This window comes from Chrysemys picta, chromosome 10 (assembly GCF_011386835.1).
Source record: "Chrysemys picta bellii isolate R12L10 chromosome 10, ASM1138683v2, whole genome shotgun sequence".
Classification (NCBI taxonomy): Eukaryota; Metazoa; Chordata; order Testudines; family Emydidae; genus Chrysemys; species Chrysemys picta.
Genome location: NC_088800.1, coordinates 52158300 through 52299830, shown reverse-complemented (window position 1 = coordinate 52299830; position 141531 = coordinate 52158300). Strand labels below are relative to the sequence as shown.

At 52.3% G+C, this 141531-nt stretch overlaps 1 protein-coding gene across 13 annotated transcripts; it reads left to right on the top strand.

Moving 5' to 3' along the window:
• The first annotated feature begins 20249 nt into the window (after positions 1-20249).
• On the top strand, positions 20250-129695 carry CAPN15 (calpain 15). Of its 13 annotated transcripts, none has more exons than XM_042854134.2 (13): positions 26919-27164; positions 47844-48144; positions 106161-107643; positions 114182-114390; positions 115648-115831; positions 118451-118674; positions 119821-119946; positions 121121-121273; positions 122972-123133; positions 124000-124229; positions 125033-125178; positions 125884-126062; positions 126426-129695. In XM_042854134.2, the coding sequence occupies exons 2-13, from the start codon at positions 47969-47971 to the stop codon at positions 126601-126603; spliced, it is 3450 nt and encodes a 1149-aa protein (XP_042710068.2). In that variant the 5' UTR covers positions 26919-27164; positions 47844-47968; the 3' UTR covers positions 126604-129695. The 13 variants fall into 13 exon arrangements, with proteins under 13 accessions (XP_065414769.1, XP_065414770.1, XP_042710068.2 ...); XM_065558689.1 differs by lacking the exon at positions 26919-27164 and adding an exon at positions 43797-43950; XM_065558690.1 differs by lacking the exon at positions 26919-27164 and adding an exon at positions 45443-45577.
• Positions 129696-141531: the final 11836 nt, after the last annotated feature.

The window sequence follows — 141531 nt, the reverse complement described above, 5'->3', positions numbered from 1 at the left end:
GGCAAAAAAGTTAGAGCCGGCCCTGCCTGGTACTGAGGGGACAAGTGGTATTTTGGGTCCTGTGGATGTTGCTATTCCAAAAACAAATAACCCTCCAGGCAGCCAGGGGGCGATTTAGGCAACAGCCTGCTGCTGTCTGTTTCCACCACGTGCAGGGAGGGAAACTGGACTTTGTGGGCTTTGATTGTAAATAAACAAGATTCCCCCCAAGGACAGACCTGACTTGTGCCATCCATTTCTCCTCCTGATGGAAACAGCCCTACATGGCCCTGATTATTGGCTAAGTGCTTAGGCCACAGGGCCCCCCTGGAATGTACCTTTAAATTAGGGTTACCATATTTCAACAAGCAAAAAAGAGGACGGGAGGAGCCCCGCCCTAGCCCCGCCCCTGCCCCTCCCACTTCCCGCCCCCCCAGAACCCCCAACCCTCCCCCCGTTCCTTGTCCCCTGACTGCCCCCTCCTGGGACCCCTGCCCCTAACTGCCCCCCGGGACTCCACTCCCTATCTAAGCCTCCTTGCCTCTTGTCCCCTGACTGCCCCAACCCTTATCCACACCCCCACCCCCAGACAGACCCCTGGGACTCCCACGCCCCATCCAACCACTCCCCACCCCCTGACAGCCCCCCCCAGAACTCCCAACCCATCTAAACCCCTCTGCTCCCTGTCCCCTGACTGCTCCGATCCCTCTCCACACTCCTGCCCCCTGACAGCCCCCCCAGAACTCCCAACCCATCTAAACCCCTCTGCTCCCTGTCCCCTGACTGCTCCGATCCCTCTCCCCACTCCTGCCCCCTGACAGCTCCCCCCCAGAACTCCCAGTCCCCTACCCCCCGCTCCTTGTCCCCTGACTGCCCCCTCCTGGGACCCCTGCTCCTAACTGCCCTCCAGAACCCCACCCCCTACCTAAGACTCCCTGTTCCTTGTCCCCTAACTGCCCCCTCCTAAGACCCCCCCAACTGCCCCCCAGGACCCTACCCCCTACCTGTACCCTGACTGCCCAAAACTTTCTCCACTCCCCTCCAAAAGCCCCCCCCCCCGTTTCTTGACTGCCCCCTCCAGAACCTCCCTGTCCCTTCTCCTGCCCCCCCTTACCCTGCTGCTCAGAACAGGGTGTTGGGCTCTGTGCCAGCCGGACACATGGCTGAGCTCCCCTGCACAACACAAAACCCGGTCCCTGGCCCTGCACAGGGCTGCCGGAGCGGGCTGCAGGAGGAGGAGCTGCCGGCCGGCTCAGAATGCAGGGAGGGGGGGGTGGGAGGAGGAAGCTGCTCCGGAGTCCAGCCCGGGACTTTCCTGCAGCCCTCCCAGCCGCTCGCTCTGCCGGGGGAGGGGGAAATCCCGGACATTGTGAGTGCTTTACAAATTCCCCCCGGACGCTATTTTTAGCACACAAAAGGAGGACATGTCCGGGTAAATCCGGACGAATGGTAACCCTACTTTAAATTAACTCAGGGAAGTCTTAGGGCTGCTGCTACGCCAATCAGATTAGCTCAGTGGTTCCCAAACTTTTACAGCCTGTGAACCCCTTTCACTAAAATGTCAAGTCTCGCGAACCCCCTCCTAAAAATGAATATTTCCAGGGATTTTCTCCTTTACCTGAGTATAAATTATAAAAGCAGTGATCTTGGAAATATAAAATTTGTTTTTATGACATGCTTATTACACACTATATTATTATTTATCATTACAGTATTTTTATTACATTATGAAAACGGCAACTCTCTTCCAAGATCTCACTTTCGTAGCTTGTATCACTTTGAATAAGCCTGTTATAAGACAAGGCTCATATGTTTCATCCAGGAGTATCAGATGTGAAACAGCATTAAGATATTTAAGAAGCCAACTCAGAGTTCCTCCTACACAAGCATTCAGATCTTGAGCAGTCCAGGCAAACAACGCACATTACAACAAAGCTTAAACTTGTTCTTCATAATAATTTTAAAAACAATACTAGCTGCCTATTTAATTTAAAAAAAGCAAAAAATATTCACCTCCCTTTCCATTTCTTATAAGGAGTCTTGAAGTTTAAATCTCCTCAGTGTGATAGATATGCTTGCTTTGATCTGCTTAGCTCTTGGAAGTCATGGGGATCCAGGCTGCTGGCCCCGTGCTGGGGTCCCTAGGGTCAGCTCTGTCCGCCATTAGGGAATTTTTTCCTGAGAACCCCCTGTAACATTTCGTGAACCCCCAGGGGTTCACGAACCCCAGTTTGGGAACCACTGGATTAGCTCAATGTTCCCTACTGGCCTCAAACTCTATGAAGGTGTCAACCAGGTGCCACAGCTGTGCAGGACCCCAGCACAAAGAAACCAGGACACATAGGGGGCTCCAGAAGGGGGAATAATGTGATCCTAGGGCGATTTATTTGGCCATCAGGCTGTACACAGGGACTTCAGATCTTCCCTCCCCCCTACCGCCCCATCACAATCTTTAGAGCCAGGTCTGCTCTAGGAATTATTTGGGGGCAGTTCTCTGGCCTGTGTGTTACAGGAGGTCAGACAAGCTGATTGCAATGGTCCCTCTCCTGGCCTGGGAACCAGGCATTCCATGTGACGAACAACGTGCAGGGGTCAACATTTGTTTTCGCTCTGCAGCAGGACAAACCAGAGACAGGAGTGGCGGAAGATCCCTAAAAGTGGGGGAGCCACTGGCGCCTGAGCCGTGGCCCTGCCCCCCAGGCTGCCCCTTCCTCCTGAGGCCTCGCCCTCGTGCTGCTCCTTCCCCTCAAGACCCTGCCCCTGCCCCGCTCACTCCTCTCCGTCCCCCTCCCCTGTCACTTGTCCTTATGGCTCGTGAAAAGTGATGGGGCCATGGCCCCCTAGTCCCCCCGTTCTGACACCCCTGACCTGAAACCATTTGTGTTTTTTTTTTCCAGAGAGAGAGAGTGAGGCCATTCGTAGCCAGTAGCTGAGCAGGCAGGGCCCTCACAGGGAGGGTGGGTTACAAGTTCACGTCCCTGATCTGCTGCCCCCTTCAGAGCAGGGACTTGAACCTAGCTCTCCTCCAGCCCAGGCGATAGCCCTAACCTACAGCTAGAGTCAGTTGCTCCTAGTGGTGTTGTCCTGCATTGTATAAATAAATCAATGTTCAGTGGACCAGAGTGAATTGTAGAAATGTTGGGCTGGAAGGGAACTTGCAAGGTCCTCTAGTCCAGGGGTTCTCAACCTGTTTCTTTCTTTCACCCCTCAACATGCCATAAAAACTCCACAGCTCTGCATATGAGTGGTTTCTACGTATAAAAGCCAGGGCTGGTGTTAGGGGGTCGCAAGAATGGCAATTGCCTGGGGCCCCATGTGACAGGGGCCCCACAAAGCTAAGTTGCTCAGGCTTTGGCTTAAGCCACTGGTGGCAGGGCTCAGGGCCCCAGGCTTCAGCCCCATGTGATGGGGCTTTGACTTTCTGCCTTGGGCCCAAGCAAGTCTAACACTGGCCCTGCTTTGAGGACCCCCTGAAACCTGCTCATGGCTCCCCAGGGGACCCACTAGACTAGTCCAGCCCCCGGCACTGAGATAGGGCTAAGAGAGACTGATGTTGTTAGCCCACTGCTTTGGGTAGACCTAGGGTTGCCAGGTGTCCAGTTTTTGACTGGAATCCCAGCCAAAAAGCAGGGCGGCTCTAGGATTTTTGCCGCCCCAAGCAGAAACAATTTTGACCGCCCCCCCTCGTTGTTTTTTTCTTACCCCACCTCAGCTCCGCCCCTTCCCCAAATCCCCAGCCCTGCCTCCTCCCCCCAGGCTCTCAAGCCTAGGAGGGAGCGGGAGAAGCGGCACGCGCGCTGCGGCCACTCGGAGTCTCCCCCTCCCTCCCAGGTTCTCAAACCTGGGAGGGGGGGGAGCAGCGGGGCGCGAATCAGCTGTTTCGCGCGCCGCGGCCGCTCGGGATCTCCCCCTCCCTCCCAGGTTTGAGAGCCTGGGAGGGAAGGGAATCAGCGGCACGCGAATCAGCTGTTTCGCGCGCCGCGGCCGCTCGGGATCTCCCCCCTCCCTCCCAGGTTTGAGAGCCTGGGAGGGAGGGGGAGCAGCGGCGTGCGAGCGGCAGCAGCGAGGTGAGCTAGGGCGGCCGGGGCATATTTTTAGGGGTGGCATTCTGGCGCCGGCCATGCCACCCCTAAAAATGTGCCACCCCAAGCACCAGCTTGTTTTGCTGGTGCCTAGAGCTGGCCCTGCCGAAAAGGGACCCTGGCAGCTCTGGTCAGCACTGCTGACCGAGCCGTTAAAGGTCTGGTTGGTGGCACAGGCAGGCTCCCAACCTGGCTCCGCACAGCTCCCGGAAACGGCTGACATGTCCCTCTGGCTCCTAGGCGCAGTGGCAGCAAGGGGACTCCGTGCGCTGCCCCCGACCTGAGCACTGGCTCTGCAGCTCCCATTGACTGGGAACTGCAACCAATGGGAGCTGCAGGGGCAGCACCTGCAGGCGAGGGCAGCGCATGGGGCCCCCGGCTGCCCCTCCACCTAGGAGCTGGAGCAACATGCCAGCAGCTTCTCGAGAGCCGCCTGAGGTAAGCACCGCCCAGAACCCGCATTCCAACCCCTCATCCACACCCCAACTCCTGTCCAAGCCCTGAGCCCCCTCCCACACCCAACTGCCTCCCAGAGCCCGTACTTCTCTTACATTCTGAATCCACTGCCCCAACCCTGAGCCCTCTCCCATGCCCAAATTCCCTTCCAGAGCCGGTGCCCTCTCCTGCATCCCACCTCCCTGCCACAGCCCTAAGCCCCCTCCCACACCCAAACTCCCTTCCTGAGCCCACACTTAAATCTCCTGCCCCAGCTCGAAACCCCCATCTGCACCCAAACTCTATCCCAGAGCCCGTACCCCCATTCCAAACCCCTTGGCCACAGCCCAGAGCCCCCTCCTGTACCCCAAACCCCTCATCCCTGGCCCAACACCAGAGTCTGCACCCCCAGCTGGCGCCCTAATCCCCTTCCCACACCCCAACTCCCTGCTCCAGCCTGGAGCCCCCTCCCAGACTCCAAACCCCTCTGAAGTAGGAAGAGAGACTGAGACATAAGCCCTTGTATCAGAGGCCTGGTATGAGGCAGGACCTGCTCACAGAATCTGGCAAGAACAGGGCTGATAATGCAGAAATATTCCTAAAATGTGCTAAGCACAGAGTACTCAGGCAAACACATCCCGAAATCAAGTTATACCAGACCATCCCGATATCAAGGATGGTACAAAAACATTCCCCAGGGATAACAGGAATAACTGACCCCTTCTAAAAGATAAGGTTTGGATGACAGTACGTAATAAAAATGTTTTGATTGAACCAACATGTAAAAGGTGATGGGTAAAAACTAGCCACATCAGGGGGCAGTAACTATGTCAGAAGGGCAGTACATAACGTGTTTGTAGCAGGGTATAAAGATGTATCTCATAGGGAGTATCTTTGTCCAGCTGAGGGGGGAAATGGAAAGTCCTTCCATTCACTGAGCTGAGTTCATTGTCACGGGCATACATGTCTTAGTATCCTCGTAGAGTCTGTCAGGTGCTATTACCGTGCTTTGTTGACAATAAACCTGGCCTGGTGCCTTCGTCCCTTAATGAATCTTGTGGTCATTGGACAGTTCGCTCGAGATCTGCTCTGCCGGCTGTCTGCGCAGAGCTGGGGCAGCACACAGGGAGAACACACACATGCACCACACCCTCATTTCTGGACCCACCCTGGAGCCCGCACACCCAGCTGGAGCCCTCCAACCCCCTGGGCCAGCCTAATGCTCCCTTCCACACTCTGAACCCCTTGGCCCCAACCCCCAGCCTCGAGTCCTCTCTTGCACCCCAAACCCCTCATCCCTGGCAGTAGCGTAGCTAGTGGGGTGCAGGGGAAGCAGCCACTTCCCCTCAGCACTTTTTCAAAAAGTGGCACGCCTGCCGGCCGGCGCTGACCTCCTGCAGGCAAGGGGGGGGGCAGCACGACCGGAGGAGCCATGGGGAGGAAGTGGCACGACCGGAGGAGCGAGGGGGGGCGCAGCAGGGCGGCCTGCACAGCGTGGCTGGCAGCCGCGGCTGGAGGAGCGAGGGGGGGGCGCAGCAAGGCGGCCTGCAGCGTGGCCGGCAGCGTGGCCGGCAGCCGTGGCCGGAGGAGCGAGGGGAGGCGCGGCAGGGTGGCCAGCAGCCGCAGCCGGAGGAGCGAGCGGGGGGCGCAGCATGGCAGCCGGCAGCCAATGGTGGGGGGGGCGGCACAACCGGAGGAGCCAGCCAAAGGGGGGGGGGGGCGGAGTGGCTGGAGGAGGAGCCAAGGGGGGCATGGCCAGAGGAGGAGCCAAGGGGGGGGCGCCTTTTTTATGTTTGCTCCCCCTGCTCTTAGATCCTGGCTACGCCACTGATCCCTGGCCCCAGCCGGAGCCCTTACCCCCTCCCGCATCCCAACCCCCTGCCTCAGGCCAGTGAAAATGAGCAAGCGAGTGAGCAAGGGTGGGGGAGAGCAAGCGACGGATGGAGTGAGTGGGGGCGGGGCCTCAAAGGGGCCAGGCAGGGGCGTGGTCTGGGCAAGGGTGTTTGGTTTTCTTCAATCAGAAAGTTGGCAACCCTAGGTAGACCACAGATTTGAACCTGGCGTTCCCATCTTGCAGGTAAGTACCCTAATCACTGGATTATTGGCTACTCTGAGGTATTTCTCTCATGTTTTGACCAGAAATTCCATCCTGGACCTACAGTTTTGTTCTTGAAACAGATGCATTTTTGTGAACACTTTTGCTTTTGCTTTTTCTGATGGTAACCAAGTTTAATTAAAAATCTCCAACCAGCTCCACTCCCAATCCCCCTAGAATGCAGAGGCATGTATCCCCATTGTACAGATGGGGACACTGAGGTAGAGAGACATTAAGTGACTTTCCCAAGGTCACACAGGTCTCTGGCAAAGCAGGGCCTAGAACCTGGGTCCCCTAAAGCTCAGGTTGGTGCCCTGACTGCTGACTCCTCCTTCCTCTCTATGCAAAGTCTCACAGACTGTGAGCAGTCACATTGGCTTCCATTGCGACAACCTTCTGGAAAGTTCAGCCCATGTGTACGGATCGGGCTCAGGTGTTTCTGTAACTAAAATCCCAACCATTGCTGCAGCTGGCACCGATGCTGGTGCTTATGACATTGGGGTTCTAGTATAGAAAAGGCTCCTGCTGCCCCTGGTAGTTAACCCCACGTTATCTAACCCCTCCCCAACAGTGTGGGGAGGAGGAGGTTTTTAAGTAAACTGTTAGTGTAGACCAGGTCTATGCTAGTGGGAGAACCAGTGATCTCACAAGAGAAGAGACTGAAAGCCAAGCAATTAAGAAGGGAAATGACGACTTCCTGCTTGTTTTTAACATCTAGAACTCCAATGACCAATAGACACTTGGGGGGAAGACTATCTTTGCTAAAGGGTCAGTACCTCAACCCTTTCAGTTAAGGTGTGAGTGCGCAATGGAGGTCTCCGAGACTCTCCCCAAAGGGTCCCCCAGCAAAACCAGTTCTTGACAAACCACTTGCCACTGGCCAGAAGACTGGACTCTCTCCCATCAGACACAGACCTGGTGGCAGTGATCTGTGCATTTATGACCTCTAGGCTTGACCACTGTTACTCAGTCTATCTGGGCATGCGGTTTCCTGACCTGAAAAAGCTCCAGATAGCACAAATACAGCTATCTGTCTGCCTTGCAATATGCGTTGCTGTGTACATGTCGCCCAGGGGCTCTGCTCTGGCTCCCCATTGGATAGATGCCATTGGATACTCAGAGTCCCCCATGGGATTGGCCCTCTCTGTGTGAGAGATGCCTCTTGCTCCATCACCATGACCTACCATGACAGGTACGTCCTAGTGGACCAATGAGACCATCCACCAGTCGGGGAAGGTTCATGGGGGCCAGCAACAGAACCTTAGAGAGACAAACCTGAACCATGGGTCTAAATTCCTGCAGGAGCCGGGAGAGCTCAGAACCACTGCAAACCCCAGTTTCGGGCATTAGGTTGGTTCTGCCAGCCGAGACATGTGGCTACCTCCATCCCACTGAAACACGCTCAGATACAACCAAGTTCTACTCCTATGGGAAGGGAGAAAGTTTATTTTGGAATCGCTGTTCCTTTTAATTGCTTGGGAGCTACTCAGATTATTACTTACTGCTTATTATTCAGACTGTTGTCGTGCCGGGGGACCCTGCTCCTGGATCAAGGCCCCATTGTGTTGTACAAACACATAAGACGAAGATGGTCCTGAAGACTGTGATAAAGGGCGGTTAAAAATCTCGCTAGATTCAATAGAAATACCAGGAACGTCACTAAGGGAAGAAACATCAAACCAAACCTCCCCCTGGCCTTCTTTCTCTATCATAAAGGAGCAAAAAAGGGCACAAACCCAATTTTTAATGGGAGAGAATCTTCAAAAGCATCAGCAGCCCTGGCTGCCTGAACACTGTCCCCATAGAGATCAATGGGTGTTTCACTGCTGACATCCATGGGAGTGGAGTGAGGCCGACACTGCTTTTGAAAATCTGCCATGATTCAGGTGAAGGTCGCTATTAGCACCTTGGTACTTCGACAAGGGTTGTCCCGTCCCGGGAGGGGTCTGAGCACACCTCCTTTCTGAATTGCCTCCTAGGCTGTTAAATGACCTCTTCCCCTAGGCCGGGGTGGGCAAACTATGGCCCGGGGGCCACATCCGGCCCTCCAGGCGTTTTAATCCAGCCCTCGAGTTTCTGCCAGGAAGCGGGATCTGGGGCTTGTCCTGCTTCAGCGTTCCAGCAGGGGAGAGGGGTCAGGGTCTTGCCCCACTTCACACGGCTCCTGGAAGCAACGGCATGTTCCCCCTGCAGCTCCTATGTCTAGGGGCAGCCAGGGGGCTCCGACCACTGCCCCCGCAGCTCCCATTGGCCAGGAACTACAGCCAATGGCAGCTGCAGGGGCGGTGCCTATGGACAGGGCAGCGCACAGAGACGCCTGGCCACACCTCCGCGTAGGAGCTGGAGGGGGGATATGCCGCTGTTTCTGGGAACTGAGGTAAGCACCTTCCAGAGCCTGCCCCCTGACCTCCTCCTGTGCCCCAACCCCCTGCCCCAGCCCTGAGCCCTCTCCTGCCCTCCAAACCCCTTATTCCCCACCCCAGAGCCCATATCCCCAGCCGGAGCCCTCCTGCCCTCCCGCACCCCAGCCCTCAATTTCGTTAGCATTCATTGCCCACCATACAATTTCCATACCCAGATGTGGTCCTCTGGCCAAAAAATTTGCCCACCCCTGCCCTAGGAGCTCTCTGTTGCCTTGGCTAAATCTCCAGCCAGTACAGTTCACTATTTAATAGATGTGAAAACCAAACTGAGTCTGCTGTCTGTCACTCACCCAATCTAGATCAGCTGCTCCTCCTTTAGTCCAGCGTAGCTGCACCTGGGATTAGTAACAAAGCCCTGGTCAGACCTAAGGCTCTATCAGGACTGTTGTATCCTAGGGCCCAGTTTCTCTAAGGTATTTAGGCACCTAACTCTTGATGCCTAAATACTTTGCATATCTGGGCCTAGCTTTCAGTAACCTCCAGCTTTCCTGGGGATCTAGCAGAGTGACCAGACTCTCCCACCAATGCTCTGGCCCAACATGCAGTGGGGCAGTGGATTCTGATTGGACGGTCTCTATTTTGGCTATTTCTGAGTGCTGCTGGGCAGGGCCGGCTCCAGGCACCAGCCTACCAAGCATGTAGGCCGGTCGGGGAGAGCGGGGCCCCGGCTGGGCTCACCACCCTCCCCGCGGCGCTCCGTCTAGCTGGGGAGAGCGGGGCCATGGCCAGGCTCGGCGCCCTCCCCTGCCGCGCTCCCCGCCGGAGGGAGGCTTTTTTGCCTGGGGCGGCAAAAAAGCCTGAGCTGGCCCTGCTGCTGGGAGTGTTGAGGGGCTACGGGCGGGGTGTTACAGCGGCCGGCCCGGCATGTCGTGGATTCTCAGAAAATGGGCCAGGGCCCAGGGCCAGAGGCGAGTCTCCAGGAAGATGTCAGCTGGTGTAGCCAGGGGCAGCTCTATGTTTTTTGCCGCTCCACGCCTCGCAGTCAGGCGGCCTTCGGCGGCACCGCCTGCAGGCGGTCTACTGGTCACGTGAATTTGGCGGCGTTTCTGTGGGTGATCTGCCGCTTCTGCGCCTTCGGCGTACCCACTGCCGAATTTCCGCCGAAGCTGTGGGACTGGCAGACCTCCGGCAGGCACGCCGCTGAAGGCTGCCTCACTGCCGCCCTCACAGCGACCGGCACGCCGTCCCCTGCGGCTTGCCGCCGGAGGCATGCGCTTGCTGCGCTGGTGCCTGGAGCCGCCCCTGGGTGTAGTTGACGCCTTCTCCCAGCCCCTTGTGCAGGCTGCTCCGAGACTCGCACCCCATTAGCAAGCTGTAACTGAGACCCCCACCCCCCAGTTTCTGGCTTGGGAAAGCAGCAGGGACAGCCACTAGCAGCTCAGGGACTGGGTGATGTAAAGTCGCTCCCTAGGCCTATCCTACTCAAGCTCCTGGCTTCCTCTGGCTCCTTGCTGTTTGCCAATTGCTGGCACCAGCCCAGATCCCCTGCCAGAGCAACGAGTGGGTGGAAGTGGGTCTGAGGGAGCCTGACTTTGGCCCACTGGGTGATCTTTGTGCTTTAGGACAGGAGCTCTCGTCACCTACTGAACTTCCCTGCTGGGTCTTCGGGGTCATGTTCTTCCCTGGCCTTCCCACTGGAAACTTCGTGGGGGTGGAGGAGAAACGCCCTGTGTCTGCTGCCTGCACAGCCCTGCTCCTGATGGAGGCAATACCGCTGGAGCAAGGGGGGAACCACTAAAAGGCGATGACGCTGTAACACAGCCGTAGCCATCACCCTGGAGCTGCTGGGACGACTGCATGGGGCCAAGGTAACCTCAGGCTTCCTGGGAGGGAGGTTAGCAGTGTTGTCACACTCATATGGGGGCTGTTGTGCTTCATAACCTCTCCCGCACTCGCACATCAGCCCAAACCTTGGGCCATTGCCAAATGGCTGGGCACATCTCCCTAGCTAGGAGCTGCAGATGCAGCCCCATGCCTGGGGATTTTCAGCTGCAAACCAGGTTCTGTGTGTCTCTCTCTCATCATTAATTTCATTTAGCCCTTAAAGGAAAACACCAGTAAAACTCCAGTTGCTCCAACCAGATACAAAACAGTAGGGACAAGGACAAATGCAGATCTGCTAAAGAATAATCAACAATCCAGGAAGTCAGTGTAATTTAGGGTGACCAGACAGCAAGTGTGAAAAATCGGGACGGGGTGGGGGGTAATAGGGGCCTATATAAGAAAACGATCCAAAAATCGGGACTGTCCCTATAAAATCGGAATATCTGGTCGCCCTAGTGTCATTGCATAGTTTGCTGATGTTATTTAGGAGACAGGAGATGCAGTTCCCATTTGAATGCACCAGAAAGATGGGAAGCACGAGCAAAAACCCTTAGAATTTACCCAATAAGGAATTTGAAGCCCTTCCCCGTCCTCATGCATCCAGATGAGCTATGCTTTCTGCAGCTGTGTGCCTGCTAGCTGGCACCGTGTGCCTCATGCACATCTGGGGAGCGGGCTGCTGCTGTGATAGCTTTGTTCACTCACATTGCATTTGCACATTGCAGTGACCAGGGCCGGCTCCAGGCACCAGCTTCTCAAGCAGGTGCTTGGGGCGGTGGCTCCAGAGAGGGGCGGCACGTCCAGCTATTCGGCGGCAATTCGGCGGACGGTCCCTCACTCCGCCTGGGAGCGAAGGACCTCCCGCCAAATGGCCGCCGCAGATTGCGATCGCGGCTTTTTTTTTGGTTTTTTTTTGGCTGCTTGGGGCGGCCAAAACCCTGGAGCCAACCCTGGCAGTGACAGCCTATTGTACAAGGCAATGGAGAATCAGATGCCAGGTCTTCTGAGCTATGGCAGAAAGGACCCACTGCTTAGAAGGCCTGATAAAATGGCAGCATCTAGTGGCAGAGATGCCAGCCCCAGCCATACAGTAATACTGGGAGAGGCATTTCTGGAACCTGCTTTGAGAGCTCCTACTTTGAGGCATGTTTTCATTTGAAAAATAATTCTAGGGAGGCAGCATGGCCTAGTGGAAGAGCATTGGGCAGGGGCTCAGGAGAATGGGGTCTATTCCTGGCTCTGTCGCTGGCCTGCTTGAGCAAGTCACTTCCCCGTTCTGTGCCTCAGTTTCCCCATCTTTAAAAGGGAGATAATGATGCCAACCTCCATTGTAAAGGGCTTGAAGATCTACAGACGGTAAGTGCTATATAATATATTATCGCGAATGACTGGAACTGAGCCAGGCAGCTTTTCTTCCACCACTTGGATGCTACTGTCCTAATCCTGATATTTGTCTTCAGAGAACACCTACACTGAAATCCCCCCACCAGCACAGGAGTAATTAAGTGTTTTTTCAAATTGACTGTTGTACCTATGTAGTAATCTGTTTCAGCAGCATGTTTTTATTAGGCTGAAAGGGACGCTTGAGCGAGATCTGGGTAGCATCACCTCTTCCAAATGCAGGTAAACAAGGAGGGGGATAAACGAGTGACTGAATGGCGTTGGTGACATATGGAAATGTAACTCCACAGGTGCTGCCTGTACTGCAACCCAGCTGAGGGGGAGGAAGAGTGGCACTGCCCTGTCCTCTGCCTCAGCACAAAGGGGCCGCTGCAGCATTGCTGGCCAGGAGCGAGGTGGACTGGCCGAGCTGGGAGTGGGGGGCTTGGGACTGGGCTAGCAGGGGTTGCTGCAGAGCAGAATGGCACTGGATGAGAGCTCTGGCTGGGAGCAGAAAATGGTGGATTCCAGCGTAGGATGGCTTCCAAGTCTTTGTGTACATTTCAGTCACGTGGGTGTGAAATCTTTGACCAGGTACCTGCTGCTTCATCAGCCCGTCTGTGCTAAACATCCAGCCAGCGCGTTGTGGCAACAGCAGCCAAGGCAGCGTGTGCGCGGGGATGGGGGTTGTTGTGGGGGCAGGAGCATTAGCTCAGCCCCTGTTACTCAGGTGGTGTTGCTCAGCCAGGAGGCACCATTTCCTGACACTGCATTGCCAGCTGCACACGACCCTTGTGCCCTGGCACGCTCTGGCCGAGGTTTGTGTGGGGCTGTCAGACTTTTATGCAAATTAGCTAATATACTGATTTACATATCTGAAGATAATTTCCATATTGGCATGACCCCCAGTTTTGAGACATGACGTGGAAAGCATCAGCCTGGTGGTCCTGGCAACGTGACCCCTAAGCTCAGGGCTGTGTGTTTCGAGCCCTGCATCAAGCAGGTGAGGGAATCCAGAGTAGATGAAAGGGAGTGCCTTGGAGAAAGAAACCCTCTGTTTATCTGCACACAGGGCTCAAGCCAGACCAGGAAAGATTGCCTCTCGAGGCCATGGCGCAGGTTAGTCTATGGCCCAAGGAGCGCTTGGCCAGCTAGTGCAATGCACAGAGGTGAGTTTGTGATGCTGGTGCTGGAACCAGCACACACCAAACTCATCCCGCACAGGGACTATTGTAGTGTATAGGAACAGGGCGATGTAGAACAGCATAGCCTAGTGGATTGGGCACTGGAGTGGGACTCAGGAGACCTCTGCCACTTTAGTTAATCACTTATTTCCCCGTGCCTCAGTTTCCCCATCTGTAAAATGGGAGTAGTGATGCTGCCCTCTTTTGTGAAGCACTTGGAGATCTACAGCTGAAAAGCGCTGCATAAAAGCTAGGCAGTAGCATTATCCTTCAAATAGCTTGTGAGCCCACTTTTGGCGGTCCCAGTTGTGACGGGTTGGACTCCCCTTCTGGGATGCCACCTGATGTGCTGGGGTTTAACTGAGCCTCCCCTGCTCAATCAGCCTATTCTGCCAGCCTGGGTCCCCTTTACCTGGCCTTGCTGGGTTAGGCTCACAAGCCTCTTCCAGCCAAGCACACAGGCAGGGCCACACCTAGCTGCACAGAGAGGCCTCCCCCAGCACTCATGTGCCCGCTCCCTTTAAGGGATACAAACCCAAAGGTTTTATGAAATTCGCCCCCTCCCTCAATGTGGAGGGAGATATGTATAACTTCTTACCCTCCCCCCATTAGAAATGACAGAAACTGGGTTTAATAATAAACAAAACAAATTTTATTAACTACAAAAGGTGAATTTTAAGTGAATACTGTATATATACTGTAATAACAGACAGAACAAAGCAGATTACTGAGCAAATAAAACAAAATATGCAAGCTAAGCTCAATATACTTAAGAAACAGGTTACAAAATGTAATTTCTTACCCTAAATGTTATTTTAGGCAGGTTGCAAAGTTTCTGTGGTTCAGAGTTCCAGTTATATTCCTTTTCAGACTGGACCCCTGTCTCAGTCTGGACTCCCTCCCTCCCCCCGCCTTCCCTTCAGGTGGCTTTAGCAATCTTTCTTCTTGGGCAGTCAGGCCATGGAGAGGAGGAGTCATAGAATCATAGAAGATTTGGGTTGGAAGAGACCTCAGGAGGTCATCTAGTCTAATCCCCTGCTCAAAGCAGGACCAACACCAACTTTGTCTTCCTCCCCACTCTTAAATAGGATTTACATAAGGTGGGAATCCTTTGTTTCCCAAACTTGACACCCCATTCCAGTGGAAAGTTACAAGAAGTCCCAGGTAATGTTTAGTATCAGGTAGGGTTACCATCCGTCAGGGTTTTTCAGCTTTAAATGGCCGTCCGGGGGGAGATTTCTAATCAAGTAGAAATGTCCGGGATTTCTCCTTTCCCCTCATGCAGAGTGCGGCACGGCTGATTGGACGCCTGGCCTGATTGAAAGCCGCTCACAGCCACTAGGGCCTCTAGCAGCCAGAGTCCCTCCCCCTCCCCCACTCCCCCACAGAGAAGCATGGCAGTGTTTGAGTCCACCTGGAGCCTATAGCTCTCCCTCTGCCTGGTGAGCAGGGGGAGCAGGGCAGGCGGCGGCGGTGAGGGGTGTAGAGGCTGCAGGGGCAGGGCAGGCGGGGGGGTGCAGAGGCTGCAGGGCGAGGAGGAGCAGGGCAGGCAGGGGCATAGAGGCTGCAGGGGCAGGGTAGGCAGGGGCAGGGTAGGCAGGGGGCGCAGAGGCTGCAGGGCGAGTGGGGAGCAGGGGGCACAGAGGCTGCAGGGGCGGGGGGGCGCCGAGGCTGCAGGGGCAGGGCAGGCAGGGGGCGCAGAGGCTGCAGGGCGAGTGGGGAGCAGGGGGCACAGAGGCTGCAGGGGTGGGAGGGCGCCGAGGCTGCAGGGGCAGGGGGCGCAGAGGCTGCAGGGCGAGTGGGGAGCAGGAGGCACAGAGGCTGCAGGGGCGGGGGGGTGCAGAGGCTGCAGGGTGAGGCAGAGCAGGGCAGGCAGGGGCATAGAGGCTGCGGGGCGAGTGGGGAGCAGGGAAGCACTTAGCAACCCCCAACCAAGATCAGAGCGGGAGGGAGGAGGGGGAATGCGGGGTGCTCAGAGGAGGGGGCAGAGTTGGGGCAGGGACTTTGGGGAAGGGGTTGGAATGGGGGTGGAGAAGGAGTGGGGTTGGGGTGGGGAAGGGGCGGAGTTGGGGCAGCGCTGGGGGTGGGACCAGGGCCCCATGGAGTGTCCTCTTTTTTAAATGTTTGAATATGGTAACCCTAGTATCAGGTGACAAGACCACCTGATTCTGTAGCATCACAGTGTCCATGAGTCAGTGCAGTATGGAATGTCCGCAGGAAGGCCAAGCCTTTTCACGGTCCACTATCTTCGCCAATGGGACATCAGCCCTGTCTGGCTTTTCCATTGTTGTACCTGAAGTGTTAGCAGTAGGCATCACCCAAAGTAGCATAGCTGAAATACAGATACATAGTCAATATTCCTAACTTCAGATACAGAAATGATACTGGCATACAAATTGGATAAGCACATTCAGTAAATTATAACCTTTCCAATGATACCTTACAAGACCTATCTTGTATAAAGTACATCTCAGTTATGTCATATTAATATCTTAAACATATTTTCATAAAGAATACGGAGTGAAACGTTATACCAGTGTTCTATGTTTTTGAAGACACCAGAGGCGAGCCAGCTCGGCCTTGCATGATGTGTATGTTCAGTAAGCATGGTTCCCTGGTGCCCACCATGCCCCTGGGACTGTCCATCTTACATTGGTTGTGTAAAGAGTAGAAGGCACAATAGTCACTGCACACGACATTCCCAACTTTTGCTATTTTAGCGAGACTCTCAAGATCTTTGGTGTTTTCCTAAAGCCCCAGCTCCAGGAGTCATAGGATTATGGGAGACTGTCAGCTTTCATATAAGAAAGGCCCAAACAGTATTTAGGCACCTAACTCCCATGAATTTTGATGGAGTTAGGTGCCTAAATACCTTTGAGCATCTAGCCCTGAGTTTCTAGCCCTCCTGCTTGCAGAGAGAAACATGAAAATGTGACTTGAACTGTCATGCATTGCATCCCCTTCCTGTCAGTTCTTTCTCTGCTTCCACAGCCTCAAAACCCAGCAGGCAAATAAACGTCTCCCAAGAGGGTTTGTTTGGTTAAAAATCATGCCTAGGACCCTACCAAATTCACGGTCCATTTTGGTCAATTTCACGGTCATAGGATTTTAAAAATCATAAATTTCATGATTTTAGCTATTTAAATCTGAAATGTCACAGTGTTGTAATTATAGGGATCCTGACCCAAAAAGGAGTTGGGGGCGGGGTGGGAGGTGCAAGGGATTGCGGTACTGCTACCCTTGCTTCTGTGCTGCTGGAGGTGGCGGTGCTGCCTTCTGAGCTGGGAAGCTGGAGAGCGGTGGCTGCGGGCTGGGCACCCAGCTCTGAAGGCAGCAGCGCAGAAGTAAGGGTGGCAATACTGTGGCCCCCCTAAAATAACCTTGCAACCCCCCCTGCAACTCTCTTTTGGGTCAGGCCCCCCAATTTGAGAAACACTGGTCTCCCCCCGTGAAATCTGTATAGTATAGGGTAAAAGCACACAAGAGACCAGATTTAACAGTCCGTGATACGTTTTTCATGGCTGTGAATTTGGTAGGGCCCTAATCATGCGATTTTCAAAATCTCATGATTTTCGGGGCCTGGCATGAGATTTTGTAATGTTTGGGGTTGGTGATGCTACAACAATTCATCAGCTGGGCAAAGCCTCTCCTTGCCAGCCCCGCGCCCTCCCTGAGTCAGAGGAGAGTTGTAGAACGTCTCCCATGCAGACATGAGCTGGGGGTAGGGCAGCGTGGCACCTGCGGGGTGGGGGCTGCAGTTGTGGCTTCTTACTGTGGGATGGTTTCTAGCTTCTGCAGGGCAAGCGTGTTGCTCCTGCAGCTGGCCTGGGCTGTATGCCACATCCCCGATGTGCAGCACACAGGGCCTTTGCCTCCCTTGGCAGCGGTTGAGCAGCGCCTGTGGAGTTGGCACGATCCCAAGCCAAATGCAGCTGGGCCCACGAAGCCATGTCAGCCCCAAGCGGGGACGGAACTGGCTAACGAGCATCCTTCATTCGCTCTCAGAGCCACACCAGCCCAGCTGGGACTGACTCAGCATCCCTGCGAGGAGCCAGGCTCAGTGCTCGTCCTGCATTGAGAGTGGTGGTGTGTCCCCTCCAGCCCCCCTCAGCTCACTTCCCCCCCCTATTCCACACACATCCAGGCAGCAGGTGAGCCTGGTTTGGGTGCCCCCCTCTTTCCAGTCCTGACTCTGGGGCACTGAGTGGTGCAGCCAGGGCGTGGAGGGAGGGCTCCTGGCGGTGGGACCCAAAGGCCCCCAGCTGCAGCAGGATGGGAGGGCAGGCGGTGCAGCAAATTCACTAGGAAATTAGAGGGGGTGGAAGGAATGAGAGGCTGCCTAGCTCCCTCTAGGGCACCTCCCTGCACTGGGTCCAGGCTCCCCGGCCAGGGACAGTTCCCTCTGCATTGCAGCCAATCTCCTTATCCCTCCCTTCCCTGGGGCCAGGGACCCCTAGTGCTGGGTGGGAAACTGAGTGGAAGGGCCCCAGAGGAAGGGCAGGGTCCTCCCATTCTGACTGGCACTGTTGCTCCCTCCCCCCATTCCATTGATACACACAGACTGGGACCCTCCCTCATGGCTGTGTTTCACTGAGGCGGCTATGGAGTGGAGCATGGTGGGGACCAGGGCCGGCTTTAGGCCAATTCCACCAATTCCCCCGAATCGGGCCCCGCGCCTAAGAGGGCCCCGCGCCCAGTGGCAGGGCCGCCGGGGAGGACGGGAGAAAGAAGTGGCCGAGAATCCCTTCCCTGGCTAGAGGCTCCTTTTTAATTTTGACTCACCCGGTGGCGCTCCGGGTCTTCGGCGGCACTTCGGCAGCGGGTCCTTCACCCGCTCCGGGTCTTCGGCAGCACGTCCTTCAGTGCTGCTGAAGACCCGGAGAGAGTGAAGGACCCACCGCCGAAGACTAGGAGCACCGCCCGGTGAGTACAAGCCCCACGTGTTTTTTTACGTGGGTTTTTTTTTAGTCATCCCTGCCAGGGCCCCATCGAAACTGTTTGAATCGGGCCCCGCACTTCCTAAAGCCGGCCCTGGTGGGGACCTGGCTACTCATCCAACTGGCCCTCCCCAAAGGCTCAGCAAACCCAGACTTGCCCAAGTGCAGCAGCTGGCTCTAAGTCAAACACAGGGGCCACACTAACAGCAACAATCATCCAGCTGTCTGTCTAACTGACACACTCCCACCATTGCAAGGCTGGGCAGGCCAGGAGCATTTATACAGTGCTGCGCTGCCTTCCCATCTCCTGCTTTCTATAAGGTAGGGCTCTCCCCACCAGCAGTGGGTCTTTGGGTCTTGTCTGGGGAGCTCCTATGCACTTTGCAAACCCAGTTTTCTGGGCTTTGCTCAGCTGGTGAGTTCCTTCCAAACATGTCTGCTCTCCCCAGCTGTAGTTCCAGCCCCAGGGGCAGGGGAGTGGGTTGAAGAGGAATACTCTGGCTGGCATCCCTTAATGAGGCTGGACAGTAAGACCCAACTTGGATCCATGGTCTCTAGAGCCAAGTCCTCGCTCCCTGGGCCCTGGCCAGAGGAGAGGGAGCCCTTATGTGGCCATGTGCCCCTTGGATCTTCCTCCTCAAGAGCCTTTTGTGAGGCCAGGAGCCAGAGGTTGTTCCCACTTCCTGCTCCAAAGGAGCCTTCTCTGCATACCCCACAGCCACCATGGGGGCCCTGTGGCTTCCAGCATCAAGGCCTGGGTGTCTTTTCCCAGCAAACTGCAGACTTGATGCGAGGAGCCTCTGGGGGTGGGCGGAAACTCCCCTTTGCAGCAAGTAGCTCATACTGGGTTTCCACAGCTAGGCGCAGGCATAGTGCTCTGAGCTGGCTGGCTGGTGGGTGCTAGGGAGGTGCCACCACTATGGGAATGACATGCAGGAAATGAGCTATTGGAGAGAAGGTGGGAGCTCTGTGGGCTGAGACCTCAGCATTCCCTGCACCCTTCCCCACCCCCAGCATCAGGATCTTGGGTGCTCTGAGCTGTGACCTCAGCAATTTTGTAAAACCCTGTAGCTCCTCCTCCCCAGAAAAGCCCAGAGGATATAAACCTAGACACAGCACTCTGCAGCCCCAGCATGGTCCCACCAGCTTTCCTTTGAGTGCTGGCGAGCTCCTGATCCATGTGTCCCCTAATGCACCCGCTTCCCACATAGCAGGGAGCGAAGGGGCAACAGGGAGAGCTCAGTTTCAACAGGTGCTGAAAGGTTTGGCAGGCACAAAGGGCTGCTGAGATCTGGGGAGGGTATATGCAGAGCCATCTCATCCCAGAGCAGGGGGAGAGAGTCCCCCCTCCCCTCCATGACTCTGGTGGGGCTGCACTGGGAATGCTGTGGCGGGGCTGGGCACCTCTTTGCCAAAGAGATCAGAGAAAAGCACCAGAAATGACCAGGGGCTGAGGGGTGGGGAGAGCCCAGCTGCAGGTGGGGGGGAGAGGAAGGAAAGGGGAATAGCTGAGGGATAGCAGGGGCAGGGAAGTTGGTCCTGCCCTTGTCAGCCCCAGCCAAGGAGCTGATGCCAGAGTGTAGGGCTGGCCTGGGCCATGTGGATGCGGGAGAGGAATTGCACAGGGAAAGCAGGCATCAAAGAGGGAAGAGAAAAGGGCTTGAACTCCTGATATTACCGGGATGGGAGCTTGGGATGACTCCTTCTACCTCCCACCCAGGCCTGCACAGCTCACCACTCCCCTTTCAGGCCCCCTGCCTGGCTCTGCGTCTCTCCCCTGGGTTTGCTTAATGGGCTGTGCAGCTGTAAGCAACTAACGACTTTTCTTCTCTTGCTTTTAGTGACCTTGGGGGAAGTGGTGACTGGGATGTAGGAGGCACGTTCCACACTGGGCACTGGGACGAGGCGGCACGTGGGAACCTGACAAAGTTGGAGGCATGATAGAAGGTGCTGCCAATTGCAGTGTCAGATGCCATGCAGTCTCACACCCCACCTGAGCACGAGCAGCTGGTAGCTGGAGGAAGCCCCAGGCCAAACAAATCAGTTTGCCTCATACATCGGGTAAGAACCGCCAATGGATCCCTGTCCATCTCTCCCGGGAGAGTATCACTCTGATCCTTTGTTACAGCAGCACCCAACTGAGATCGGGACCCCGCTGTGCCAGGCGCTGTACAAACACACAGTGAGAGTCCCCGGGAGCTTCCAGCTCTGGAACCCTCACCCATGCAGACAGGAGCAGTAGCGTGGCCTGGTGCAGGGGTTCTCAACCTTTTTCTTTCTGAGGCCCCCCCACCATGCTATAGAACAGGGGTGACCAACCTGAGCCTGAGAAGGAGCCAGAATTTACCAATGTACATTGCCAAAGAGCCACAGTAATACGTCAGCAGTGCCCCCATCAGCTCCCCGCGCCTCCCGCCCACCGGCAGCCCTGCCAATCAGCGCCTCTCCCTGCCTCCCCGCACCTCCCGATCAGCTGTTTCTTGGCATGCAGGAGGCTCGGAGGGGGAGGGGGAGGAGCAAGAGCATGGCAGGCTGAGGGGAGGGGGCGGGGCCTGTGGCAGAGCCAGGGGTTGAGCAGTGAGCACCCCTCGGCACATTGGAAAGTTGGTGCCTGTAGCTCCAGACCCAGAGTTGGTGCCTATACAAGGAGCCGCATATTAACTTCTGAAAAGCCGCATGTGACTCCGGAGCTGCAGGTTGGCCTCTCCTGCTAGAAACTCCATGGCCCAGCTGTGCCACAACAACTGTTTTTCTGCATATAAAAGCCAGGGTCGGCATTAGGGGGTAGCAAGCAGGGCAATTGCCCTGGGTCCCATGCTACAGGGGGCGTCGTGAAGCTAAGTTGCTCAGGCTTCGGCTTTAGCCCCAGGTGGTGGGGTTTGGGGCCCCAGGCTGCAGGCCTGCACAGCAGGGCTTTAGCTTTCTGCCCTGGGCCCTAGCAAGTCTAACACCAACCATGCTTGACAGACCCCCTGAAACCTGCTTGTGCCCCCCCAGGCGGCCCCGGACCCCTGGTTGAGAACTAGTGGCCTAGTGGTTTTAGTATGGAACCAAAGTTGAGGGGGAAGTCAGACAATTTGAGTTCTTTTCCCAGCTCTGCCCCTGACTTGCTGTGTGACCTTGGGCAAGTCCCCACCCTTCTGTGTGCCTCAGTTTCTCCATCTATAAATGGGGATAGTATTTACCTCCTGGGGGCATTGTAAAGGTTAATGTGTGTAAATTGCTGACTATTAACCCATTTTAATTGGTAACATTGCAGCTAAAGGGAAAGGCCAGGTTGGCTGCAAGTGACAATTTTCTAATTATTGTTCCCTGTGAAGTGCAGCAAATGCGAAGGTATTAAAATCAATAGAGGCTGTTGATCACTCTTCCTGAGAGACTAGAGTGAGCGATGGATTGTTTGTCCCGAAGAGACGTGCTTCCCACTGGTGCGAGGGAGCTGGAGATGAGCTGAGAGAACCCTCTGTATGGTTCTAAGTGGATGTGATATAATTGATCATCTAAGAGGAGCTTCTGATCCCGAGTGGGCTGAGCTCAGACACAGTGCGTCTGTTCTCTCTGTTTACATAAAGCTGGAATAAACAACTAGTTTTGCTTCCATTTCATAAATCCCCTAGGTGGAGCCGCCAGTGAGGTGGCTGGGTCTCCGTTGGGGACCACTGCCCCACCCCCTGTGCAGTCCTTCACATTCGTGCAGAATGGTACACCCTTGATCTACTTTCGCACCTCCTTTTCACCCATGTAAATCACTGCCCATTGTGCAGGGCAGTGGCAAATCGGGCTGGTTGTCTCTGAAAAGTGCCAGCCGTTTACAAAGCGCTTTGCAGAAACAGGAAGGCACAGCCCCTGCGCCTAAGAGCTTCCAGTTGGAATTAGACAAATGCAGGGAGTGAAGATGGGAGCAAAGGAATGGGATGAATGGGTTACAGTTAATTTAAGGAAAAAGGCCTGGTCCTGGCATGCTAAGGCAAATTTGTGCCGCAACATTAAATTTGGCTTAGCCAGCTGTCTGGGGGATTCACCTGGCATAGGAAATCTCTAGATTGCATGCAGTTCATGTGTCAGCTCCAGTAGCCCCCCGTCTGTAGCTAGGAGTGCTGCTGCACTTTGGCTGTCCTAGGTTACCGGAACAGCTCTTTGCAGCTGGTGCAATTTAGAGCAGTCCTGAGGCTGCTCTAAGCTGGTCCTTAGGACCAGAGAGTCACAAAGGTCACTTACTGCCCACCTTGTGGCTGTCTCCAAGTTGCACCGGGGCAGTGCGGCTGGTGCGGAGCCCCACTGTGGAGCTGCATTATGTTGTGACTGTAACTTTTGCAATACTTGTTAAAACTCAGACTCCAGGGGACAAGAGCTGGGGGTAGAGAGCCCAGCAGTGGAGTCTGGCAGTGCAATGCCCTAGGTGAGGGATTGGGAAAGGAAGGTGGGCAAGAGGCTGAGAGGGGCAGGAACTCCCCATAGATCTGAATCAAAACAACTGAATAAAGCTGCAGGATCAGTTGCACCATCAGTGATCTCCTGCATCTGCTTAACCATCCCCATGGTTGAGGTTTCTCACATTTCTGACTCCTGGTTGGGTGGGTGGCCATGCAAGCTGTCTCATTTCTCTGCATTCTGTGCCGTGGAAATAGAGTCAGTGAGGTATCCATACACCCAGGATCTGTTTCCTGGTGGAGCAGTAATTAGCTGTTCTTCCCTCTCCTAGTGTGCTGATGCTTTCCCTGACGCATGCAGTTTGGGGACTGTTCTGCTCTGTCTGGACTCAGCCTCCCAAACCACAGGCAGGTGGTAGGAAGGTGAGTGGCAGTGTCTCAGCCATTAAACCAATCTGGGGTGGAAAGAAAAAAACTAGCAGCTTAGCTCTCACTTTTTGGAGGCCAGTTATACTGATTTGTGTGTGTGTGAGAGAGAGGTCTAAATTCCATCCCCCTACGCAGAACACAAACATGCTCCACCTGACAGTGCCCCTCCTCCTAGCTGATGAGAATGGGACACGGCTCCATCAGTGCAGTTCCAAGCCCGGGGGGGGGGAGGGATAGCTCAGTGGTTTGAGCATTGGCCTGCTAAACCCTGGGTTGTGAGTTCAATCCTTGAGGGGCCACTTAGGGATCTGGGGCAAAATCAGTACTTGGTCCTGCTAGGGAAGGCAGGAGGCTGGACTTGATGACCTTTCAAGGTCCCTCCCAGTTCTAGGAGATAGGATAGCTCCATTAATTTTATTTATAAGCCCCAGCCCCAGGGTGCATTCCACCGGCTAGGGTCTGTGTGCTGCCATGAGCTTGAGAGATCAGGCTGGACATGGGGCTGTGAATGCAGATTCTTCAAGGGGCCAACTGTTCTGCTAGGCACACAGGATCTTTTACACAGAAATAGGGGGACTTAAATGAACCCAAACTATTCAGCCATCAGTAGCTTAGGGTCCCCCTGGCAGAGATTCCCATTAAAGGGGCCAATGTCAAGTCAGTTTAGGGCCCAAATTTAGATGGGGACAAAGAAATAAACCAATCCCAGTCGCTGATAAAATCTGTCCTTATCTGCAAGGTTTCTATGTGCCTCTCTAAAAGACAACCTCAAAGGGGTGGGGATGGGGTAAACGGGGATGGCTTTGGGTGGACTTCTTGGGGATTTGACCCTTCAGTTAAATGTGGGGGCGGGGAGGATTTTCTTGGAGGGGTGGGGTGTTTTTTCTTTTATTTGGATTTTTATGCCTTGTGCTTGGTGGGGTGGGGCAGGACATTAGGAGCAGGAAGTGAAACTGACTATAAACTGAAATGTAACTGACTGGTTTAGTTTCACTGGCCAAGGGGGCAAAAGGGGGGTGAAAGTGTAAAAGGGAAACAAAGGGTGACCAGGCCATAACCAGAAAACGTGTCCCTTTCCCTGTAAGGCTCCACTATTTGCAAGGCTAAAGATAATGTTACCCCAAATAAGTGACAGTCCTTTTTTGTTTAACAAACATTGATTTCTCTCCTCCTTCTGAATCCAGCTGAATTAACAAAGCTGTTTTTGTTTGAACAATAACAATTTGTCTAATGTCGTATTGTGCCAAGTCATCTTACTTAGCGGATCAGCATCTGGGAATAATGATTTCCACTTTAATTTCTGTGACAAAATAAGAACAGCGACTCACTACCATTTTGGTAGGTCCTTCAAAAATACTGGCTATTTCTCTTCTTAATTTCTCTGCAATAAACTGGTTGAGTTATAGTATAAATAGAACAAGGGAAGGGGAAGCGATGTAGATATTTAGAATGAGGAGGATTTTCACATTTACGTTTCTCAGATTATAGGACACTTTCAAAAGTGAAAATTGAGGCCTAAATTGCTGGGAACTGTTTGTGTGTAATTTAATTGAACACAGTGACGTACCAAGTGGAGTCTGTAGTACATGACTTTGAAGGCAGTTGTCTTCACAGGTAAAGGTACAGCCCCTACATTCCCAGATGTAGCATTTTTGGGGGGATTTACCTATGATAATCTTGCTTGCATGCTGTGTATGGTTTCCATTGACAGTTCAGGCTGGTTCAGTGGTTAGAGCAGGGGAATGGATGCCAGCATTCTAATCTAAGGGCTAGCCTACACTGGCAATGTTAAAGCGCTGCCGCAGCAGCACTTTAACGTGGCTTGTGTAGTTCTGGCAGACAGCTGAGAGGGAGCTCCCAGCTCTCTAAAAAACTCACCTCCATGAGGGGTGTAGCTATCAGCGCTGCGCTCCCAGCGCTGGTGCACTGTCTACATTGGCGCTTTACAGTTCTGAATCTTGCATTGCTCAGGGGTGGTGGGTTTCACGCCCCTGAGCGAGAAAGTTGCAGTGCTGTCAAGTGCCTGTGTAGACAAGCCCTAAGTGTAGCTACCTCATCTAAAATGCCTGTCATTGCAGTGTCAAAGGCTCCAACCCTTGTGCACTGACAATGCTTACAATTTTATCACAAGTCTCCATATTTGGTGTCTTCTTGAAATACTCCTGCAGCTCCTTGGTGCTTCTGGAGTCAGGTGACTGTGAAAATCTAAGCTATCATTTTAAAAAAAGGAAGTTTCTAGCCTTCACGGTTGTGGAAAAAAGCTTGAAAACATGACCCTTACAGGCTCAAAAGAGAGAAAGCAAATAAAAAGAATGCATATTTATTTCTAAAAAAAAGTCTTATGACTTTTTGAAGGGCCTGACTTGTGATGTTTGAATGCCTGGAGTTGGCACGACTGAGCTCATTGCAAAAGTGGGGCCTAAATGCGGAGACTCTTGGATTCTGCTAAGAAATTGCTCTGGCCTTGGGCAAGTTGCTTACCTTTTCCGTAAATAAAAATTGGATAACAACTTTCGGCTCCCTGGCAGGGGGTAGTCTGTAAAGTGCTTTGGAATCTGATTACAGATGCAGCAAAGCTGCAAAGTCTTATTATTTTGTATTGATTTTTTTCGAAGTATAAACCGCATGCAAAGCAGAGGCCCTTGCCTTGGGCCAGGATTGAATTCGGGCTCCTCCTGGCACTCCATTGTTTTTTCCTGACTCCAAACAGTCCAATGAATTGAGGAGAGAATTCCTACAGCTTCCTGTCTTAAACCGTAGTCCAGGTGCTGTGTTCCAGCCCAGAGGTAGCTGCATTTCAGCAGTGAATTAAGTGATTCCTCTAGGTATTGGGTGTGGGTTGTTTTGAAAGGCAGCATGGTCTACTGGTTATAATGGGACTTGGCGCTAGGACTCCTGAGTTCCATTGTTGGTTCTGACACTCAGTGTGCATTGGCTTTCTCCAGCTGTAGAATGGGGGTGAGGGATGACCAACTTTGTAAAGCCCTTGGAGCTCCGCAGGTGGAATGGGCTAGGCTAGTGCTGAGTGTCTGGGATTTCAGGTGCTGTAGAAGTGCAGGGTCACATCTGGCTCAGCATCTGTGATGCAGTCAGTGTGACCAGGCCATAACCGGGACACATGTCCCTTTCCCCCGGCACAGCTCTGCAGCCACCTTCTCTCCTTTCCTGCCTGTTCCCCACCCCAGGTATCCCCCTATCCCGGGCTCCCCTCTGTGCTGGCGACTCCCCAGTGCAAGTCGCTCTGCTGCTGCACCTCAGCCCTGGTGTGTGGGGTAGGGGCAGTCAGACCCCATTGGCTCCATTAGCCGGAGCCCCTAGGATCGGGGCGAGCCGGCTCCAGGGGCCGCGTGGGTGATGAGCCGCCGGACTCTGCAGCGCCCACTGCCGGCGGTGGGCGGCGCTGCAGGCCGCTTGTGGCCAGCTGCGGGCGGCAGCAGCGCCAGGTGAGTGCACGGGGACGGGCCCAGCAACCTGGGCTAGGAAGTTGCATCCCAAGCGCAGAGCACCATGGGACTTGTAGTTCCCACCTTAGAGTCCCTCTGCCCTCCGGCCCCCATTCTCGGGCCTCATCTCCGGCACCTAAGGCCAATGGATCGCCCCGGTCAGAAGGCCCCCCCCTGGGTTCGGCGCTGTAGCCGCGGCCTCAACAAACCCACTGTCAGGGGTGGCAGTGTACCCGAACGGACTACAATTCCCACAATGCATCGCGTTCCTCAGCGGCTTCCGCTCCGGCTTCGCAAAGCCCCCTGGGGCATGTAGTCTCCCTGAGCGATTCACCGTGGCTCTTACGCTGTTTTCGCGACGTAGCCCCTTTGGTCCTCTATAGGTCGCTGCGCTGCGGAGTTGGCGTAAGACCGGGATTTTGGACTCCCGGGCAGGCTCTGCTTGAGCTTCTCATGGAAGGGAGAGGAAACAGTTTCCGAAGCAGCTGGGAGCCGTGAAGGGAGGGGGTCAAAGTTACTCTGCCCGGGGGAAAGTGAGGGGCCCGGGGGACGCGAACAGCAGCCCAGCCGCCTCTTGCCAAAGGTAAGTGCCACCCGCGGGGGAGGGGCGCAGGGGCCGGGGAGCCCCCCCCATGGAGCCGGGCTGGGGGGACGACGAGGCGCTAGGGAGTCCCCCCTCTTCAGGGAGCCGGGCGAGTTTGGAGGGTAGGCAAGGGTGGGGGCAGGGAGTCCTCTCCCTAGGAGCTTTCTACAGCTGGAAAAGGGGGATCCTTTCTGTAAAACCATTGGCTAAAAGGAGGGAGTGGTCAGCAAATGGGGGGTAGCCCCTCTACAGCCTATCGAGCTTTCTGAACCCAGCCAAAAAGGGGGATCCCCCAGCATTCCTACCCAGGTAGGAATAACTAGGAGAGAAGAGTGGAGCTGTATCTTGCTCTGAGCCTATCTAGGAGTGTCCCCCCCCCCACCCCGCATGTCTAACTGGGAATGGAGAGTGAAGGGACAAGGGGGTGGGGGGGAGAGGTTTGTCCTGTCCTATCCTGGCTGGGAATAGGTCCAGTAGGTGTAGGGGGCATTGGTATAGCTGGGGTGTCAGGTTGGATCATTACAGACAGGGCAATGGAGAGTCTCTCCTCTTGTTGAAATAAGGTAAAAGCTAAATGAACTGGGAGAGAGGAGGTTTCAGGATGAGTGAGATGTTTGCTGCTTGAAACCCGCTGACTCTCTTAATCGCCCTCTCAGAAGCATTTTAAAGCCCTCTGGAAGGTTGGGACTGAAAATCTTGGCTTTTGTTGGCTGTTTTTAATTCACACTCAATTGATGATGCCTTGTCGGCCCCCGTGCTTTTTGTGCTTTTTATTCCTCACGGTATTTTGCTATGGTTTGTTCCGCCTCTTGTAAATAACAACCACTCCCTTACCTGCCCAACCTCACCTGTCACTGCTCAGGGACCTGGCCCAAATGTGCTGTGTAGCAACAGGAGTGCTCTTTATAACAAACCACAAGGTAGGCAGAGCCACTGGGCTCTCTTCTGCTAACACCTGGTCACCTCGCATGACGAGGAATTTTTAGCTGGATTGGCAAAGTAGATCCATTCTGAAAGCTGGACTGCCTCAGATCAGTGGGAACAGCTTCTTAATAGCCAGGATAAAATATGGATAAGAAAACCTGGATGCAGTCCCATACAGGAATATAGTCCAGTAAATATGGGATCAACAGGCAGCACTGCTGAGGTTGTAATTATTGTTGTATAATAGTGCATATGATGAGCCTAAAATTATGCCTATCCCCTTAATATCTCTGACTTTATTTAAAATTGGAGCCAGATTGCTTAAAAAAAAAAGATGCCATGGAACCTTAGTGAATCCCTCCCACTATAATGAATTTATTTATTAATGCTTTGTACTTCTGCGGTGCATTCCAGTCCCCGAGTGCTTCACAAACAGGGACGAATTTAGCCTCCCAGTCTCACTGAGAGACGGGGAAGTATTGTTCACGTCAGGTTATATCAAGGAAACGGAAACACAGTGTAGTAAATGACTGCCTGGCGGTTGAACAGTGAATCAGTGGCAGAGCTAGGAAAAGAACCCAGAAATCTTGCCTCCCACTTGTGTGATCTAACCGCTAGAACAGGACTCCTGTCACTATCTGAAGCAGGGTCATGTGTTCAAGTGTTTAGGTGCTATTGCCTGTTTATTGTATCCACCTGTTGTCACCTGTCTCACACTGTAAGCTCTTCAGGGACCTAGATCTGTCTGTGACCCCTCGGTGTTACTGCACTACAAATAAGACTTAAATACATCACTGTAAGTCTGATACAGGGCATTTAATGGGCTCTTTCCTCTAACCAAAGCCTTTGTTATTTAAATAACTTTCATATGCCCTTCTTGCATTCAGACAATTGAATGTTACGTCTCCTCCACCTTGCTAAGCCTGAAAGCAAATTCCATGGAATGGTTGTCCTGTGTACTAGCTGGTAGACAAGATTACACACATGCGTGTTTAAAAATGCCTTTTTTTTTTTCATTTCTACAACAGGAGAATACATTTGTGCTTGATATCCTGTAGGCTTTTCTCCACGATATGCACTAGTGCCTGTGAATAGCCAAACATAATGAATGGTTTTCCTTAATGTACCTACTGCACATGCACAGAGATGTTATCCACTGATGGTGGGAGATAATAATGGTTTGTTCAGGAGTTACCAGAGGCCCTGCTATTAATGTCCTAAGACTTAAGGCTAGGTTGGGCAAAGTGTAGACCACAGCTGCCTTTTAATACAGACATGGTGGCCCCAAGAGTCTTACGCATCCTAGAATGCAATGCTACTTATTAATCTGAGTGACCAGATCACAGTGTAGCAGTGCATGTTGGGACCTGTAGTTCCTAGGGGTTGCCTGTTGTGTTAAAGGCAAATCTGGTTGCCATCTGTTCAATGTATGCATTAGGTGTGGCGTTTTGTAAATGGTAACAGAAATCTATAAGGCCAGGAAATCATTCCCCTTTCATCTTGAGACATGCTGGGGACCAGCTGCACTGAGTCTGCTGGATGACTTCCTTTGCTGCTGCATTGTGGGACCCACTGGCACGATAAACAGCAGTAATCAATTAGCTCATGTCTGAGCGTGATCCCGCATCGTTCAAGCCAATGGGAGTTTTCCCATTGACTGGCATGGGACCACAATCGAGTCCAGTTTGCGATGTTAAAGGATCAAGAGTCTAGTAGTGTATTGGGCAAAGTGACTTGCATCACCCAACTTCATTTGGGATGTAAACGTTACCCTGTATTGAACTGATACTTGAAATCCCTGAGTACATATGAGATCCTAATGACCCTTATGAGTAAAAGGCTCATATGCTTCACTCAACCTCTGTCAGAACCTCAATCTCTTGCCTTTCGGGACACAAGGGATGGCCCACCGTCCCCCACCACTCCCCAGATGTTTGGGGGCTGAGAGGCCTTTGATTGCAGTGGTAGGTTTTATGTATTTGTATGTGTGTTCGGGGGTGTCAATTCATTGGGGTGGGAAGAGCAGTCTTCCCTGTTCTGATGACTTATTGTGCAGTTAGGGAGGGAACCCAGGACGTGCCAGGCGCGTGTTATCTTTGTAAATCCGAATAAATATTAAGCCCTGGAAAAGTTTGAAGTACCACTAAAAGGGTCTGGCATCCTGCTAAAGCTTGGGGCTGGCCCTGTGTTACTGAGGTGCTGGACTGACCCATGTAGGCAGCCAGGTATCCCTGCCACACAGACAGGCGTGAGTGATGGTACGTGCTGGATCATGTGTGCACTGGGGCATCCTGAGGACACCATTTATCTTTGCTCTGAATTCCTCCTACTTTGGGAGTTTAAGCCCAGCCCTCGGCATTACCTCAGCACTGTTTGTCCTTGTGGCAGGCTGGAGTATGTATGGTATAATCGGCTTTGTCATGTGGAAAAGACTTCACTGGGTTTTGTCAAGAGGGCTTTGAGCAAGTTTGCTGGGTTGCTCCTCTGTGGGTCTGTTGATATGAGACTGTTGAAATCATTGGGGAGGGATATCCTCGAGTTGCCAGTGCCTCTCCCCTGAGTTATTGGCACCTACAAGCACAAGCCATGTTCATATCCTAGAGAGAGATCAGGCCAGATCTGTAGCTGCTGCAAATTGGCATAGATCCACTGAAGTCAGTAGAGCGATGCTAACTCTCACTCGCTAAGGATCTGGCCTCTCGCTTTTGGGGCATGTGGTTATTTTAAGTTAGGCTAGAACAAAATTAATAGACATTTTTCCTCTCTTCCTTTCCATCTAAACCCTGATCCCTTCTCTGCTTAGTCCCGTGTCCCGTCATGAACTTTTGCCGTGCATGGGGGGGAGATGGGACCATTCTGAATTGCTAGCATCAGGGCCCAGTATCACTTGGGGAGGAGAGGGAAAGAAATGGAATTCAGGACATTGATTGCTCTAAGCTAGTAGCGTTGGGCGGTAGCAGTAGCTAATATCTGGTTGATGGAACTAGGGGCACCGTAGCTCTGACAAGGACGCGTGAACATGGCCCAGCTTTGAGAATCCCCCTGGACAAAGCAGATCCTGCTTGTAATGTAGTTCAGGCAGATGAGTAAAGATGTCCTCCTTGGCTTTCTTTCACTAATCCTCCTCCTTCCCCTTGCCATCCCAAATGTAGTTCCATGGGATGTACCTCTGTGAGGCTGGAGTGTATTGTATATGGCTATCGGGTTATACTATATATGTGAGCTTTTGTCTTTGCCTTGGACTAGAAGAGGTGGGGTGGAGTGGAACAGGCTACCAGTACATTGAGTTTTGGGTAATCTGGAATCCCATTGCTTGTCTAGTGTTTGGTGATCACTGTTGAGGAAGCAAAGACAGAGATAGGGGCCTGTGCATAACTCTTGCCTCCCCCAACCTCTCCCATGTATTAGAGGCTCTTGCTTTAGTGGATGGGAAATGCCACAGTGGCTCCCTAAAGCCGCTTGTTGTTCCTGAGTTAAAGGATGGTGAGGGTGGGGTGTGTGTATTTCCTCACTCTCAGGGGAAGAGCAGCTGCCTCTCTTTTTGGGTTGGAGGAGGGGGAGTGCACCGGGAGGGGAATTGAATCCAATCCAGAGAAGTGGGTCACCAGCAGCAAGAGGAATTTTCCCCCTGCCTTTACATCGCAGAGGATTGCTGTCCTGTCAATGGAGCTGATGTTTGACAGCCCAGATAATGCTTTTATATTGATGTAATTAGCAGGACCTGGGGTTTCTTGTTTGTCTCAGGGGCACTGTGCTTTTCACTCTAAATCTCCTAAATACAACAGTAGGACTGGAGAGCTGCTCCTGTGGGACAGGAGCGTGTCTGTGGCCTTTCCAGCGCCCTTCGGGCTTTTGGATGGTCAAGTCCATCGCCACTGAGACTTCCTGGCGGGTTTCTTATTGCCATGCATCCTGGGCCTTTGGGAGGAGAACAGCATCTTGCTTCTTTTGGGACTGGCAGGCTGTTTTTGAAAAGCTTGAGATGATCACGTTTCACCTCTGAAATCTCAAGCTGAACGTTGGATCTTTCTACCTACATTTCAAAGTAACGATGATCAGGCCTGTGTATGATCATTCCCATCCAAATGGATCCTGCAGCACTTATGCTGATGTCGTGTGGCTGAGACGTGTATATGTCAAGATATAAATTGCTTTGCTCACCATTGAAATGCAGGTGATTCTGGGACAACATGTAACACCTGGTTAATGGTGCGTAGCAAAACTGCGTGAGCCTTTGGATGGGATGTGAGGAATACTGTATCCATGTGAAAATTCAGGCAGGCCAAATTGAATGGTCCAGGCTGGAATTGTGCCAGGACGCTGGGACTAATGGTTCTCTTCTTAAAAAACTGCTGTGGAATCAGCAAAGACCACAAATAGCCAGGACCTTTGTTTTTACTGCCTTTGTGAAAGAGCACCCCCTAACACCTGCCAGCAACGTAACTGACTGGGAGGGAAGAGCGCCACCTACTGAAACCCAACCACCACTTCCTGCAATACCTAGACATCTTGCATCTAAGTATCAGCCCAGCCCAGTCCTGCTTAGCCTACTGAGAGCTGACAAGATCATAGCAGGCCTCACCACTTTGTTTTCAGCCACACTGTTCTGCTGAAAATCTGTCCATCCTATAAAATAAGGATTTACATGGAAGCTAAATCATTAAATGCTCTGCCAGGTGACATATTAACTAGCTTGTGTTTGTGCAGCGCTGTTAAGATATAAAGTCCTATTATTCAACTTGAGGCAATTGGTTTCCTTGTGGTGGCAGGCAAGACCGTTGCGCTGTGCTGTGCACTTCTCTCCCTGTCAGCTCTGTTTTCCCAAATGGCTGGAGGATTGAAATGGACAAGGATCTTGCTCTCAAATTCTTGTCCATATCAGTCGGCCGCCTGCTTGTAAGATCAGAGCAGACAGACAGAGTAGCGAGACTGACATACCCACATGCGACCCTCTGCGCCCAAGCACAGTTAGGAGGTGCGAATGTGCACACATGCTTCCAAAAGTGATGTGGAGCCCTCTATCCCGATACCGTCACTTATGCTGTATATTATCATCTGGCATCAATCTGAAAATGTCTCATTAACTCTGATGAGTTAGTGACCATCTTCATGAGGAACAGAAATAAATAGTTTTGGAGCTTGAGTTGGAATGGCTTGAATAGCTGGCTGTCTTATAAAAGATACACTCTAGGTCAGCCAGAAGATACTGGGATTGCTTCAAGAATCATTGAATGAGATTCTATGGCCTGTGCAAGAGATCAGGCTAAGATTCATAGGTTCTAGGACTGGAAGGGACCTCGAGAGGTCATAGAGTCCAGTCCCCTGCCCTCATGTTCGCAATGGTCCCTTCCAGCCTTAATCTATGAACTTGTACTGGGCCTCAGAGTCTGGAGGAGTTTCTTGCCTGCTCAGCATCACTTTTAGCATATCTCGTAGACTGCTGGTTAGATGCTATTAGCAGTACCTACATCCAGGCTTGAATTCATGCAGTGGGTCCGATTCTTCATTGCCTTGGCATCTGGCATCCCATGTGCCTGTGCAAAGTATCCGCAAAACACTACGAAATAAAATTCTCTGCCTGCGCTGATGGTTGCCCACTTTGCACAGGTGTAACTGACAGCACAAGGTGGAAGGCAGGTGCAGAAACATGCCTGTAATTTTAAAGATAAACTGTTGGAAAGTTTTGAGAGTTTTTTTAACTCCCCTCCCCCCACCCTCTTGTACGATTCACAAAGTATATACATAAAAGTGTGTAGCCTTGTGGTTTTAACTCTTATTCACTCCACAGACCCTGAGCTGCAGCTGTTCTAGTGTCTCTGTGGGACACTGTGGCCACTCTGAAATGTAGATTAAAAGAGTCAAACAATTACAAACAGGGGTTCTTTGCAAATTTTGTCACAGGGGCTATAATTTCTCATATGGTGTCTCAGCCCAAAGGAGACTGGGAGTGGGGCTGGGAGAGGATGGTGGGTTTTATTAAAATCAGTTGAGCTGGTTTAGAGATTTGAGAACATGAGGGAAATGCATCTTTTTTTTTAAATAGCTGTTTTTTGCAGTAGGATAACAAAAATTAACCTTTAAACGTCAAAGCTTACAAGGTCTTAGTGCTCACAGGGGACATGTGCATTTAACCTATTCAGAGGAATCTTTATTTATACATTTCTAGTAGATGCAATTGCTAATGACACACTGGCCATGCAGAATAATTGTCTATTACTGTATTTGAACATGCAGGCAGTGGGACCATCCAGAGAGCCGGGTGGGCACATGCGGAGCCCTCTGGAGATCCTGCCCCTGTTGCTGATTGCAGGAAGCTGCCCAGAGTCCATATTGTTAGGATCCTGCTGAGTTTTCTAGGTGTCAAAGAGCCCTCACTGAGCGAGTGGCAGCAGAAATGGTAACAGAACAATGAGGCGACAGCCCATTCTGAACGGAGAGAAAAGTCTCTGTGTAACCCCTAACCACAACAGATAAGCTCCTGTCTCCAGGCAGGTTCAAACGCTGATGCTGTAAGAAGCCCCAAAGCCTTCTGGGAGTTGTAGTTCTGAAGAATCCACAAGCATGGTGAGTGACTTAAAAATAAGGAGTGTATTATAGGCATTGGTGAGGTGCTTATCAGCGTGGTATCTCGACAACGGTTTATTCATATATTCATTTTCCCTCCATTCACAGATCCTACACCACTGTCAGTTGGTGCCGATCCTAGCAGACTGTAGCCGTCATTTAAGTAGCAGGCCAGATCCTCAGCTAGTGCATCTGGCATGCATTGATTATGGTGGCACTTTGCTGGCTTACACCAGCTGAGGATCTGGCCTATAGATTGGAAACCAAGACCCAAGCCACTGGTTCACAATCCTTTTCTATTATCATGGAGGGCAGAAGGGATTCTGTCCTTTCTCTCCTCCTCCTCCTCCGCATCCCTTTTCCTCAGTACAGTCCGCACCACCTCCCCTTTTCTCTGTCTCCCTTCATTCTTTGGTAATTCTCCCTCCTAGTATCAGAAGGCTCTGTGCTGCTGGGGCTTGGTTGCATGTGCTCTTGTGACCAAAGTGGTGCTGCAACAGCGGAGGAGAGAACCTTGGCCCAGAGGGATGATGACCTGAGATTTGCAGCCTTATAAACTGGAGCTGCCTAGGCAGTTGGCTGTGTCAGAGGCCGTCTCCAGAACCGGGAGGGCAGGCAAGTGGCTTTAAGGAGCCCCATGCTACTTTGCCTGGAGTCACTAGCATATGTGATATTTCCAGCTTGGGGAGCAGGGCCCACCGGTGGGACAGAGATGAGAAGCGGCAGGGGAAGATGGATCCAGGGTAGTGCAAGTCTTAATGCTCCTTTTCTCTGCCCAAGGAGTGGAGATGGGTGTGTTTGGGCTGGACTTGTGCCTTCAGGGTTGGCTTGGCTGCTCTTTCTCTGGAGGACTTTTCTTGGCCAGCCTCACATCCCAGTGACCTAGGAACATGGCTAAGTTGGGCTTATCCTGATCTTCCCTTGCAAGGATCCCATTGTGACGGGTTCGGGCACAGAGACCCCCTTGAGACTGTCAACTGATGTGCTGAAACTACCTCTGAGCCCGTTTTCCCTGCCAGCTTGTGACTCCAGAACCCTGCCTTGTTGAGCCAGACACACTACTCTGTTGCAACACAGACCCAGGGTCTGAACCATGCCCCCAAAGCTGCAGACTTTAACCAAAACTGCTCAGCAGGTTTCCTATCTCCAGCACCCAGACACCCAGCTCCCAATGGGATCCAAACCCCAAATAAATGTTTTACTCTGTATAAAACTTATACAGGATAAATTCATAAATTGTCCGCCCTCTATAACACTGATAGAGAGATATGCACAGCTGTTTGCTCCCCCGGGTATTAATTACTTACTCTGGGTTTAATAATAAACAAAAGTGATTTTATTAAGTATAAAAAGTAGGATTTAAGTGGTTTCAAGTAATAACAGACAGAACAAAGCAAGTTACCAAGCAAAATAAAACAAAACACGCAAGTCTAAGTGTAAAACATTTAAGAAACTGAGTACAGGTAAATCTCACTCTCAGAGATGTTCCAATAAGCTTCTTTCACAGACTAGACTCCTTCTTAATCTGGGCCCAATCCTTTCCCCTGGTACAGTTCTTGTTAGTTTCAGCTCAGGTGGTAACTAGGGGATTTCTCATGACTGCAGCCCCCTTTGTTCTCTTCCACACCCTTTTATATCTTTGGCACAAGGTGGGAATTCTTTCTCTCTCTCTGGATTTCCCCCCCCCCCCTTCTAAATGGAAAAGCACCAGGTTTAAGATGGATTCCAGTACCAGATGACATGATCACATGCCACTGTAAGACCTCATTCTCCATTCTTTCACAGCTGGCCTGCAGGTACCCAGGAAGATTTGCGAGTAAACAGAGCCATTCACAACCAGTTGTCCTAGTTAATGGGAGCCATCAAGATTCCAAGCCACCATTAATGGCCCACACTTTGCATAGTTACAATAGGACTTCAGAATAATACTTCATATTTCTAGCTTCAGATACAAGAATGATACATTCATACAAATAAGATGAACACACTCGGTAGAGACCTTTTGCATAAAGCATATTCCAGTTACATTATATTTACACGCATAAGCATATTTCCATAAACATATGGAGTGCAACATCCCCTGCTCCTTTTCTCAGCCCAAGGAGTGGAGGTGGGTGTGTTTGGGCTGGACTTGCGCCTTCAGCATTGGCTTGGCTGCTCTTTCTCTAGAGGACTTCTTTCTTGGCCAGCCTCACATCCTGGTGACCTTGGAACATGGCTAAGTTGGACTTATCCTGATCTTCCCTTGCAAGGATCCCATGCCTTCAGGCCCTGTGTTGGGGGCAGACCATTTTCAGGGCCTGGAAGCTTCACCTTGGATGCTGTCAGCTTGTCAAAGAGGGGAAGCCTCCAAGATACCCAGAGCTTTGTAGCTAAGAACCAGGCCCTTGAACTGTCTCTGGAATCAAATGGGGAGCTGTCAGACTGCAAGGGGTACCTGTGTGAGATGCTTTCACCAAGTCAGCCCACTGTATGGACTGGGTGGAGTCTTCCTGTGGCCTTGGCATCCAGTCTCAGGTGAAGAGTTGGGGTGATTCAGCCTGGGTCACTGAGGCCAGCTTTGGGATATAATCTCCTGGCCACTTACGGGCATCTCTCACTACAGCTGTCTGAGGAGCAGTGATGGCTGTGCACTGCCTTCACAAAAGGTGGGCAGGTGCCCTTGAAGGATGAGGTCAGCCCCCCCACTTGTTGCCTCTGGGTCAGTGACTTGGCTAGTTCCTGTCAGACCCCCTTCTAGTCTACTGCTTGCACCCCGTGCCAGTGTGCCCCTTGGGCCGCTGCCCAGACCCAGCAGTGTGGTCTCCTTGCAACGCATGCAGCAGCCTCTGTGATCACTTTCTGTTTGGTGCGAGTTGCAAACTCAACTCTTGTGTTGTGACTCCCGTGCCTTATTGTCGTACAACTCGTTTTCCAGAGTGAAACTCTTCTGCCTGTCACTGGGTGTAGCGGCCACTACCTGTGAGAAAGAGAGAGAGAGAGGGCTGAGAAGGAGCAGTGATGCAGCATGACTGCATGTCTAACCAAGCACCTGAGTGTGACATCTGCAGCAGGTGATATCTGAGCTGCTCTCATTAAAGGCACTCTGAGAATCTAGGGAGTTGGTCTTGAAGTAATTGTGGATTCCTTCCCCACCCACTTCATAGGGGTCAGCTGCTGGTTACCTCTGTATTGTGCGTTCTCTTGGAGGGAGACCCTAGCTTTAGCAAGTACGATGCCATTGCTCATGCTCTGGTCTGGATAGCCACGCCCGCTCCCTGAAAGCCTCCATGTTATTTTGAAGTCTTGCCTTTTAGGAAGTCATCTGTTCCCCATATGACTGTTTTCTTTGTTCATTGCTGCTGTGCTGGTTAAATGCTGCTAAGGCTTTGTCTAAACACATCAGTTATACTGGTGGTGTTAAAGTGGCACAACTCCTGAAGGGTGGATACAGTTACATTCCCTGTATAGCTCTTCCCATTTGGGAAGGGGAATAAACTGCATTAGTATACAGCCGCTTTATACTGGTATAACTGCATCCACACCAGGGATTGTACCTGTATAACTATTTCATTAAGAAGTCACTCCGAACTGAAATAGTTACACCAATATAAAATCTGTGTACTGGTCTACAGTGGTGTAGACCAGACTCTTTGTACTTTTATAGAGAGGGGGCTGGTGTGTGTGTGGGGGTGTGTGTGTGCAGACACTTGAGCAGTTCTCAGTTATTCCAATATCTTTCTTTTTTTTGGTTTGTTTCTAATGCAAATGCCAAATAACAACCTACTGCCTGTAACGCTCATCCGACCTCTGCACCTGCTTGAGGCCAGTTCCGAAACACCAGCCCTCCAAAACTTAGGACAGTGAATTGGAAATTAGGACACAGTAAACGACTAGTTCAGGGAAACTCCAAACCCTGTAACCTGGAGGAAAGGTTCTTGGTAACTTTAGCTGGCTAACTTAACTTCTGTAAGTTTTTCATTCCCCCTGTCATGAAAGGAGGCTTGATAAAGCACAGCAAGGGCTTAAGAGCGGCTCTGTAGAGGGCAGGGATGCAGTATGGATGCTGTGCATAGCCCTCGCCTCTCACGTTGCAGGATACGTTCTGTAGGTGAGGTATTGTACCTAGCTACCATAGGATTTTCTATAGAACCCATCACTCTGGCATCCAAATGTTCCCCAGATGAACTAGAACAAGATCTAGGTCTGCATTGCCTAAGGGATAGTGCCAGAGGGTGGGATGCCTACTTCTTCCTGCTCCGAGATCTGGCTCTTCCAGTCCCTGCCTGATGCATCCTCCCTCTGGTAACTGTGAAACTCCACATCTTATAGCAGCTCTTGACCATGTCCTGTGTTGACGGGCCAGCCCTTCATCCACGTATCTTTGTGGCTTAGCTGGCATGCAATTAACATACACTCCCTGTACCCTGTGGAATATCTTGAGCTTTGTACAGTGCCATGGAGTGCAATGTGCTTTAAAACCTTCACTGAAATACAAACCATACCTGGGATCACTCTACCCACCATGGGGTGGCCTATTAGAGGAGGGGTGGGGAAATAGATGATGCTGTATAAAATGTAGCTAAGATCTGCTCATCTCGTTGATGGGGGGTGATCCTCGACTCGGGAATTCACTTCCCCCACTGATCTAACACAGCCAGCCTTTCATGACTGTTAGGGCACAGAGAAAGGCTTGGTTCTTTATTCTTTATTTATTCTTTATTCTGTTTCTTTTGCATAGTTTTCTGGTGAGTTTTTAGGTGACTTCGTTCATGGTTATTTCCAAACGTCATGGCATTAAACGACCGTAAGAGCAGTCGGTTCAGATGGGGCGCATAGTTTGTAAATGGCAATAAATACAGACGATCTCTCTTCATTTTAGCGTCACTTTCATCTGGCTTTGCCTCGTTATTGCTCTAGTTGCTCGCCTGTTGGTGCTGCTGTACGGAAAGATGGCGTCAGAAGCAGTCATCGCACTGAATCACGGAGATCCCATAAAGCGGATGGAGTGAGGAGACAGTGCCTCGTTCTTACTCATGTTTATCTCTAGCTGTGAATGTCCAATAACAACAATCCTACCCTGCACAGGCTGGCACAGCCTCAGATGGGAGGATGAGCCCTTGACCAATCGACACCCAACTGTAGCAGGAAAGAGAAACTGTTTGTTTTCTGGCTGCAGGGGAAATTCAGAGTTAGGATAAACCTGTCTAAAAACAGAAGAAACTTGTGTGTGCATCATCCAAGAAGCGTTATCCTGATGAGAGTCTCACATGCTTTCCTTCCATGGAATCTTCTTGTTAGACTCCGATGCCTATTAAATATATAGCACATTTGTAGCACACAACTTAAAGCTTCCTGTTTATAATGCAACTGTTCTCAATAGGCAGACTGTAAAGGTGAGGCAAACCACTGGGCTGACCGAGATGATAAAGGGTCTATTGCAAGGATTATAAACACAGAGGGGGAAAGGTTCTGAAAATTTAGACCTGCTCTTAAATGCCTGCAGAGAATGGATGCTGTGGCCTGGCTTGTCTTTCTCCTCCTCCCCCCACCACATGAGGCACCTGTTTAAACTACTGCAGTGTTGCTAATGAGACCAGCCATACCAGTTCACATGCTATTGTTAACTCTGTGCTTAAAATCTATCCACAATTGGCTAATAAACTGGAAAATATGAGCAGCCCTATTGCACCTCATTGAAGTAATGTTAATTGGCTTAGTAGAGCACCGGGCTTCCATAGTGTTTGTTTTTTTTTAAATTTGTGTACACTCAGCCCTGCTTAATCGCCGTTGGCTTGCGGTCTCTGTGCTTATTCAGATAAAATGAACTTCCTGCTCATAAATCAATGACAGAAATGGGTGCTGGGATTAGTTGCCACTTAAAAGGACACAGTCAGCTGCTTTTTTGTTGCTTTTAATTAGGATTTTGATTTCCCTTTCAAATCTGTATAATCCCCTGTCTTGAAGTTTGTTAGGCATGATAGATTTACTGTACCTGATCAGACAGTTGCTGTCTAGCCCTGGTGTCCTGCTTCCAGCTGTGGTCACTACTTGACTTTTCACCGTGCTGTAGACAGAAGAAGTGGAAACTTCTTTGACCTTAGCAGCAATGAGTTTATGCCATGACGCTGGCTTGAAACTGCTATTTCTATTGCTTGTGACCTTTCTGTGTGTGTCATACTCTGATTCCACTCCCTCTGTGTGAATGTGGCAAAGTATTAGGAAGTGGTATTACATGGAGCTCAAGCCAGCCTGGCTCTTGGCTTGTTCTTCCCCCCGAGGTATTCCACAAACAAATCCCCACGATCCCAGGTTACAGGGAGTTCAGATGTGGAACTGAGAGATGTGGTTTTATTTGGTGGCGTGTGCATAGCTCCTATGATGTTAAAGGGATGGTTTTAAGCATTGCTATTCAGTGACCCCACATTTGATGTACTCTGTAGAAAGGATTTTTCCTGGTAACAGGGACCTGGGTGCTCTCTTTTTGGCACATCACCACCAGTAATAGACTCTGCAGGGCAAATTTTACCTTCCTTTACAGTTCTCTACAAGAGGTACTTATCTGCCCCCCATTACTGTATTATCTGAGCACCTCAAAATCTTTACTGTATTTTTCCTTGCCCTGCTTCCCAGGGATGTTGCAGTTCTGTTGTCAGCCTCTCTGTGCCTTAGTTCCCCCTCTAAGTGACTTGCCAAGAGCGTACAGGAAGTTTGTGGCAGAGCACGGAATTGAACTTTGGTCTCTGAAGTCCCAGGCTGGTATCCTAGCCATGGGGCTATCCTGTCTCTCAACCCTATTGATGTCCCAAAGGTTGTGAGGGGGTTTGCACAGCTTTGTAACTGATCAGAAACTATCAACAGCATTGTTTACTGATGCACAGTGATCTGGAGTCTGTCCTTTCCCTAGCTGTGCTGATTCTGCAGGGTTAACAGGAGGAAAGGGCAGTGAAAATGTTGTTTTTTGTCACCAAGGCAGCAGTTACACACAGAGCACTGACTGTACAAGGAAGTGTCAATTTCTACCTGGACACTTTTCAATTGAACCGCCCTTAAGCTGCTGCAGCTGCCAGCAGGGAAGCCCACGGGGCCACCTATTGTACTGCAGGACCATTCAGACTGGTGTCTGTCTGCTGTCATGACCATGGAGTCTCAGGGCCTTATTTAGGCCTCAAAATATAGGGAGGAGAGGGTTGAAAGTGGTGGCGTTTTGTTGCTTAAATACTTTCCTGCCGTCTTAGGGAGGCTGTTTGCTTTCCCAGTCCAGCAGCTGTGACTCCCTAAAGGCATCTGAGGATGGAAAGGACCGTAGTTGTTTCCCCTCTCCTCCCCCCAATTTAGCTTCTTATTGAAGTCCTGTCCACATCCTCTGGAAACCACACACTGCTTCGCACCCATATGGCATCTTTCAGCCCTGGCCCAATGGAGCCGAACGCCTACTTATTTTATTTACATTTCCCCCCTTCCCATCACTCCCCTACACACGCAATAGACACCCATGCACACATACATCACATCCTCTGTAACATCCCCTTGATCACTGTGTGTGACCCTCTCCTTACCTCTATGATCCTCTTACACTAACACATGCCATTGTGGTACTCTTACACAGTCCCCTTACACATATACCCCCTGTAGCTACACACACATCACTGGGTGATTCCATTACACATAAACACTCTTGTGTAGCTATGCACAGCCCATCACACACATTACTGTGACCCCCTTACACGCACACCCCCAGTAGCTGTGCACTCCCTTACACCCCTCACTCTGACCCCCCCTACACACACACACACACACACACTGTAACTATACACAGATCAGACCCCCCTTTACAGCATACCTAGGAGAGGATTTACCATGAAATGGTGCGGTGGCATGGGGCCCCCAATGACAGGGGCCCCCCCAAAATGCAGGACAAATATCTGACAACCTGCCCTCAAGTTCCAGCCGGTGGCGCAGCAGGGCGCAGGCAGGCTGCCTGCATGTCATGGCTGCTGGCCCACGCTGCTCCCGGAACTGGCCAGCTGCTGGCATGCAGCCCTGCTGCGCCTTATTTCACTAGAAGGGTGGTGAAGCACTGGAATGGGTTACCTAGGGAGGTGGTGGAATTTCCTTCCTTAGAGGTTTTTAAGGCCTGTCTTGACAAAGCCTTGGCTGGGATGATTTAGTTGGGGATTGGTCCTGCTTTGAGCAGGGGATTGGACTAGATGACCTCCTGAGATCTCTTCCAACCCTAATATTCTGTCTCTGTGCGCCCCTGGTGGGGAGGAGGGGGGCTCTGCGCGCTGCTCCTGCCCCAGGCAGCGCATGGAGACCCGCAGTCTCCATTCCACCCCAAGGGGCACGCAGAGATGTGCCAGTAGCAGGGCTAAGGCGGCTCCCTGCCCACTCTGCCTCCCTCCCTCTGTGCCGCTTTGCTCCTGGAAGCGGCCGGCATGTCCTTGAGGCCCCTGGGGTGTGCATGTGTGTCTCTTCATGTGCTGCTCCCCCCCCCCGAGTGCCGACTCTGCAGCTCCCATTGGCTGGGAGCTGCAGAGACTGTCCCTGCGGGCAGTGGCATGTGGAGATCCCCTGCCCCCCCCCCCTAGGAGCCGCTGCCAGAGGGCTGTATGTGCCGGTTGCTTTGGGAGCGCTGCCCTCCAACCCCCTGCCCCAGCCCAGAGCCTGCACCCCCAACCTCCAGCCCAGAGCCTGCCCCCTGCACACCCGCCCCAATCAAGGTACCTCACTTTATTTTAATTTATTTCCCATTACTTATAATAGAGGAGGAGGAGAGAATGTTCTTTCTTGGCTGGGTCCTGAGGGGGCCCCCCTGAAAATAAAGCGGGGCGTAGGGTTCCACTAACTCTAAATCTTCCCCTGAGCACACCCCCCAGTAGCTGTGCACTCCCTTACACCCCTCGCTGTGTGACATTCAATCATGCAGGCCTGAAATACAGCCCCTCGATGCCCCCCGCACCAAGCTTTGTTTCCAGGGTAGTGTGCAGCTGGCCCTGGGCGCATCTGCTCGGGGCTGGGAAGCGCTGTGCGAGCTGTGAGCCATCCGGACCCTGGGCTCAGCCTGCAAGCACCGCGTTGTGGGGCCAGCCCGGCGCTCTCCCGTTTCCTCCTGCCGGGAGCGAGTGTCCGGCGCTGCACGCTGCTCTTCCCGGGAGAGGGGTAGGCGGACGGGGGATTTCTCGTGCGGGGCGAGGTGGCCGGGCAATTGCAGCTGCCATCCCCGAGGCTCCACCTCCCCCCGCCGGCGCAGTTTGCGGGGAAGAGGGTGCACACCCTGCGGTCCCGCGGGCTCGGAGCAGCTGCAGCCGAAGGACCGGTGAGCGGAGCGACCCCACCCGGGCTGGGCAGCGGCGGAGCGAGCGAAGCGGGGGTCGGTGCGGACCGCGCCGCTGCTGCGTTGCACCGGGCGCGCTGTCTCCCTAGCGGGGGCGGGGCAGGGTCACGGCCACTCTTCGCTGCGAGGCACGGAGCGCTACCAGCCGCCCACCTGTAGCTCCGGAGCCCCGCTTCGCTTTCTTTCCGGGGAGCCGGCGTGCCGCCCCGAGCCACTGTGTGAGCGAGAACCGGGGCATCGGCTTCGCAGCGGCGTGACCCCGAAGCGGGCATTGCTGCAACGATCCCGCCGCCTGCTGCTCCGCTCTTAGGGAGGCTGCCGCTGGTGGCTTTGGGGAGGGATGTAGGGGGGGTGGTGATAGGGGTAATTTACTTCCAAAAATCCAATCAGTTTGTTTGGAAAACAGTATTTCCGGAGCAATTAACTGTACCACTCCAAACCTAGTAATTACTGCGCTTTAAAACCCTCAAAGAAAACACATAGTTAGGTGCTTAACTATTCATTTCTACTAGCTAACCCCCCCATCTGTTCTTCCTTGTGTTACCCCTGTGTCAAGGGGCAAATTAGATCAATACAAATATAAATTACATCAATACAAGCAGTGCCTTCTTCACTAGGAGGAAAAATCTGCTGTCCCCCAGCTCCAGATGTCCAGGAATTTCCTAACTAGGGAGTGAGAGCCTGTGTTTGTTCTTTCTCCCCTCTACCTGTGTGAAGTTTTCTGTGGCTTGCTGTATCACTTGCTAAATATATTTAACACACATTATTTACCCGTCTGTGTGCCCTCTCCACCCTCGGAGTTTTACAAATCACTGAATGCAAGACCCTTAATAATAATACTCAGCACTTATATTGCACTTTTCACAGTGCTGCAAAGAATTAACTAATCCTGGCTAAATACCCATGTGAAGTAGCATGTAATTATTAGAACTTGCATTCATTTTTTAAAAACATCACTTATTTTTCTGAAGGGCAAACGGTGGGTTGGATTATTAAGCCATTCCCTGACCACTGTTCTAGGCATGGGAGCAGACATGAGTTCTGCATAAAGTTGAAATGAGGAGGCGTCCAACGCTGACATTGTGATCCTGCTCTTGCTTGTTTGCAAACTGGATCTTAATAACGGGGTTTCCTGTTGGTTAAAGGGAGGGCCATTCTTAGTGCTGAGGGGTCCAGCCCAAGATGAGGGATTTAATGCTTTGCCCAAAGCAATCCGATTTCACAGTGCTGACAGAAAAGTAGCCCAAATAGAGTTGGAGACAGCTACAGCTTAGCTAGGTTATCCTGCCACTATTTATAGATTCCTTCCTTCACCCAACTCCACCCACCACAGAGGTTTACTGAGTAGTATTAAACCAGGATTCCATCATCTCTGTTTCCCAAAATACATTTGCATTCAGGGTGGCTGATCAGACTTCCTGTAACAGACCTGGAGGGACAGGGGAGGAGGAATGGGACAGGGCAGCAGTAATACGCTGGATGCCAGCTGCTTGCACCATTGCTAACTTGTCTTCCACTTAGCAGAGTCTGAGGAGTTAAAACTTGCATGTCCCTGAGGCTTTTTCTTCTAGAAGGGGGAAGAGGAGTGGCTTTGGCCTTTTCAACTTGGGTGAGTTGCTGAGGAAATGGTTTCAAACGAGACTGTTGAGTTGCTTTATCTGGTTGTGCAACTCTTTGCTCGGAAAGATTTTTAACATTAGATTTCCTTCCCATCCTTTGCTTGTGTTTTAATTTGGTGAATCATTAGTATCTGCATTTTTCTGATCTTGATTTCCCTCTTGCCTGTTTAAAATTTGAATCCTGGAGGGGAAAAAAGTTTCAACCTACCACCCCTATAGGTCATATGCCAAACACTTCTCAGTCCCTTCAGCTGTTTTGCTGGAACATATAGGAGAGTGGCACTGTTGAAATTATCAAAGGTTGAGGCAGAAGGTTAAGGCTTTTTATAGACGCAAAACACACCATGTCTCAAATCTGACCTACCTTTACAATTATAATAAACTTAGGATAAATGTCCTCTGGATGTTAAGTATCTTTCTTTTTTTAAATTCCACTCCCCGCCCCCCCCCCCCCCCAGCAGGGAAAATATAACTTCTTACAACTTAACTGCTCAGTTGGCAGTTATTGAAGGAAAAAACAAGGGACCATTTTTGCCAGTCCCCCAATAATCAATGAGTTCCTCGTGTTGGCTCTGTGATGGTGGCAACGTACCAGATGCACAGAATCTGTGCTGGCCGATTAGGGAGACAAAATCAAGGAAGGGCAAAGAAATAATTATTCTTGGACTTTTTTTTTTTTAAAAAACTGATAATTACAGACCATAGAGAATAAAGAAGAAACCATTTAAAAGGTAGTTAATAATGTCCATTTAATAACGAATATATTTAGTTTTGGTGCTAAGCTCCTAGCAAAACTGCACCTGTTGCAAGAGCTCCAGTGTTCTGGGGTCTGCTATCCATCGAGACCTTTCTTGATCCCCTGAAACAATCCTAGGAATGAAAAACTGTATTTTACAGTCTTTTTGTTTCAGTCTTTTATTGTACTAAGCAGCTTCTTCATGAAGGTCTTCCTACAATTCATTCGTCTCTGCAAATCCTGGTGGGTAATTGAATAAGCTCTGCTGTGAAATTTTCCCCCTTCTTGTTTCTTCTTCCTTTTTTTTTACTCTGATAAATGTTCCCTTGATCCTTTTCCTTCTTACACAAATCCAGACTGTAAGATATTTATTTTTCCTTAAGAAAAGACGTGTGTGTGTATATATGTATGTATATACATATGTAGTCTTTGAAGACCAAAGGAGAGTAAATGTTCCTATACTTCTGTTTTGTGGAAGTTTGATGCAGTAAATTGTGAAAATTGGAAGAACAAGAAAGAATAAGGGCTGCCCTTTTTGTTGAATGTTTGTTAGAAATCTAGTCTACCTGAAAGGGTGTAAACGTTTCACATTTCATTCCACTATGCAAAATGGTTGTGGAAAATTTACCAGCCTAGGCACAAAATCTGCTTGCCATCCCTTTTACTATGATGATGCTGAAAAAAAGGAATTAAACTTTATTCCTTTAAAAAAACAAAACAAAACAAAAAAACCCTCCTTCTTGACCTAGACCAGGGGTTCTCAAACTGAGGGGTCAGGACCCTCAGGGGGTCATGAGGCTATTACATGGGGGGTCGCAAGCTGTCAGCCTCCACCCCAAGCCCCACTTTGCCTCCAGCATTTATAATAGTGTTAAATTAAAAAGTCGCACTCAGAGGCTTGCTATGTGAAAGGAGTCACCAGTAAAAAAAGTTTAAGAACCACTGCCCTAGACAAACAGACAAGTCCTACTTTTCAGGGTTGACTTAATTGGTTCGTCAGATTTTTAGAGTTTGGGGCCTTCAGAAAACCCTTTCTGTGCTAGTCATTCCCAAGTGCTGGTGCTTCAGGCATTATGATTGGGACTCTACAGTTTATCCTTAGACTCCTTTATCTTAATGACAATCCTCTGTGCTTGGCTCTGCTGGGTCATCTTCCACCAACTGCGCTTCCTGGTGGGTTGGGAACAGTTGAGTAGGCGGCAACAGGCATTGCCAATCACACCCAAGGTCTTAGGTTGGTAAACTGGTACAGTTGCCCCCCGAAGTTAGGGAGCTAGGGGTCTATGGTGTTTAACCAGAGGAAACCTCTATGAAACCACCCTGTATCTCCTTCCTCCAGACTGGGTTGGACTGGCCTGTTAAAACAAAACCTCCCCATCCCCTGGTAAACTCTGGAACTGTCTTGTTCAGAGAGTTCATTAGCAGGTTTTGGGAACTCCAGTGGTGGTGATCTATATCATACCATGTTTCTTTCTCTTTTCCTTTCCTTTCTTTTTTTTTTTTTTTCCTTCTTTAATCAGAACCGACCTCCCTTTCTACGGTGTTGGGATCTTTACGCCAGTCCATGCCGCAGCACCTCGCCCCTTTCCACTGGCTCGGACCTAACCTAGGATAAATCTTGGCGTGATCTGGGTAGGGGGGAACCATGGGGAGCTCTGCCTCATCGCTGGCTGCAGAGACGGAGTCGGACCATGGCTTCACTAGCCCACCCTACCCGGGGCACCCGGTTGCGAGCTGGTATAGGAGTAGCCACAGTGGCCCTGTTTGGGAAAGTGCCCTTATAACACGGCAGCATCAGCACTTACAGCACCGGGCACGAAGGTAAGAAAGAGGGAAAGGAGCCTGATCACATACCTCTCAGCTGTGCCCTGAACCTAGGATAGTACACTTTGGGGCTAAATTACCTTCTGCCCTGCTTGGCCCTGGTGCTGAGTCAGCTTTACTGAGGCCAGATCTTGGTCCAGTTGAAATCTGGGGCCAAATTCCTATTGACATCAGTAGGGCCAGGCTGTGTCCTTTTAAAGAGCAGCTGATGTCTCATGGAAAACCTTCTGCGTGTCTATCCCGAATTTCCCTGCTCCATTTAATAGCAGAGCTGCCTTCATGAGAATGGGCTCTCGATGCCTTTAAGCATTGGCCCTGGTCCTGCTGCTTATGGCCCCTCTTCTCTCTTGTGACCTCCCAACTGGTTGCTATAGAAGTGATGACAGTATCACAAATGGAGGATTATGACTCCAGGATGGTGGGGATAAACAGCAAGAGTCCATGAACTCCTAAGAGCGAGATATGGTGTTTTCATGCTAATGCCCTTGGCAAGAAATAACAAGAGGAAAATAAAAATCACACGCTAAAAACCAAACAGGCCTCAGAGACAATTACCTCCAAGGGGAACTTGTCCAGCATCACCAATCCCCCCTTCTCCAGTGAGATCTGCAGATCAAACTGCAGCTGAATCACTATACGTCCCACTATCTTTTCTCCCTGCGAGCTGCTCGCAATTAAGATTTTTCCTCCTATTAGGCGGCTGGTGTCCTATATATAGTCTCTTGCAGGTTGAGAGGTATGTTGACAGCATCTAACAGTGTGCTGCCTGGGGGGCCTTGGCTATAAAGGCTGCTCTGTTTTGCACTAATAATATTTGAGCCTCTGGTTTAATGCTTGCTTTTTATAGCTTCTCGGCTTGTAGGGTGACTGTACCTGCCTGAGTCTGTATAGAGACTGTAGGAGTAGCAGCTTGCTTCCAAGCGTCTCTGAGCTGTTATGGCTTCACTCTGAAAGTGTTTGCTGTGATGACAGTGTTTGCGTATGTTGTGTACCTGTCTTTTGCTCACTGCTGTAAATCCCAGTGAGGTTTTTTTGCCCTGCTTCGTGGCATCTGGGACTTACTGGCACAGACACGGGGAGACCCTCGGGCAAGCAATTTCATGCTGTGCTCCTTCCCAGCTCTGCCTTGGGTTTCCTGTAAAGCTGGCAACTGTGTAATTTAATCAATTGTTACATTTGCTCTCGGCCATGTGACCAGATTTGCAGCAATGCTCCAGAGGGCTTTAAAAAGGCCATGTCATGTAGTTTGTGCCATTATAGCTGTGCCACCAGCCTCTGGGGCTGGCCCCTTGTTAACTTGTGTAGATCTCAAGAGTGTACCTTCTATGTCTGTGCAACAGTTGTTCTTCTCCCAGTTTAAATGCTTGCTTCTAATCTGTACTGCACATCAGGGTTCGGAAACTGAATTTCCAAACCTCCCACAGGGGAGAGAAACAATGGCACAAACAACCGTTCCTCCTCTGGCTGAAACTTCTGAGCAGCATACGCTGGAGAGGCAGGAGCCAGGGTCTGCAGGGCTGAGCCAGTCTGCTGCTCATGGGCCTGCGTGATATCAAAAGCACACATCAATGTGTGCTTCTCTTGTAGAAGATCTGACTGATCTAATTCAGTGCAGCATTTGATTCAGATTTTGGAGGACTTGAGAACCTGTGCGGTGAGGTGGTGCATTGTGGGATACTGGAGCATGGATGTAAGTTTCCTAACTGGTCAGCCTCTGTGGTGGAAAAGGTGTGATGGATGTGGTGTTCAAGAGGAGGATCAACTGGTTTCTGAGCAGATAAAGCCGGTGTCTTGTTAGGGGGGCTGTATGAGAGCTGTGTGTTTCCTGCTAGAGCAGGAGTACAGAAATAACCCCCTCTTCCCTCCAAAGTAGACTGTGGCTATAGCAGGCAGGAAGATCTCCAGTTGTGATTCACCAAAGAATTCGTATGTGGGAAGAACTTGCTTTTAGGCAGCGGTTCCAGAGCTAGGTTCAGAAGCCCCAATGAAATTAGACAGTCTTTCAGTCCATACATCAAAGTGCCTACAGTTCCCAGCTCGAGGCCTGTGGAGCAACAATATTAAGCAAAGGCAACTAATCTGTATCCAGAGCAGGGTGGATGAGTACGCTCTTCTAAAAAAAATAAAAATAAATAAAACAAATCCGAGCAGACGGCATCTGCTCTTGCCTTTGAATGTCCTGTCCCCTGGAGCCCAGCAGAGCAGGAAGGAAGTACAGTACTGCACAGTCAATCTGAGGCTGGAGTGAAGTTCTACGATTGACTTGACTTTGCCTGCTGATTTCCTGCCTGGGTACAGCCAGCTTCTGAGCTAATAATACATTGGTCTGTGTAGTCCAGTGCAGAGCAAAGGACTCTACTCGGCTTGCGGATTCTGAATGAACACTGATCTGTTTACTCAAGAAAATTGCTTGGTAGGTGGTGATTGTGAGTAGAGTGTGGGGGAGAGCAGAGACTTGCAGCATGGTGGGGAGGGAGGAAAAGGTGCCTTCCCCCTTTAGGGGTTTATAGGCTGGAATGAGGCAGGCAATGCCTTTAAAGATGCTGATACTGCAGACTGGGTAGGCCTCATGTTTGGCATTTGGTAGCTCTTATGCTCAAGACAAAAGGACCTGGGGGAAAGAAAGGGGTGGCCCAGTGGTTAGGGCGTTGGCTTAGAATGTGGGAGAAGGCTCTACTCTGCGTAAATTTCCTGTGTGACGTTGAACAAATCAGTTAGTGCCTCTGGGCCTCAGTTCCCCATCATGGAGAGGGGATAACAGCACTGCTCTGCCTCCCTGGGAGTTGTGAAACTGTGTATTACTAAAGCTTAGGATGACCAGATGTCCCTATTTTTGGGTCTTTTTCTTATATAGGCTCCTATTACCCTCCCCACCCCGTCCTGATTTTTCACATTTGCTGTCTGGTCACCCTACTAAAGCTAGCGAGGTGCTGTGGTGCTGGGAGCTACCTAAGTGCCTTCTATAGAGTGGGAACCCCTGGGGTTTGAGGTTATTGTTCTGTTGTTGAAATCTCTGATTAGCCTGGAGTCGCCTTTGCCTGTGATTTCATCACATCTTCGAAGCTAAATGGAGTCAGGCGGAGTCAGTCCTTGGATGAGACCTTTCTATGGCCATTTTTAGGTCAGAGGTGGGCAAACTATGACCCGCAGGCCACATCTGGCCAACGGGACTGTCCTGCCTGGCCCTTGAGTTCCCAGCAGGGGAGGCTAGCCCCCAGCCCCTCCCCTGCTGTCCCCCCCCCCCTTCCCCGCAGCCTCAGCTCACTGTGCTGCCAACGCTCTGGATGGCGGGGCTGCAAGCTCCTGCGTGGCGGTGTGGCTGCCAGTCCTGCTGCTCTGAGCAGCATGGTAAGGGGGCGGGGGACGGGGAGCAGGGGGTTGGATAAGGGGCAGGGGATTCCGGGGGGCAGTCAGGGGATGGAGAGCAGTGGGCGGTTGCATGGGGCAGAGGTTCGGGGAGGGGCGGTCAGGGGACAGGGAATGGCGGGGTTGGATAGGCGTGGGAGTTCTGGGGGGCCTGTCAGGGCGTGTGGATAGGGGACAGGGAGTAGGGGAGGTTGGATGGGGGTGGGGGGTCCCAGGAGGGGGCAGTCAGAGGACAAGGAGCAGGGGGGTGTTGGATGGGTCGGGGATTCTGAGGGGGGCAGTAAGGGGACGGGAAGTGGGAGGGGGCGGAGGCCAGGCTGTTTGGGGAGGCACAGCCTTCCCTACCTGGCCCTCCATACAGTTTTGGAACCCCGATGTGGCCCTCAGGCCAAAAAGTTGGCCCACCCGTGATTTAGGTGCTGGTGTTGGTGGCTCGTTAAGGTGCACTCTTCCATCAGTATTGAACTAGATTTGGTGTTAGAGGGCTCTGGGCTGTCTTTGCAGTGAGACTTGAAAGAGGTTGTAGTTGCTTCTCATGAATTCTCATGGCATTTTTCACAAGCAAAGAGAGGTAAAAAAAATTCTTGCTCAATTCAATCTTGAGTAATTGCATTCTGCCTCTCCGAATTCCCCCCTGTAATTGCAGACTGATATGGTACCTTCTGTACTAATCTGTTGTGTTGCCATGCGTTGTTAAATAGCTGCTGTGTTATACCCCAGAGATGACTGCATTTTAGTGGTTTACCAATAGCTCCTGTGTGAAGACACCTTGTGAAGCAGTTTGGATGGAATTTGCTGTGAAAATGCATTTAATTTAACACTGAAAGTTTTTTTTGTCACCTGTGTTGCCAATCTTCCTCTTTTGAGGAAGGTTGTGGTGAGACAACTCCCAGCTGAATCTGGGTTTTTCTGGTTGCCTTGACTGCAGCCAGTTTTGTTCCAGCCCATAGCCCCATGGTCTCTGTGGAAAGCTGGAGCTGAATTCTGCAGCACAGTCTCTCAACTTTTCCAGCACTGTAGAAATTCTCAAAATTCTGCTGCAGCATCAAATACATTTTAAAAAGGCTTTTATTAAATTAAATATTGCTGGGCCCCAATCACCGCAGGGAGTGGAGCATGACTTCTACTGAATTTTTGGCTCAAAAGACATTAGTCATCAGAGCACCCTTGCAAAGGGGGTGGTATTCTCCCCATTTTACTGATGGGGAAACTGAGGCACCAGAGTGGGGGTGGTGGGAGAAAGTGATTTGTCCACAAACTGGGTCTTCCAAAGCCAGGATTAAAATACAGGAGCACTCCTGTGCTTTGTCCACTGCACCACCCCTCCTTATGGCCAGTGATCATGCTGGCTGCTCAGCAAGGAGCTGGCTTAGCTGTTGGTAGCTGGCTGAGAGCCAGTGACCTCTGCTCCTGCCAGCAGTGGCCTGGGCAGTGCTGCCACCTACAGCCACAAGCTGCTTCGGGGTTCTCTCCAGTCCTGCACAGATCAGCATGGCCATCACCAAATCTGGAGCAGCCACAGCGGCCTGGCTAGCATTGGACAATTGGCTCTCCTGGGGGGGGTTCTGCAGGCTCTGTGCTTCTGCCCTTGCTGCTCAGCGTGCCTACAAGGCCATTGGGAGTATTAACAAGTGGTGAAGGATGGCTGTAAACTCTCCTGATTTCTTAATTTGCACATGGTGCCGTTAGCTGATCATTGATTTCAGTGGTGTTCTGCATATTAACTGGGGGAAGGCAGCCAAATCTCTGGTCCCCTCCCATCCTGTGTTGTCCCAGCACATCTCCATGCACAGGGTTACCAGGTGGTTTTATTTAGGGAGATTAGCAGAACTGATATTTGTCATTGTCGGAGCAGGCGGGCTGCTCCTGCACGTGTGTGTCATCCGAGGTGGAGGCTTGGGGGCTGGAACTTTACAGATGTAAATGGCTTTACCCCAAAAGGGCGCTAGGAGGATTGGCTGGTCACGCTTTACATTTGAGGGAGAGAGGGGAAGCGATTTGCTCAAAGTCACGGAAAGGAGTTAGTGGCAGAGTCTGCATCAGTCTTATGAGTTTCCTGGCTTCCAGCCTGTTTGCTCAGACCTTGGGCCGTGTCTCTTACTGTATAGGTAAAAATGATACAATCGCTAGTTTGGGACAGTTTCTCCAGGTCTTGTGTAAATAAGTTTATATGGGAAATTTGGCTCTAACCGGTGTTTTTGTAGGGGAATTTTTGTATGGAGTTGTGAGGATCCCTCAGTCTCTCTAGCAGCCCAGTTAATTCTGGCCTGACTCAAACAGAGCTGACTACCTCATTTCCAGAGGTCACAACTGCCTACTGGGTGGCTCATGTTTTTGAGAGCTCCCTCACCTCAATTACACACTGAGCAGGGTTAGACCTACCAGAAACTTTTTATTATTTCCCCTCTGCTCTTTACCCTCTAAACTCCCCTCTTCTCATCTCGTTCTCTGAGCCATTTAATTTGAACAGCACAAACCAGGGACTCTGCTCTGAGATGGGAGGTTCAGTTAGGGATGTCGGGGGTGTATTCCCAGAGCTTCTGGATATGAGTGGAGCCACTTCTGTGTAGCGCCAGCCAGCCAAAATTGGCTGGTGTGCATGGGGATTCTGGAATTGGCAAACTGCTTCCAGGTCTCTCAGACCGGGCTCAAAGAGGCCCCTGGCTAAGGTGTGGCTAGAGAAGACCTAGCTCTGGTTTGACTCATGATGTGTCTGAGTTGCAGCAGATTATGCTGCTTGTTTCAATGTGTGGAGCAGGGAAGAGAGACCTTGTCTCCCAAACTGTAATGGAACAGACATGGCCTGTGTGTCTCGGGGTGCACTTCCTGCTCATGCTAAACATGGGTCCAGGGTTCACCTGGTCTCCCCGTCTTCTCTGCTTCCCTCAGGGCTGTCATCTGACTGGGATCCCTCTGTAATGCCAATACTGGGACCCCCAGCAGCAGGTGCTATGGTAGCAGTGAGGTGGGCACGTCTGGCTTAGCTCTGTGCGCTTCGCTGTTATTCCCTCTGGGAATCATCATGGTGTTGAACTTCAGCTGGGACTTGGTGGAGTAAGACTGTTGCTCGTTGCCAGGGATACCATCTGGTTGGGAATGCTGGGTTGTAACACTCTGTGTGCCAGGTCTCTCTGAAACACATGGTGCTTGGGGTGATATCTTGGCTTCCTCACGACCCCCCAGCCGCTCCTGAGACATCCCCAGCCTTTCAGTAGCACCTGTATGTTTAGCACACAGGCAGCTTGACCCGGGCACTGGTCTGCAAAGCTTCTTGGTTGTTTAAATTGTCGCTATTTTGAACACTGCTCTGGAGCTGTGGAGAGCTCAGAGGACATACTTGTGGGGAGGGGCAGGGTTGTAGAGTCCATGCACGTGCACCTTAGTGCTGGTGACTTGTGGTGGCGTGGTAGTTCTGAAGACTGACGCGCTCAGTTTGCCCACAAACAGGCAGCAGCAGCACCACAAGGACAAGCTTCCCCCTTGTGCTGCCCTTGCAATAAGCCTGGACAAAAAGGGAGTCTGGTGTCTCTGGCCCATGCAGGCCCTGGCTTCGCTATTGATGGTGGGGTGATGGGCGGATGCTTGTTCACTGGGGCCTGGCCTGAGCCACATGCAGGTCACTTATCAGCCCTCCAGTGGTAATGGAGTTCGGGCCCTACCAACCTGGGCTGGATTCCAAGCCAGGACCTAGAAGTGAAAGGTTCCGTATCCTCTTTCCAGGGCAATGGAAGGGTTTTATAACTTTTCTTTCCTGTGGCCCTCCCCAGGAATCTGCATATGGACTCAGAACTTGTATGGCAAGGGCCAGTCCAGTGCAAAATCTAATGGCTGCATTTAGAGCCCGTGGATTGGATTTCAAATGCAAATACTGAGACCCTTTGCCTGGGCTGTGGCAGCACAGAGCTGTGCTATAGTGCAGTAGAAAAAGCACAGCTGGCCTGTGTTTTAAATAGCGTTAATGTCAAGATGCTCACCATTGGCGTAGCAAGAGACCAGTGGCCTTGCCACTTCTTCTAGGTCAAGGGTCGGCAACCTTTCAGAAGTGGTGTGCCAAGTCTGCATTTATTCACTTTAATTTAAGGTTTTGCGTGCCAGTAATACATTTTAACGGTTTTTAGAAGGTTTCTCTCTATAAGTCTATATATAATATAACTAAACTACTGTTGTATGTAAAGTACACAAGGTTTTCAAAATGTTTAAGAAGCTTCATTTAAAATTAAATTAAAATGCTGATCTTACGCCGCTGGCCCGCTCAGCTCGCTGCCAGCCTGGGGTTCCGTTCACGTAGACCGGCAGCGGGCTGAGCGGGGCCAGCGGCTGGGACCCCGGCTGGCAAGGGCCCGGCAGCCAGAACCCTGGGCCGGCAGCCAGAACCCCAGGCCGGCAGCGGGCTGAGCGGGACCCCGGCAGGCAGCAGTGTGCCATTAAAAATCGGCTCGCATGCCGTCTTTGGCACGCGTGCCATAGGTTGCCAACCCCTGCTCTAGGTTCTTGCTGCACCCATCGCTGTGATATCTGAGCATTCTGATACTCCCAAGGTGCATGTGCACGCAGATCTGTGGCTGTCTCCCAGTATGCAAGGGTCTTGATGGTTTTGCTTTAAATACACTCAGGTCCAGGGTCCTGTCCTCATGATCCCAGAGCTGTGGGCTGGTTGCCAAGGAAGCAAGTGTAAGTGTGTGTGTGTGTGTGTAGCTGGTGGGTCCCCCATGCCACTGGAACTGCTTGCTGTACCCCCTAGGGGAGGGGTCTGGAGATGGGTTTGGAGCATTCTGGATGCATTTCTCCTCATTGATGCCTGGACAAAAGTCCTTGGGGGTTTGGGGGCCGGGAAGGGAGAGGGGATTGGCAGGAGGGGGCAGAGCAAGCACTGTAAAAAGAATGCTCTGTTGAGTCTCCCCTGAACAGCTCTATCAGCTTCACTGCAAACTCCTCTGCTGCCTGAAAGGAAACAGGTTTGGGGCGGAAGTGTGGGCCAGCATTTCAGGGCAGATCATCCCGAAGGAGCTCTAAGGCTGCCGAGAGGCATTGTGCACAGCTGCCTCCCAGAAGTAACTATGGAATTAATATGCTGGCAGCAGGAAGGGGGAACCTGCTGAGCTCCCAGGCACGGCTCAGCCACTTCAAGGAAGGCAAAGGTAGGAACAGGCCTGGCTCCAGGCACCAGCATTCCAAGCAGGTGCTTGGGGTGGCAATCTGCAAGGGGCGGCATTCCATGTGTTTTTGCCGCCCCAAGCAGCGCGCTGAATTGCCGCCGCGGACAGCGGGGGCAGTCCGTGTGCCGTTAGGGCGGCACTCGCGTTTCCGTGGCGGTGGCAATTTGGCGGCAGCTTTTATGTTCAGCTGCCCACGGCGGCAATTTGGCAGCTTCTGTCTTCCGGCTGAAGACAGAAGCTGGCGCCGAATTGCTGCTGCCGCGGAAAAGCGCGTGCTGCCCTAACAGCACACGGACTGCCCCCGCCATCCACGCCGGCAATTCAGCGCGCTGCTTGTGGCGGCAAAAACAGTAGAGCCAGCCCTGGGTAGGAAGATTCCCCAGGGGTAATGCTAAGGGCTGGGGAAATGAGAGAGCCAATATTCCGCCTGCGGAGTGCTGGGGAATGTCTGCCCCTCTGAGAAACTGGCTGTGTTAACCCTTGTGGGGAAAAAGAACTAGGTGGCCCTCTTTAAGACAGCCAAAGTAACACTGAAGGCCCAATTCAGGCCCTCTGACAGAAGCTGACTATACAGACGGGCCTCTACATAAAACAGTACAGGCCAGGACCTGAACAAAACTAAGCTATACAAGCCCCTGTCAAGGCTATAACCAGAGGGGGGAAGGGGGGGGGGGGGAAGGGAGCAATGCGAAAGGCTTAGCAACATAATAACTGCTTGTTTATGAAAAACATGATAGCCTCTTGTTGTGAAACATAACTACCTATCTGTAAGAACATAACTGCTTGTTTATGAAAGATAACGGCTTATATGAAGAAATTGCCTCTAGTAAAAGCCAGCTTCCCCTTTAGTTCCAGCTATCTGCCAATCATATATCATCTTTGGGCGTCCCATGCCCTTAACCAGAGAACCCTGGAAAAAAACAATATGTACCCTGACGAAAACAACACTCTAACTGGTGCCAAGTACCACCCATGTTGGAAACCCCCCACCCAACAGGCACCCAATTCTCGTAAATAATGAGGGAACTACTGGGAAAAAGGGACAGATCCCAACTCTTATGTTCGCATAAATGACGAATAAATGACGTATTATTTGTACTATGCTTGCGGTTTGAGCAAATAAAGCAGCCTGCGTGCTGTGCTAGGTGTGGTAGTTTTCGGACTGCTACCCCAACGCGTTGGTATGTTTTGCAATAAACTGGCCTCAGGCTTGAGTCTGTGAACTAAAATCAATGCGTGGGTGATTTTTTCCACGACACCCCTGAACTCCCACTGCATTGTGTGCCAGCAGCCAAGGGTAAGGGGCTTTGAGGTGACAACTGATCACAGCAGAGGTCAGGCAGGAAGCTTCTTGGATTGTTTGGTTGTTGTTTTTGCTTTGCTTTGAAGCATCAGATATGGGCTGCTGCAGGAGGCAGGATGCTGGATTTGAGTGTGATCTGCTCTGACACCACCTACGCTCCTACAGAATGGAAAGTCAGGTCTTGGTTAACAAGATGGTTCAGAAGCCAACAGAAGAACAGTTAAAAGGTAGTGATTTTTCCCCGCCCCCAAATCCCTGGGCAGCTCATGGAGTGGGATAGAAGGGCTCTGTCAGAGCTGCATTCATCTTGTCTCAAATGGAAGCTTATTTGCTGTACCTGGGGGAAACAGACTTCTGGAAGCCATGTCCATTGCAAGTGATCTATCTGAATCCACGGTGAGGTGGCCAATGTGATGGGGAGGACGACTGTTCTGGGGTTGGGAGTACGACAAGAGAATTAATCAGGACTGGGAGAAGGAGGTGTCAGTGCTGTTGGAATGTAAAAGTCCCTGGGCTGTAGATTACATTGTGCATCTGTGCTCTGCTCTGAGTGAGGCCTTGCTGCTGCATTGTTCCAGCTGTCTTCCCTCTAGTGCGTAGCCTTCCCAATAACTGCTAGGGCACCTTCCCCCAGGACTACAGCTGCCCAGTGACCCACTGCAAGCCTCACCAGGCCTCCAGGCATAGTACTAGCAGAGTACAAATAATGCAGCTGGCAAGGAATAGCTAACAGAACATCCCATCTGTGACGTTGTGCAGTCTATATGGTTTTATAAAAACTTGATAATAAGTCAATATAATGTAACTGAGATAGTTTTAGAGAAAATACGGTAATAAGTGAATGTAAGTAACTGGGATATGCCTCATGCAAAAGGTCTCTTGTAAGGTATCATTACAAATCTTATAATCTACTGAGTGTGATCATCTGATTTGTATAAATGTACCACTCTTGTATCTAAAACTAGAAATATAAAATGTAACTCTGAGGGCCTATTGTAATTGTGTAAAGTGTGGACCATTAATGATGGTTTGGAATCTTGATGACTCCCATTGTCTGCAGATGGCTGTATTTACCTGTGAGTCTTCCTGTATATGTGTGTGCTGGCAAGTGAGTAATGAAGTCTTGCAGTGACATGTGATCATGTCACCTGAACTGGAATCCATCTTTAACCTGGTGCTTTTCCAGTGAGGGGGGGTGGAAACCCAGAGAGACAAAGAGTTCCCGCCTTATGCAAAAGATATATAAAGGGGGGGAAGAGAACAGAGAAGGGGAGAAGCCATCATGAAGAATCCCCTAGCTACCACCTGAGCTGCAACAAGAGCTGTACCAGGGGAAAGAATTGTGCCCAGGCCTGGAAGGTGTCCAGTCTGAGAAAAACTTACTGAAACATCTCTGAGGGTGAGATTATCTGTATTCAGTTTGATTAGGCATAGATTTGCGCATTTTATTTTATTTTGCTTGGTGATTTACTTTGTTCTGTCTGTTACTACTTTGAACCACTTAAATCTTACTGTCTGTATTTAATAAAATCACTTTTTATTTAGTAATTTACTCGGAGTATGTATTAATACCTGAGGGAGCAAACAACTGTGCATATCTCTCTATCAGTGTTATAGAGGGCGAACAATTTATGAGTTTGCCCTGCATAAGCTTTATGCAGGGTAAAACGGATTTATCTGGGTTTAGACCCCACTGGGAGTTGGGCATCTGAGTGCTAAAGACAAGCACTCTACTGTGAGCTGTTTTCAGGTAAACTTGCAGCTTTGGGACAAGTGATTCAGACCCTGGATCTGTGTCTGGAGCCAAACAGGAGTGTCTGGCTCAGCAAGACAGGGTGCTGGAGTCCTGAGCTGGCAGGGAAAGCAGAAGCAGGGGTAGTCTTTGCACATCAGGTGGCAGCTCCCAAGGGGGTTTCTGTGATCCAACCCGTCACACCATCATTCATGCCAGAAATGGTCTCTCTCTGCATCCCTGGGAGTGGAACTGAAGTAGGCAATGACGAGTTATGAAGAAACCAGCTGAAGGTGGCGGGGAAAAGAGACTGTGTACAGATGGCCTGTACTAGATGGAAGCTCTTCTCTGGTACAGCAGGTTATTAAATCCAGCAGCAAACTGCCTGCAGCCCCATTCACATTCACATGCAGTGTGTAGGCCTTTGGGGTCTGTGCCTTTGCTGGGCAGTTCAGGGTGTTTCAGGGTGTACCCTATGCGCCTCCTTTCCCAGCCATTTACTTCCCTTCCCACGCCCACACATACTGACAGAGCTTCACAGAAAGGTACAGCTGTGGGATAGGTACCAGAACCAGGCAAAGTTTGCCCTGTGGAGGGTCAGCCTGACAACCTGCTGGAAGCCCGAGGGCTGCCTCTGTCTTGTGTACAATGGATCAGATTGCAGCCCCCCTCATCTTCAATGCAGTGAGTCAGACCCGGGAGACTACAGCTCCCAGCATGCAGTGCTCAGAGTGGCAGTGCTTGCTGGGCCCTGTAGTTTCCACAGGACTACGCCTTTGTATTAAAGACAGTGGGTACACCAGTATCGCTTTGGTGTCTCACTCCCATTGACGGTCAGTGAGAGTTTGTGTCTTCGAAAATCTCCCCGAATGGCTATTGTGGTCCCCCTTAGAGCCTGGTGTGAGCGATGCATTGGTCCGCTGAGTTGTGATGCAAGCAGTTTCTTTCCAACTGCCCCTTGGCACGATGAGAATGCCTCCAGATAGCCATGCAGGCCAAAAGCAGGCTGGCAGGAAAGCAGCAGCTTCTTTCCCCTGAGTCAGAGGAGGCGGCATCTCCATTCAGACTGCATTTAGGGGACCGAGGTTATGTGCACAGGCAATTCTGTGCTTGTTCTGGTCCCTGTGCTGAGGATCACCTACTCTACACGCAGCCTTGGCTGGGGTAGGAGGTCTCATCAGACCGTAGCTACTTGTTGCAGCAAGTGGGTTGTCGTTACATGCTAGGAAGCTGAGCGAAAAGTCTTTTACAGCTGCGTTGCCTGGTGGCTTTAGTGTGTCTCTGCAGAGAGGGCTGGATTTAGAAGCACATAATGCTTCTGGGGGTGTTTAAAAAAAATAATTAGCACGAACCTTGGGATTCCATCCATCCTCTGGCGTGAGAGCCTGATCATCAGCACCGCCAACGTATTGACAGCAGCTTCCCCGGCCCCCAGGTGCCATGGCGATGGGTGAATTAGGCATGACGCAGAGCACGTGGACAGTACAGAATCTCCTAATGAGCAAATAAAATTGGGTCACGATGCTCTGGTTCACAGCAGTCATGTAGATGCTTCACTCCTTTGGAGTGCTAGCATGGGCTCTGGAGCCAGCCGTAGGGGAGGAGGGGAGTGTCTCAGCTTGCTCTGTGTGTTTAATAGGCTGTCTGCGAATGCACTGTCCATAGTAAGGTGGCTAAGCGGTCACAGCGGCCGACAAGCCCCATCTGTCATGTGTAGTGTTAAGTCTCTTGCGGGCAGAATGCTGACTCTCTCTCTCTCCTTCATCTGTGACCCATGGGCTGGCAGCGGTGCTGCTTAGCCTTCCCTCCTTCCCCTCGGAGTGTGCACATGCCAGCTTGTGCCAAGATTACTCGTGGGGGGGGGGGGGGGGAGTCCTTGGCAGGAGGGGCAGGACATGTGCGTTTAAACAGGCTGCAGAATTTGACCTGCCTTAACCCCTTAATCATGGAACTTTAAAAAAAAAATCCAAGAATGATGATGTGCCTGGATTTATTTAGCAGCTGTGTGCGTGGGGGATGGGATGGGAAGGAGGACTGTAGGGTTGGAGGAGAGCTGGAGCTGTGGGGGGTGGAGTGAAGAGTGGAAAATGCAGTGATCTGGGGAGCCCAGAGTGATGGCAGGCTGGTCAGTACACCACACAGCTGCCTGTGGCTACCAGTCAGTGGGGAGAGCGGGAGGGACGCTGCAGGTGGGGGGGAGCAGGCATTGTATAGTGAGGGATGTAGTGCAGTGGGATTGCCTGGGAATCAGGTTGTTCCTGGTGTGCTGTTTCTATGGCACTTGGCAATTAAGGGGTTAATTGGTTATGATTGGACAGTGACCAACCTCTGGATTCTAGCTATTTAGCCGCTAACTTGAGCAGTCATACTCTGAAGGAGGTAGTAAACAGTATGTTGGGCTAAATAAAGTCTGAGTCCAAAGTCTTCCAGGGTACAGTATAATTCATAGGTGTTTCATTGGTAATTACTGTCTTACTGAAATGTCACAGGAGAGAGTATTTCGGAGGTGTGGCTGGGGCAAGTGAAGGTTTTCTCCTTCTGGGAAGATACCTTGGGAGGCCAAGGTGGCCATCTTTGCTGTGGGCATCCGGTGCTGATGTCCCAGAAGGAGAACTGGAGGGTAGGAGGGTAGCACTGGAATGGGTTACAGCACTGGAATGAGTTACCTAGGGAGGTGGTGGAATCTCCTTCCTTAGAGGTTTTTAAGGTCAGGCTTGACAAAGCCCTGGCTGGGATGATTTAGTTGGGAATTGGGCCTGCTTTGAGCAGGGGGTTGGACTAGATGACCTCCTGAGGTCCCTTCCAACCCTGATATTCTATGATTCTATGAATACATGTACAGTCCAGCTGCTGTCAACAACGCCATTTAGTCTGTCCCTGCTGTCCTTTCTGGTTCAGTGTAATCCTTTTAATTCACCTTGCTGTGCCTGAGAAGCCAAAAGAGCGACAGTTTTATAGATGAATCACACAGCAAAGCTGAACAGCCTGGATTTCTGTGCAGAATGTTCCCCTGAATGGGCCGGCACCAAGGAAGTCAGGTTTCCCCATACTATAAGGTACACTTCCACCCCATGACATCCTCTTGGTGTTTCCTGGCTCACTGATGGTATCCCATAATGGAGCATCCTGTGACATCACAAATACCAGGGACAGCAGCAAGAATCCTGGCATTTTATGGTGCATTCTACTGTCCTCTTTAGTGAAGCAGGAAGTCCAGAAGGTCTCTGTCTCGCAGGCCCTGGGATCACATAGACTAGTGCCCCCTCTTTACTGTGCAGGGTGCTCTCTGGAGCAGATATAGCTGAGGTGAATTTCCGTCTTGGCTTTGCAACTCGCTAGTCAGCACCTCTAGCCCAAAGCAATATTTCATATCCTTGCACTGGCCCATTAGGATCAGTTAGCATGCTGGCCCCATAGCTGCTGTCATCGGCACAGGGAAGAGAGGAAGCACCACAACCTGGGATCTGTTTAAACACCTCCAGGAGACGCACAAGGAGGAGAGGGGAAGGAATGTTGGCTGATTAGCAATGGATGAGACCAATATGGATAGAAGCGTTTATCCTTTGAGCTTCTCAGAGGCTGTCATCAATATAAGAGGTAGCCAAAGAGATGAACAATATCCAGTGGGCAGGAGTGTCACAGATATAAGAATTAAATGACCTTTATGGAGCAGCTGTGTGTATGAACTGATCCAGACCTAGTGAGCTGCTGTCTGCAGATCCTATCCACTGCTGTGATCCCATCTGACCGCCCAAGCTAAACGGAATTGGGCCTGGTCAGTAGTTGGGTGGCACACTTCAAGGAGGTGCGTCAGGAAATAGTACTTATAAGCTCACAGGTGCCCTTGGAGTTGGTCCCGAGCCACATCTACCAGAATGGTAGTGGGGCTGGGTCTGACGAGATGTGAAACTGTGGTCCTGACCGCTCGTGGTCCTTAAAGATCACGCAGCACTTGTGGGAGCTGGGATGTTGAGCCCCAGTGAGCGGATTACGTTCTAGTAGGAGTAATTACTCTCTCCCTGAATTTTGTTTGGTGCTGTCAGACAGGCTGCCCCAGAGCAGGCTGCATTTCACTGATGACAAAGGGATGCAGCTACCATTGAAGTCCAATGGAAATTTTGCTATTTCAGTGGGAACATGACCGAGTTTAATTCTGCAGCATGCAGTGAATGTTCCATGGGATCTGCCGAATGCCCTCGACAGTGGTTGACTTCTACCCAGGAGACACTCCCTGTGAGTTACTTGGCACCTTGCAGGATTGTGCCCTTAAGTACCTTGCTGAATTAAGGTCTAAATATGTGTTTAACTTTGTCTGGCTTCTGTGGGGCTGTCCATGTGCTCTGCTACCTTTCTGAATCAGGGCCTGAGTCCACATGTCAGTTAGTTTGTAGAGCCCTTTGCCACGCTCCTCCTAGGGATTGCAGAGAAGCGTGCCGATGGGTGATGGAGAGATGTTGGCAGAGTTGTCCCTTGCCTGATTCAAGGAGCCTGGTAAACATTGTACAAATCTGGGCATGGGCCTCTGTGAGCCCCTGGGCAGTTGCTTGCATTCCCTGTGCCTGTACACTCTCAGTGAGTCTGACCCCTGGAATGGTGTAGAGGCAGGGAGGCTTCCTGTTCGAGGTACCCTGCATGCGTTTCCGTGTGAAGTGAAGCCAGGTATTTAGCATTTCAGGCACTGGAGGCTGGAGCCCAACAGCTGGAAGTGCCTTGTGATTCACTGAATGGAGATGTGAGGGATGGGAGCTTTGGAACCCTGCTGCCACCGCTGACCCATTCACCCCCCTCCCTCCTTTTTCTTTGCTGACTTTATTTAGCAGTGCTACAAATTGCAGCATAAATCCCAAGTGGGCAGCCACCAGTAAAGCTCCTCCCCGCCCTCTGCACTGGAGAACTGTCGCTGGGAATGGAGGCTGTGGGTGAGCACCTCAGCTGGTCCTGATTCCATAGAGAATAGAAACCCCTGTGTCTGTCTCATTATCCCAGCAGCTTTCCTCTGATTCTCCCCTCTGTGGGCCATCGAGCCCCCTAACCTCATCTCACGACTGTCTGCACAAGCTGTGAAATTCTTCCCCCTCAAATAAGATGCCTCTGAGGTGCTGTCCCTAGTGGGAAAGATCCTGCATGTCTGGAATTGACTATGGACTCCTAACACCGAAATCTATAGGTCTGAGTTTCTGTTCTCACTGGTGTAAATCAGGAACTGCTCCCCTGTGTATGATGTTACATTAGTGTAGGTTAGAGAAGAACCAGGCCCATGTTATCTCTGGCTAATCACCCCAGTGTTGAGATGTTTCCTTGGACACATGCCCTCCATGCCCCCATATAGCCCTCTCTGTCCTATAATACCATTGCCCCTCGTCAATGCACAAAGTCCCCAGGGGACAATAACACCCCTTTATAAAGCTGGGAAGGGGCTAGCTAGAGTAACAGAGCATGCAAGCACCTCTGCCTGTGCTTTACAGTGCTTCGTGTTTCTTTGGCACCTTCCATCTCAGGATCTTAAAGCACTACACAAACATTAATACATCTTCATCACAGCTTCCTTTGGAGGTAGCTGAGCATCGTTAGGCATGTTTTACTGAGGAGGAAATTAAGGTTCCGGGTAACCTGCAAAGGAGCTTGGAAAAAGTGCATATTTGTGTGCTCCCTTTGTTTCTTTAAGACGAATGAAGAATGGTGGAAAGTGGTGTGCGAGTGAGAGAGCTTTAATAGTCATGCTATTAAGCATAGAAACACCATGCTGGGCACATCTGGCTGTCCCTAGTTTTGCAGGGGGACTTCTTGCAGCTCTGCAGGATGTTTGCTGAGAATCTTAACCTAACCGAAGGTTTCAGAGTAGCAGCCGTGTTAGTCTGTATCCGCAAAAAGAAGAACAGGAGGACTTGTGGCACCTTAGAGACTAACAAATTTATTAGAGCATAAGCTTTCGTGGACTATAGCCCACTTCTTCGGATGCATATAGAATGGAACATATATTGAGGAGATATATATACACACATACAGAGAGCATAAACAGGTGGGAGTTGTCTTACCACCTCTGAGAGGCCAATTAATTAAGAGAAAAAAAACTTTTGAAGTGATAATCAAGCTAGCCCAGCACAGACAGACAGTTAGATAACAAGTGTGAGAATACTTACAAGGGGAGATAGATTTCAATGTTTGTAATGGCCCAACCATTCCCAGTCCTTATTTAAACTGGAGTTGATTGTGTCTAGTTTGCATATCAATTCTAGCTCAGCAGTTTCTCGTTGGAGTCTGTTTTTGAAGTTTTTCTGTTGTAATATAGCCACCCGCAGGTCTGTCACTGAATGACCAGACAGGTTAAAGTGTTCTCCCACTGGTTTTTGAGTATTTTGATTCCTGATGTCAGATTTGTGTCCATTAATTCTTTTGCGTAGAGACTGTCCGGTTTGGCCAAACCGGACAGTCTCTACGCAAAAGAATTAATGGACACAAATCTGACATCAGGAATCAAAATACTCAAAAACCAGTGGGAGAACACTTTAACCTGTCTGGTCATTCAGTGACAGACCTGCGGGTGGCTATATTACAACAGAAAAACTTCAAAAACAGACTCCAACGAGAAACTGCTGAGCTAGAATTGATATGCAAACTAGACACAATCAACTCCGGTTTAAATAAGGACTGGGAATGGTTGGGCCATTACAAACATTGAAATCTATCTCCCCTTGTAAGTATTCTCACACTTGTTATCTAACTGTCTGTCTGTGCTGGGCTAGCTTGATTATCACTTCAAAAGTTTTTTTTCTCTTAATTAATTGGCCTCTCAGAGGTGGTAAGACAACTCCCACCTGTTTATGCTCTCTGTATGTGTGTATATATATCTCCTCAATATATGTTCCATTCTATATGCATCCGAAGAAGTGGGCTATAGTCCACGAAAGCTTATGCTCTAATAAATTTGTTAGTCTCTAAGGTGCCACAAGTCCTCCTAACCTAACCGAAGTAGCAGTGGTTGACGTGCTGTCAAATACTTGAATATGAAGCATTCTGGCTCCAAACCTGTAGTCATCCAGGATAGATGAGACCTACAGGTCTAATTAAAAAAATGAACAAACCGCAACCCTTCACACATTTTTTGACTCCCGACTGGAGTCAATTCATAAAGAAGCAGAAAAGGGCATGAACCCAGTTTCTTTCCTCTCTGCGGGCCTCTTTTTAAGTTACTTGCCCAAAGATGCATGGCAAGTCAGTGGCAGTGCTAGGAAGAGAGCCCAAGGCTCCGACTCCTCGTGCTAACCGCAAGGCCATCCTTCCTCTCTGAGCCAACTCACCCTTTTGGTTCCCCAGTTAAATTCAGTGTTGCCAACTCCACATAGCAGGAAGTTACCAGACAAACCCTGAAAAGTCACTAGATGTAGCTGTTTAAGCACTCAAAAGGAGTCAAAAATGTCACCGAACAAAATTTCCATTCACAAGCAGCTCTTCCATGCTCTTCTTACTACATTCTGGTGCACATCAGAAGCAACTACAACAGTACACTGTCATGATTAGGAGGGCGCCCTCTGCTCATTGGGAAGGGCGCTCTGAACACTGCAGCCCAGGCTGGCTGGTGTTGGTTAATTTCAGCTGAGCCTTCCTTTCTTGCCAGCCTGGATTTGAGCCTACGGGTGAGTGAAAGGGAGAGCCCAGAGTCAGAGTGAAGAGGGCATTCTCCTGACCTGAGCTTGGCGCTGCAGGGAGCCAAGAAAAAGATTTAAAAACAAAAATCCACTAGCCGGACCCCTTCCACCCGCTTCCAGGGTTTGATTTCTGAGAATAGCTGGACAGCTAACCCCAGGCCAAGCCAGGGGAAGGAATAAAGGGCAACTGAAATCAAGCTAGCTCCACCTTTGATCCTGTAGTAAGGGCTTCGTTCTTGGAGGCACAGTGCCCCCCATCCCATTGGGGTACATGGCCCTGTCTCATCCCACCCCACCTTCCATCCGTGCGGCTCTCCTCACTGGCTTACCTGCCTCTCCCGCCCTGCCCACTACATTAGCCATCTTTCCCTGCATCACAGGCTGTACTACCTACTATGGTGCAGTGAGAAAGAACACATATGAGTAAAAACAAGCCCTGGCTAATGTGCTGCTCTCTCCAAAGTGCGCCTGGCTTTAGCAAACTATTTAATTAGCCTCCACTTCTTTTCCTCGCCTACAGATTATAGTGATCTCAGCCCAAGAAGCCCTGGAATGTGATTCCTTCCGAGGACATGCCTAATTGAGGTGCAATGACATTGACTTGGTGTGCAATAGAAGAGCATGGAATTGATTTTATTAACATTATTGACTGCTTTGAATGATTTTGTGACTATAGATATTGGTGACTTTTTTTTCTCTGAATGTCACTGTAATTGGCAGTGAAATTTGCTAGATTTGTCACTGGTCACTTTGACACTTATTTTCTCTCTGGGGAAACCAAAAAGTCACTAAATCTAGTGACAAAGTCGCTAAGTTGGCAACACTGAATGGGATGGGTTCATTTCAGCTGTTTTGTTCTCGGTCCTTTCTGCTCTCATCACTGTGACTCCCCCCCCGCGCTCCAGGAGGAGGGAACAAGTTCAGATCCTGTTTGGATCCCCCTGGAAATGTATCTGAAGATCAGTCTGTGGTACCACTGCCCAGTGGTTGCTCGTGGGCAGAGCTGAAGCCCTTTGAGGGCTCTTTTGAAAAGGCTTCTCAGTGGGGTTGCTGGCTTCCTCCATGGAGCCCACTGTTTGAAAGTGCGCTGCACAGTTTGGGTCAGTAGAGCAGCTGGCCCTGTATTGGTTCCCTGTCTCCAGGGAAAGCTTTTCCTGCTAGATTGCCAGCTGTTAACGATACATGGCCCTGGGACAGAGAGGGAAGCATACTGCTGCTCTGTGCTAGTCTGATGCGCCTGCCAAGTCTGCCATGCCATGCATGGTACCGCCATCAGTCTGTGGGGTGATGAAAAGATCCTCTGCGTGGAAGGCTGCCTCAGGATGCTGAAGTCTGGGGGTCTCTGTTGCTTGAGGTTGCCCCCAGTTTCCCTAAACAGGGTCTCACTCTGCTGTAGGCTGCAAGTCAAGCTTAGGCATGAGAGGGCATGGAGTTCATAGTAAGGCCTGGCTGCTTGTAGGGAGATGGTGCACAGCATGCTGGGATTTGTAGTTATCATAAAACTGGGGCTTGGGATGTATAGATTTGCCCAGGGTGGCCGATTCAGCCTTGGATCAGATCCCATTTGTCTGCCCTCTTTCTCAGGCTCTGACCGCTCTTGTCCTCCCAGCGTCTCAGTGTGAGCGCAGCCACTTCCCTACATTGTAGGACCACAGAGCTCTATGGAGAAGTAGCTGCTATAGCTGACGGTGGGAGGAAGTCCATGGTAGTGCCACAAATAGCAGTTTGCTGGTGTGAATCTCCCTGGAGGGTCGTGTGTGAAGCAGGCCAAGGCCTGGAAGAGGGTCCACCAGTCCCTGTTCTAATGCGCTAAGCCCATCCACTCAGATGCTGCTGCCTGCAGTGCTAAAGGGTGCTTGGTCACACAGCCCCTCGCATGTGTTGAATTGCAGAAGCAGTTTGGTGGTTTGTCCTTTTAAAATCCCTCCTCCTCCCCGCTGCCCTCCTTAATTGCAGTAATATACCATATGCCCATGTGATTTAAATAAAGTTGGAGAGGCCACCCCGGAGCATCCGGAACTTCACTGCCCGTGGAAAATTGGCAATAAAAGGAGTCGTGTATCTGGCAGGGTAGGGGGAAAGCCCATAAAGGCACTGTCAGTGGAATGAGGGGAGTGCTCTTAGGTCTTTCATCTTCCTGCTCCTGAGGTGAGATACTCTCAGACCCACTGAGGCGCGGTGGCTGCTGGCTGGCTGACTGGGCCGCCAGCGAGCCGAGGAAAAGCTGGGACGGCAGGATGTGACTTTAGTGCTATGCAAAGGTGCCTGACTGACAGCCCTGCCGTGTCTAGGAAGCCTTGACAGCAGCTATGCAGGCTCCCTGTGCTGGTCTGCCAGAGATTCCAGTGCTGACCTGGCAGAGCTGCACCGCCCAGGGCGAGTGGAGAGTTCAGGCTCATCTAATCTTTGCTGTTTGCTGACTGAAAACAGGGGAAGTGGAGCATCAGTTGTATTGGTGGTTTGAGGATGTGGATGTCTGCCCACGAGGGCAGGAGGAAGAATGGCCTTTGTGGGTAAGGCACTGGCCTGAAAGCCTGGAGATTTGCCTTGGTTTCCTTCCTGGCTCTGCCACACACACCGTTTGGCCTTGGGCACATCCTGTGGTTTCTTGGTGCCCACCTGTAAAATGGGGTAACACCGACCTGCCTGTGAGGCTGAATTCAGGGATGTTTGTGAGACGCCAGGTTACAGGGTTATGGGCATAGCCCGCTGGCTCTTTTCATGCTGCTGCTGTTGCAGCCCCATAGGTCCAGTGGGGAGAAGGGGACATGGCAGCCAGAGGCCTTATGGTGTGGGAGAGGGAGGGGGAAATTAAGTCCCATCGCTATGTTCAGCCTGTTCTGCTGCCACATCGCCTTGGTTTGTGAGCTAGTCTGGCATTACAAGTCAAGCAGTGTCCAGCCATCTCAGCATTTTGATGGTAGACTCGCTATCAGGGGATACTCGGTGGTGGTGGTGGTGTTGCTTCATAGGTAGCTAGTGTCTGCATCTGCTCTGAATCAATAATCCATCACAACGCTGGGGGGGTGCTGTATAGCTGGCAAGAAACCTGACCATGGGGGGGCCTGACTAGTTGTGGCTGTTAAAGGTTCCATGATTCATCTCCTAAGAGTTAGATGTGTTAGTCCTGGTGTCCTGGCCAAGTTCCAGGCAGCCTATGTAAACTTCTCTGCAGGTTTGATTCGGTATAGTGTTCATCCCTTCCTGTCCTGAGCTGCTGTGCAGTGTTGCTGCGGTGCCTCACTCCAGAGGGGGCTGCATTTAAGGACTGAAGGAATTCCACAGTGCGCACCTCAGATGCTTGGGGCTGAAACTCACTAACCCATTTATCACTTAGCTAAGTTGCAGTTCTCAGCAGCAGCGTCCTACTGACTGACGGCATCTCGGGACAAGCACGTGTGTACAGTCAGCCAGCCTGCCGTCCTGGAGCTGAGCTTTGCTGTTGCAGTGGCTGGCTGGCTGGCATGTGTTACACTGGCAGGGCCACCATAAATCCAGGTCTAGCAGCTACTTGCCTCTCCACATTAGGTTTACTGGAGGAGGCAGGATTACTAACGAGTGCTGCAAGGCCAGGGTATGGAGAGCTGTTGTATTAACTTCAATGGAATATTTGGGCCCAAAGAGTCAAAGGTGATAACACAACCCTGTGTGAAACAAGGTTCAGGGTTTGGCATACAGAGAGCTCAGCCTGGTTAGGACTGGCGCAAACACCGCTACCAAGCCTTTTAACCCTTTATTGAAGATCTGGAAAAACAGTGAAAGCATTGAAATGTGAAGTGTTAAGTAAGGCTTTCATTTTAACAGTGTCCCTTGCTCCCTTTCCCTTAGCTAGATCATATCTTTAGAGGGGAAAACCCCCTTGCTTGACAGTCGATTAGATGGTATTAAAAATAGTAATAAGTCCTTTTTGCCAAAGAGAGCGAGTTAGCTGAGATGGGCTGGAGCTGTTGTCATTGCTCTTGCTGTTAAACTCCCATCCCATTCCCTGACAGACCAAACAAACCAAAAGCACGCACGAGGGAGAAGGAAAGAACAGCAAGGATAGAAAATGCCTCATTGCTGGAAAAACACCTTCTGAGACCTGGCAAACTTGTACTAATGTCTAGCTCTTTAGGGCATTGCTTGTAGGTGCCTTTCTGGCCACAGGCTGACAGCAGTGTTGTGGCATATACAGTTTGCCCAGGTAAGCCAGACTCTTACTAGGCAAAAGGAGAGGGATCGGAAAGAGAACACACATACGGGGGAGTGAGGTGGGGTGGCAGTCTCACAACCCGGGTGGTGGCTGGGATTTAGCCAAAGCCTGTGGAGGTGAGAACATGATCTGGGTCCCTTTTTTGGCCCAGCCTGGTCAGGAAGAGGATCAGGATGATGAAGGCCCAGTGATGTCGCGCTAGATTCCAGGCTCCCAGGAAAAAGTGGGGGTGGAAGCTCTGATAGTAAAGCTCTCTGTAGCAGTAGTTGGCAGACAGCTGCTTCTGCTAATGTCCCCTACAAAAGTCTTCTCTTGTTAAGAGCTGCGAAAGACTGTGGTGGGCAGAATAGCCCATTCCCTCGTTATTTTGTTCGCCAATTAGACCTGATTCAGTCTGTCTCCCTTTTTACCTTTTCCTGTCAGCATTTATTGTTCTAGGTTGTTGTGACTTTTTGTGAACATCCACTTGCTTGGTAAACTTGTAGGCCCAGATATTGCAACACAGCCACCAATGTAAGGATGTTGTCAGTTCAGTCCCCATTGGGGGACAGTTTTTTGTGCAAAGGGGGGTGGTTTTATATTTTTTTCTTTTGTTCATGATTCTTTTCTCTTCTCTCTTAATAATGGGTGAAGTTACATTGCTTACCCCAGCGCAGCATTTGGCCCAGTGGCTTCTGTCCCTCCTGCTTCCGGTGTGTCATGGTAGAAGTGCGTAGAGTCTGTGGAGGACTGGACTTGTGGCAGTAGCTTTTGTCAGAGAAGGCAGAGTCTAAAGCAGGGTTTAGCCATTTGTCGAAGTGAATTACTTCCCACCATCCCGTGGGTGGGAAAATGTTGTGCCGAGTTTGCACAGCGTCTGCAGCAGCTACATGGTCCCCTCCCTGCCTCCGCCTCCAGTCCATGGGGAAGGCAGAGGCTGTCGGATGGATGCAGCTTGGCAGCAGCAGACAATTTTGTGCTTTGTTGCACTCGTCTGCTAGCCCTGAAACACCTTGGGAAGGGATGGAGGAAGGAAGATCCAGGAGAGAGGAGGTGGGGATGGGAGAGGTAGGGGCTGCTATGAGGCTAATGGAATCTGTCATTGCTCAAAACACTGAAGTCCCTTGGAGGTCAGGCAGCCCCAACAATCTTCTCTGCATAGACACAAAGTAAGGCTACAGTTCCCTTCAATCAGTCGCCAGGTCAGGCAGACCCATGGACACCAGGCTCTCCTATCCAGCAGGATAAACCAAATCTCCCAGCACATCTCTTTCCTAGCAGCTGATGGCAAATGTGAGCTTGTTCTAATGCTGTGTCCTGTGGAAGGGGATAGGGTATGTGTGTGTGACAGAGAGCCCCTGTACCTAGTTACATTACCTACGATGGCGTGAGCATGGTCTAGGAATACTCATATTGTGAGTCCTGCACTGCAATTGGCGTTTCCTGGTAGGGTCACTACTCCTCTGCTCATGGTGGCTACACATAGAAATGCATATCCGGTGCATCCTGGAGGGATGCTGTTCTTATCTGCCCTGGGATCACTTGCCTTGAAAGCAGCAGAGCCACTCCAGTAATGACATCCATAGAGACCACAGACACGTCAGCAGAACCCCATGATCAGTGGCATCAATGGCAGCTGACTGCTTGCAGAGAATTGCCATGAACACCTGACCCTTGTCCATCACTAGAAGGAGATCATCTACAGGGGCACTAGTGCAGTTGTGTAATGTACCCCAGTCAGAAACCAGATCAACTGGACTCAGGGAAACCTGGGGATGTCAGACCCCACCAGAGTCAGCAGCCTGCTCAGTGGTCTCTTCCCTAAAAAAGAATTGTCAATATCTGCAGCAAGAGATGGTGTCTTGAGCAGAGGCCTTGCTGTAGCTTCCTTTAGGACAGCTGGCCCTCTTGGAGGGAGGCACTGACCATCTCCACCTGCCCCAGGCCCAGTGCTTCCCCTGCCAGGCCTTCTCCAGCTGGAAGGTTCCAGGTCCTGCTCACATGTTGCCCCCGAGAGCACCATCAGTGGTGGCAAAGGCATATAGCATTGCTCTTCTTGAGTCATCAACCTCCCCAGGGAGGCAGATGGCACTGCCTGGATCAGAGTCACTCTTGGTCTGCAGTTCCTCCCAGCAAGAGAGAGCCTGTTTCCACAGGGATGACTCTGCTGCTGTCACCTGCGGGAAGTGTGTCCAGCAGACTCCCAGTGGGAGGGGAGCAGTCTGTTGGGAGGTGGCCCATGTCGTGCAAGTGTTCTGGAATCTCAGCCTGGGAGCTGGAAGCACAAGACTGTGGGCTGAGAGATCTGGCTTCTGTTCCCTTCTCTGCCATTGACTCGCCGTGTAGCCACGGCGTTCTCACTTGATTAGACTCTAACCCCACAGCTGGGCCAAGCCTGTTGGACAAATTAAGAACCCTGCCTTGTGGCGCTTGCTGCCTGTGAGGTCAAAGCCAGTAAGAGCTGGCAGGCTGAGAGAAGGGCGTGAGAAGGAGGAAGGCTAATGTGGAAGATGGAGAGAAGGGCTTTGCCATGCATGCCTGTGCCTCAGTTTCCCCATCTGTGCAATGGGGCTCATTCTCCTGGCTTTTGAGGCCTGATTTGTTAGGGCTTTGTAAAGCTCTCTGGGTAGGCCAGATGTTTGTGTTGCAGGCCCCCCTGGTGGGGGGATCAAGAACCAGAGCATTCTCTGTTGCTCAGGGACAGAGCAGGGGCTAGGGAATGGCACAGCTCTTCACATCAGGTCAAGGCAGAAGCAAATGGAAAGGGAGATGTTAGTTAGGTCTTATGTGGTGGTGGGAGCTGTGAAGCTTTGTGCCCACTGTGCAGAACAGCTACTCCCAGCAGGGGCTTAGGGGAGCTGCTCTGTAGAGCATTAGACACAGCAGGATTCCTTAAACACAAAAGTATTTGTCTTTCAGGCCTCAAAGGCAGCAAATAACTTTGAATTTCCATTTCGCCTTGGGAAGAAGGAGTTTAATGTCTTAAATCGGGGGTAGTGTTTTGCCCCTCAAAGTGAGGGGCTGTTAGTGCTGGCTACGTTCAGGCCGGGTTGTGCAGTTTCCTGCACAGAGCTCTGCCGAGGCCCAGTTCTGTCCAGTGCACCTCTCCCCTGAGCAGCTCCTGCTAGTCTGTCCCATTGCTCCCCACACCCAGCTCTACTACTGCCCCTCAATCCTGATCGACAGCATCCCCTGCTGTTCCAGACATGGGCCTCTCGAGCATTTATCATCAACTGTGTCCAAATTATAGGGAAGTCTTGTGTCGTGGCTCCGAGATCCACTAGGAAAAAGCTGAGATCTTTTCCTTTAATTATGTCTAAATCCAGCATTGACCTTGTGGTTCTAGAAGTGACAGGCCAGTGCATCAGCCATCTACATCCTATCACATCCATTGGCTGATGCAGCAAGTTTATGTACAGGCTGGTATATGCCAGGTGCCATAGCCGGGCTAGCTGGGAGGAGAGGTGAGTGTGCATCTGGAGAAGAGCCAGCTCAGTGACTCTTGAAGGTAAAAGGTTAAGATGGGCAATTGAGAAAAACACTCGGGGAAAAAGCCGTGCATCCCCAACCGCCAAGTTACGCAAGCCCGCGCCAAGGGGAGGAGTTGCATCCTTGGCCGGAGTGGAAAGGACACCTCTCCTTGCTATACCGACTTCCCATGGAACTCAGCTATAAATCGGAGCTGATGGAGTCTCCCTGTTGGGCATGTCCTGGCATGAATGAAGGGCTCAGAAAGCAGTGCTGAAACCTCGGCCAGCGAGAGTGATACCCTTCAGCACCCCCAAGCTATTCGTAATGCTGTTTTGAGAGGAGCTAGCCACATCACATAGTCTTCACTCCTCTCCTGGTTGTGCCAGGCTCTGTGGCACTGTTCCTGAGGTTTGTGCCCTCTTAAAAGGACAGAGATTTTTGCTGTTTTTGATTTAAAAAGCTAACATGTAGAGTTAACTTCCCAGCTCTGAGAGGATGCCCACAACATATTCCATGCTGGTATTGATTTCCTCTGGCTTCCAGTACGTCGCATTGTAGCTTAGCCATAGCTGGTATGTGGAGCTGCTCTCTTCCACTCAATGCAAACTTTCCTGATGCCTGGCAGGGCTGCTTTTATTCTACTACTCTGCCTGGACCGGGGACCCGGATTCCTGGCATTCTGGTTACCATGGCTGCGTCAATGGGCAAGAAAGATGGTCCTAGCTGTTGTGTCTTGTAGGGGGTGTGAGAAGTAGGGGTGTGTGTGTGTGTGTGTGTGTGGGGGGGGGTTGCAGTATTCGAAGTGGGAGATGCTGAGAGGTAATCAGTGGGACATGGAGGACTTGGGAGGCAGGGGCTTAGCAGCGTGGACTTTGTGGCAGGAGAGGGCGGAGGGGAGTGGAGGAATTTGACAGGGGAGAAGGGGACTGGCGGGGGTGGAGAAGACATGGATGTTGTCTGATCAAAAAGCCTGGAAGAGGGGCGAGCGGGTGGTGCTGAGGGAGATGAGGTGATGAGTAGAGAGAGAGAGAGAGAGAGAGAGCATGATGGTGGAGAGACTGATGGCAGGAGCAATTTTTAGCAAAGACAAGGGCAGCCAATTTCACGGTTAGAACTGATCGGGGTGAAGGTCAAATGAGGCAGCAAGGGAGAGGACATTGCAGGCACTGAGGATGAGGGTGGGAGAGCCAAGTGTCTGTCAGAGAGGAAGGCTGCCGGGAAGGGTCAGCAGGGCACTGCCTCGATGGGGAGGCGATAGGACTTTTGGGGTGGTGTTTGAGGAGGAGCTGGAAGAGACTGGAACTCCAGGTGTAGGAGAAGTCACCAAGAGACCGAGTGGCGGCAGTGGCTGAAGAGTGAGGGCTAGGTGTCATCCACTTCTCGCTGCAGTACTGCCAGTGTCTCAGCCTGGTGCAGCGTGGGCTGGGTTGCCCGAGGAGGACAGAGCAGGGTATTGGGGGTGGGGGGGAAACGTTCAACATATCTCTAGATTTTCTTGTACCTTGACTCTGGGATCTCCAGATCCTTTCTGGAGCCTTGGGGACTCTCCCCATTGTTCTTTCATACTAACCAGGCTCTCTGGCCCCTTTTGAGCTCCTGCATCTCAATGCCCTTTCGTGCCAGTCAATCCTCTGGAAGTACTCGGTGTTGAGCGGTGCAAGTATTTCACCCCGTGGGGCTCTGCGTATGCCGGCTCTGCAGCACTCCCGATGCTCACCAGAGCCCAGGAGCACAAATCCCTGGCATGCTGTTGCAGCTGGCTGCCTTTGAGCACAGCCTGCCTTACTTTGTGGCTACCAAGCTGCAGATCCCTTCGTGCTGACTTCCCCCTCCACTCAGCCGGCTGCTCACTGGCATGGGTACAGGAGGAACGTGTTGACTGATTCACTGGATTTTGTATTAGTTGTGTCCTTTGAAGGTGATTTGAGGAGGCAGAGGATCTACAGTGCGGTGAGAGAACAATTAAACCCCATCAGTGCCAAAACTTCCTTCAGACAAGAGCATCAGCATCCCACGCCCCGACTTCAAGCCAATACACTCTCCAAACCCATCAGCCTTTGGGGGTGTTTTGGTAAAATTCTGCATGGCTGTTCTGGGGAGTTTCATCAGCTACAAGATTGTCCAGACTTACTCTGTGCTTGGGTAACTGGCAGCTAGTTCTCAGAACTCCCTCTGGCTGTGACCTATGAAATTACAACGTTCGGAAGTCGCACAGGATACCAACCTGCTGCCAACAGCAATAGTGAACTGCATGTGGCGCTCCAGAGATGTCCCCTTGTGCACAGGCAGCCCATGCTATACTCCAGCCCAAGGCCCCTGCTGTAACCAGTATCTTCCTATACTTGGAACAGGAGATGCTGGTGTGCTGTGATCTGAATCCTATTGAAATCAGTGGGAGTCTTATCATTGAGTTCGGTGGGCTTTGGATCCAGTCCTTGGCCCCACAGTGGTAGAGCTGTGGAGTTTTTAGTGGTGCCGTCTTCGTCTGGAAGTCCCTACCCTGAAATAAGTCTGGGGCTGTTGTTTAATATTCTCCAAGTGTGCCCTTGAACATACAGTCCCATATGTAAAACACTCCTCAGAATTTGCTTGATCCTACAGGCCCCATGGAGGGAAAGGCTCCCTCTGATGTACTTTGGAGTGAGATACCTCCAGTCCTGAGGCAATGTGAACATTTCAACATGTTGTGGAATATTCCACTCCCATCACACACTCCAACAAAGCACATCACATGGATGTGGAAAATGTGATCAAGCTCCATTTTCTTTTTATCCCCCCTCAAAAAAGTCAACTCTTCACAAAGCAATACAATGCAAAAAGCCCATTATGGCTCCCAAAGCAGCCTTAACTTGGCAAGGTGGCACCTATGTATCAAGGTTTTAAACTGAAATAGTGATCTAGTGCTACCCAATAGGGTAACCCATAGGGGCCTGAGGCCAAGTTACAGTTGCTGTAGTAAAATGGCTTTGCATCCCTTGATTTTTATGGACCAGCTTCTTAGCTGGTGAAAGTCAGCCCAGGTCCTTTGAAATCCAGTGGCACTATCCTGTTTTACAGCTGGCTGAGAATCTGGCCCCTCGGGTTTTCAAATCTCAGCTGTAACGGTGAATCAGTGCGTGTCCTTTTTTAATCTAACACACGTGCTGCTGTTGGCTCTGAGTTAGAATCATAGTTGGAAGGGACCTCAGGCGGTCATCTAGTCCAACCCCCTGCTCAAAGCAGGACCAATTCCCAACTAAATCATCCCAGCCAGGGCTTTGTCAAGCCTGACCTTAAAAACCTCTAAGAAAGGAGATTCCACCACCTCCCTAGGTAACCCATTCCAGTGCTTCACCACCCTCCTAGTGAAAAGTTTTTCCTAATATCCAACCTAAACCTCCCCAACTGCAACTTGAGACCATTACTCCTTGTTCTGTCATCAGGTACCACTGAGAACAGTCTAGATCCATCCTCTTTGGAACCCCCTTTCAGGTAGTTGAAAGCAGCTATCAAATCCCTCCTCATTCTTGTCTTCTGCAGACTAAACAATCCCAGTTCCCTCAGCCTCTCCTCATAAGTCATGTGCTCCAGCCCCCAAATCATTTTTGTTGCCCTCCGCTGGACTCTTTCCAATTTTTCCACATCCTTCTTGTAGTGTGGGGCCCAAAACTGGACACAGTACTCCAGATGAGGCCTCACCAATGTCGAATAGAGGGGAACGATCACGTTCCTCGATCTGCTGGCAATGCCCCCTACTTATATAGCCCAAAATGCCGTTAGCCTTCTTGGCAACAAGGGCACACTGTCGATTCATATCCAGCTTCTCATCCACTGTAACCCTTAGGTTCTTTTCTGCAGAACTGCTTCCTAGCCATTCGGTCCCTAGTCTGTAACAGTGCATGGGATTCTTCCGTCCTAAGTGCAGGACTCTGCACTTGTCCTTATTGAATCTCATCAGGTTTCTTTTGGCCCAATCCTCTAATTTGTCTAGGTCCCTCTGTATCCTATCCCTACCCTCCAGCGTATCTACCACTCCTCCCAGTTTAGTGTCATCTGCAAACTTGCTGAGAGTGCAGTCCACGCCATCCTCCAGATCATTAATGAAGATATTGAACAAAACCGGCCCCAGGACCGACCCCTGGGGCACGCCACTTGAAACCGGCCGCCAGCTAGACATGGAGCCGTTGATCACTACCCGTTGAGCCTGATGATCTAGCCAGCTTTCTATCCACCTTATAGTCCATTCATCCAGCCCATACTTCTTTAACTTGGCGGCAAGAATCCTGTGGGAGACCGTATCAAAAGATTTGCTAAAGTCAAGGAATAACACATCCACTGCTTTCCCCTCATCCACAGAGTCAGTTATCTCCTCATAGAAGGCAGTTAGGTTAATCAGGCATGACTTGCCCTTGGTGAATCCATGCTGACTGTTCCTGATCACTTTCCTCTCCTCTATAAGTGCTTCAGAATTGATTCCTTGAGGACCTGCTCCATGATTTTTCCAGGGACTGAGGTGAGGCTGACTGGCCTGTAGTTCCCCGGATCCTCCTCCTTCCCTTTTTTAAAGATGGGCACTACATTAGCCTTTTTCCAGTCATCCGGGACCTCCCCCGATCACCATGAGTTTTCAAAGATAATGGCCAATGGCTCTGCAATCACATCCGCCAACTCCCTTAGCACCCTTGGATGCAGCGCATCCGGCTCCATGGACTTGTGCTCATCCAGTTTTTCTAAATAGTCCCGAACCACTTCTTTCCCCACAGAGGGCTGGTCACCTTCTCCCCATACTGTGCTGCCCAGCAGGAGCTGACCAGTCTGGGAGCTGACCTTGTTTGTGAAGACAGAGGCAAAAAAATCCATTGAGTACATTAGCTTTTTCCACATCCTCTGTTACTAGGTTGTCTTCCTCATTCAGTAAGGGGCCCACACTTTCCTTGACTTTCTTCTTGTTGCTAACATACCTGAAGAAACCCTTCTTGTTACTCTTAACATCTCTTGCTAGCTGCAATTCCAAGTGTGATTTGGCCTTCCTGATTTCATTCCTGCATGCCTGAGCAATATTTTTATACTCCTCCCTGGTCTTTTGTCCAATCTTCCACTTCTTGTAAACTTCTTTTTTGTGTTTAAGATCAGCAAGGATTTCACTGTTAAGCCAAGCTGGTCGCCTGCCATATTTACTGTTCTTTCTACACATTGGGATGTTTTTTTCCTGCAACCTCAATAAGGATTCTTTAAAATACAGCCAGCTCTCCTGGACTCCTTTCCCCCTCATAAAAAGCAACAGAGGGTCCTGTGGCACCTTTGAGACTAACAGAAGTATTGGGAGCATAAGCTTTCGTGGGTAAGAACCTCACTTCTTCAGATGCAAGTAATGGAAATCTCCAGAGGCAGGTCTGAAGAAGTGAGGTTCTTACCCACGAAAGCTTATGCTCCCAATACTTCTGTTAGTCTCAAAGGTGCCACAGGACCCTCTGTTGCTTTTTACAGATTCAGACTAACACGGCTACCCCTCTGATACTTCCCCCTCATGTTATTCTCCCAGGGTATCCTGTCCATCCCTGAGGGAGTCAAAGTCTGCTTTTCTGAAGTCCAGGGTCCGTATTCTACTGCTCTCCTTTCTTCCTTGTGTCAGGATTCTGAACTCTACCATCTCACTGCCTCCCAGGTTCCCATCCACTTTTGCTTCCCCTACTAATTCTTCCCAGTTTGTGAGCAGCAGGTCTAGAAGAGCTCTGCCCCTAGTTGGTTCCTCCAGCACTTGCACCAGGAAATTGTCCCCTACACTTTCCTGGATTGTCTGTGCACCGCTGTATTGCTCTCCCAGCAGATATCAGGGTGATTGCAGGCCCTGGTTCTCATGGGAGACTTTAATCTAGTAACTTCTGCTAGTTGCCGGAAGAAAGCCTCATCCACCTCATCCCCCTGGTCTGGTGGTCTATAGCAGACTCCCACCACAACATCACCCTTGTTGCTCACACTTCTAAACTTAATCCAGAGACTCTCAGGTTTTTTTGCAGTTTCATACCGGAGCTCTGAGCAGTCATACTCCTCTCTTACATACAATGCAACTCCCCCACCTTTTCTGCCCTGCCTGTTCTTCCTGAACAGTTTATATCCATCCATGTCAGTACTCCAGTCATGTGAGTTATCCCACCAAGTCTCTGTTATTCAAATGACATCATAGTTCCTTGACTGTGCCAGGACTTCCAGTTCTTCTTCGAGTGCTTGCTCATATCCATTCCATTAGGTGTGTGCGCGCCGCGTGCACGATCGTCGGAAGATTTTCTACCCTAGCAACACCGGCGGGTCGGCTGTGGAGCCCCCTAGAGTGGCGCCTTCATGGCGCTGAATATATACCCCAGCCGACCCGGCGCCCCCTCAGTTCCTTCTTACCGCCCCTGACGGTCGTTGGAACTGTGGAGCGCGGCATAGCTGTTCTCCACTCTCCCTAGCTTAGTTAGTTATTCGCAGTTATAGTCATAGTTATAGTTCTAGTGTTTATAGTTAAATAGTTAAATAGTTTTTAAAAGTTGTTCTAGTTGTTATAGTAGTTCAGGGGATTAAGGGGGTCGTCTCCCCCTTTCTCCCCCGGCCGCGGGGCCGGGCTCATGCCCAACGCTCCCGGCTTCAAGCAGTGCGCCTCCTGCGCTAAGCCTATGCCCACGAGCGACCCGCACGACTCCTGTCTGAAGTGCCTGGGAGAGTCCCATCAAACAGATAAGTGCAAGATCTGTAAGGCCTTCAGACCAAGGACCAAGAAGGAGCGGGACTTTCGGCTCCGGCAACTCCTGATGGAGGCGGCACTTAGTCCGGACGCTCCATCTACAAGTCAGGCCCCGGCACCTAGCGCCTCGGTGCGCAGTGCCCCGGCGGCACCGACCACGCCGACCACGCGAGTGGCGTCGGACAAGCCTCCCCGGCACCGGACCTCGTCGGCACCGCAAGCACAGCAAGTGCCTCGGCGCCGGTCATTATCCCCGGGGCATAAAAAAGCCCATAAGACGGGGACCTCCGTGCCGAAGACGCCGGCTCCCCCAGTGCCGGGGGTAGAGCCGCGTCCGCCGGTGGAGCACCGGAAACAGGTGCCTCCAGCACCGTCGACTCCGGCTCCGAGGCCGTTGAGTCCGGTGCAGATAGCGTCTCCACCGAGACCGGCAGTGATACAGTGCCTCCTGTCGACTCCAGAGACCTTCGCGGCGGCGAGAGACTTAATAGCTCTCACGGAGCCAGCACCGCCTCAACCACCGGCACCGACGGCACCGTTGACTCGCCCGGTCCAGTCGAGGGGGAAACCTGCCTTGATGCGCCCTCCATCGCAAGGGCTGGAACCTCGGCACCGGTCCAGGTCCCGAAGCAGGTCCCCACGCCGCTCGCAGTCCCGGCGCCGAATATCACCTCGGCACCGGTCGTACTCGCAGCCAAGATCTTCGTCGCGGCACCGCTCTACGTCTCGGCACCGCTATGATCGTCGGCACCGATCAACGTCGAGACGTAGTTCTCGGCACCGCTCCGGTCGACGCTCGACGTCGAGAGGCCGCTCCCGGCACCGGGCATATTCCAGGTCCTCGTCGAGGTCCAGATCCGACTCCCGGCACCGACGAGGTCATCGGCACCGATCGCGGTCCCGGCACCGTTCGCCGGCACCGCGTAGAGATAGATCATCTCCGAACCGGCACCGTGCGGCACCGCAGCCCACGGGAATCGTCTCGACTCTCTCGGCACCGCCATGGCCATCGAGATCGGTGTCTCGCTCCTCGGAGGACCTATCGAGATCGGCATACCCCCCTCAGGGGCAAGCCGAGGAACAGGACTTGGGCCGTTGGCAGGAGATAACAGAGGACCATTCTCATGGCCCATCTCACTGGTCGTTTTGGACCCCGTGGGCGTACCATCAGGCGCAAGGGGCTCCAATAGCTTCGACCTCTCGCTCGGGTCACTCCGTTAGAAGGGCCCCGGAGTCCACCATCTCTCGGCCTCCGCCAGGGGGCATGGAGGCTTCCGTGTCCGCACCACCTGACGCCCTGGACCCAAGCGCAGGTGATGCTCCGGCCCAGGAGCAGGGAGACCAGGACCCTCCCTTGGATCCTGTACCACCGGAGGCATCTTCCTCTTCCTCTCCGGATGAGGCAGTGGCGGGCACATCGTGCACAGGTCCACCTCCAATAGATCTTCGGGCTCACCAGGATCTCCTGCGTAGGATGGCCCGTAATATGGACCTGCAGGCGGAGGAGATAGTGGAGGTGCAGGACCCCATCGTGAATATCCTCGGAGCGGATGCCCCATCGAGGGTGGCGTTACCCCTGATCCGCACGATACAAGCCAATGCAACTACGATATGGCAAACTCCTGCCTCTATCCCACCCACAACGAGAGGGGTGGAAAGGAAATACTTTGTTCCGTCCAAAGACTACGGGTACTTGTATACCCACCCCCAGCCGTGTTCACTGGTGGTGGCATCAGTGAACGCAAGGGAGCGCCACGGTCAGCAGGCCGCAGCGCCCAAATCGAAGGAGGCTAAGCGCCTCGATTTGTTCGGCCGTAAAGTTTACTCAGCCGGAGGGCTGCAACTTAGAGCGGCTAACCAGCAGGCGCTCTTGAGCCGCTATAACTTTAACTCCTGGAACTCTATGGGGAAGTTCAAGGAGTTGGTTCCCCAAGAGTCCAGGGAGGAGTTTGGAGCCCTGGTAGAGGAGGGTAAGAAGGTGGCTCGGACCTCCTTACAGGCCTCCTTAGACATAGCGGACTCTGCTGCGAGAACCCTGGCCTCAGGTATCGCTATGCGGAGGATCTCCTGGCTCCAGGTTTCGGGTCTGCCTCAGGAACTGCAGCAAACCCTGCAGGATCTGCCCTTCGAAGGACAAGGGTTGTTTTCAGAAAAGACGGACTCTCGCCTGCAGAGCCTCAAGGACTCCAGGACAATCATGCGTTCCCTGGGGATGCATGTTGTGGGCACTCAGCGCAGGCCATTTAGGCCGCAGCCTCAGCGCTTCTACCCCCCCCCCCCCCCGCCTCGTCAGAGACAGGACTCGGCCCGGAGGCGAGGGCGAGGTGGTAGACGAAGGTGGACCGGCCCTCAACCCGGTCAGAACCAGGGGCCACCTAGACCACCTTCAGGCCCCAGGCAGAACTTTTGAAGGTGCGGTCGAGGACGGCGCCCCAGTCATCCCCCAGGATCCAGCCCCCTCCTTTCGGGATCGCCTTTCCCATTTCCACCGTGCCTGGTCCCTTATAACTTCGGACGTTGGGTCCTTCGCACGGTGGACAGGGGATATGCTATCCAGTTTTCTTCAATCCCCCCCTCCTCCCCCCCTTCCCCGTCCCTCTTCAGGGACCCTTCTCACGAGCAACTTCTTATACAGGAAGTTTCCACGCTCCTTGCTATGGGGGCCATAGAGGAGGTTCCAGTGGAGTTAAGGGGCAGGGGATTCTATTCCCGTTACTTCCTCATTCCCAAGTCCAAAGGAGGTCTGCGACCCATCTTGGACTTGCGCGGACTCAACAAATTCGTAGTAAAGTTGAAGTTCCGCATGGTCTCTTTGGGGACCATTATCCCTTCCCTCGATCCTGGAGACTGGTTCGCCGCCCTCGACATGAAAGATGCATACTTTCACATCGCAATTTACCCGCCTCACAGACGCTTCCTGCGGTTCGTGGTAAGCAAGGTGCACTACCAATTTGCAGTCCTTCCCTTCGGCCTATCCTCGGCCCCAAGGGTGTTCACGAAATGTATGGCTGTCGTGGCAGCATACCTTCGTCGGCAAGGGATACAGGTGTTCCCGTACCTAGACGACTGGCTGGTACGCGGTCGCACCAAAGAGCAAGTTCGAGCTCACGTCCACATAATAGTGCACACATTCAACGAGTTGGGCATCCTACTCAACAAGGACAAATCCACTCTAGAACCTACCCAGAGAATAGAATTCATCGGCGCAGTTCTAGACTCCAGGCGTGCACAAGCCATCCTGCCAGACAACCGCTTTTGCACCATCACGAGCCTCATTCAAGGGCTCAAGGCCTTCCCAACTACCACGGTGAGGTCGTGCCTTACCCTGCTGGGTCACATGGCTTCCTGCACGTACGTAACCAGGCATGCCAGACTTCGGCTTCGCCCACTCCAGACCTGGGTGTCATCAATATACCGCCCACATCGGGACAGCCTGAACATGGTGGTCACGGTCCCGAACTCGGTCCTGACCTCCCTCACCTGGTGGCTAGATCACAAGGTGGTTTGCGAGGGGATGCCATTTCACGCCCCACAACCCTCTCTGCACCTGGTCACAGACGCTTCGTCTCTGGGTTGGGGCGCCCATCTCAACGAACACCATACCCAGGGCCTGTGGACTGCACCCCAGATAGCTCTGCACATCAATGTTCGGGAGCTGATGGCGGTGCGCCTGGCGTGCCAGGCATTTCTCAACCTCCTACGTGGCCGCTGTGTGTTAGTTCTCATCGACAACACCACGGCCATGTTTTACATCAACAAGCAAGGAGGAGCACGTTCGTCAATTCTATGCCAAGAGGCCATTCGCCTGTGGGACTTCTGCATCGCCCACTCAATCCATCTCACGGCATCGTTCCTCCCTGGAGTCCAGAACACTTTAGCGGACCGACTCAGCAGGTCCTTTCAGACGCACGAGTGGTCTATCCGTCCGGACATCATACATTCCGTTTTCCAGAAGTGGGGGTTTCCCCAGATAGACCTGTTTGCATCTCGAGACAACAGGAAGTGCCACGTGTTCTGCTCCCTGCAAGGTCGAGCTCCGGGCTCCCTCTCGGATGCGTTTCTCCTTCCCTGGAAAGACCACCTGTTTTATGCCTTCCCTCCGTTTCCTCTGGTCCACAAGGTACTGCTCAAATTGCGCAGAGACCAGGCACAGGTGATTCTGATCGCCCCAGCGTGGCCGAGACAACATTGGTACACCACGTTGTTGGAGCTCTCGGTTCAGACACCGATCCCGCTTCCATTATGCCCGGATCTCATCTCTCAGGACCACGGCCGCCTGCGTCACCCCGACCTGCAATCACTCCACCTCACGGCGTGGCTGCTCCATGGTTCACCCAGGCAGAGCAGCAGTGCTCGCACTCTGTCCAACAGATTCTGCTGAGCAGTAGGAAGCCCTCAACACGGACCACATACTTGGCCAAGTGGAAGCGGTTCTCCTGTTGGTGCGAACAACGAGCCACGTCCCCGTTACAGGCACCTATTCCTCTCATATTGGAATATCTCCTCTCCCTAAAACAGCAAGGGTTGGCGATATCTTCAATTAGAGTTCACCTGGCCGCTATATCGGCTTTTCACCCAGGGGAACTCGCGTCTTCGGTATTCTCTAACCCGATGGTCGTTAGATTCCTCAAGGGCTTAGACCGGATGTACCCACAGCAATGTCAGCCCGTTCCGACGTGGGACCTCAACCTGGTTCTCTCCAAGCTCACAGGTCCTCCATTCGAGCCACTGGCCACCTGTTCACTTCTGTACCTGTCCTGGAAGACAGCCTTCCTCGTAGCCATCACCTCAGCAAGGCGCGTTTCTGAACTCAGGGCGCTTACATCTGAGCCCCCTTACACAGTTTTTCATAAGGATAAAGTGCAGCTTCGTCCACATCCTGCCTTTCTCCCTAAGGTGGTTTCTCCTTTTCATATCAACCCGGATATATTTCTCCCGGTCTTTCATCCTAAACCACATGCCACTCGCCAGGATCAACGTTTGCATTCCCTGGACGTACGCAGGGCCCTGGCCTTCTATATTGACCGCACAAAGCACTTTAGAAAGACGACGCAACTCTTCGTTGCAGTGGCCGACCGAATGAAAGGCTCACCGGTCTCCTCACAACGCCTATCCTCCTGGATTACGTCTTGCATCCGGACTTGCTATGACCTGGCAGGTGTCTCAGCACCGCACCTCACCGCTCACTCCACGAGGGCCCAGGCTTCCTCGACGGCTTTCCTGGCACAAGTTCCGATCCAGGACATTTGTAGAGCAGCGGTTTGGTCATCAGTCCACACATTTACAGCTCACTATGCACTAGTGCAGCAGTCCAGAGACGATGCTGCATTCGGATCAGCGGTTTTGCACACAGCAATGTCTCACTCCGACCCCACCACCTAAGTTGGGCTTGGGAGTCACCTAATGGAATGGATATGAGCAAGCACTCGAAGAAGAAAAGACGGTTACTCACCGTTGTAACTGTTGTTCTTCGAGATGTGTTGCTCATATCCATTCCAAACCCGCCCCCCGTCCCCACTGTCGGAGTAGCCGGCAAGAAGGAACTGAGGGGGCGCCGGGTCGGCTGGGGTATATATTCAGCGCCATGAAGGCGCCACTCTAGGGGGCTCCACAGCCGACCCGCCGGTGTTGCTAGGGTAGAAAATCTTCCGACGATCGTGCACGCAGCGCGCACACACCTAATGGAATGGATATGAGCAACACATCTCGAAGAACAACAGTTACAACGGTGAGTAACCGTCTTTTCTCCCTGCTTGTTTCCCAGGCTTCTTGCATTTGTGTATGGGCACTTAAGATAACTTGCTGATTGTCCCGCTTTCTCAGTCTGAGACAGGAGTCCTCCCCTCTTGCACTCTCCTGCTCGTGCTTCCTGCCGGTATCCCATTTCCCCACTTACCTCAGGGATTTGGTCTCCTTCCCCCGGTGAACCTAGTTTAAAGCCCTCCTCACTAGGTTAGCCATCCTGCTTGCGAAGATGTTCTTTCTTCTCTTTGTTAGGTGGAGCCCATCTCTGCCTAGCACTTCTCCTTCTTGGAACACCATCCCATGGTCGAAGAATCCAAAGCCTTCTCTCCGACACCACCTGCGTAGCCATTTGTTGACTTCCACAATTCGACGGTCTCTACCCCGGCCTTTTCCCTGCACAGGAAGGATGGATGAGAACACCACTTGCGCCTCAAACTCCTTTATCCTTCTTCCCAGAGCCACGTAGTCTGCAGTGATCCGCTCAAGATCATTCTTGGCAGTATCATTGGTGCCCACATCGAGAAGCAGGAAGGGATAGCGATCCGAGGGCTTGATGAGTCTCTGCAGTCTCTCAGTCACATCGTGAATCCTAGCTCCTGGCAAGCAGCAGACCTCTCTGTTTTCTCGGTCGGGGCGGCAGATAGATAACTCAGTCCCCCTGAGGAGGGAGTCCCCGACCACCATCACCCTCCTCCTTCTCTTGGGAGCGGTGGTCATGGAACCCCCATCCCTAGGACAGTGCATCTCATGCCTTCCAATCGGTGGAGTCTCCTTCTGCTCCCTTCCCTCAGATGTATCATCTACTCCACTCTCTGCATTAGTACCTGTGGAGAGAACATGAAAACGGTTGCTCACCTGTATCTCCATTGCTGGTACATGGACGCTCCTCTTTCTTCTTCTGGAGGTCACATGCTGCCAATTTTCTTCACCGCCCCTCAGTCCCCTCTGCGCAGCCTGCTCCGATTCTTGAGACCGTTGTTCTTGTAGAAGCATATCCTGACGTCTGTCCAGGAAATCTTCATTTTCTCGTATGCAACGCAGGGTCGATACTTGTTTCTCCAGACCTCTAACCTTCTCTTCCAATATGGAGACCAGCTTGCACTTTGTACAGACAAAGTCGCTTCTGTCCTGTGGAAGAAAGACAAACATGGCACAACCTGTGCCGGTTACAACAACTGAACGCTCACCTTCCATATCACCTTCCTTCTAAGAGCTTCCTCAGCTGTTTCAGCACCTTACAGAAGCCCGCGAGATGAAGGGCTCAGTGGGCTCTCCGCAGGCGAACTCCCAGGCAAACTCCCTCTGTTAGCCTCCGCTGTTCTTTAGTTAGGGCTCAGATCTTTGTTTTCAACCTTGGGAGCTGTCTTAGCTATTTTGTCTAATGATATTTCTGCAGCACCAGTCACCACAGGATCTAGCAAGGGAGTTCTGCCCTCCCTCGTAATCCTCCCCATTTTCACTTGCTCATATCAGACAAATTCCTTTTGGGCTGAAATTTTCCATGTCTCTTCTCAGGCCAAATATTTGAATTTTCTTTCTTTAAAATATAAACATAACAAGCTGAACCAACTTTCCTCCAACTTTCTAAATAAACAAAACAACTTTTCTCCTTGTGTTCTGACTGGAATTTTTGCTCTTCCATTACAAATGGAACAAAACCTGAAGCTAGAAATATCCGACTTGTTCTGTAGTCTGCATTGTGGGCCCGATTCTCTTAGGTGCCGAGTGCCCTCTAATCCCATTGGCTCCAGTTGGATTTAAGGTTGCTTGGAACTTTGTAGGATCAGGACAGTGGAAATTGTTCAAGTTTTGGTGCGTTGGTTCTGGTCATTTTAAAGTTGTCAACTCCTGAATTCACATGCACTACGTTTTCTATAGGATTTTTTTCCCCAGGTGCCTTTTAAAGAACAGGGATGCATGTGTTTAAGGGTCTACATCAGGGGTGACCAACCTGAGCCTGAGAAGGAGCCAGTATTTACCAATGTACATTGCCAAAGAGCCACAATAATACATCAGAAGCCCCACCTCAGCTTCTCCCGCAGTGCCTCCCACCTACTGGCAGCCCCGCTGATCAGCGCCTCCTGCTCCCTCCCCACAGCTCCCGATCAGCTGTTTCGTGACATGCAGGAGGCGGGGGGGGGGGGGAGTGAAGGCAGGGCAGGCTCAGGGGAGGGGGTGGGAAGGGGTGGAGTGGGAGCATGGCCTGTGGCAGAGCCAGGGGTTGAGCAGTGAGCACCTCCTGGCACATCGGAAAGTTGGAGCTGGTAGCTCCAGCCCCAGAGTCGGTGCCTATACAAGGAGCTGCATATTAACTTCTGAAGAGCTGCATTTGGCTCCAGAGCCACAGGTTGGCCACCCCTGGTCTACATTTAAGGTGCTTTTGCAGAGCCAGAGAATCTTTAGAGAGATTTAGGCCTTGTCTATGCTCCAAAGTCGCACTGATTCAACTAAATTGGTGAAGAAACTGATGTAGTTAAATGAGGTTCTAATCCTGGCTCTGCTGGGTGACCTTGGGCAAATCACTTCACCGTTCTGAGCCTAAGTTTCCCCATCTGAAAAATGGAGATGGTAGTACTGCCCCCCCTTTGTAGGTGCTTGGAGATCTACTGATGAAAAGCACTAGGTAGGCGTTGGTGGTGGTCCGTGCAATCTGCTGGTGTGGACACTCATAAATGGCTCTACGGTTAGTTCCTCACTGATTGAAGCTAATTCTATAGATAAGGTGCTGTTGAACCCATTTATGAAAATGCAGCCCCCTGCTATGCACAATTTGACCACATCAGTTTGTGCCCCAGATGAGTTAAATTGGTGCAATTTTTAGATGTAAACAGGCCTTAATAGTGCTTTCTTCTTATTTCCCCCCCCTTCAAAACTTTAGGGAAATTAAATGCAAAAAAACTTGTGCTAATGCATTATTGAGCTTGAGAAATCAACTATGTGGAGTCCAAAAATGACTGAACTTAGACAGCAATGTTGACTTGGCCACACTGAAAAGCTGTTAGGCTGTAGCTCTGGCTGCAGAAATGTCTCTCTCAGACCCAAGGAGTGAGGTTTAGTTTATTCAATTTATCAATTGGATATAATTGGTCTCACATGTATTTTTTTAAAATATTGTAACTAGAAAGGCTTAAGGCTGGGGGGAGGGATAGCTCAGTGGATTGAGCATTGGCCTGCTAAACCCAGGGTTGCGAGTTCAATCCTTGATGGGACCACTTAAAGATCTGGGACAAAATCAGTACTTGGTCCTGCTAGTGAAGGCAGGGGGCTGGACTCAACTCAATGACCTTTCAGGGTCCCTTCCAGTTCTATGAGATAGGTATATCTCCATATATTCTATTATTAAGGCTCCAGAGCCTGACTGTAAATCTCCCCAAAACTGTTATGATTTGGGATCTTGATGCAGATGCTTTAATCATGGGAGAGATTTGAGTCCGCCCCTCCTCCCCCTTTCCATTTCGTATGAAGCTTATTGCATCTGTCAATAGTTCCAGTGAAGAATGTTTGTTTGAAATCAATCTCTATTAAAAGAAAAACATGGAATCCAGATCCCCAAATCAGACTCTCTCTGAGGTACAGCCTCTATTACAGCAGTATCTATGCACCTCACAATCTTTAACCACCTGTGCGGGAGGGCAGGGCTCTTGTCCCTCTTATACAGATGGGGAATCAGGCAGAGCGAGACTAAGTGATTTGCGCAAGGTCACACAGCAAGTCTGTGGCAGACTGTGGCAGAGCAGGGAATTGAACCCAGGTTTTAGACTCTCCTCACTGGGCATCTTTCCCATCTGCCCCACCCTCTATCATCTTACATCCAGGAGCACATGTGGGGTGGGTGACTTTCCCTTCATGTTAAGAAGAGAATTCTTCACCACAGGATTTTAAGCCCAGATTTCATATAATCTGTGACCAGACCAACTGTTAGCGCAGGATGGACTGCTGACTTTGCACACCTCCTTGAAATAATTTCTGGGCTGTCTTCATTCCTTTCATACCCCTCGAGATTGTACCAATTGCCCCAGATGGAGAACTGGGTAACCTTTTCACTTGTGAGTGAGCCTTTGAAGATTACAGTGTCTCGACATGTCTGTAACTGCACAGCTCACTGCTAGCCAAACCGGTTTCCTCCCGAAAGGTAATTGCTTCAGTGTTCTGAGATATTAAGACCAATTAAAGGCTAACGATGCACATCCTAGTTTTTCTCATCAGGCAGACCTTAAAAATTGAGATCCCGCTTTGATGATTTTATGGGAGAAATAATAAAGTCCTGGGTCTCCTCTGTGTTTAGCTGTTGGGTAGGAACATCAGAGGCTGTGCAGTATGCTAGAGCTACAGGGTACAGAGAGGTTGGAGAAGAGTCCCCTTTCTGGACATTTAAAACTTGGTGCCAGGCTTAGAACTCCAAGGGCTGTATTTTCAGATACACTGTAACCTCTACTAGATCCTGCCCCCCTCCCTCCACCTGCAGTGCAGAGCTTAACTGGCTAGTAAGGGATTTCCTAACTTGGTCCCTCATTCTGGCCCTGGTGCAGAGGCCATAGCCGGAAAAAGGCAGTGTGGTTGAAACTCTGCTATCCTCTGTGTGTCACTGCCTGACAGAATGAGTCCTGGGGGTGAAGTGAGAGACTGCTGCCTGGCAGTGCAACTTAGACCCTTGGGCTGCTCTGATTTGTGCCAGGGCAAGTGCTTGGTCACAGCTGAGGACTCACCCGCTAGTCTCTAGAATGGCACCTCCAGTTTTGATTGGCAATGTTTGTACCTGCAGTTTTGTGGATGCAAATAAGTCATCTTTAAACATTTGCTGTCACCAATCCAGGAGCTAGACATAGAATCATAGAATATCAGGGTTGGAAGGGACCTCAGGAGGTCATCTAGTCCAACCCCCTGCTCAAAGCCACAGTAGCTGGATTTCAGAGTGGTAGCCGTGTTAGTCTGTATCAGCAAAAAGAACGAGGAGTACTTGTGGCACCTTAGAGACTAACACATTTATTTGAGCATAAGCTTTCGTGGGCTAAAACCGACTTCATTGGATGCATGCAGTGGAAAATACAGTAAGAAGATATATATGCACAGAGAACATGAAAAAATGGGTGTTGCCATATTAACTATAACAAGCGTAATCAATTAAGGTGGGCTATTACCAGCAGGAGAAAAAAAACTTCATTTCGTTCCATATTGCAGCAGAGTGCTTTCCAAAGCCCCCAGCTTTCCTGTTTGATCAGAAGAATGGCAAGTTAAAGGTGTAAGAAATGCTTTATGAAATACGTCAACTGATGTAAATTAGTGCCCAAAACACTGCAGTTTACAGTGGGTTCTCTGCATTATTTTGCTAGTGCCAAAGTATCCTGTAAAATAAACTCCCTGTTTTCTGAGTCTGTTTTTATTACAGGGTTCTCATTGATTGGGTTCCTATATTTTGACCAGAAACCTTTGCTTAAAAGTCACAGTCCTCTGTATCCTCCAGTCGGGCATATTTTGTGGGATTCCACAGTATACTTACTGATGTGTGTGCTACGATAGAGCTAGTAGAACTAACCCTACTAGGGCAGGAAGGCTGCTAAACTGAAGCTGTGGAGGGATTGATACATGATCTCGAGTTAGGTAGTATCTATTGTAGGCTGGTGTGTGTGTGTGTGTGTGTGTGTGAGTGTGTGTGTGACAGTGACAGTGACATGAATGCATTAATGGTCCTCTTAACACCGCTGCCCCCTCTTATAGTTTGCCCTCCAATCATACACCTTTGCCCATTCTATAGCCGCAGAATTGGATTTCTTACACTTTTATATTTTGATGAATAACCCTCCTATTCCCATGTCCTTATTAAACTCTGCAAATACAGTCCTCATGCTTCAACTCATTCACAAGTTATTACCAGTGGAAAGTGCCATTTTCAGCACAAATGCTTCAGTAAATGGCCCATAACTCTGAGTCTGCTGCGTTCAGGGGAGTGAAACTTCTGGAAGGACGAGGGCCGGCTGGATGAGAGTTTGGCGTGAAGGACTAATGACCTGACCCCTGGTAAATTTCTTCCCCTTCTGAGTTGCTTTCCTGGGAGCTGGTGGCTGGTTTGGCCTAGGCTGACTCCAAAGAGTAGGCAGGCATTGGAGAAGGTATAAATTTATAATAAAGCTCTGGAGCACTCAATTAATATTTCAGGAACAAGAAGCTTTTATTTCATCAACAGGATCAACAAGAGGATGGATTTTTGTACCCCTCCCCCCTTTCTACTGGACCGAGGGAACCCAGGCGTAGCCTAGGTTTGCAGTGGTTCAAACTGCAGCCCCATCCGTGCTTGCGGTTGGTGCGGCCACACACAGTGAGACTGCGGTTTCATGAAACAGGCGTTTTTCTTGCTCAACCTTTCAGCAGCATGGCTTTTGGCACATCTGTCCAGAGCATCTGCTTGTTGGGCGCAATTGTACCAATGCATGCTGGAGTCCTGCGGTGTCTGCTCCAGGGTACCCAGCACACTGGCTTGAGCAGGGCAGGTTGGGACTGATGGGTAACTTCCAAACTCAAGGTGCTGTGCTGTAGGGTGGAGTAGAATCGGCCAGACTATTGGATCTGCAAAGTTTGTTGGCTTCCTGCATGGGTCAGGGAGCAGCTATTGTAAACAGTGGAGGACCTGAGTTAAACCTGACTGCCCAGGGGTTACAAACAGTGCTTTAAAAACCCATGGGATAACGGAGGGTGTGCGCTGTGAGCTCAAGGCATTCTAGCCCCAATGGCTTTTCACCCGGTGTACACAGAATCTGTACCTCAATGGGCCTGAGTCTCTCTCTACCTGAGGGACAGGTAAATTACTATCCCTGTTTTGCATGGGGAAATCGAGGCACGTGCAAGCAGAGTGACTTGCCCAGGGTCACATAGGGGAGTCAGTAGCAGAGCTGGGAGCTGAACCCAGGACTTGTGATCTCCAGTCATTGGCTTTAGTTCCCTTTCCCTTACGAAGAAGTCTGTATGTTTCTAAAAGACCGTGGGGATTTACGCTCTATTAAATTCCTTTGCACAAGCACACTACTGCTTTAGAGGAAGGTGGAGCACTACTTGACTTGTCAGGTGGCTCAGGAGTCAACTCTAGGAGCTTCAAGTCCTGGAGTAGTTTCCAGGGGATTAGGATGGCTCTGGGCACGCTGCTGAGGCTGAGAGAGATCAGTAGGATCTTGCTAGAAAGCCTGGTGCCTCCATCCGTGGTGGATAAAGCAGAGCTGATCTCTGAAGTCAACAGAGATGTGGGGAAGTCTGAGTACAGTGAAGCCAAAGGGTAGCTGGAAATGCAGCTTGTGCAGAGGAAACTCTTCTGGCTCAAGGTGGGCGAGTCACCCATGTACGAAGCAGCGCTTGTGACATCACAATGGGTCTTCCTGGAGAAGCAGGATGGCATTGTTTGGCTGCTGACCTAGAAGACCGGCTCCTCTCGGGAAATGGGCTCCCTGCCTGGATCTAGCATGAACAGCTGTATTCAGGCAGCGGTGACTGGCTTCACAGCAAGTCCCCAGCACAGCTGGGGGCACGGGTTAGGAGGTGAATTGGGTGCGGAGAGTGGAAAGGAAAAAGGAACAGCTCTCTTATTTCCATGTTGGGCAGCCCTGGCTGTCAATGCCTACTTCTGGCAGGGGCGGCATGGCTGGCTGTCTGGAACAGGCTTGGAAATGCTGGGATAATGGTCAGACTCTTCCTGCCTGTACTGTAATTTACCAGGATTTGATGAGGGTCCCTGCTTGGGTCCTGTCTCATTTAGACAGCTGTTCTTTTCTCATCAGGTGTTGGGGTCACGGCAGGAAGGGTGTAAAATACTTGCCAAACCATGTTTTGTGACATGCTAGTGGTGGGTGAACACTCTGGCGTTTCACCCAGAAGACAGGAGGGTTAGCTCTGCATTAGATTATAAGTGATGTGAATTTGTTAATCTCAGTTTTGATGCCTGCACTTCAGTCCTGACCTCAAGCCGCCTATTTCCAATCTTGGGTGCATATACAGCTCTGTCAATGCAGCATGGCTTGTTACCCAATTGACAGCATCTCCTGCTTTTACAATCATGGGGCATCTCTCAAGAGAAGATACTGTCTCTTGGGCCTCCTGGGTGGAGCTTTTGTGAAACAGCTGTGGGGCCACACTGAGATCCACGTGCCGCAGAGCAGTCCATGCTACCGTTGTGGAGCAATGTCTGAGATTGGAAATATCAGTGAATGCCAAAGGGTTGTTCTGGGGAGAGGGGAAGTGATTTGTTGCTAGAGGAAAATCAAGCCAGATAGCTTCTATAAAGAAGCTTAGTGCTTTCCTTGTGTTGTCAAGCAGGAGGATTTGGCTGGAATATATTGTGTATTAGAGAATTCTGAGTTTGCACCTTGTTAACAAGAACAATTGATTTTTCCACTAGAGAGAACTGAGACAACAAGTTTAAAGGCTTTAGATCTTTTGGAAGAATTTTCTGTAGAGAGAGGAACTGATTCTGGTGACCATTGAGCAGCTGTAGATGGTGAATAACTCTGTGCCAGTCAATGCAGTCGCTCTGGGCTAGTACTGAGGTAATGGGGACCATTGTGTTTTCACTCTGATGCTTGGATCTCCTCTCTCTCATCACACTGTACCAAAACTCCTTTAACCTGCTAGCAGAGGGCACATCTAGATAGGGGAGACATGGCTAGCACCCTTCACCTGGGAGAAGCCAGTATGCATCTGCTCCATAATGCACATCTGGTGGCAGTGTGCCAGCCCCTGGCTTGCTCGTTTCCCTGCAAAGCAGCAGTGTAACGTAGCAGTCCCCTACCTCACCTTGTTTCTTGCTCTTTTTGATCCTTGCTCTAGTTAGACCTCCAGTCTCACTGTGCTGTAAGTCCCCAGGGAAGAGCCTTGTCATCTGCCCCTTGCCTGCTGGATGTTGTTACAGAATAGGGATGGCTCGGGCAGGGGTGGATGCTGCCCCTTCAAGAGAGTAAGAGTCCACTTCCCTCTCCCATCTGACCTGTTGTCCTCCTTTTTTTAGAGTAGATGAATGTGCTGTGTTGGGTAGCAAGGGCTGGAAACAGCTGATGTACCAGCTGATCCCACACAGCCCTGCCAATGCCCCTCACTTCTGAGCTGCAGGGGGTGGGGACTGCTGTTCCAGGGCCCCCCCTCCCAATCCTGCCAGCGGCCGTCAGTACTATCTGGATGCTGCTATTCTAGTCCTGCACCACTCCCCCAACTCTGCCTCACTAGCAGCCCCCTGGCTTATTCCAGCCCTGGGCCTCCCTCACAAGCATGCCAAAGGTGGTGGTGGGCAAATATTCACTACCAGCTCAGCTGAGGCCACCAAACTCATCACAGCCGAGAGCTGGTCAGGCAGGATGGGAGCCCAGCACTCCAAAGGGGACTGGCTAGTGCTTTCCCCTCTGCATCATCTAGCCCGAGTCACCTTGTCCCGTTTAGTTAAGGGACAGATCAACAGAGGAACAATTGTAGCTCTGTAATGGGCTCTCCTTTCTCTCCATCTGTCTCTCCTTATACTTCTGGGAATGCTCCAGACTGCCTCTTGCATGGGGAGGGGGTGGTGCTCAGCTGGAAAATTCCAACTGCAGCGGCCTTCTGACACATCCGTGCCCTGGGAAATGTTATCGGAAGGGAAGTCTCCCTGAGGCAATGCCATGCAGTTTTCCCTCCAGTCCCATGTCCTGGAGCTTCCACAAGGAGCCTTTTGCCACTTGAGGCAGGTTCAGTCTCACGGTTCCTTTTCCTTTGCTGCTATGAATGCCCCACACTTTCTGCCAGGCCCCATCTGATCTGAGACTCGTATCCCTTTTGCTCTCTCCCCTGGCATTGCTTGAAATCATCCCTTGTGAAGGCTCTAAACAGCAGCTCCCAGACCGTATTGGTTCATGAACTGCCTTCTTACAGCCGGACTGTGACGTAGGTGGATGGAACTCGAGCTCACACACCCGCACCCGGCAGATTGGGAACTCGAGGTGGTGTAAAGCACTGCAGCAATTGAGTTTTCTAAGGCCTGCTCTACACTTAAAAATCGGACACCCTGAGCGCAGTGGTTAGGTCGCCGAACTCTCAGCATAGGGCAGCTAGAATTTTTCTGTCGACCTAGCGACCATCTCTCGGAGAGGTGAACTCACGCGATCGAGTGGAATGCACTAAGAGTGGCCATCCCCTGTTGTCCAGTCCCAGCTTCTGGCAGTCAGAGGCTAGGGACACCCAGAGCATGGGGTTGCTAACAGCCATTGATGGACCTGTCCTCCATGCAAGTTGGGAAGTTGTGTGGTATAACTGAGTCAGCTCGGGGGTGTGACTCCCAAGCACCTTCATACCAGTGTAAGTGCATTCACACGAGGGGGTTGTGTTGGTTAAGCTCTGCGGGTGTAGTTAAAGTGGTACAACTGTCTGGTGTAGGCCAGGCCTTTGTGTGTAGTTCAGTGGTTCCCCAGCCGTCCCATGGGGCCTTTTGTGCATTCTCGACTGTGCCACAGGACGTGGGCTGCACCTGCTCACCAGAGCAGTGGCTGGAGTGCAGGGTTGCCAGCTGGCTGGTTTTTCTACTGCCTTGCCAGTTGCCAATGAAATGTGCTGGTTCCTTGCCCTCCCCATTCCTTGCAAGCTGTGCATACACATGTCCACGCCAGTGGCCATGGAGCAATTTTGTAAGTGCCGTGTGCCGCTGTGCATGCTGGACCCTTGGTGCGCTGAAATCACAGCGGCTGGGGCTCCGGCTCCTCTCAGTGCCAGGGAAGTGGGGTGGATAGACCTGAGGCTCACCAGCAGGGTGGGGTAAGGAGCAGGGACTGGGCTGTGGGAAGCAGGAATTCCTAGGAGGGGATGGTTGGGGGGGGCTCCCTCCTGGGAGGGATGGGTGTAGGAACTTCTGGGGATCAGGCTGATTGGGGGGGCTGAGAGGGGAAGAGGAGGGTCAGGCTGGGGTGGGGGATGGGAACAGTAGCTGGTTTCTCTGTGACTTGGAGAGCAGGGTCAGCATCGAGGAGGACTGGTAGAGTGGGTCAGTGTGTGTACGGGCTGAATCAGAGACAGACAGGGTGGCCCAGGGCAGAGGCTCGTAATTAAGATCTTCTCCCTGCAAATTGCTGATGCCCTCAGCTGCCATTGGAAGCAGCTAGACAGAGCATCCCCCGGTTTGTCTGTAATTTAGTGGAGCAGGAATCAGTTCATCTGATCCCCACCTCCCCAACTTAAGCAGGTCGGCTTTTGCAATGGGCACTGTGCTTCTGGGCAGTTCAGTCAGTATTACCTGATGCTACTGATGCCCATTCCCCATCCTTCTTGGCTCATATCATAAGAAAATGGGCATTGTCCACCTGGCTGATGAGAATTTGCTGAGGGCTGCCGGCATGGTGAATACACCATCAGTGAGATTTTAGATACATATTCTTTTTTCTGAGCCAGGCCCCTGGTGATGAAGAGGGGAGTGGACTTAGCTGTAGTGTAAATATAAAGGGCATTGTTTTTTAATTGAGAGGACAGACCTGTTGAGTCCTGTGATTTAGATGGGAGGTCTGCATGGTGTGTGGGATCTGTTCAAATCTTTCCCTGCACCAGTGCCCGCGTTCACAGAGGCTAGCAGGCTGTCGTTCTCCTTGGAGCAGTAATAATAATGTATTACAGTGCCAAAGGATCACAAAGTACTTTGCCAAATGTATAGCAAAGGCTAATTCTGTCCACCACTGAAATGCAGCCAGCTCTGGGGTGAAACTTCGTGGCTGGTTAACACCCCACAGCAGTATTACACAATGATGTAAGGCAGGAAGGCAAGAATACCGCCTTCAATCAAAACTGCAGCGGGAGACTTCAGGCACAAGAAGCAGAACCTGGGGTAACCCAGAGTGAAGTTTACTTAGGGCATCACGGGTTCTAGCCCTGTTCTTCCAAGAAGTTCCATAGACTCCTGTTCCTAGTTAGGGTCCCTGCATTTATATCCCACCCGTGTCCCCTATCACGCACAAGTCTTGTTTCAGTCCTGAACTCGTGTGGGAAAAGGGCGGCCTACTGATCATGAACCCCACTGGCTTTCCTTGAAGGTCTACCATCAATGTACGACCCTGCAGCACTTGAGGGGCACACCCCATACTCACCCAGGTGAAGAGCAAAGGTAAAAGTTCCTCTGGGACTGCAGCGTGCTCGTGAGACGGGGATGTTTGTGGTTTAGCATCTCGGGTCTGGTAATGGCAGATGCTGACAGACGTGGGATGCTGCCCCATTTTGGGCACGGGGAGCGTTGAGGTGCCTAATCTGTCCGTGGCCAGTATATGATGAGATCCATGCGGATTCCTTTTCTCCTTCCCCCCGCTTGACACTTGATGGTCCCTGACTCTTGTTGTCTCAGCCAAGAGGATAGATACAGCAGCGCAGGCTTCTCCAGTGACATGCCGCAGCCCTGCTCCACAGCGGGGATGGGCTAATTCAGTCTCTGCAGCCCAGTCCATCTATGGCTTCTGTGCTGAACGTGGCACCGACTGCAGTGGCATGTTGATGGTGTGGCTGCAGCTGCCAGCTTCATTTATGTATGTAAGCTAACAGCTGTCAAGTGGTGGTAGCCTCTGGTTGCTATCAGCGCCCCTGGCTCATGTGATTGTGCTGAGCCATCGTGTGGACAAGGGGCTGCACTGAGACAAAGCTCATTCCACTGGTGAGCTGCAGCAGGTTTTGCACTTGTTTGGTTGTTCCCAGGTGGCAGCTGCATGTGCTAAGACACCCCAGTGTGTAGTACCGGGCAGTAAGGAGCCATTTAATTCCTTGGTGCTGCATGTTTGGGTCTGGTTTGCTGAGCGGTGACTGATCTTTGTAAACCAAACGCCTCCAGGCTGGACATGGCAGGACAGGGAGAGCACAGACCGTTTGTTTGTCTCATTTGCTTCCCCCAGAGTTGAGAAGTGTCTGTGATGTCAGGAAGCAGAGGGAGGTGGCCACAGGGCTGGCGGAACAACTGGATTTTCACATTTGTGTGTGTTTTACAGGAAGTCGGGGCTCCAAAGGGGCCCACCCATGCAGATCAGAGTATGAGATGAGGGTCTGTCAGTCAGTCACTGTCTGTCTGTCTGTCTGTCTGCATGCGCACACATATCTTAAGGGCAAGGACCATGTCTCCTCATGGGTTTGTACAGCCCCTACCACACTGTGGCCCTTGTCTTGATTGAGGCAGTTGGCCTCAGCTGCAGTACAGAGACTGGTAAGTAAGTGTGTGTGTTTGCAGGTGTGTATCTGTATGTGTAGAGCACACAGATGGAAATAGTGGGTAGCAATAGCTAGAGTGGACTCCAGTAAGCTGGAGACGTGCATGAGAGTCTGTTGATCATCTCGTGGTAGCTCAGAGCTGTATGACTCAAGGCAGAAGAAAGGAAAATCAATTTTTATATTTCACCTTGTTATGAAAGTTTCCCGAAATAACTCCAATAAACGCCTAGTAAAGTACAAACTATTAAAGAGCATGATGTGAACCAGAAAGAGATTTTGTGCGGGCTCTCAGAATTAATATGAGTCTCTGAGAAGGACTTTGTTTTAAAATATATATATCCAAGTATTCTCTTGGGGGGTTGAGGAAATCCAGTAGAAGAGATGGCAAAGATCACAGCGGCCCTTCTGGTGGGGGTGGGGGAGACATGCCCACTCTTGGTTACCTGGGCTTTCCACTTGGGAGTGTCGCTGTTAAGCGGTTGTTGGCTTGTCTTCCAGCGCTGGTGAGGACAGCCGTTTTCATTTGCATGTGGCCAGGAGGCTGTGTCTTTTCCCCACCTGTGTGGCTCTCAATACCCTATTGCATGGGTTTGTTGCCTCTAAGTGCTCAACTTGGGGCTGTGTTCGGAAAGTGCAGCTGGCGCAGAAGGGGCTGGGCTGCTCGGGAATCAGGGCGCTGTGCCCGGGGCACAATGGGCCTGCATTGGCTACTTGTAGAGATCTGGGCTGAGTTGAAGGTGTTTGTGCTAACTCCTAAAGCTCTGGGACTGCCTGGCTGAGGGATGAGATCCCTCACTCCCCATGCTGCTCTGTTGCAGTTGAGATCAGTAGGAGCACTTGAACTGGAAGCCAGAGGCGCCTTGGCATAACAGAGAGGGAGCTGCTGGCTGTCATCCAGTGTGAGAGCCCCTCAGGTCTGGACCTTGCTCCTGCCCTGTTGCCCAGAGTAGCCTGAACTTGTCAGCCTTCAGAGCATGCTGCAAAGCTCTTCTTTCCAAGGGAGAAGTGCTGCAAGGAGGTGCTATTTAGCAGCCTGGGGTGTAGCTTCCTTTGCTGTAGAATTGCTGGGTTTCTCTTTGCAAGCCCGATCTTGCAGTCAGACCTGCACAGGTGGACCCTTGTGCTGCACTGATCCCCAGTGGGGGGGAAAGGGTTTGCCTCAATGGACATGATGGCAGGATCAGGGCTGTTTGCTGAGGGCCCATTGGGCTTGGGTGTCCTAGGGCGACCCCAATCTGGGGCGCCCTCCTGTGGCAGGCCATGGCATGGCATGGTCCAGCGATACAAGGAGCTCGGTCTCTCTCAATGGCCAATTCAAAAGCCTGCCTGTAGGCATAGTGTGCATGCAATAACCCGAAAAACCCTTATGATGAAACCATTCCGTTAACCAGTCTGTCCCTCTCCTCTTTCTGCCCTTGGCTCTGGATCACCCTCCTGATTGCTCCCAGAATCGCTTCCTTCCCACAACTCTTCTTCCGTAGCCCCACGTCTGGCCTCCTTCCTACTTGGGACTCCTACCCCTGCTCAGGGGACATCCCTGCAGGACCACCCCGTGGGCCAGGGCTCAGCTTCCCACAGCCCTCTGCTCCAGCCTGTTGCAAGGGGGCTTCCTGCAATGTTCCACTCCCCCAGGGGTCCCTTGCCTGCAAGTCCACTTTCCAGCATCAATCAGGCTCAGCTTCCCTTACAGAGGCTGGTTCTTCCCCTTGTTCCTAGGGGCCTCTGCACAAGCTCTCCTGAAACTTTCCAGGGCACCCCCAGCTCTGGCCAGTCCTCACCAACAATGTTCTTCACCTTTCAGTCTTTGCGGTGGTTCCCTGGCCCAGCTCTCCTCTGCTGCTCCTGTGTCCTTCTCAGGCAGCTTTCTCCTGCTCTTTCTTGAGTTACCCCAGGTGCCTTCTCTTAATGCCCATTTAGGAGGCAGCTGACCAGTCAGGTGTACGGTCCCCGCTCCCCCTTCAAGGGTCCCATCCTCTTGACACAGATTGGGATTTTTCTCTCTGTCTTTTCACAATTTTTCTGTTTAGATTTATAATTTTTCCAACTCTCAAATCCCTCCCGTAAATGAGGAAAGAGGCAGGAAGTTCCCATTTCAGCCTGATGTGCTGACCTTCGCTCACGCTCTGGGGTTTTGGCGCAGACCCTGCGTTTCCTGGCACCTGTTAGTAAGTGCTACAAGCTGGAAAGGACATGTATACCCACCAGAGTAGCAATCTGACCCTGCATCCCTGCTAGGGGAGATTGTGCGTTTCTCAGGCAGAAAACACTACTAGTGCGACGGTAAGGCAGAGAGCTTAATCTCCAAGCATACAGCTCCAAGTAAAGGCTTCCCCAGCATTGAGGGAACAGCCAACTTTGCATAGGCTCAACGTTTTACCAAATGTTTCTGTACTAAAAGATCCAACAAAATCTAAGCTCACTAGCCGTGTGTCCATCACTTTTGTTTCCTTTTCCAATAAAAAGTGGTTTGGGTTTGTTTTTTGCCCGGTTAGGATTTAAAGCTTCCCTTGAAGTGTTACATTGCAAACCTTGTAGCAGTTTCCCTGTGCTACTAGAAAGAGTCTGGGACCAGAAGTGAAACTGGCTAGTGCCACAGTTGAATAGTGGGAACAAAGCAAATATTCACCATTCAGGGTGAGATGTAGATTAGATTTTTAAAATATGTTCAAGTTTTAATAAGCGACATTGTTATGAATTACCCAGGTAAGTACATTTGTTTCTTTTAAAAGCCTGATTTTTTAACCAGAGTGTCTTTTTCTTCCCCTTGCATATAAATTTTCAAAAATGAATACAGTGGAGTAACATCTTATGCGGGGGTTAGGTTCTAAGGTCGGCGCATAAGAGGAAAATCGTGTATAATGAAAATTACCATAAACTACAGTACACACAGTATATCTCTTTCTCGATTCTGTGGGTGGTGGTGCATGGCCGTTCTTAGTTGGTGGAGCGATTTGTCTGGTTAATTCCGATAACGAACGAGACTCTGGCATGCTAACTAGTTATGCGACCCCCGAGCGGTCGGCGTCCAACTTCTTAGAGGGACAAGTGGCGTTCAGCCACCCGAGATTGAGCAATAACAGGTCTGTGATGCCCTTAGATGTCCGGGGCTGCACGCGCGCTACACTGACTGGCTCAGCGTGTGTCTACCCTACGCCGACAGGTGCGGGTAACCCGTTGAACCCCATTCGTGATGGGGATCGGGGATTGCAATTATTCCCCATGAACGAGGAATTCCCAGTAAGTGCGGGTCATAAGCTCGCGTTGATTAAGTCCCTGCCCTTTGTACACACCGCCCGTCGCTACTACCGATTGGATGGTTTAGTGAGGTCCTCGGATCGGCCCTGCCGGGGTCGGTCACGGCCCTGGTGGAGCGCCGAGAAGACGGTCGAACTTGACTATCTAGAGGAAGTAAAAGTCGTAACAAGGTTTCCGTAGGTGAACCTGCGGAAGGATCATTAACGGGGTTGCGCTCGGCCGGCTCGGGGTCCCCCGACGGCGGCGCAGCTGACGACTGAAGAAGGCCTTGGACGCCTCCCCGCGCGCAGGATGGGACCCCGGCGGCGGGGTCCCGTGCGCGGGGAGGGCCGGGCGCCCCTTCTGCGCTCGCTCTGTCCCAGGCGGCTGGGAGGGGTTGAGCACGGCGGAAGGGGTCTCCTCCATCCGTGCCGGTCCGCTGCCGGGCCACCGTCGCGCCTTCCCCACCGTGCGTGTACCCGAGACGCTGCCCGCCCGTGCGGTCTGCCCCCCGGTCGCTGGGACCGCCCTCCCCGCCGCTTCGGCGCGTGGGGAAGGGCGGGGACCGGGCCGTGTGGCACGCGAGCTGATTTTTTTTTTTTTTTTTTTAATGGCAGGCTGCGGGTCCTGGCCACCGCTGAGCCTGCTGCCGGCCTGGGGTTCCGTTCATTCAGCTGCCAGCCGGGGTCCCAGCCGGCGACTCCGCTCAGCCTCCTGCCATTCACCCAGGCCAGCAGGAAGCTGAGCAGGGCCAGTGGCCGAGACCTTGGCTGGCAAGGGGCTGGCAGCTGGAATCCCAGATCGTCAGCGGGCTGAATGGCCTGGGGTTCCGTTCACCCAGGGTTCGTCCGCCGGCCTGGGGTTCCGTTCACCCAGGGTTCCGTCCGCCGGCTTGGGGTTCCGTTCACCCAGGCCGGCAGGAGGCTGAGCGGAGCTGGCAGCTGGAACCCCAGCTGGCAGCGGGCTGAGCAGGCTGAGCGGGGCCGGCGGCTGGGCCCCCAGCTGGCAGCTCCGCTCAGCCTCCTGCCGGCCTGGGTGAACGGAACCCCAGGCCGGCGGACGAACCCTGGGTGAACGGAACTCCAGGCCATTCACCCAGGCCGGCAGGAGGCTGAGCGGGCTGAGCAGGGCTGGGACCCCGGCTGGCAGGAGCCGGCCCACTGCTGGCCCTGCTCAGCCCGCTGCCAGCTGAGTGAACAGAACCCCAGGTCGGCAGCCGGCTCAGCGGCAGCCGGGACCCGCAGCCTGCCATTAAAAAATATAATCGGCTTGCGTGCCGCCTTTTGGCACGCGTGCCGTAGGTTGAGGACCCCTGTTCTAGTGTATACTGTACTTTATGGTAATTTTCACTATACGCGATTTTCCTCTTACGCGGTGACTTTAGAACCTAACCCCCATGTAAGTTGTGACTCCACTGTAGTGTAAAAAAATTTTTTTGGGCACCCCTTTTTGGCAGCCCCAAATCTTGGCACCCTAGTCGGTCGCGTAGTTCACCTAGCGGTTACACCGGCCCTGTCTGTAAATAATCCAGATCTTCACTTAAGGTGAATGGGCACAGGTGCAGTTTAAACTAATCAAGAGTAAGCTGGAGAAAGGTGCTTTAGAAAAGCTGCTTGGAGGTGTGGTATTAACATACTTCTCAGCCTGTGCTCCGAGATGTGCCTATGCATTTCTCTACAGTTCTAAGCCAAAGCACTACTTCTGTGCGGTAGAGTCCAGAGTGCGATTGAATCTATGTTGTGTTGCCTGGTGTCATGTGATTACTCAGAGAACTGCCCAGGGAAGTTCTGCTGACACGTGAAATCTCGGCGTGAAAAGCAAGAGGGAAGGGAAGAAAGTAGGATCACTTCCAGGTCTTTGATGGATCCACTGAGAGCCTGGCATGCCCTTGTGGGGCGGGGGTGTTCCTCTGTCCAGGGGAGGGACCACAGCCATTGCACAGCATTGGATGGCTGCCTTTCTGCTGCTCCTCAAGTCGTTTGGTAGGAAGCCAACTTGGTGCTGTGCGCTTGTTGAAATGGGTTGTCAGTGCCAGAGAAACCAGTCCCTAGTATGCTGGACTCCTGTATGTTCCCGTACTGTAAGCAAGGTCCCGTCTACGTAAGCACGTGAGCACCTTTCTAGCAGGAGCTATGTGTGTGTGCTACAGAGGTGTGCACACATTCTCCCTGGCTAGTGCAGAGAGAGCATTCTAGTCCATCCCCCTACCAGAAGCCCATCTGATGGCAGCTGGTTCGAGGCTCCTTTGCACAGAGTTCTAGGCTCTCTTTGTTCCCCTCCCTATGCTGCAGGTTGGTAACCTCTTCTCCTGTTCTCTTGCAGTCACACCCACTCTCCTGGTTCTATGGCTGCTGTGAGGGAGTGGTCCTGCACCCGCTGCACTTTCCTGAACCCAGTGGGCCAGCGCCAGTGCTCCATCTGTGAGGCCCCCCGCCAGAAGCCAGACCTCAACCACATCCTGCGGCTCAGTGTGGAGGAGCAGAAATGGCCGTGCGCCCGCTGCACCTTCAGGAACTTCCTGGGCAAGGAGGCCTGTGAGGTGTGCGGCTTCACACCGGAGCCTGGGCCTGGCAGCTCCCCGTTGCCCATCATCAATGGTGTCCTGCCCAAGCCCGCTGTCCTGGTGGAGCCCAAGGGGATCGCCACTGAGGAGGCATGCAAGACGGAGATCAACAGCGAAGAGTCTGGGGGGAAGAGCCCCGACGAGGCGGAGCTGGAGGATGGCTGGGCCTGCCAGCGCTGCACTCTGCACAACACCCCCGTGGCCAACTCCTGCTCTGCTTGTGGGGGGCCACGCAAGCTCTCGCTACCCAAGATCCCCCCGGAGGCGCTGGTAGTCCCCGAAGTCATTGCCCCAGCAGGGTTCCATGTGGTCCCAGCTCCCCCGCAGCCCGGTGTTGCCATAGAAACTCTGGAAAGTGACCCTGTTGCCAGCCAGAGCCCGGCGATCATGGAGCAGGACGTTCAGAAGATGCCAACCTTCAGCCCCTTTTCCCCTGGCCTCCAGAACAACCCCGTGCCCAGGAGCCGCAGGGAGGTGCCACCCCAGCTGCAGCCACAGGTGCCTGACGCCTCTCAGCCCACATCTGGGCAGAAGGGGTCTCCGCAGGGCCAAGCCAGGGCACCTCCAGCTGCCCGCTTCCAGGAGCTGCTGTCCAACAAGCGGCTGAGCGTGCTGGAGGAGGAGATGGAGGTCAGCCCGTCCCACTGGCAGTGCAGCACCTGTGCCCTGCTCAACTCGGCTGGGTCGAGCAAGTGTGAGGCCTGCAGTGCTCTGAAAGGCAGTGACACTATTGACCTGGCGGGGGACTCAGTGCGCTTCACCCCCTGCAGCCCTTCCAGCCCCGACTTCACCACCTGGGCCTGTTCCAAGTGCACCCTAAAGAACCCCACACTGGTGCAGAAGTGCAAAGCCTGTGGTTGCTCCAAACTGCATGGCTTCCAGGAACATGGGGCACAGGGCGAGCCTGCCCCCAAGTGCATCGACTGCGGCTCCGACAAAGGGGGTTGCGCCTCTTGCGGCAGCAAGGCCCCATCGGCCCGGAAAATGGCCCGCCTCTTCCCTTCTCAGCTGCCCTTGGTACAGGACAGCCCGAGCCAGTGGTCTTGCCCCGCTTGTACCCTGCTCAACGAACTCAAGGCCAAGCACTGTGCAGCCTGCCACACCCCACAGCTGTACATGATGCAGCGCAAGGGGGCCAAGCCGCTCAAGAGGCGGGAGAGCATGGATGCGGAGAAGCGGCGGCAGACGGACGAGGGGGAGGCCAAGGCCCTGTGGGAAAACATTGTGAGCTTCTGCCAGGAGGTGAGTGCTTGCCAGGCCCCTTAGTACCCCACAGCCTTACTCTGCTCTCTGTGCCTGTACTCCTCCGGGCACTCTGCATAGTGGGTGGGGAGAATGAGCTGGTTCTGTGCCATCGAGCCTGGCACCTCTCTGGCAAGCCCAGGAGGTTCTGCTCAATTTAACCTTCCCTTTAAGTTTCTAGCCCTTATGGTTGCAGAGGATACTTTCACAGAGTGACCCATTGCAATGCTGCAGAGAGCCCAAAACAATAGTTCTGAGATGTGTGCACTGCCCAGTTCTACTCAATGTGTGTTCACTCTGAAACCTAATGATGCTATAAAGGAACATTATTGTTTATTATTTGTATTCTGGTACTGCCTAGGAGACCCAGCTGTGGACCAGGACCCCATTGTGCTAGGTGATGTACAAACAGAACAAAAATGGTTCTTTCCCCAGAGAACTTATAGTCCAAGAATAAAACAAGAGACAAAAAAGGTGAATGCAGACTGATAGCAATAATACCACCATTGCCAACCCCAAGAATTTAAAAATCCGTGACTTGGGGCCTAAAAAGTCATGATATTGACTTAAAAAACATGAGGTTTTAAAAATCATTCATTCGGAGCTCTTATTTGCTTTCTGACTTTTTAACCTTTAGGGTTCACGTTCTTAAGCTTCTGTTTGCAGCCAGGAAGGCTAGGCATTTCTTGATTTGGTTTTGTTTTTAAATGAAAGCTGCAATTCTGTTGTATTCATGTGACTCCCAGGTTTTAGGGCTTTAAGAAAAAACAACAACATGAGATTTGCGGTAAGAGTTGGCCATGCTGCAATGATTTGCTCTGATAGGATGCTTTGATGGCAACCTTCATTCATTGCTTCTACTAAAAAATCTCTAATCTCTCCTGCTTTCCTCACTGTAATGTAGGAGCACCTTATGGAGAAAGCATCCAGCTGATCTGGGCTAGTGGGAGGCACTTGCTAGTGGCAAGAACCTTGGACTGGGACTTGGGAAACATGGATGTCACTCCTTGCTCTGCCACTGGTTTGCTGGGTGACCTTGGGCAAGTCACTTTCCCGCCCAGTGCCTCAGTTTCCCCACCTGTAAAATGGGATAATGATACTGACCTCTGTAAAGTACTTTGAGATCTACTGATTTAAAGCGCTATAGAATACCTAGACATTGTAGCTTTTATTGTGGGTGGAATCTGGGTACCATCGCTCCCTTTTGCTGGTGAGGAATTCACCTCCATCCTCACTGAGCCCTGCTGGGGTTTTCCCCTTACAGCTCCCCACTGGAGATTATTGACCACCGGAATGCTGACTCTGAATACGAGGCTGTAGAAAATTATGGTCTACATTTATTTTTATCGGCACCCATCTTTGCCAAGGCAGCTAGGCACCTTTACATCCATAAGGCCCTGACTCAGGAAGATATTTACACATGTGCCTAACTTTAAGCAAGTGAATTTGGAATCATTGGAGCTACTGGCATGTTAAGTGTATTGCTGAATCAGGACCTAAAACAGTCAAGTAGAGAATAATTCACCTTATTCCCTGATGGCTAATCCAAGCCTGATCAGACAGAGAGGTCTAGCCCAGTGCCCTGCAGCTCACCAGACCCCAGAGGCACAGCGAACTCCCTCTGGTCAGCTGTGCAGGTATTACCCCTGAAGCTTGCAGCTAGATCAACCGAACTGATCAGAATTCCTGCAACAGGAGAAGCTTAACAGGGTCCTGGGACCTGAAAGAAATACACCACGGTGGATAATTAATAAAGCAGTAAACCTCTCGTCATCTCCAGATTTCCCCCACTCTTTCCTGTTCCTCTCCTCTCGTGTGCTGGGTCTCAGTCTGTGCTCCCATCATAACAGCATGAGAGATTCTGCCTGACTGAATTCATTCCCGCTCTGTGCCTGAATTTAAGGGAAGGTTAAAGAGTTCGATCTGCCGCTGTGTTTGATAGTCTTAAAGCCATGGCTATGTTTTGTACAGACCGCTGCCGGAGTCCGGACTCCAGACTGGATGGACCATTGCTCTGTTCTGGTGTGGCAGTTCCTATTTGGACTAGTTCCAAGCATCCAAAATATATGGAGTAACCTCTTGAAGCCCATTGATGCTATTTGCATCAGCAGTCTTCTCTGGCCGTTTATTCCATATGTTAGTAGCCCTCTGAGCGAGGAAGTTCTGCTTGAATTCACTGATGATGGCATTCTGCTCTTGTCTTGCTCTGTTTTGCTCGTACATTTCAAAATATTTCTCCCTGGGTCTGTGTATTAACCAACAGGACCCTGGCTTTATTCCTTTTTAGCCTTGTCCTTCCTCTGTGTCCCAGAACAGAGTAAGATTTAATCTCCCCACCTACAGTCTTATTTCTGCCCTGCCCCCTTTGGCACAAAACTCGTTCAGGTTCTCCCATTTCTTTTGTCTCTTTGCCTGGCATTGTTTCCCCTTCTCATTTCTCTCTCTACCTTATGCTGTCTGGATCCCCTGATCCTGCATCCCTCCCTCCCTTTCTAATGGTAACACCTGGCACTAATAAAGCACATTCTGTTTTAAAGCACTGCACAGACACTGGGGCAGATGCTGGGTTGATGCAAATTGTCAGAGCTCCATCAAAGTCAGGGAAGCTGTGGCAGTTTACACCACTCGAGAATCTGCCCCATTGGCTAATCCTCACGACCCCCCCTCTGGTAATCGAGCAGACTATTGTACAAAGGGGGAAACTGAGAAACAGAGCAGGAATGACTTGCCCACAGTCATGTCCAGGGTGTGTGGACACAGCAGCTGGGAGGTGTAATTCCTAGTGTGGGCTGACATACACACGCCAGCTCTGCTCAGGTACCCTCCTGCCCAATCCTTGGTATGTACTCGGGCGGCTGCCTGTGCCACCGGGGCCCACTGCTGCTGTTAGGAGCTAGCCCATGTCTCTCTAGACCAGATCAAGCATCGCATCCAGAAAGGCAGCTGGGTGGGAAGCCTCAGCGAGCACAAAGGAAGGGGTGGTGACAGGGACCCCGCGCGCTAGATAAATGGTAACTGCTCCAATCCCGATGGTATCACTCCTGGTCCAGTGACGAGGGTGCTTGAGTGAGAGTCAGGAGAACAAGGTTCTGTTCCTGGCTCTGACACTCTCATTGCTACCGACCTGTGCCTCAGTTTCCCCACCTGTCCAGCGGGGATCCTGACACAGACCCACCTTTGCATGTGCAGTACATCAGATGGTGCTGGTTGCAAATAGAGCACAGGTTATTTGCTCATCAATTTAGTCTCTGAATGTGTGGCAAGGTCCCCCCAGAGAAGACTAAGGAGGCCCTGGGACTTTTATTGTTCGATACAGATGAATATTGTAAGTGTGAAACTTGTTAGTAGGAAAAAACCCTCTGCAAAATCAGGAAGGCTGTGAACAATTAGGAAACACTAATTAAAGAAACGAGCAACCCCCACAGTGATTTCAGACTGGAACAGGAGCCAAAAGAACTAGCCCCATAGATCGGGGTGGGCAAACTACAGCCCGTGGGCTGGATCTTGTCCACCAGCCATTTTAATCCAGCCCTCGAGCTCCTGCTGAGGAGCAGGATCTGGGGCTTGCCCTGCTCCGGCGCTCCATCCAGGGAGCAGGGTCGGGGACCGCTCCACGTGACTCCCGGAAGCAGCGGCATGGCCCCGCTCCAGCAGTGTCAGGGACCTTGCTCCCGGAAGCAGTGGCATGCCCCAGCCTCTGGCTCCTATGCATAGGACAGAGGTGGGCAAACTTTTTGAGCCAAGGGCCACATCCTGGTGGGAAATTGTATGCAGGGCCGGGGCAGGGGTTTGGGGTGCGGGAGGGAGTGTGGGGTGTGGGAGGGGGTGTGGTGTGCAGGAAGGAGCTCAGGGCAAGGAATTGGGGCAGAGGAGGAGTGCATGAGGGGGCTCAGGGCAGGGGGTTGGGGTGCAGAGTGCAGGAGGGGCTCAGGGCAGGGGTGCAGGAGCTGTGCAGACTGCGGGAGGGGGCTCAAGGCAGGGGTGCAGGAGGGGTGTGGGGTGCGGCAGGGGGTTGGGGAACACAGGGATGCAGGTGCAGCAGGGAGCTTAGGGCAGGGGGTTGGGGTGCAGGGCATACGAGAGGGCTCAGGGAAGGGGGTTAGGGGGCAGGTGGGGTTCGGGCTCTGTGCTGGTGCCGCTTACCTAAAGCGGCTCCAGGTATCTCCCCCGAAGCTTCCATTGGCTGCAGTTCCCCATTCCCGGCCGATGGGAGCTGCGGGGGGTCGTGCCTGGAGGCAAGGGCAATGCACGAAGTCTTCTGCTCATTCCACCCTGGGGCTGCAGGGATGTGGAGCCAGCCACTTCTGAGAGCAGTGCAGGGCCCACGCTGCCACGGGGGGCAATTCCGCGGGCCAGATCCAAAGCTTTGACGGGCCGGATCTGGCCTGCGGGCCATAGTTTGCCCACCGCTAGCATAGGAACACCTCGGGGCCTCAGCTCTGCAATCTGCCCCCATCCCAAGCGCGACCCCTGCAGCTCCACTGACCGGGAACTGCAGTCAATGGGAGTTGCAGGGGCGGTGCCTGCGGATGGGGCAACGTGCAGAGCCGCCTTGCTGCGCCTCCGCATAGGAGCCGGAGAAGGGAGACGCTTGAGGTAAGCGCTGCCCGAAGCCTGCACCCCTGAGCCTCTCCCTCTGCCCCAACCCCCTTCCCCAGCCCTGATTCCCCTCCTGCCCTCCGAACACCTTGATCCCAGCCCAGAGCACCTCCTGCACCCCAAACCCCTCATTCCCAACCCCACTCCAGAGCCTGCATCCCCAGCCAGAGCCCCATCCCTGATCGCCCTCCAAACCCCTTGGTCCCAGCCCAGAGCACCCTCCTACACCCCAAACTCCTCTGCCCCACCCCAGAGCCCGCACCCCCCCAGCCAGAGCCCTCCCGCACACCCTGAACTCCTCATTTCTGGCCCCACCCTGGAGCCCGCACCCCCAACCAGAGCCCTCACCCCCTCCCACACCCCCAACCCCCATTTTGTGAGCATTCATGGCCCACCATACAATTTCTATTCCCAGATGTGGCCCTCGGACAAAAAAATTTGCCCTCCCCTGCCATAGATAGAGAACGTCATTTAAATCGCATTTGTTTTCTATTGTAACAATTCGATTTTTCTTTAATTTAAAAAGATCCTGGTTTGTATCCAGCCAGTTGTGAATAGTCTGAGTAAATGTCATCTCTTCTCTGTCAGGGGCTGCTCCCTTAGGGTTATGACAACAGATACACCAACAGTTCTCTAGCTGGCCACAGGGTCTCCAAGAGTAGACCTGCACGTCAGCCCCCAAATCGCTTTCTTCTTTATCTCCTACACAAATCCTTCAACCCAGCCCTCTTCCTGTACTGCGTCTGTCAGTTCCCAGAGCTCCAGTAGATCCTCTTCCTATGGGTGCACTGGCTTCCTGGGGAAACCCTCCCGGTGCTCAGCCCGGCCTATGATGGGAAGGGAATTGGACGGGCCGGGGCTGGGGCAGCAGCCCTCTGATTTTTATCTCCATTGTCTAATCTCTGTGCTCCATGTGTCCTTGGTCAATGGCTCCTCCCCTGCTCTGCCACCTCAAGCTGAGTGCTTCTGAGCAGCCTGCAGCTTCCATGACTCAGAGACCACAAGGGAGCAGCTGGCAAAGTCTCCTTAATGGTACAGAGCAGTGAGCGTTTAGAGCATGGTTTAGAGTAGAGGTTTCCTTGGAGATTTGCTGCCAGGGCTTTGGAACTGTGCTCCGGCTCCGCTCCAGCTCCAGGCAAAAACCTGCAGCTCCACTGCTCCAGAGCTGCTCCGTGCTCCAGCTCCGGGCTCCGCTCCAAAGCCCTGTTTGCTGCTATTCTTATCGTCTCGAGGCCCCGGTGTGCGGCACATAGTGAGAGACAGGCCCTGCCCCAAAACTGCCCAACCTAACTCGCCAAGACGGACACGGTGTGAGAAAGGCAGGAGTATCCGTCCCACTCCACAGCTCCAGACTGACCGACAAGCCCACGATCACACAGGGAGTCTAGCAGAGCGGGGAATTGACCCCAGGTCTCCTCATTCCTTAGCCACGAGACCGGCCTTGCTCTCGGGAGGGTGGAAAGCAGTTGTGGTTCCCACGTGTTCATAGGGCTGCACATTCCTTGTGCGAGGGCGAATTCCTGCTCTTTGTGAGATACCCCCTGACCCATGGGGAATAGCAGGATGGTCCCTTCAGCCTGGCTCAGCTTCCTGCAGGGACCTACTTCCTCCATCAGAGATGCTCCACTCAGCAGCAGCCCTGGGAAAAGCCTGCTGAGGTCTAATGCTGCTGTCCCCTCTCTGCTACAGTCTCCGGGCACCTTACTCTGAATGCCAGCCTTAGGGGAGTGTTTGAGGTGCCACCCTCCTTGGCAGCAACTTGAGGGCTCAGCCTCCAGGGTGTCCTACCCTTCCAGCCAGGGCAGTGGCAGATACACCTCGGCTCTTCCTCTTGGGGGACGTGGGGAGCCAGGAGTCCCCTCCCATTGGAGGTGCACTGACAGTGCTGTGGGGGGCTGTGTAGACATGCTCCTGCCTTACAGTATGCTTGTGTTTACAGAACAAGGTCAACTTTGTGGACGACAGTTTTCACCCAGGGCCCAAGGCGGTGGGGTTCCCTGATGGGGACAGCGTGCAGCAGAGGGTGAAGCTGTGGCTGCGGCCCCATGAAATCAACTGTAGCATCTCCAAGGACTGGTCAGTCAAGTGGTCAGTGTTCCGGACACCACGGCCCTCGGACATTCTGCAGGGACTCCTGGGAAACTGCTGGTAAGGGGCTGAGAGCGCTCCAGCCACACCAACCCTCTCTTGTGTTCACACAAACACCCTGTGCCAGCTGCCATCCCTCATCCCATCACGGACCCCAGTCCTCTTCATCTACCCCCTACGTCCACTGCTATCCCAATCCCTAGCGTGCCCTCGCCCCTCATTATAGAGCCAAAGTCTCCTCTCCTATTTTGTGTCTGCATCTATGGATGATCTCCCGCATCCCATTCCTGATCTCCTGCTGGACCAGTTCAGACAGGCCGCAGGGATCTGTCCCACTCCCTCGTGGTCCCTGCCCCTCTGCAGTGGCTGCATGTGCATGGCTGTAAGATGACTTGGGCATGGCCAGGAAGGATAAGAGGACACTGGGCGGGAAGGACCTTGGCTGTTTTACAGTGGCCTGTCTGGAGGTTTAGATGCCGAGGGAAGAACCCCGCAGTAGCAGATGTGGGATCATTTGCCTCATCCTGCTACTTAATAGCTAGCAATTGGCTCAAACCCTGAAGCACAAGGTTTAATGTCCCTTCCAGAATGGTTGCTGATGAGCACTTGGCATGTTCCGTGCCCATCTACATGTTTGCCCCCTGGACTTGGCAGTGAGTGGCCGGGATAGCTCAGAAAGCCAGCTCTCTCCTTGGTCTCTGGAGCTGCCTCGTCTCTTTCCTCTCTGCAGTCCATGGGGAATGTAAGGCAGAGTTTTTTGGGTGTTGACTGTAGGTGGAGGGCACTCCCTGCTGGCAGTGCCAGGCTGTGTACGTGTGTATGCTTAGCCAACCCGGACACCGTTCTGCTATTCTTCCTGAAGGCAGAAAGCGTGAAAAGGGCTAATCCATTGGGCAGGGCCAGTGTGCAAAACACTCCTTGCCCCATAGGGCTGGATACAGCACAGGGGCCAAGTGTGCTGCAGCTGGAGTCCCTGGCAAAGCTCCCAGGGCTAGGCTGGCACTTCGCCCGCCCCAGCCAGATCACGGGTACCCTGGGGCTGGGGAGTCCCGCAGCTGACTGAGAAGGCAGGACTCCAGCTGGAGGGACCTTTCTGTTCCAGGGGCCCAGCTAGGTTGGTGGAATCCGAGGGCACATCCAGCCAGCTCCTGGCTCCTCTGCGGAGCAGGCGCAGGAATATCCCCGAGGTGAATGTTCTCTTTTCCCCCCCACCCACCAGGCCCTGTGCCCCCTCTCAAGGCCGTCTCTCCATGCCAATGCCGCAGACATGCCTCCCCCAGCACAGTTTCTGAGGCCTCTTGTCTGGTCTCTCCCCAGGTTCTTGAGTGCCCTGGCGGTGCTGGCAGAGCGGCCCGAGCTGGTGGAGAAGGTGATGATCACACGGACCATGTGCCCGGAGGGAGCCTATCAGGTGCGGCTGTGCAAAGATGGCACGTGGACCACAGTGCTGGTGGATGACATGCTGCCCTGTGATGAGTGCGGCTACCTCCTCTTCTCTCAGGTCAGCACCCCCTCCTCCTGCCTTAGCAGCCATTGGCCACTGGGCAGCTGACAGGAGGGGTTGATGATCCATGGGCGAGCGGTCGGGGAGCTCTGACGGGCGTGCGCTGGGACAGAGAGCGACGCAGCAGGAATAGCCCCTTCCACCAGGACATGTAGATCAAAATCACAGGGCTAGGGGGATGCTGATCACAGTCCACCCTGTGCCTCGCCGTTGGCTGTGGAGTGGGTAATGGGGAACAGTCACGGCTCCACAGCCTGCTATGGGGTGAGTTTCTCCCTTTATTACAGTAGCTGCAGGCGGTGCCTGCGTTAGGCTGCCAAGCTGTCTCCATTGCAGCCTCCTGGGTCTCACATGCATGTAACTTGCTGAGTTTCCTTCCTCCCTTCTCCACTTACAGACTATTCTGTTTTTTAAGCATGAGCTGTTTTTGAGCCTTGGGATGGGAGCAAAGAGGGCCGCAGTTTGAAGCAGGGCAGGGTCCTGTTCTCAGTGAGGACTGCCTCCGTTAACCTTTGCTTAGTTTGAGGGGCACGTTAGACATAAACACACTCTGAGCAATTGTCAGATCGCTTCTGGGCATGCTCAGCTGGCATCTGCTCGGATTGTGACTGATTAAAAAAGGCTCGGCCCCTTTGGGACATCACTGCCTGTTCTCCCTGCCCAGTCTGACAGGCCCAGGGGCGGCTTGCTGGGCTTGTTTGCATGAAGGAGATTGGAAGTGTCCTTTCTGAAACACAGACCGGAAAATCCTCCGGACAAACTGCACTGCCTCAGTGTCAGAGACCCGAGAAAATCAGGGGCACAGAAAGCTGTGTGGGTCTCTGCTAGGCTGGCAGCTTTCTGCAAATCCTCAGCATTCATTTCAAAATCAAAACAACCGTGGGCTGGATTTCTGCAGGCATATGTTCCAACTCCCACGTGAGTGCACTGAGATCTGTAGGAAAGCCAGGACACCATTAAAAGGGAACTAAAAAGGGGGGAAATAGATCTGTGCCCAACTTGTGCCTCCTCATGAAGCACAGAGAAGGTTGGATAAGAATTACGTGTATATATTTTCAAAATAAAGTGTGTTTTTATTTCACCTTTGAAATATCAGAAATATTAAGTCAGGCCTTCCCCAAGTTTTCTGGAGGTTTCCTTGCAGGTCTTGCATGTGGATTGAACTTCCTTTGGTCTTGGGTGGAGGAGCAGAATTGAATCTTTAAGAAAAGGATTTTTTCTCTTGGATGTTTATTAGGTTTTGGAGTTATAAGCGATAAGCAATGTGAACCAAATGCTGTGTTTTAAAAAGTCAAAATAAGAGTGGCATCAAGGCCCACTTGTATGGGATCTCAAGCAGAGATAAATAACATTTTGGGGGGGCAGGGAGGAAGGGACTTTTAAAAACAGAACACAAATGCACTTTCAGGCTTTCTTTATAGACCATAAAGAAACCTCATTCTTCTCCCCCGTCTTGGAAGGTCCCACCCCAGTCACCTCCTCCTGCAATGTCACTTTTCAGTCACGCAATGTGGATAATCATAGGGTGCTCTTCATCTGTTGATCTCAAAGCACTTTACCACGGTTCCTGCAGCATGGTGTTAGCTCAGCCAGGTTGCATGTAGGCGGTATTTTCCTTTGCTTTTTGAAATGTGTAACTTAACATCTAGCCCCAACAAGAGACATGCCAGATAGCGCCTCAGTCACTTTGCTGTCATCTGCTCCTCCTCTGTTTTTTTTATCTCCATAGGCTGTAAGCCGCTTGGGTGGGGAGCTGCCGGGTGTTTGCAAAGTGCCTCACTCATCTAACAAAGCACATGCCATAGGATTATTTATTATGTGGATTGTGGTAGTGTCTAGGAGCCCCAGGCATAGACCAGGACCCCATTGTGCTAGGCGCTGCACAATCAATCATACAGGCTGTGCCTTGTGGCTAGTGCTGATGGAACCTTTGCAGATTTCTAGTTGTATTCATGCAGTCTTTGCATTTATTTATGAATATATAATCAATGCCACAGCCTAGCACCATAACAAAGCAACTTAAGGGTACGCTCCTCCTGCAAAGCAGCCTCTGTCTAATTACTTCTCCCCATTGTCCCCGCGCTGCGGGGGAGAGAAGTTTGCTGTTGTGTCTCTGACATCTCTGAGCTGTCATCTATTTGTCCTTGAAGCAATCTCGTCTCTACGTTGTGTGAAATGTAATTGGTTCCATCTGTAAGTGCTCTGTAGTCAGCCTAATCCATGGGGCTGGGTTTGGGGGGGCGGGTGTGAATCCAGGCATTTCAGGACTCATTTGAAATCCCCTTTTCGTATTAAACATTCCTAAATCCAGATTTACTGGGAAGTGGGGCCATTAGCCTGTGTTTGAAAACCTATCCAAATACATCTCTGCACCACACTGTCGGTGGAGTCTTCACAGCTTCTTGGGTCAACTCCAGCATGTGGGGGGGAAGTGATGCCACGGGAACAAGATGCTGGTCAGATAATGCTGTGTGATCTTTGCAGGGTGGGGTCAAGGAGACTTGGGGGGAACTTTCGCACAAAGGTCCTGGCTTGCATTAGTGGGTGAGTGCGACTCTGTGTAGCTGGCCCCACGCCTCCATGTGGTTGTAACCCCTGGTTCTTTCCCTTTCCCAGGCCCAGAGGAAGCAGCTGTGGGTAGCCCTCATTGAGAAGGCTCTGGCCAAGCTGCATGGTTCGTACTTTGCCCTCCAGGCGGGGCGCGCCATCGAAGGCCTGGCTACACTAACCGGCGCCCCCTGCGAGAGCCTGATGCTGCAGGTCAGCTCCACTAACCCTCGCGAGGAGCCCATTGACACTGACCTCATCTGGGCCAAAATGCTGAGTTCTAAGGAGGCTGGGTAAGACGAGGCGGGAGGGGTTCACGTTCAGCTGTCAGGAGCATAGAGTTGTAGAAGAGAGGCTAGAGTGTCAGCTCTCATTCATAGAGAGGCTAGAGTGTCAATCCAGGATGCAACCTGCCCCACTTGGCAGCCCTGATAAATTTTGGCACCAGGGCCCTGGGCATAGTGCTAGGAAGTGTACAGAAAATCCAACCCTGATGAACTTCCCTCCCATAGTTATCCCCAGGCTGGGTTGGGTTTTAACGGCTGATCGTTAACCTGATGATTCATTTGATGTTTTTGCTTTACTTGAGTTTTGTTTTCCAATCTTCTATATTATTAAGGCCCCACCCCTGCATATTCCCCCCCATTGGGGCGTAACGTTGCTGCCGTGAGAAGTGAAACCGGATCTGTGAGACTAGGAGAAGGCAGGGTTCATTTGGATCTGAAGGGCGTTGGGAGATGCAGGGAGAAGGGAGGGAAGTTAGGGTCCTGGATGGCAGGTAGTGTTATGTGCTGGAAACTGGTGATATTTCTCTCTGGCAGGAGAGGTTGGAGTGGGATGGCAAAACAGACCATTTGTGATGCCCAGGGTTCTGCTGCACAGTTCATCAGCTGCCCTTTTCTTTAACGATGTAATGCCGCCTGCAGAGACTACAGATCCCAGCATGCAGTGCTTCTCTGTGCCTGAAGTGGGGTGCCCAGTGGAAGCTCTAGAGTGCAGCACGCAATGGTCTATAACCTGCTCCAAGCAGACTGGAGTGCTGTGTGCCAGGCCAGTGGTCTCAGCAGGCGCCATCTCCATGGGGTGGCTGCAGTCTGTTCCGCTGTATGCCTGGCATGGGCAGCCCTAGCCCTAGGCATTGCCAATGGGGCCCTGGGCTGGAGCAAAGTACGGGGAGACCTGGGGGGCTGTAGGGTGAATAGAGAGCGAATGTTCCCGAGAGCGGAATGTGTGGCTGGCACTAGCAGCTGTGGGCTGGCACCGGGCCGCCTGTCACTGAACCAGGGGAGCTCCTCTTGGGGTTCGAGAATGATTGATTGTCCCTGGCTCCGTGCCCTTATGTGGAGGGGGAGGGCCAGCTCCCAGCCTCTCCTCCCATCCCTGTCAGTGCCACAAAGTGCGGTGCCAATCTCCTCTGTTTTCCTCCCTGCCCATTGCAGGTTTCTGATGGGCGCCTCATGCGGTGGGGGCAACATGAAGGTGGATGATGCAGCCTACGAGAGCATGGGCCTTCGCCCGCGGCACGCCTACTCAATACTGGACGTACGGGACGTGCAGGGCTACAGGTGAGCTGAGCCACGGTGCACAGGGTGTCATGTCGCCAGCCCCCTCTGTGCTCGGGGGGCGGGGAGAGCAGTACAGAGAAATTGTTCAGCCCCCTGCGCCTGCCCAGGGGTTACTGAGACAGAGCCTTGCTCTAGTTGGGTTCGTGGTGTCAGCCTAGGGCTTAGCTGAAAACCTGGGGGAAAGGGAGAGGGTGTGTCACGTGGCTGAGGATAGGGGTGTTGGGTTAAGGGACTGTCTGTGCTGAATGGCCCCCCTGCAGGCCTTGGCCCCGAGGGGACCCCAGGAAACCCAATAACAAACACTGGCCAAGTCCCCCCAGTGGAATCCCTTGCTCTGTCCCTTGGTGTCACACAAACTGGTTTATGTTTTGGGGTGCTGCTGTGCTGTAGGCCGGCCCCCCCCCGGCATCCTTGCCCGCTGCATGCTGGGTGGCCCTGATCTAGCTGGACTAGCCGGCCCAATCTTTACTGGCCAGGGGGGAGGGAGCTGCACAGAGAGGTTCCCCGCCTGACCCCCTGATTTTGTCTGTTTGTCTGGTACAAACAGGCCAGCCTCCAGCTGCAGCTGTAAGGGCCTTGGGGTGGGTCTGCCACCTCATCCTCACTGGCAGAGATGCTGGGCTTACGGGAGGAGGGGGAGAGAGGGGGCATGCTATGGGAGACTTGCTTTCAAAGCTAGCTCAGCGGGCTCAGTTTGGGATCTCTTTAATGGCTTGCCTACATCACACCACCCTGCCCTCGGTGCTGTCGTGCAAATGGCCTCTGCTGAGTGCAGCGTAAGGACGGTATATGGGTCGCAGCAGATACAGGATGGAGGGGCACTGGCGGAGGTGTGGGGGGCCCAGGGCTGGGATAGCAGGCAGGGGGCGCTGGGGTCTGAACTGAGGTGCACTGGCAGGGCAGAGCTGTGCTGGGAGCCCAGGAGTGGGGTAGTGGCAGAGTGAGGACAGGACATTGCACAGCCCCTGGCTGCACTAGGCCTGGGTCAGGCCATGCTTTCAGTCCCCTGGTTTTGGGGACGCTGTGCTTTTGTGCTGGCTCACTTCCGGGGGGTGGAGGGAGAGAGTCTCGGGAGATGAAAACTGTCTAGTGGGTTGTAGCTGACGAGTGCAGTAGCTGTGCCCTTCACCTGGCACTGCTGTGATTCTGGGGGCTGTTCCCTCTGCCCCATCAGACTCCTGCGGCTCCGGAACCCCTGGGGCCGCTTCTCCTGGAATGGCAGCTGGTCCGATGAGTGGCCCCACTGGCCGGTGCACTTGCGTCACGATCTGATGCCCCACGGGAGCAGCGAGGGCGTCTTCTGGATGGAGTATGGCGACTTCATCAGGTAAAGCCGAGCAGGGGCTCCCCGCATGCCAGCGCCTGGGGGCTACACTGGGTCCCCCTCGCCCTGCTGGACTCCGAATTCCTGGCCTCACCGTTATCTATTATAGAACAGGAGACAGGAGCTGGGCAGCTGCCCCCCGGGCCTGTCCTGCTTCCCCTGGGACTGAATCTAGCGAGAGCCCCAGATCCCAACATCCCTGAGCTCAGATCAGACTCTGCTGCCATCTGCACTGAGAGTCCAGCTTCAAAAAAAGCCAAGCTAGGCAGAGCTTGGCTGAGTGGCAGCTGGGGGTGGGAGGGTACTGAGGTTTGTGTGGGACGAGGGAGGTGGCTTAAAGAGAAGGAGAAGGGGCAACGGGATAAAATTACAAAAGGGGAAATTTAGCCCCTAAATCAGGAAAAAAATGGCTGCTCCTGAGCTCTCTCAGAGCTTCTCGTGGGGCGTGGGGGAAGCCGTCACTTGGGACAGGACACAGCTCTGGAGAAATCCTGAGGGCTGAACCCTGCCCTGCCCTGTCCCCGGGCTCCCGTGTACTCCACGGCAAGGCAAGCCCAGAGCCTGTGGAGAGGACCCCTGGGTTCCCATGGCAGCCTGGGGCCGAGGCTCATGAGCGTGGGTAGTTGGGCACGAGGTCAGACATGGACAGATACACAGACTGCATTAAAATGCCCCATTCGGAGTCAGTAGTAAATGCTCCAGGGGCTGGGAGGTCTCTGAGCTAAGATAGTCCTCGCTAGCCCCTCTGGCCATGGCAGTGCAGCGGGTTGGCCCCTGTGGCAGGGGTCTGTGTTGGTTCCCGCCCGTGATCCCAGTGGGTCCAGTATGTGGCGCAGGGTCAGACCTGGCCAGTGTTGGGATGGGGAAGTCCTGCCTGTCTCCTGCCAGATGTGCTGCTGGCGATTCGTGGGCCCAGGCCAGTGGTGTATGCCACCTTAGAGGAGACTTAAACCCGAGTGCCTGGTTGTTTGTGGGCCTTCAGGGCCCCAGGGGCAGGGCTGGCAGGGTCTGGTGCAGCGCTGGCTGGGCTGTGCCCACATCACCTGTCCCTGGCCAAGTGCGGTGCTTTGGCGCCACCTAGTGGTTATCAGCATGCCGGTGCTGTCTCCTGAAGGGGGAAATCCTCTCCCTCTAAAACGCCTCTAGCCCCTCATGGTCCTTTGAGGCTCTTGGGTATCGGGGCAGGGGCTGTACTAGTTGGGGGAAGAGCCATTTAATCCCCCAGTCCCTCAGTGCTGCTCTCCTTTGTTTCTGCCGCTCTCTCCCTCTTTCCCACCCACTCCTTGCCTCTTCCACCGGGAATGCCAGGGGCTGGGGAGCCTGGGCCAGGTCTCCATGGGCAATCCCTGTAGCACCCCCTGCTGGCCACCCCGTCGGGCTCTGGCTTCAGCCTGGGAGCCGTGCAAGGAGAGGGGCTGAGCGTGCTGGCTGGGGCGAGTCTGGCCTGGCCCCTGCTCACTGGGAAGCCCTTCTCCATTGCAGAGGATGTGGATCGTGCCACCCTGACCCACCCCTGGTGCGGCTCCTGTCCGTGGGTAGCCATCTGCATCCTCCTTGGAGGTGCTCTGTTGTCCAGCGGTGGGTAGGGTGGGGCTGGATCCACTCACCAAGGCCCTGGTGCAGCCTGGGTTTGCAAGCCCCAGTCCAGCCATGGCTGCCGTTGCCTGGAACTGACACCGGCTTTGGCCCCACTCCTGGCAGATACTTTGACTCAGTGGATATCTGCAAGCTCCACTCAGACTGGCATGAGGTTCGGGTGCAGGGGACCTTCCCCAACAAGGCCAGTGGACCCGTGACGGTGACCTCACTGACGGTGCTGGAGCGTGCTGCGCTGGAGTTTGCTCTCTTCCAGGAGGGCAGCAGGTGAGGCAGGGAAACCAGGTCTGGCACTTGGGCAAGGAGCAACGCCTTGGATCTAGTTCAGACAAGCAGTGCAGGAACAGATCTGGGAGCCAGGAGTCTGAGGTTCCATTCTCAGCTCTGCCCCTTGCCCCTGGGTGACCATGGGCAAGTCACTGCCATGCTCTGGGCCTCAGTTTCCCCACTGTAAATGGGGATAATAATCCTGCCCTGCCATTAACATTTGCAAAGCTCTTTGGGATCCTTGTTCAAGTGGTGCTGGCGACAGGCCAGCTGTTGTTATTCCCTGACTGTCCAAAGCAGCCTGGGCTGGGAATGGCCTGGATCAGCGTTTCCCCCAGCAATCTCCCAGCCTCCCTCCTGGGGCTGGCTTGGGAAGGTGGCTCTGCTGCGATGCCTCGGCGCTGCTTACTGCGGATGAGAACAGGGCCTGGCAGGAAGCGCTCTGCCCCATCTGCCGGCTGCGGGTGTAAAGCACTGACTCGGTTCAGGAGACACATGAAGGGGAAAGATGACCAAGATCTGTGTCTCCCTCTACCTGAGCTGTCTGCAGGCAGGAGGGGTTTGTGTCAGGCAAAGGGCATCCGGGCAGCAGGGGGAGCCTTTCTTGGGTACACACTTGCCCCCTGTAGCCCTACCCTGGATTACAAAACTATGCCTGCAAAGTACTCTGGCTGCTGCTAGGGGGCGCTTCTGCCATGCTTTCCCCAGGCCCAGCTGGTGGATCTGTTCTGCTTGACCTGTCCTGCTCACGGCAGCACAGCTCAGCTTGGCAGTAAAGCCATATCCCCTGGTTAGAGCCTCCGCATCCGGGTGGGCAGGGGCATGGCTGGCGCAGTCCTGACTTCTTCCCCCCTCTCCCCTGGCAGGCGCTCCGACACGGTGGACAGCCACTTGCTGGACCTGTGCATCATGGTGTTCCGCGCCACCTTCACCAGCGGGAACAAGCTGAGCCTGGGCCGGCTGGTGGCCCACAGCAAGCGGGCGGTGAAGAAGTTTGTGAACTGCGATGTCATGCTGGAGCCGGGCGAGTACGCTGTCGTGTGCTGTGCCTTCAACCACTGGAACGCCCCGCTGCCGAGCACGTCCTCTGGCCAGGGTGAGGCCCCAGGCGCGCTCCCGGCTCGGCACACCAGCCCGCTGAGCATGCCCTGCAGGGACGGGCTGTGGGTCCGGCTGCACTGCCGCCTCGATCCTGTGCTGCAGGCAGGGGCAGAGGGGATGGGGGGGCAGTGGTATCTCCGTGTGGCTTCCCCTATTGGTTGGGCATGTCCCTGCAGCCTGCCCTGAGGGGCTGTGGTGTGGGTGAGTCGGAGAGGGAAGGTAGCTTGGCGAGAGTCCAGGTCCTTGTCTCTCCAGCACTGCGCCCCATCTCCGTTTCATGAGACACAAGCGATCTCCTGCGATCTCACGGGGGAAAGAGGGCCACCATCAGAACAGCTCACCCTGCCCTTCCCCAGCCTGGTACCTCCAGGCACAGAGATCCCTCTGCCAGGCTGAGTGCCCAATGCCAGCCCTGCCAGTCCTCTGCCTCCTAGGAGCTCCCCCAGAGCCAGCTGTACCAGCAGTTGGCTAGTGAGTCACCTCCAATCACTGCAGACTGACTCAAGAATTTCCTGTTCCAGGCGCTATGTGACTTGGGCCAGTAACAGCGCCACCCTGTGCCTCGATTTCCCCTGTCCGGGGGTGACTAAGGCCTGTCCCAAGGGGCCTGTGATGTCGATGGAGCTCGGCGAGGTGCTGGTGAAGGGAACAGGGTGCCCTGGGCAGCATCCTGTCCCAAGCAGCAGGAGCTGAATTGGAATCTGATGGACAAGCTGGATGCAGGGGGAAGCACTGGCAGTATGGTGGGGGCCAGGTGGCCTGGTGCGCCCCCTCATTGAACCATCTTTGTATCCCCAGTCTCCAGCCCCCCCGCCGACAGCGCCAGTTACATCCTGGCCATCTACAGCTCCCGCCTGGTGATGGTGGAGCAGGTCGAGGCGCAGCCCACCACGCTGGCCGACGCCATCATCCTGCTGACCGAGAACAAGGGCGAGCGGCACGAGGTGGGTGCAGGGCCCAGCTGAGTCCCAAGCTGCTGGCTGACGGGTCGGTACACACGGGCTACCCCCGGGTCCGTCTGTGCTGCAGCCTCCCAGCCCGGGGAGAGGGACGCACACTAGCGGGCTGGAGCTAGTGCACTACAAATAACTGGGTGGATGTTGCAGCTCCAGCTGGCGCTCTGCCTGCTCGCCCCTAGCTTACCGCTGCCCCCAGCTGGTGGCTCTTGCTTGTGGCTGGAGAGGGTCTCCCCTTTGCTGCAGGTTCTCTGTCCCTCACCCACAGGGAGCCCGGCTAAGCTCAGTCGTGTGCCCTGACCTCTGGGGGCCAGGCTTCCCTCCAGGCGGGTAGGGCGGGCTGGTGGGAGGGCAGTGCCTGGCTGGCGGATCCCGCAGGCACCCTGCTTGGGGTGCATGGGGGTGTGAATGGGCTCAGTCCCTGGAGAGCAGGGAGGGCAGGGGATAGGGACACAGGGCATCCCTGCGCCTGCAGGATCATCCCTCCCTCCCCTGGGTGCCGAGGTGGGTAAATACTGGTGATGCATAGCGAGGGCAGGTGCCTTGGATAGCTTGGGGTGAGCAGGAGAGGCCGGCAGCTCTCTGGTTGGCAGGGTTCCTGTTGTGACGGCAGGCACCAGGCACTGACTCTGTGGCTCTGGCACAGGGGCTGGGAGGGGCCTGCCCATCTGACTCTGCTGGTTGTCCCGGCAGGGCCGCGAGGGGATGACCTGCTACTACTTGACGCATGGCTGGGCGGGGCTGATCGTGGTGGTGGAGAACCGGCACCCTAAGTCCTACCTGCATGTCCAGTGTGACTGCACAGACAGCTTCAATGTGGTGTCCACGCGGGGCAGCCTGAAAACACAGGATAGCGTGCCACCACTGCACAGGTGAGGGGCACCCCACCGGGGCGAAGGGCACCTCGGGGAATGCCAGGAATGAGGCTGCCGTGTGACGGGGCCTGCAATGCCGGCCCGGACTGAGAGACCCCTCCCCCTGGGGCATGGCCTGGCGAGGGGATCTGGTGCCACCAGCTCGACCACAGAGACCCCTATGGGGCACGGGCTGGGCAGGGAATCAGGTGCCGGGGTGGCCGGGGCTTGGGCTGGCGAGGGAACCTAGCTTCCGGCCATGGCCCTAGCAAGGCCCTGCATGAGGGAGCCCCACATAAGCGCACGTGTCTCTCAGTAGCTGCACCCATGGGCTGAGAGCAGGCTCTGGCTGCAGCCCCACTAACCCCTCTCCCCCTGCAGACAGGTGCTGGTGATCCTCTCCCAGCTGGAAGGCAACGCCGGCTTCTCCATCACCCACCGCCTGGCGCACCGCAAAGCCGCCCAGGCCTTCCTCAATGACTGGATGGCAACAAAAGGGACCCACAACCCGCTGCTCACCCCTGAGGTGGCAGGGCTGCACGGGCCCCGGCCGCTATGACAACCAGCCCAGCCCTCCCTGCCCCTCTCCTGCTTCTGCCTTCTCGCTTTAACCAAGGCTCTGGCCCCGGCTGCTTCGGGCTGCTTCCCGACCCGGCGGTGCTGAGCCACCAGGGGGCAGCGCCACAGCATCTTGCCAAGCGCCTTTCCCTCAGGGTTGGGGATCCCCCCTCTCCCCCCGCTCCCCTCCCTGCCTCCGCACAACCCCCCTCCGCCAACGCACGCACTTTACAGGGAGCCGGGCGGGGGCAGTCTCAGGATCCTGGCCCTTCCCCCGCCCCTCCAGCGCATGCGCTTGGTCTGGAGGAATGGCCACCAATTGCCAGGGCAGCCGGGAGCCTTGGCCAGGCTGGGGGAGGAGAACGGGGGCGGGGAGGCAGGTTCCTTCCAAACCCTACGGCCACTCAGGACTCTGCTCCCCCCGCTAGCGTCAGGCACCTGATGCTGCAAAAAACAATATACCTCTGACTGACGTCTGTCCATCTGTGTATGCTCCCTGCTGCCCACCTGGCACTGTGGGACCTGGCTCCGTGATGCCCGCCTGGACGCTGTGGAAGCAGGGCTGCAGCAAGCTGGTTGGGGCCCGGTGGAGCCAGCCTTGGGCCCTGCCTTGTCTTTCTGTCGGCTATTTGCCAGCAAAAGAGAATTGAGAGCTAGTGTGAGACCAAGCTCCTGGCAAGGACAGAGGCGGCCAGGGGGCCAGCCCAGCTGAAGTGGGCTCGCATGGGCTGTCGGGAAAGTGCTGCTGCTTTAAATGGCCATGGGTACATGGAATCGCCTCGGCCCGGCTTGGCCTGGGGCGCTGACATCTCTGCCTCCAGCCACATCTCATGCCAGCGGCTTGACAGGAGGCTGATGGTGAAGATCAGGGAGAGGAAGATCAGGCTGGGAATTTACATGACCTACAAATCTGGTAAAAGTTGCTGGTCAGTGCCCCCGCCTCTGATCTCTGTGCCCCCAAACCAACTCTGGGTAAAGCCTTATGCCCCAGAGGTTTCTGGGACCAGTAGTTTTTTGTCCCGTGGCCTGCAGGGGGATGTTTGTCTACATTTCACCAGGGCAAAGAACAGTGTTTGGGGGCAGCCCCGTCCTGCAGTGGGCAGAACGAGGCTGCTCGGAGCTGCTTTTCCCCCTAGGAGTGGGGGTGGTGATTTCATCTGAAAAGCAGCTGTTAGCGTTTTACAAAGCGTCTTTTACCAAAATGGAGTGAAACAGCCCTTTTCTGCGCTGCGTCGTGAGATGTGGGGCATGTGTGGGATTCCAGCCCCCACGCTCAGTGTGTGCGAGGAACACACGTGTACTATGCAGTACTGGCCATGGGGAGCAGTGTTAGGAGAGAAGCCATGAGCCGTGCTGGAGAACCGTCCCCTGGCACTGACAGTCCAGCCTTCCCCAGCGCGCCTCTCAACCCCTAGCACCACTGCCCCAGCTGCGTAGGGAGGCCAGCCAGAGATGGCCTGACTACAGGCTGTCAGGCCTGATCCTGGCCTGCTCTGCACCAGGGAAGCCAACGGAGCTGCCGCTGCACAAACAATTGAGCTTGACTGATGGTTCAGTGGAGCACATGGCTGGGCCCAGGTGAAAGGCACAGCTGGAGCGGGGATTCTCCAGGGCTATCAGTGTATGGGGTAGGTACAGCATAGCGGGTACACCAGCCAGCACTGGGGTTCGGACACAGGTTGGGGGCTGAGCAGACTCGCGCCCCTCCCCCATTGTTTGAAAGTTTTGCCATGCACTGACTTTTATTTTTTTTAAATGATCATTACTTTGAACGGCCAATCAAATCCCAGCTGGTTTAGGCAGGGAATCCCTGCCCCCCAGGTGCCCCACTCTGCAGGGGTCCCAGAGCTGCTGGTGGGGCAGGGGGTTCTGCCCAGGCACCTTGTGGGGTTTGCAGGGCAGAGGGAGCAGGGGCTGAGGGTCATGTCCAGAGCAGAGGCAGCGAGGCTGGAACGGCAGCAAACGCCTTGTGCAGTAGACGTCATGGGGCCCGTTGGAGAGCGTGGGCATGGGGTATCATGGGAGTGACAGTGCAGTCCCTGGGGCCACTGGGTGCTAGCAGAAGATCCGTGCTCATGACTGATTAGCGAGGTGGGCCCAAGCCCCCCATGCTGCCACCTCTGTGTGTGGGATTCTGAGCCAGCCGGGTCCCATGGCAGGTGACTCCCCTGGCCCAGCAAAGCCTCTCCCCCATAGCAGGCCCTTTGACATGAAAATCCCAGGGCGGTTTTAACTCTGGTTTTAAGCTTTGCACTAATCTCCCCCCAAAGGCTCTTGGGAAATGTTCTGTGTTTTTAATGAGGGGGGGCAATGCTCAGACGGAATCAGCCCTAGCTCAGCCCTGGAGCCACCCATTTCATTTACCTGCCCTTATTAACATGATGCTTTTCCGAGGTCCTGAAACAGGCGCTCGGTCCCTAGGCAGTCAGGCCTCTGGTCAGATTCTCCAGCACAGGAAGGCCTGAGGCCTGCCCAGGTAGCTTGCCAGGCTATCCCCCCTGAGCAGTCGTCTCACCCTGAGAGATCAGCTGTGCTGTAGAGACCCAGACTGGGGGCAGACTGGCGTTCTGCTGGGCACCGAGGGGGTTGGCAGTGCCAAGGCTTATTTTGACCCCAGGTTTTATGTTTATCCTCCAGGCTGTGAGCGTGGGACACTTCTCTCCTCCCTTCTGTTTTTATGGTCTGCACTGTGCTCCTTGGGAAGGAGGGAGGTGGGAATGGGGGATCCCTGCTGTGGGGATATTGCCCCTTCACGTGCGCTGCCTCTCAGACCCTGCTGGCCCCCCAATGGCAGGGAGCAGCTGAGCCAAGCTCTGTCATTTGTAGTTTTTATTTGTCAAACGATCTGTTCTGTTCTTTCCTTTCCTCCTTTGGACAATTCCGTCCTTTTCTTTTCTCTCTCTCTCTCTCTCTCTCTCTCTCTCTGAGCTGTGAATATTTTTAACCCTGTAAATACTGTCCAGCTCTTATGAAACACAGGCTATTTTATCAATTGTAAATCAGATCTGTAATCCCTGTATGATACAAATTATCCATGGGTGGTTTTCAAACTCAGGTTCCAATGGACCAAATAAAGTTTTGTTTTTTAATTAAGCCCCTCGTTTACTCTATGTTGTTATTTGTGTAGGTCATTTTCAGTCATACACTTGGAAGCCCACACTGGGAAGCAGGGTTTGGTAGGTTTTGTACAAGAACAGTGAAATTGATAGTTCAAAACTAAGATGAAATGACTTCACACTGTGCACAGTTAGCCTGTGGAATTCATTGCCACAAGATGTCACAGAGGCCAAGAACCTAGGAAGATTCAAAGAGGGACTGGACACATCTAGGGATAACATGAGTATCTAGAGCTGTTATAGTAAACATTAAAAACTAAACAAGAGTTTGGGGAGGAAATATAAACACTCATGCTTCAGGGCACAAGTCAACCTCTCCATAATGGGGGTCAGGAGGAAACTTTCCCTGAGGGTTTGTCATCCCATAACTGCTACTGCAGGGTTTCTCCTATCTTCCTCTAAAGCAGCTAGTACTGAGACTGGATGCTGATGTAGATGAACCCTTGGTCTGAGTTGTTCTGGCAGTTCCTACAATTCACCAATTTTATGGTGGTTCTTCCTCAAATTTTCCAAATCCTGTGAATTCTAAACTTTAGTTAATAAATTCGTGGCCTGCTGGGATGGCACAGTGATGTGGCTGGGTAGGTATGGTGCTGATCTGGGAAGCAGGAGAGGAGGGTTCTATTCCTGGCTCTCTGGGTGACCTTGGGCAAGAGCCTGCCTCACTCTGTGCCTCTGTTTCCCCATCTGTATAATGGGAATAATGACACCTTTGTAAAGAGCTGTGGGCCCTAAAGAGTTGGCAGGACATAAATGCTATGTGGTATTCTAACTGTGCTGCACCCTGTTGTCACTTGAAGCCTCACTGCAACAAAAAGGACTGAATTTGGATCTGTCCTGCCCCGACCTAAGAGAATTCCTGGTAGCTAGTAGCATAGGGCCTGTGCAGCAGTGCTAATTCTGTCCACTAGATGGTAGCAGTAACACACCAGCAGCTTGCCATGTCTGTTATTGCTATGTTCTTTAACTGGCCCGTGGATCAGGCCAGCAGCCCCATGCCGCTCTGGTTCTTTTGAGAAATCTTGGACCTGCTGCCTCCTAAACAGTCCCTGGGCCAGCAGACTCCTTAGCAAGGGGAAGTGGTCAGTGCAGCAATCGCTGTGTGGGTGAGGGCATTATTACTGCTTTGACCAGCACATCTGGCCTGGGGGACGTGCTGGGAGCAGGACCCGTGCTATTGAGATCAGGGATGTTTGCATTCATACTGGCACCGGGGATATAGTGTGCTGTGTGGCTGGGCACAGGTGCTTGAACTGGGGCTGCTCATCTTTCCGAAAGTGTGGGGTGCCTAGAACTGGACACAGGACTCCAGCTGGGGCCTCACCAATGCTGAGTAGAGACGGATGATTATCTCCCGTCTCTTACAACACTCCTGTTAATTCACCCCAGATTAATATTAGCCTTTTTTGCAATTGCATCCCATTGTTGACTCTTATTCAATTTGGGATTCACTCTAACCCAGAGATCCTTTTCAGCCATACTACTACCTAGACAGCTAGTCCCCATTTTGTAGCTGTGTATTTGATTTGTCTTTCATAAATGTAGTACGTTTCACTTGTCTTTATTGAATTTCATCTTGTTCATTTCAGAGCAAGTCTCCAATTTATTGAGGTCGTTTTTGAGTTCTAGTGCGAGCGACCCCTCCCGGCTGCATGTCAGCCACATGTTTTGTAAGCACAGGCTCCACTCCGTTATTCATTATTTAATCAAAATAGTGAATAGCATCAGATGCAGGACTGCCCCCGGTGGGACCGCACTAGCTATGGTGGCCCCCATTTGACAGTGAACCATTGATAACTACGCTTTCAATACGTTCTTTCAAACAGGTTCGTATCCATTTTAGAGTAATTTAATCTAGACAGGTATCAGGGGGTAGCCGTGTTAGTCTGTATCTACAAAAACAACAAGGAGTCTGGTGGCACCTTAAAGACTAACATTTATTTGGGCATAAGCTTTCGTGGGTAAAAACCTCACTTCTTCGGATGCATCCGAACATCCGAACTAACATAAATCTGTTAGTCTTTAAGGTGCCACCAGACTCCTTGTTGTTAATCTAGGCAGCATTTCCCGAGATTCCTTATGATAATATCCACCCTTCCTAGTTTCTAGCAGCTTCTTTTCAGCTAATTGCCATTGCCACTGCTGTAAGGGGACGCAGTTCAGCAGTGCCACTCGCTCACACCACGTTGGAATCTGGGCCCAAGGGTCTGCATAAAGGTGAGTTATAAAATGGCCTGTGTTTTCCTAACCCCGACGGTTCAAGAATCAGGAGTCAGGCCTCAAAATCATGAGATTGACTTAAAAATCATGAGCTTTTAAAAAAAACCAACAACAAAAAAAACTGGGGCTCATTTTCTTTGTCTTCTCATTTCTTTCCCTTTTGTGGGTGGTTGGGGCCTGTTTTAAGCTCAACATTGTTTGTTTTTAAATGACAGGTGGGATTTTTGCCTTTCATTTGAATCCAGGAGCTGGGGCTTTGAGAAAAAACATCACTTATTGTGAGACTCATGATAAAAATGCAAGTGTTGGCACCACACTGTGTGTATGTGTATGTGTGTGAGAAAGAGAGAGAGAGTTCCTGGATGGACAGAAACAAACTGATTTAAATCCATAACGCCCCAATTGCTGCAAACGTGTTTGCCCTATTCCCAGCTGCACTGAGTCACTGGGAGATGTCCTGGGTGGGGCTAAACCTCTCTGATGCCATCATGGAAACACTGGCCAGACCTTTCCTTGCTGCTTGGGCAGCGCATGAGCTAGGCCCTGGCTAGGGCCTGCGGAAATACAAATAAATGTCTGTGCAGAAATCTGTTTTGAGACCAGCCAGCGAGGGGCAGCATAGTCACAAGAAATACATTGGCCTGGTTCCTGGTTCCCTCTCTAAGATACCAACCTGCTCTGCCTGAGCCCTGGATCATCCCGGGGTTTTCCTTTGGCTGCTGGGGCAGGGCGCTCTGTTCGGTGCATGTCCCCATGTCGGCAGTGCTCAGGGGCTGTCACAGCCCACCAAGCATTCTTGCGCCGCCCTGCCCTTTCCTGTCGGGTGGGGTGGCCGTGGGAGCAGTGGGCAGGTGGTGGGGAATCTGGGCTAGGCATCCCATTTGTGGGTCTTCATTGCATGTTCTCTATCCCTGCTTCAGGGATTCTGTCTGGCCAGGGGACTTGTCTGGCCTTCCTAGCTCAGCACTTCCCAAGCCTTTGTGGAATCCCACCCCACCGCCTCCTACTGTCCCCCCCTCCCCTCCCGCAGATCTCTGCCCAGCCCTCTTGACCATACCCTGCGCAGCAGGGCCTGATCCTCAGCTGCAATGAGGCAGGCTGGGTTCTGAGCCCTCCCCAAACTCCAGCCATGGGCATCTTGGCCTCATGCATTTCACCGGAAGGTGAAGCTCCCTCCCCCCGCCCCCAGGTGTGACCGTGCCCAGTAAACGGGGTTAACCTGTGGCTACGCTGGAGAAAAGGGTGGGGTTATCTGGCACATGGCAGTGCTGGGGGCCTGGCCCCATGGCATTCCAGACTGCCCTCCTGGAGACCAGTTTGCAGTGCTCGCAGGGTGCCAGCCCTGCAGCCAATCACTGCCCCCAGCTGGGAAGGACGAGGATCATTCCAAGTCTTGGAATGGACCATTGGACCAACATTCCCCAAAGCTGCTGCCCACCTCATTCAGGCTGTCTGCCCAGCCAGTGCAGGGAAGCCCAGGGGATCGAAGAACTCGGGAGCTGCTCTGCTGGCTCCGACACTGGCCTGTGCCAGAGTCTTAGGGTGTGTACAGAGCAGGGCAGTTATGGAGTTATCCACCCATCTGCCACGCCTGGCTTCTGGCACCCAGAGGTTTAGGGACACCCAGAGCGTGGGGTTGTGTCCCTGCCCATCTTGGCTAATAGCCATTGATGGACCCATCATCCATGAACGTAGTCGGGGCTTGTTTCACCCCTGGTTAGCCTTTTGGCCTTCACAACATCCCCTAGCAATGAATTCCACTGGTTGGCTGTGCGTTGAGTGAAGAAATACTTCCTCTTGTTTGTATGACGTCTGCAGCCTATTAAGGTCATAGGGTGACCCCTGGTTTTCATATTGCATGAAAGGGTGAATGACGTGTTCCTAGTCACGTTCTGTACACCACGCCTGAATTCATAGCCCACTGGCATCGCCTCTCTTAGCCATCTGCTGTCCAGACCCAGGCATTTGGAGGGACAATGTCCGAACCCTTAGGGTGCTGGACCGGGCTAAGGAGCCTCTGTGCTGGGTTGCTAATTCAAATCCAGACCAAGTCAACGGTGGCTGGTGGGTGTCTCCATGGCAACCCCTGCTTGGGGGGTGAGTTCAGTGCCATTGGCAATGAGTGTCCCCCTTATTGGCAGTGCCAGTGAAAGGCCAAGGACTGACTGAGCCCTGGAGTCTGACTTCCCGGGGTCCCTCTGGCGAAGGGGCTGTATCTGCCCTGTGCACAGAGGACTCAGTGCCGAGGGAGAACCAGAGATTGCTGGGCAGAAGGGGCACCTGGGGGGGAGGGGGGCAGTGCTTTCAGGGGGAGGGGTCCCTCGTGGAGGGTTGGGGATGACTCCTCTAGCCTGTAACACCTGCCAGCCTCCTGGGAGAGAGCCCTGTGCTGCATTACAGGGTGCTGCCCCCAGCCAGCTAAAACACTGGTTGCAGTGGCATCAATTTAATTGCAGGACTGAATGGGTGCCCAGGGATCTCTAGCACCTCCTAGTGGTGGAGAAAGGGTGAGGATGTGGCTGTAGTGCCTATAAAGCGTGGGGCGTGGGGTGGGAGGCTTTGGACATGGACAGACCCTGTGGTTCGCTCTGGCTCCCTGCCTGTGCTGGCTCCACACTGGGTCTCCTGCGTGCTGGCCTGGATGAAGGGCCTGCTGACAGCAGAGGTGGCCATCACTTTGTTCAGCCCAGCGAGCGGATGTCCCCAGCCGCCCGGCCTAGTGGTGGGAACAAAGGTGAAGGGGGCAGAGGTGGGTGCATTATACCTAGTGCAACTCAGCTGCACTGATCCACCCTTGGCAATGTCAGGGTGCCCTAGCAACCAGGAGGTCTGGGAGCCAGACAAAGAGTGGAGAGGTTCTATGATCTCTCAGTGGAGCAGGACCGAGTGGGGGCAGCGCCAGCTACTGTCACTGGGGAGAAAAATCCAGGGGTCACACATCACGGGCAGGCAGGCTCTGCCCCTCATTCCCCCCCTCTGGGGACTGTAGGATTAACGTGTTCATGGGAGCCAAGGGTTTGTGCACTGATGGGAGGTTCAGACCCAGGGAGTTCTGTGCCCCGAGATGCCAGACGGGGAGGGAGGCAAGTGCTGCATCTCACTCAGTGCTACACTGCATTTGGCAGCTTGTCGATTGGGGCATGAACAGCACCTTTGCAGGCCACCTGGCGCTAAGAGCGGTGTGCAGTGCAGGGATCAGCAGCTTCTGCATTGCTACATGGATCTCACGGGGTTCCTCCGCCACAGCCAGTCACAACCTTACGGGCGTGATGCTGGGGCCATCATACCAACTCAGCCCCCGCCACAGGCTCTGAGCCACCTTTAAAGCCACTCCTAGGTTCCTGGGCTTACCAGGGGCTCCAGGAGCTGGGATTTAGGCAGTCATCCCGCTCTAATTGAAACCGGAGGTGGTGGTAAGGGTGTTGAGGGGTCATCGGTCCCGTGGTGATGGGGAATCCCATGGGGAAAGGGGTCAGTTACGGGGCGGGAGAGGATGGTAGTGATTCATTGCAAAAAAGCCAAAGTTGTTTTGGTTCTGCAGGTTCTGAACAAACAGACAGGGGAGGGGAAGAAGAAAAGGAAATGGGGGGGGGTAGAAAATTTTGAAAAAAAAGCAAATGTTGCAGAGGTGTTCATCTTTGAGACCAGGCTGGTTTTGTGAAGGGACAAGAAAAAGTTCCCCATGATACATTTTGAGCAGGCCCACACCCAACGTCCCCGCCCTGGGTTGATGGGCTAGTCACTGTGGAACGGGGCATGCGCCAGCGCAGTCCCTAGAACAGCAGAGTATGTGCGTGCATCACCATCTTTAATGACCCAGCGCCGCAGTGAGATAGTCGCGTATTCACCCCAGCGCACAGGTGGGGTGCTGAGGCCCAGTGTCTCAAAGGGAAATCACTGGGAGTTAGGTGCTGAAATACCTTGGAGGATCTGGACCTGAGTGTCTAAAGTCACCCAGTGACAGAGCCGGGCATTAAGTCCAGATCTTCTGAGTTCCTGGCGAGTGGCCTACCCACAGGGCCATAGACCTATATGGTGAGAAGGGACCGCAAGGGTCAGCTAGTCTTACCCCCTGCCAAGATGCAGGGTTGTGTCTAACCCATCCCAGACAGATGTCTGTCCAGCCTCCTTTTGAAAACCTCCAGTGAAGGAGCTTCCACGACCTCCCGAGGAGTCTGTTCCATTGTCCGACTGTTCTTAGTTAGGAAGTTTTTCCTGAGATTCAATCTAGATCTGCTATGCTCTAGTTTGAACCCATTACCTCTTGACCTGCCTTCTGTGGTGAAAGAGGGCAACTTTTCTCCATTTTTTTTATGGCAGCCTTTCAAATATCTGAAGACCGCTATCATGTCCCTCTCTTAATCTCCTCTTTTCCAAACTAAACATCCCCCGTTCTTTCAGTCTTTGCTCACATGGCTTAGATTCCATCCCTTGGATCATCTTTGTTGCTTGCCTCTGGATCCTTTCCAGTTTCTCTACATCCTTTCTGTGCATTGGTGCACAGACAATGCGTAGGGGTGGGGGGGAAGAGGGTGCAGGGTCACAGGCCCCCCCCCAATTTGCTGCTTGGCTTGTACTGAGCATGCTCAATAACACTGCTGAAGCCAGCTGCCCTCACTCTGTCCCTTCCCCCCCACAATAGGACACAATACTCCAGGTGAGACCCAATCAGCGCCCAGTAGAACGGTACTATCATTGTGACTTGCATGCTATGCCTGTTAATGCAACCTAAAACTGCACTTGCTTTTTTCGCACGTTTCTGACTCATGTTGAGGTTGTGATCCACCACATGTCCCAGATCCTTTTCAGCAGTGCTGCTGCCAAGCCAGTTTTTCCCCGTTCTCTATTTTTGTCTCTGGTTTTCCTTCCCTAAGTGTAGCACCTTAAATATGTCTTTGTTGAATTTCATTTTGTCATCTTTAGCCCAGTTCTCCCATTTATCAAGAACTCTCTGAATTTTAGATCTATTCTTCAAAGTGTTGGCAACGCCCCCCACAGCTTTGTGTCAGCTGCAGATTTGATCAATATGCTGTCTATACCTACATCCAAATCATTAATAAACATGTTAAACAACACTGGCCCCAGAACAGATCCCTGTGGAACCCCACTTGAGACCTCCCTCCAATCTGACATCAGTCCATTAATACTTTGTTTGTGGTTGTTTAACCAATTTTGTATCCACTTAATGGCAGTTCCATTGAGTCTGCATATCTCCAGCTTACCTATCAGACTGTCTTGTGGGACTGTGGGAGAAGTCCAGGTATATTATGTCCACCACATTCCACCTATCCACCAAACCAGTTACCCTATTTCTGGTAAATCCATGCTGGCTGCTAGCGATCACCCCTTCATCCTCCAGGTACTCGCAAATGGAATGTTTCATACATTGCTGTAGTCGTTTCCCAGGTATTGAGGTCAGGCTGACTGGTCTATACTTCCCCGGCTCCTCCTTTTCCCCCTATTTAAAGATGGGTGCCCCATTAGCCCTTCTCCAGTCTTCCAGGCCATCCTTCCCTCCTCTGTCTCAGCCTGTCACTGGGACTGCACTGGGCCTGGAGCCTTTACTCTTGGGACCCCAAGGGACTGGAGGAGGGGCTGTGGGGTCACTAAATCCCCTGTAAATAAAGCACAGCAAAGCATATGGCTGCACCGAGTGCAGCACTACCCAGGTGAGAACCATCCCCAGCCACGTGACTTGCTGCTTTCAGCATGGCCCATAAGGCAGCTCCAGAGAGCCAATTGCCCCAGCTCTTCCCTGTGTCAGTCAACTGGAGTCACTGCCTTAGGATCCAAAGCCCGCCAAGTTACGCCAGCCGAGTGGGTTCAGGGCTGGCTCCACACTGAGACAGCCAGAGCCAGAGAGGTTTGGCTTGTTCTCCACCTGGCCTGCTATCCCACTGGCCATCAGCACAATGCCTGGATTTTCCGTAGCACTGCTCTGTGCATGGAAGGGGATGGACTCTGGGAGCTGCTAGGCCTTTGCAGCTCACTCCTCTGCCCCTGATATTGCGTGCACCCCACAGCTGCCTCTGACACCCATCACTGAGCAACACACCAAGGGACTTTGCCCTCGTTACCCACCTGTTCATTACAGCTGGGCAATGTGTGGCTGAGTGCTGCGTTGTAGCTGTGACTCACTGAGAAGCCTGTTGCCTTGTCTGTGCACCACTGCTCTGAAGTTATTAATAGAGCAAAAGAGGCCCCAAAAGTGCTAATCAACCCCCCTCCTGGCTCCTACGGTGGTGTGGGGGGTGCAGCTCATCGCTGGTCTTGGGATTACATACGAGTGTGTAAGTAATGAACACTCATGATTGCCTGGGAGGTAGGCCAATCCTTCTAACCCCATGGCATCAATGGGGAAACTGAGGCACGGAAGGGCCGTACCTTAGCTTAATCTATAAAGGGATCCAGTGGCACAGCTGGCATTAGTACTAAACACTAGCGCTGGTCAAGTACCTGATTTTTCAGTTCGCTGGCTGTTCTGAAAAAATATAGAAGAAAGTTTTCATTTCAAGTTGATGATGATCCAACATGAAAAGTTTCTGAAAGTTTCAATGAACTTAAAATTAAATACATAAATAAATTTTGGTTCATAGGAAACATTTTCTTTTTCTTTTCCTGAGTGCGTTTTTAAAATATTCTTTAATTAAGTTGAAGGTGTTGAAAGGAGGAGTCGTTTCAAATTGAAAAAAACAGGGTTTCAATTTTTTTGGAATTCTTTTTTAGGTTTTTTCCCCCCCATCACAACAGTTTGGTGAATTTGACCCCAGTTTTCCAAATTCATAGATTCATGGGGAGCTGGGATCATGGAAGCTGACCTCCTGCATAGCATAGGCCAGAGACCTGCCCAAAACAATTCCTAGAAAAACAGCCAGTCTGGATTTAAAAATTGCCAGCACTGGAGAATCTACCATGAGTTGACTCTTGGTAATTTGTTCCAGTGGTTAATTACCCTCATTGCTAAAAATGTACACCTTATTTCCAATCTGAATTTGTCTAGTTTCAACTTCCAACCTTTGGATTGTGTTATACTTTCTGTGCTAGATTGAAGAGCCCATTATTAAATATTTGTTTCCCATGTAGGTACTTATGGGATTTGCATTAGCAGTGATGAGGAGAGGGGTGGCCCAGCATTGGAATAGTCAAGGGATGGGATTTGCATTAGCAGTGCTGGGAGGGAAGGGTGGCCCAGCACTGGAATAGCCAATGGGATTTGCATTGCCTGTCTATTTTGGACTGTGTAGAGTTCTCATTTACAGCCCCTAAAAGGCCGAATCCCCATTCTCCCCCCCCCCCCCCGCACAGGGGTACAATGGGGTGTCCTCTTGTTGACTGTAACAGGCAAGGTAGGCCTGGCCCCCTGAGATGGACAAGGTGCCCTCCACCTCCAAGAGCCTAGGGGAGAAAGGGAGGCAGCCCAAGTCCTGGCCTCACGGTCAGCAGGCGAGCTTTCCACCTCGATGGAGGCAGCAGACCGCGCACGCCAGCTCCCAAACCTCTCTCTTGCCTGGGGTGGGCACCTTGAGAGACCAGTGCGGCGAGACAGAAGGAGAGAATTTCTGTCTTTCTTAGAGCAACTTGTAATAGATTTTCCTGGCAAAACAGCTTTGCAGTGAGGAGGCCTTGTCATAAGCCATCAGCCTCAGCCAAGAAGAAACAGATGGAGAGTTAATTTGGGGTGGGGGAGGGGGGCAGGCACAGCGTCTCCTCGGCTTCCCCGCCTTTCCCCATTGCTTTGGGGCCTGGCTCTGGTCAGGAAGGGACGTCTCAGAGAGGGAGGGAGTTATTATTTCAATGCTTTGTCCCCCTCAGCTGCTTCCCCTCCCTGCTGCGTCCCATCAGCTTCCCGACATCTCTTGCTGGGGCATGGGGGGCAGTGTCAAATACAGGGGGCGGAGTGAAGGGAGGACCTGTTCGATGCTGCCTCAGTGTTCTGCTGTAGACCCTAGTGCTGTGTCCGGGTGCGCTCTGCAACCACCCACCCACAAGGTTCAAGTTGCCCTTGGTTTCCTTAGCTCACCCCACTCCTCCACCAGCTAGGCCTTGCCTCTGTCCTGTCCCTCAGCGAAGAGAGGAGACAGGCTGGGGTCAGTAAGGCTGAGTAAAAAGGGGGATACTAACTCCTTGAATGATTAACGCATCCTGTCCCTACACAGGGGCCCCTACAGCCCCTGTCGAGCAGTCATGGAAGGGAGCCTGTCGCTTCCACCCTAGCTGCGTCCCCCATTTGTTTGAGAGGCTGTTGAGTCTTCGTTCTTGGCAGCATGGACGGAAGGCATGCGGGGACTGCAGCCAGCAGTAGCAATGATGGTGGTTTTGGAGACAGTCACCAAGAAGATGATGGTGGCTGTGGCTGATGCTTGTTACCAGCAGTGCTGGCAGCTGAGGTGTGAATTATACGGGATGGCCTGAGCCTTTCAGGGGGCTCCAGAATTGGGGCGTTGTCTCCCTGCCACCTAGGACGTTACTGCTCCTCCAAGAGCACCCTCACTCCACTCTCTGATCACTGCACACTGGGCTCCCTCTGAAATATTCCCACAAGGCCGGTTTTCTCTGGCGTCTAATTCCCGTGCCAGACCAAAGCAAAACTGTGATGTTGTGAGAGGATTTCCCTTTATTGTAGGTGTGGGTATTAGCAGAGAAAGATTCCTGGTGCATTGCAGTCCCGGTTTGGTTGGTGCACCTCATTCTCTTCTTCGCAAGTTTTCACCGCAGCATTGTCAGACGAGGGGACCCTTGCCAACTGTTTGCCTTGACTCTTTGCCATCTCTGACCTGTGGTTGGTTACCAAAGGTCACATGATGGCACGTCTGCTTTCTTACTAGATGACATACAACACAGGCCTAGGAACGAGCAAGTAACACGCTTTCCGATACAAATGTTTGGACAAATTCCCATTCATACTAAAATGCAATATTGGGGTTAGCTGCCTTTTAGGGGCCCTGACCACCATGAGGCAAGTTAACTAGCCAGGGCTACATTGGATAATAACCTGCTGGTGCTAGTGGTGGGGATACCTGAAACAGGGCTATGGCTGATGGACTACCCCAAGACAGAATGGAATGGAAGCCACCTCCGTCTAACCATGAAATCAGCTGCCCCTTTCGAGCCTATTGCCAGGCTAAATCTTGAGGGTGGGGGACGTGAAAGGGAAGGTCTGTCAGGAAGAGCAAGGGAAGGGGGTTGGAAGCTGGTCGGGCCAGCCTGTGGCAAGCAGGATTTCAGGCCTGTCGCACATTGAGGTATGGTTCACAACCCAGAGAGCTGCGGAGCAAAGCTAAGTGACTGAGACAGATCCTGACAAGGATCAGGGGGTAGCCGTGTTAGTCTGTATCTACAAAAACAACAAGGAGTCTGGTGCCACCTTAAAGACTAACAGATTTATTTGGGCATAAGCTTTCGTGGGTAAAAACCTCACTTCTTCAGATGCATAGAGTGAAAGTTACAGATGCAGGCATTATATACTGACACATGGAGAGCAGGGAGTTACTTCTCAAGTGGAGAACCAGTGTTGACAGGGCCAATTCAATCAGGGTGCATTCTTAAGAATGCATTCTTAAAACTACAATACCCACCTGGGGAAGTGAGGAAAC

Coding starts and splice junctions, on each gene's coding strand:
- CAPN15 (XM_042854134.2), top strand. CDS start 47,969: ATGGGGAGCTCTGCCTCATCGCTGGCTGCAGAGACGGAGTCGGACCAT. Junction 114,391..115,647: donor GGACTCCTGGGAAACTGCTG/GTAAGGGGCTGA, acceptor GTCTCTCCCCAG/GTTCTTGAGTGCCCTGGCGG. Junction 119,947..121,120: donor CGGGACGTGCAGGGCTACAG/GTGAGCTGAGCC, acceptor CTGCCCCATCAG/ACTCCTGCGGCTCCGGAACC.